Source organism: Cygnus olor, chromosome 11 (assembly GCF_009769625.2).
Source record: "Cygnus olor isolate bCygOlo1 chromosome 11, bCygOlo1.pri.v2, whole genome shotgun sequence".
NCBI classification, from domain to species: domain Eukaryota; kingdom Metazoa; phylum Chordata; class Aves; order Anseriformes; family Anatidae; genus Cygnus; species Cygnus olor.
The window spans coordinates 954,287-1,098,465 of record NC_049179.1 but is presented as its reverse complement, the minus strand read 5'-3'; the positions used below and the strand labels follow the sequence as shown (position 1 = coordinate 1,098,465).

The window sequence follows — 144,179 nt, the reverse complement described above, 5'->3', positions numbered from 1 at the left end:
AGGGTAATGCCTCTCTCTTGTATGTCTCCCAGAGTAGTTGTTGGTAGCTGCTTTGCTTTTCCAGGATCGCCTCTCAGCCTTTTCAGTTGATGCCTTTAATAACACTGAAGATGGTGGGGTTTTAATTGTGTCATTTGGGGATGAAGCGGATGCTCAGTGTAACTGAGGGTCCTGTGGGTCTGCTGAATATGATGTTGATGAGACTGGAAGAAACTGATTTTGTTTCCCTGGTTTAGCTTCATTTTGAGACCTAGCAATTAGCGGGTGGGGAAAGGAGGCTGGGGAGTAGCGAGGGGCAGAGAGAGCTCACCTTGTTAGCTGGTTCCATCTGAGCATTTTTGAGGGGCAGTAGATAAGGAACCGTATGTGGTCTGGATGTGTAAACCTAGATTTCTACAGCGATTCTGCTCTGTTTCATGCCCCATCTATCTATCTATCTATCTATCTATTATTTTTTTATGTAAATAATAATAAACTAAATGAGAAGTAATGGCAAAAATGGCAGGTAGGAGATATAATACGGTAGCAGTATGGAAAGCAAACATTAATCCTGGTGGGGAATCCTGTGACCTTTGATGCATTAAATGTGCAGCATTATCCTTGCAATGACGTAAGTTTCTTCCTTGTCTCTAGAAAGAGTAGGAAAAATTTGCCAATGCATATTCATGTAAATTAATATAAATATTAAACATTCTCCACTGAAATGGTAGCTGAAGTATAGCATGGCCTACTGAACTCCAGCCATACTTCTCTGTGGAAGGTATCACCTGAGATTGAGGGGTGGGGTATCTCCTTAAAAATAATGTCTGACTGGGGTTTTTTGCACACAGTTTAGGTAGGGATCTGAAATATCATGAGCCTGCAAAACATGTATGTAAACGCATCAAACCACGTTGAATCCCCTTCCCTTACAACACTCCAAGTAGGTCAAAATTCATCTTGATTGCGCATACCAAAGTCCCAATCAATGTCAGCGGATTTTGGATGCCTGAAGTATGCAGGGACAAATTCCCATATAATTTTCCCATGCATATTAACATATTCCCATAATATTAATAGCTCTGACATTACTGGTTGCAGAGAAAATGACAAAATGCAAGTTTTTGTTCAGTCTTTAGATTCTAATTTAATTCCTTTAGAAGCTGTGACTTCACAGCTGGTTGCTAATATATTGAAGTTGATAGTCAGTATCTATCTTGCCTAATCAAACTAATCAAGTTTGATTTGCAACAATTTACATTATAAATTTGACATTATAAATAAAAGCTTTTGTCAAATCTGAATGGGGTCTTCCACTTTCAGGAAGAAATATTCTGAACAAAAAATTAAATGTACATAGGCTTTTGGCTGTACATTAAAACCAAGAAGGATCCCAATAAAACTTTTCCTTTTTATAGCATAGAAAACTTAGTAGCTGCATAGCCACATAATCTGTAATCAGTGTAATTTGTTGAAACCTGAGAGGGTGAAACAAAAAAAAAAAATCTTAGAGAAAATGTTAATTGGAAAACAATTTATGTGCCCCTATGTAGTTTACAGCAACATATGAAATACAGAGCTGCTTACAATATTTTAATGAGTATGCCCTTTTAGAACAGAATAATAGATTGCTTTGGTAGCATTTTATCAACATGCAAGACTTATGAGAGGAAGTACTCCCTTTTGTTTAACGGATGAGTAAATACCGCAGTAAATATCTACACAAACCATCATCAGATGTAACTTATAAACATGTGGCAGACAATTATCTTTACAGTTTTTAGCACCTTCATTTTTCTATTAATACATATGAACCTAGCAAATTATAAAGAAGTTGAACTATGAGGAAGGGGGAGGAAGATGAAAATGGAAAAAAAAGTATTTTCTTTTTTGCCCCTAAGTAGTAATGAGAAATCAAATAGCAAGAAATGGGAGACACTGTAGTCCTTCGACTAAAAGTTTCACAAATCATGAACAATCGTCTCAGACTGGTAGAAACATTTATTCTTAGGTGTTCTCTAAAGTATTACAGTCTACACAATTTTAAAGTGATGTTTACAGGCCATTGCTGACTGTCATAGTGTGTGTCTGTGCCAGGCCAGGAGGGGAAGGGGCACAGCGTGCCCAGTAGTCATGCAGCGGTTACTTAACTGAAGCTGATCTGGCCAACAGAAGTAACCTGGCAATGGGTGAGATGCGAGCAGTGAGGAGCCCTGCAGGACAGGAGCTCCCGTAGTGCGTGATTTAAGCCTTTCAGAGCCTCCTGTAATCCACAGGGGAGACACGTGGTGTCCTGGCCCCCAAATGCTCTGCGGTGTGGGCGTACGAGTGCCCTGGCTGGGATCTGGGGAGTGGTGGCAAGATTCTAACTTTCCAGACTACCTCTGTTGTTATACGTTGTTGCATAGAAATAAAACTTGCCATGGTTGGGAACTGGTACTAGTTTGTGCTCACTTTGCACAGATTCTCTGCAATGTATCCTACATTAAGATTTCCAGCTCAATAGCATTCATAAATACCGTTGGAATTGGTTCAGGGGCAGAATTGGTTGAGCAGTCAACGGTGAAAGGAGAGCCCTGTGCCTTGAACCATGAGGAATAAAACTAAATGAAAGCAGTCTCTCAGGTCCCCAGCATATGAGCTGAATTACAGAAGTCACAAAACAATATTTTTCTATTTTTCAATGTAATTATTTTATTTACTTTCAGAGCACATATTTCTAAGCAGAGCTGAATATAGACAAAATTATTTTTCCTTGCTGTGGAAGCGAAGCTGTGTTTTATTTTCCAGGAAAGGCAGACATAGTGGTATTGTGGAAACTTAAAGGCTACTTTTATAAAACTAACCACCACTAACATAGGAGTATGCAACCTCCAAAGGCTGCATTTACCCAAATTAAAGAGCAAATGGTGCACATTCAGTTTTCTATTCAGTGCAGTTTTGATTGCTTTGGGATATGTATCTTTAGCAATAAGAGTCAAGTTGATCAGCACAGCCAAGAAACAACAGGTTCTTCAGTTTTATCAGCAGGAGAGCTTTGTTATGGGCAATGACTTTAAAAATACCTCAGGAGATGGGATTAATCAGGGGAAATGAAACTAGTTAAACTGAGATTTAATGAGGTTCAGGTAAATCAAAGACAGGAAATTATTTTATTCTTTCAGATTATGTAGCAGTTTTGTTCTTGTAATATAGAACTGGAAAGAAACATCGCTTATTTGAATAACCTCACATTCTCTAAAAAGGTCTGCTTTTATATTGTGACATATTAGTTAACAAAAGAAATCGTGCAAAAAATAGAGTACATTAATGCTAGCCAGATAACTTCTTATTGTGTACAGCTGTACAGGAAACAAATACAAAGTTAATGTTTAAATTTATCAGATATTTTCCATTAACTCTCTATTTAACAAGTGATCAGCTATTCTATATAATATCCAATCTCCTAAAGTCTTAATGATCATGGATGTGCACAGTAAGAGATTAGCATAAAATTAGCACTGATGCAGCTATTAAAGAATCTCAAAAGATTCTGATATCCTGGTAGATAAATTGGGCTGCAGAATATATCTGAGCTTTGTCAAATCCCCCAGGCTAGCTGAGTTAAAGCATACTTATGTTCGCCTGGGGTGTAGTCCCTTACTCCTACCCCCTGTTTATTACTTTGTACTAATCTTCACATTAAATAAAATAATTTATGAAGCTGTAGGGGACATGCTCCCAGCTGATACGTCTTGTAGGATCAATCCTCAAAAAGGGTGCAAGTTGCAGAGTAAGTCCTGGGCAGGAGGTACTAAGCGCTTTCACAGCCACATTAGCTTTTTTTTAGCACAATGCTCTGTGTGTAGCAGGGAGAATCAGGAGGCCAGAGGTGTTGTGTTGTCATTTTGGTTTGGTTTGGTTTTTAAACTTTCTGAAGGTTGAACTTCTTGCAAAGGTATCCAACAGATGCATTGTATATCATGTTGGGGGTGTCTGGGTATATTACAGCTTGTTGATTTCTGGTATTTACTATAAATCGGTCTTTTTAATATAAGAAGCAAACTAATTATTTTGTGATAATGTCCTGTTTACAGTGATTTCCCTCAACCCCGCTCTTGTCACAGGGTCATGCTGAATTGCAGCTCTTTTCTGTTTCCTCACTTGACTGAATGCTTCAATTTTTAAGATATCTAACAGGACTCCCAGGGAGCCAAGCATATTTTTAAAATAATTTGTTAGCCCTGTGGGAATATTCTCACCAAAATGAAATATTTCCATGATGAAGCAAGCTCTTTAAATAGTCTGAAATTAATTCTGAATCTTTTCAGAGCCAGAATTTGGGATGATGTGTTTTCTTTCATATTCCTCCCCCATCCCTTCAAACTGCCTCACTTGTCCCTACTGGATACAACTTCCTGCTACTTGCAAAGCAGTAATTATTCTAATTACAATTCAGCATTTAAAGCCATCTTCTGGAAGATGATTTACAAGAATTACATAGGAGATCTATATACAATGACACACTTGCTTGTTTGGCCTGAAGCATTTTATGTTCTTCAGCTTAATCGGAATTCTTATGATGAGTAGAGAAGTTCTAATGAGTTTCTGCTTGAGTCTGTGCCTGAAGATGTATTCAGAATTGTACTTGGCTAGTTGTTGGTTTTTGTTTTCTCTATGAACAGCTAGGATGGTCAAGCAATCCTTTATTACTCTGACTTGCTATGAGGTGTTCATTGCAATCACATGATCTCACAATCGCCACCAGTGTGAGCAGCTGTTTACACTAGTTGAAAAGGTAAAAATAAGGAAAATATTGAGTGGAATCTAAACATAACAGGGAGATACACTGATATGGATCAATATCAACACATGAATCTTTTTACTAGAGGAGAATTTGAAGAAAATACAAAAGAGAATCTGTGAAAAGCATTGAAGGACTTCAACCTCCTTTTGATACCTCACAGGTGGAGCTTGGGACATAGACACTTGGGTAGCAGGATGAGAAGCAGAACCATTTCACTCTTCTCGTCCAAAAATGAGTGGTGGGACAAGATATGGCAGTAATTTGATTTACGTCTATCTGGAGTTTTGTTGTTGCTCCCAAGATTAGTGTCAACTTTGTTCTTGATGTGTATCTTGGAAAGTTGGCCAATGACACAAAGAACATGCATGCGTGGTAAGCAGATATTCCAAGACAACATGGTAATGAGTGTGATTTAGAGAGCTTGAAATGTTTCTGGGAAGTCTGCATGATCAACAATATGCATGATGATTTAAATTATAAACCCATTCCAAAACACAGCAGTTGTTGATAGAATGCTTTCCATGTGAAATGTTTCTGAGCAATTTTTCTAAGCTCCCAAACTATAATTCCTGCAATATTCCTGAGGTACAATGCAAACTGTGGTGCAATACTAACAGAAAAAAATGATCTTTAAAAGCTGATTAATGTTTGCCCTTCAGAATTCTCATGAAAAAATTTAGCATATATCCCAATGCCATTTTACTTATTACATCTCTATATACATGACTAAGATTATGAAGCATTAATATTAACATACAACAGGTTAACGTACATTTTAAATTCATTCTGTAATCATTCAGGAGCTTTGCTTTTGCCTCTGTCTCTAGAGTAGTGAGAGGAAAATGGTTCATCAGAAAATCTGGTGGCTTCTCATTGGTAAGACCATTATTACAGAAGTGGTTGTAATGAAGGGGAAAGTAATTGAATCGTCTACCATAGCATATTCTACTTTCAAAATGTTGAGGTTATGATGATATGCAATCTAGTTCTATAAAACAGTTAAGCACTTTCTTTAGATGAAACAGGATATACCAAGCTGTTCTATTAAGCAAAATGTCCTCCTTAAAGGCCTTACTGTATGTTACTGCTAGCACTGGGGAACGGCTCATAAAAAATAAAAGATTGGCTGATGCTTTCTTAAAATATAACTTTCTTTCAAGCATATAATGCCTCAGTTTTCTTTCATTGCCTTTAATAGAGAAAAAGGGTATTGCATCTAGTTACTCACGTGATGCTTATCATCAAATATTAAACCTTTCTTACGGGGCAGATTTTTTTACAGGCATTTAAGTGAATTTATACAACCACAAAAATACTTCAGCTGCTGACCAAGCAACTGAAGCCTTTTACAAACATTTCAGCAAATTCTGTTCATACTGACTATGACCTGAAGTTACTGGGTAGGAGCGCTTAAGTCCTGATGCAGTGAAGTTGTGGTCTTGACTGTGTTTCTGACAGCTAGATGTCCCTACATCAGGCAACAATGATATTATGAATTCTCTAACCATATTACTGCCTATTAATAGAGAGAATTCTGCAAAGTTTTTGAGATATAAGTGAGCATGGAAGTGCATTTCATGTGGATACACATCTCCTGTTTTAAGAGGTAAAAGGTACGAGGTGACTCCTGTCTATAGGAAGACTTTTCACAAACACTAAATTGGTTTGGGAAAGAAATAGGTCCTCTGATTAGTGTGTAGCATTTTTTTCAAGTCAAATATGACCTGAGAAACCTAGCAATCAGATTGCTTTCCAATTCCTTGCTCTTTAGATTGCTTTGATGCTCATGCATATTATTTGCCAATTGTGGGTCAATGTGTCTTGTATTGTCGAAAAAAGTAGGCAAAGACCAATGCATTTTCAAATTATGCATTTATTTAGCAAAGTTAAGACTGAGACTGCATGACTTAAAGCTAGTGGTCAGCATAATAGAAGGTGAAATGTGGTATTGACTAATGCAAAGTAATGTACATTAAAATAATTTAAACTACTCATAGAGATTACAGGTGTGTAATTAACTGAAATCATTCAGAAAAAAAGGCTTGGGTATCTCTGTGGAAAGGTTAACTAGATATCCCTTTGAAGTAGAACATGGCGGTCAGGAAAGTTCATAAACTTGGATAAGCCTAGAGAATGGGATTTTAGAAGATAAATCTGAAAATATCGTAATTTATTTGGAATCAATTGTTTACCACCATTTTAACTGTGGTATTTGGTTCTGATCAGCCATTCTAAAATGATATTGCAAAGAAGATAAGGACTGCTGGATTGGTATTTACTGCTGTAGGATGTCATTGTACCAAAAAGCTTAGCAGGACTCAAGAAAGGATTAAACATTTCCTTTTAAAATGAGAACAGCCATGTTTACAAAAAACAGGATAAAACATTTATAAGAAATATACCCTAAAGCTGAAAGACTGAGAAGTCAGCCACTGACTGGAGGTAGATACAAAACAATTTATCTTAGGACTTTTTCTCCATTGTAAGATTTCTCTTATATTTACTGGAGCTGCTCTAGGAAGTAGCATTCTGGACTGACAAAATATTATTTTGTTAAGCATAGCAAATGTGTGTAACTCTTTTCCTCTGGTGTACAGAAGTTGTACATCTGTGACAGTATTCATTGTGATGAAAAATACATTACCTTGACTGCAGATATTATATGTTTACATTAATAAAAAAAGTCCAATTCAAGCACGCGTTCCTCATTGTAGGGATTATCAGCACAATCAAAGAAGCTCACAAAGGATCTCGCATTTCCTAGTGGGTTTTAAGGTCTCTTGCTGATGTTTTCAGTGTTACTAGAACTATAGTTGGAGATAAGTTTTAGTAGAAAAAAAAATGTTCAAAGAAAGGTAGTGTCAATGTGAAATCACACAGCCTAGATCTTAGTAAGATTTTTTTTTACACAAATTAAAGTTGTAATTTTTTTTAAAGTTTTTAAGAAAGTCATTCTACTTCCCACCAATTTTTAACCTTTATCTTTTTTTGGTATTTCCAGAATATGTATTTTTTAATTGAAGCAGCTTCAAAACTCTCTAGAGAAAAGTGTACACTACAGATGCATTTTATTTTAGTTGGAACATATAGAAATATTTATTTATTCTTATTGAACAAAGCATCAAGAGACAAAGTTTTAACATTTCTTTATTTTATTTTTTTTTCGGTTTCCCAACAACCTAACCTCTTGTATATGAAACAAAAAAAATAGTGAATGTTTAGCAGTGCATGGCTCATCTGTCTGGAAATAATGTCAAAGTACAGAGCCCACCGCATTGTTCTTTGGGTCTGGCTCTATTGTCATGCCAGTGCAGCTTAAAACCCCACACTTTCTTTGAGCCACAAGTTCCATTGGCAAACAGGTCCTCAGCCCTTCCCTGAATGTACCAACCTCCATTCATAGAAACCAGAGCAGGGCGAGGTAGGAGAGCAGAGATGTGGCAGTTCCCAGGTGGTCCCTGTATGACCTTTGATGTATTTCAACAACTATGGGGTTGAGACCCAGGACGAAAAAAAAGGACAGCTCGTCCTCCTTTCATTTCCACACCCAGCCCTCTTTCACCCAGCTCATTTGGCCTGGAAGGTTCCTACCTATTTGCACTAAAACAGCAAGCTTGCACTTCCCTAAGTATTTTTTTTTTCCCTTAAATGAAATTTTTACCCCAAAATGTTGGAAAAAGTGGTGGCAATGAGTAGGCTGTTTCTGCTTGTGGCTGTGTGAACTCATTAATAATGACTGAACCTCTTGAAGGAGAAAGTGGAGCTACTTCATTTGCTTTCACTCTTTCTGCTGTCATTCTGTGACCAGCTACCTGTACTAAAGTAGAGATTTTATCTCTTAGCACTGCTTATTGAAAGAAAAGTAGGTGGTGGAGGGACATGGACACACAACTGTTTAAATGATCTTTTATATTGGTTTTGTCCATCACACTCATTCCTGTACAGTGATATCCATTTTCTGCTGAATTAGCTTTCCTGGAAGCAATAAGCAATACTTCCCGTCAATTAATTGGCAGGAGGTGTTGTTTTCAAGAAATCTGATTAAACAAAACATGGAAACAGAGCCTATAGGATTCATTTAGAAAAAGACCTCAATAAGAACATTTTATGAAAATGCTTCTGGTTTGATGTTTTTAAATGAAAGACTGAGGGCAGGAGGAGGATGACAAAAAAAGGATGGTAAGGCTTGGAAAAGTAAGAGAACTAAGGTAGGAATGCAAAGAGGTGATGTATTTTTCTATCCAATTTACTGTTGCCTTTTTCAAACTCTTTGTCTCAAAAGTTGAAATTTACCATTTTCCCCAGAAAGCTGTTATGGGTTCATGTTGTTGCTTGTTCTTTTAACAGTATTGTAATCTTTCTGTAAGTCTATCAGCATCCTGATAGTATCACAGCTTGACACCCTACCAGAAGAGAAATCAATGATGCAGAATTTTTGTAACTTGTTTTATTACATGCAAATACACAAGCCATGGAGAAAGAGGCAGCTGTAAACACTACACAGGCACTTCTGTCTTCCAGAAATCTCAGTTCCCAACATCCATTTCCCAGGAATTGCTTCCAAATATAGAGAATAGCACAGAGAATAAACTCTTCTATCTGCCACCACTTCTCTTTTAGCATCCCTACATTAAGAAAGAAAAAAAGCTATCTCTTCACGTAGAGACTAGGTGTTACTCACACTGTGGAAGAACTCAGAGACCCATGTATAATAGTACTTTTTTAATTTCTGAAGACTGAGGTTATGCTTAATGCTATATTAAATACGGAAAGCTGTATGGAGCCCTGTTAGGATTTTTTTTTTTCTGAATTATTCAGTATTGTCACCATGTTTGTCATCTTTCAAAAAGACAGGTAAGATCCTGATCCTACAAATTGCTTACTGCTTTGTGCTAAATACCTTCACCTCCTTGCCTTTAAAAATGCGTCCACATGTTTTTGGGTTGCCCTCAAATTACACTCCTCAGACATACACCTACATAAAGCATTTTATCACTCATATTTTGGGTACAGGCCATAGCTGCTCAAATAGTTCGAAGTGCTGTTCAGTGTTGGCACAGGTCTGTAATCAAGAAAGCACTTGAAGGGAGCACAAACCAAGAATTTCCGGGGTGGGAGGGAGATCCTGGATGTGTCAGGAGCAGAAGCAGCAGAGCTCTCAGTGTGGTGAGTTCAGATTGGTACTGAAAGCTCTGTGGGGAGGGCAAGATAAATGGCAATAACAGAATTTGCAGCAGCTGAAGGCCATTGAACATGGCAACCAGGACAAAATCTCTTCCACCATCTCTCTGTTCTCAGTGATTAGAGGGTTTTGATTTCATGAATTAGGTAGCTGGAGCTGATAATGCTGTACCTTCTTTAGTGCAAATAGTTTAAGAACTTGTCATAATCTAGACCATGTTTGTATTTCTTCAGCAGTTTAATGGAGTGGATAGGAACTGAGACTGATTGTGCAGGGATGGACGTAGGAACTGTTTTCTCTTTAGCATTGTGCTGAAGTGGCTTATTGTAGGAGAATGTTGGGCTCTTTGGGGCTTGTGAAATTAAGTGTGGTGTGGTAAGCTGAAGAGTTTGGAAAACACCAGAGTTTTGAAGGTTTTATTTGGATGTGATAAGTCTTCCCTAAGTAGAGCCTTCAATAGCCAGTAGTGTCACTCTAAATTCAGCATACCTGAAGCTGAACTGTGAAGGGGTTTGATTCTTTCTGCACTGAGAAACAGAGGGTTTTAGAATGCTAATTTGTGAAGCATTTTGTAGCAGAGCTCCACACAATGCAAATCTACAGGCCACAGCCCCACCTGCTATTCACTCAAGATTTAATTAATGAGTTTGGAAAATCAGCAATTTATTAGACTCCAAAATGAGGATGATTTGGAGTATTGCCTGTCTACATAATCAGAGGAAACATGGAGCATCTTCTCCCGAATAAGCATATCAGATTTTCATTTTCTGCACTTAGAAAGCTAATGCCTCTTCCAGGTTTAAATTTGCAGTATCAAATAAGTTGCACTTGCCAGAGATCCACACTGTATAAAAAAGTATTCAATAAAATCCTCTAAAATTAGAGTGAACAGGATTTTTAAACAGATTGTATGTAATGACTACATTATTTACCCTTGCACAGAGAGGCTTACTCTTTTTGTAGATCAATCATTTCTTTTTGTTTCCTTGGAGGAGAAGAATAATGAGTGTGTGTTTTTCATGGAAAAAATCAGAACAGTTTCTCAGTCCTTGGGTAAAGAAGAGCTGATGCTAAGTTCATGACAGGTTTTGTCTTAAATGGATAAGGACCCCTGGCTTTTTATTGGGAACCGAGGGAGCCCAAAACTAGCCTCCAAACCAGGTCCTGATACTGAGTGATCGATGATTCTGTCTGAAGTGCCCACAGCTTCTCCTATGCTTTCCCTGCAGCGGCAGAGAGAACATTAATTTTCCGTAAGTGTATTGCTGCAAATATGACTTTAATATAATTCTCAAATGTTTGAGTAAAAACCCTAATGTCTTCCAGTAATTTTCTTCTATAATCCTGTGTCACTGATGATTGTAGACAGTGATAAATTGTCTGTGTCTGATTGCTGTTTTCTTTGTCTCCTGCCTCCAGTCACCTCACTGGTTTGGATAATGCAATATTCCTTGTTAGGCTGTTCTAAGTTTATTATCCTTCATATAAAAGGGGTACAGGCACTTGATGGATAGGCATATCCAACAGTAGATCAAGACAGCTACTAACCACCAGGGAAGGCCACACAAAAAGCTGGAGGCAGTGACTGCTGCAGCTGAAGGTGTAAATGGATATGCATTCGTATCCTCTACGTGCATATTTTTCCTAAAACCATTGCTTTGCAGAAGATAGCCTCTTCTTCCCTTCCTTTCTCCTTCGCATATATGTTACACATCTTAGTATTGCTCTTCTGCTGCATCACTAGGCTTCATTACCTGTATTTACTCTTTTCATTACTGAAATCTAAATGGACCCACATGCCTTTATAGAGTCCTGATGTCCCTGTGGTGTCCAAAGCTCTATGTACTTTTCTGTTCTTTCTTGTGTATGTGTTTCAGCCTCCATTTTATTCAGTGTCTGTTGCAGACAAAGTAAATGTAAAGGGAGGGGCAGATTTGCAATGAGGAAGATTGTCTGCTGTGAGTCTTCTATGTTTTAGCATCCCCGATAGAGAAAAATACTCAGAAGTGCTGCATTTGCAGGTTTAAACAATGTCCCAGATACCAAGAGACAGTAGTGTAGTCACTGATTAGTCTCTACTAGTGTAATTGAATTTGGATTTGTAGGAAATTTTGAAGGCTTTCACAAATGGTAGTTGGCATTAAATTACTTTGAACATTAGGAATCTGAGCAAGTGCGGCTGCCCATTTGCCATTATGAAAAGCCTCTATAAGCGGTATAGCATCTGAGAGGCACTACTTTGTGAAAAAAACATTAAAGGGAACGGATTTTCAAATGCAATTGCCACTAATTTCTTAGCTGCTGGGCAGAAAAATAACTGGAACTAAATTTCTATATGATCATACTTACAATTTGAAGTCAGCAGCCAATGTCAGTATATTACTTCAAAGAATTTAATAATAAATGCTATTTTGATTTTGACCAAAGAAAATAATTTATCTGATTAAAAAAAAAAAAAAATACTGTGCATTTTGCTGTCTGAAGAGGAAAGAATCACAGAATAGACATAGTTTAGTTTGAAACAAAAAATGTGAGTATCATGAGGCTTGTGAAGATTGACTGGATTTCTTTAATTATTAAAATAGTTTTGCTCATGGCCTGTAGAATTCCCTGTCTTGTCCATGTGTAGGTTGAGCTAAGTCAACTTTTTTTCTCTATATTGAAGAGGACTTTGTGGGTATGCCAAAGTGCATTCAGCGTGTTTTTAAACAGACATTGTTAGAACACCCTCATTCTGTGGGTGGGCATGCACATTGCCTCACCTTTTCATTTCGTATGCTACCATAGTTGTGTGATGGGAGAGAAGCCAAGAAGCATATTGTCCAGTCTGCTAGGCAGTACAAGGGTGTTAAATGGGTTCATCTGGTGAAGTTGAGGGAAAACAAACATTGGCCTTCCAAGCCAACAGGAACAAGCCTGTTGTGGTGGATTTAGTGTTCCTTGGGAGTCTAGAAGCGTTTGATGAGATTAAGGACAATAATGGGAACAGAGAGGTCATCATAACACTGAACTGAGATGCAGCTTTCTCCTAAAGTTTCTTCTATCTTTTGCAGCAGTTTTTACCACAGTTGCTTTTTCTACACACCCCTCCCACCCACTGAGACCCTAAGAACAGGGATGAGAGAAGGAGCTCAGAGTAACAGGGTATGGCTGTGGTGCTGGAAGAGACGTGGCAGAAAGAGAGCATGAGAGAGAATACATAGAGGACCAGATGGTCTCTTAAGATACTTAAAATATTTCATCACTGAGAATGGGGTTCCTGCTGTTTGGAGATGAAATCTTTTCTGTCAATGGCCATCTTTCTTGCAATATTTCTCTCTCTCTCTCTCTCATGCACATCTCCTGTCCACGCTTTGAGCAAAAAGTCATTCTGCTCTCCATTGCTGCTAAAATTATTTTGGAGGCAGAGTCAAAAGGGAATATATGGGTCCTGTCAAGGAGAAGTCAGAGAGAAGCTCAAGGCATTGACAGATGTCACACGTTGCTTTACATCGCAAACCTGTTCATAACTAGGATTTCAGTAAAGACAGCAGTTCATTAAGAAAATAAATATTTAGAAAGAACGAAACAGCTGATCAAAATTCTAGTAAGGAAGCAGTGTTCCTTTTCTACCTGTTTGCGCCAACAAAAGAGGATGTTTCCTTTCCAGAATTGTTGTGAATATCTCATTTCATGGCTTCGTATTTTAGGGATAGGTGGGGATGTTATCTTTAACACTGTTGTGTGTTTTTGTTTTTTGTTTCGTTTTGTTTTTTGGGGGGTGGTTTTGATTTTGGTTTCTTTTGTGTGTGTTTTTGTCGTCGTTGTTTTTTGTTTGTTTGTTTGTTTGTTCATTGGGAATAGTAGAATTGCAACAGATTTTGTATTTATCTAAAATGGCAATGCCTGTCTGCTCTTGTTAAGTTTGTCTTGTGGTTGCTTTTGTTGTATCACAGTGTCATGAGATTAAAGAAGTCCATCACCTTGCTGTTTACTGTTACCCTTACACCGGTCCTGATATCTCTGAGTGCCTTATAGACATTGTTTTCTTGGCATAGGACCGCTCCCAGAAAAATAGTGCCATGCTTGAATACCAGTTTCAGTCCTTTCATTTCTATGAGCTGGCAAACAATAGCCTTTGTAAAATGAGATGCATGATTTAATTCAAAACATATCTTCTATAGAATTGACATGTACCATGTAAGTACTGCAGCTGATAATCTTTAGGAAGACAATTCTAGGGACTCTATGGATGTGTTTATTAATGCTGTCACCATTCTTCTACTGAATAGCATCATTTTATGCATGTAGTCCTATTGCTTTTAATTGAATAATTTGATGAATGGGGAGGCAAAGAGCTTTCTTCAGGAGGTCTAACATGGCAGAATCAAGCACGTGATTACACAATGGTGCTTCAGGGAGGAGCATTGGAGCTTGATAGTTGTGATATTGCCACCAAGATAAGCATCTTAAGCTAAATTGTCAAAGGTTTGCAGGGGGTTTAACCTCATGTGCCATTCAAATCAAGGGGAGTCACAGAGCTAAAACCCCATGTAATGTTTTGAGAATGTACCTCCTGGGTGATAATTTCATCATCTAAAATATATAGCATAATGGATAGTTGCTGCATGAATATGAAGTTTTAAGTCCCTCTAGGGGCTCTGCTAACAGCACAAACCATGAGAGTGTATCTGAGTTGTTTATGAACAGAAGCAGAGTCCCAAGAGTGATACACCACTATAAATTCACTCCAGTCTGTGCCTATCTATTGTTATTTGTAATAACAGAGTGTGCAGTTTTCCTCTAAAACTACTTCCTTTAAGAGCTCTAACTGAGGAGTTCTGCTTGAAAATCAGTTCTGGTAACTGAGGATTTTTACTGCAGAAAAGACTCCATTTGCTCTATCAGCATGTGAGTACTTTATCACACTTTAATTTTGTACCTAACATAATTATTTAGTGAATTCATGTGATCATGCCAAGTATTTGCAAATAATTTTAGAAACATATTTCATTTACTTACTGGACCTTATTTGATGATAGATATTCTAGTGAACTAATGATAAGCTTTGTTAATGTCATATTGACATATAAACTATGATGACTTACTTAAGAGACTTCTTTAATCAAAATATCGTGTTGTGAGTTTTTTTGCTAAGAAAATAAGAGATAAAAAGCCAAATGAGGTTCATGGCTGTGAGAGCCATGAGGAAGAGCCATGAGGATGCCCCATCCATGGAAGTATTCAAGGCTTGGTTGGATGGGGCTTTGGGAAACCTGATTGAGTGAGATCTCCATGCCCAGGACAGGGTTGGACTAGGAGATCTTTAAGGTCCTTTCCAACGCAAGACACTGTATTCTATTCTGTGAACTTCTGAAGGGTTCAGTTATTTTTAATTGGGAAACAGTTGCATCCTTTTCCTGACAGCAAAGCCAGCTTAGGCCCAGTCAAAACAAAGGAATAACACTGGAGTGGACAAATTGATTCGTAATAGAATTTTCTATTGCAAGTTTCTGACAAGAGTTTTTATGAACACAGAATTTTATGTAAGATCTAATTAGCATTAAATGATCAAATGCTGCTGTAGCTGTCATAGTGACCTAAGTAGCAGCACATTATTACTTAAGTAATAGTGTTATTGTTATATATAGATACAAAAATAGACATTGTTCAGTGTGTGACACTATGCACGAGTGCTGCTTAAATTCATAATGTTGGCTGACAGCCATAGCTGTACAGGAGGGAAAGCCACAGTTTTCCACAGGGCTATGGCAAGGAGTAAGCAACACCAGCTCTGTGAAACATCAGATTGAAAAGTTTGTGCAGCAAGGATTCCAAATGGCAAAGAAAGCTAATAGTGCTGGGGAGGGCACTGGTATCTTCAGTACCTCAGAGAAACAAACAAGATACAGCAGCAGTGTGTGAAGTATTTGGTTAGGAAGAGGCCCTGATCTTTGTTCTCATCCTTCAGTGTTTTAGCTGCTACCCGGAGGAATTCACTAGTTCTTGCATTTTACATTGTTTGAGGGAGCTACTGGGGAAGGTAAATTCCTACAGCATATTTAAACAAACAAACAAAAAAGCTGTTTTTGTTTGTTTGTTTATTGTTGTTTGGATCTAGGAACATACTGTGCTTTTAACAAAGAAATACAGTCACTGAAGCCCCATTTTCAGAAGCTACAACCCAAGGAGGCTTTAAATTCATTCAAGGTCAATAGCAATAAGAAACTTTTGTGTTTAAGATCAGATATGGTTCTGTTTCATCAGTACTAAAGTTTGTGGTAAAATGTATCTCTGCAGTAGTTCTTGAAATTGTTTAAATTAAGAGTCTGTGAAGTTGCTAGTTATCAAAACAAACTTGCTGTTACTGTGAAGCTGCATAGTAGGAGGCAACTCATAAACACTTCATGTTTTCTGGTAGTTGTTTTTGAAAAGTAACTGGAAAGGATTCCATTATGTCCCCGTTAATCCTTAAAGAAATGTTATTCCATTGAAATAAGCAAGCAGGCCTAAAATATGGTCCTTTAAAAATGTGATTTTGGACTGCTGTGTTTAGTTTGATGGAGGGAGATTTTCCTAAAGAGGCTTCTGTGATAGCACCACAGTTGAGTACACGATGTAGGTAGCAGCTCTTTTCAGCAGGTGACTTTATTGTGCACAGCAGTCCATTTTTTTTTTTTCCTTCCGTGAAGAACAGGGAATAGAAGAAGTACAAAAGCAGTAATTGAAAAGGGTGAGTTCATGTAATACATGTTGTAGTGGGTTTACGTGGCAAGGTTTTGGTAGCAGGGGACATAGGGGTGGCTTTCGTGAGAAGGATCTAGAAGCTGCCCAATGTTTGGTAAGGGCCCCACTGCTGACCGGAGCTGAGCCAATAAGTGATGTTGTTTTGCGCCTCTGTGAGAGCATATTTAAGACAGGGAAAAAAAAAATGCTGCGCCACACACAGCAGCTGGGAGAGTGAGAGGAGTGAGGAACAGCCTTGCAGGCACCAAGCTCAGTGAAGAAAGAGGGGGAGAGGTGCTCCAGGCGCCTGAGCAGAAGTCCCCTGTGGCCTGTGGTGAGGACGATGGTGAAGCAGGCTGTCCCCCTGCAGTCCATGGAGTACCACAGTGGAGCAGGGTTCCACGCTGCAGCCCGTGGAGGAGACCACGGTGGAGCAGGTGGACCTGCACTGACGGAGACTTCGGCCTGTGGAAGACCCCTGCCGGAGCAGATTCTGGGCCGGACCTGTACCCGTGGAGACCACGCAGGAGCACGTGACCTGGCAGGAGTTGCTGCCTGTGGGGGATCCAGGTTGGAGCAGTTCGCTCCTGAGGGATGGACCCCGTGGTACGGACCCATATCTGGAGCAGTTCTTGAAGAGCTACTGCCTGTGGGCAGCCCACGCCGGATCAGTTCACCAAGGACTGCATCCCGTGGGAGGGACCCCACAGCACAGGGGACGAGAGTGACTGAGAAGGAGCAGCAGAGAAGAAGCGCTATAGACTGACCATAACCCCCGTTCCCCTGCGCCGCTCGGGGGGAGGAGGTGGAAGAGGGTGGATGGTGGGGAAGGTGCTTTTGGTTTCTTTCCTTTGTTTCTCACTTCTCTAGCTTGTTAGTAATAAGCAATAAATCTTACTATCTCCCTATGCTGAGTCTGTTTTGCCCGTCACGATAATTACTGCATGATCTCCTCGTCCTTATCTCAACCCTTGAGCCCTTTTCATCGTATTTTCTCCCCGTTCCTCTTTGAGGAGGGGGAGTGAGAGAGTGGTTGTGGTGGAGCTCGGCCGCCCACCTGAGTAAAACCACCACAGGTGAGTTCATGTAATACATGTTGCAATCAAAAATACATACAACAAAGTTTCATCCCTATCATAATATTAAGATGGTGCAAAATCAGTAAAGTGAAAAATGTGGTAGGGTGTTTTCTTCAGACCGAAATCCTCTTCTGCAAATTTAAAGTACCTAAGCAACCAGGACAGGAGCTATTCTTTATATCTTGGCTTCATCTTGTCTAGTACCTCTTAAAAACTCTAGTTATTCAAAGGAGGCAGCTCAAACCATTTTGTAACTAAAGATGCAATCAGCAGAAAGAAAGTTAAGTCAACTGAAGTCATCCCATTCAGTTCAGTGTTTATTAGATTGGGCTGCATGGCACTTGGCATTTTCTCTTTTATCAAACCCCATATGCAAGTAAATTTCAGGAATTTGTGGAAGTGACATAATCTTTAAAAATAATACTTATTTTCAGCTGTTCAGTATTTCTGCATAATTACAAAATGAATGCTTTATTCATGTGTTCGTTCCTGCCTACTGTTATGGAATGTTTCAACTGGAGGTCACCTTAGAATTTTTAAAATTTTTATGTTTTCATAGAATCATTAAGGTTGGAAAACACCTCCAAGATCACCTAGTCTGACTATTCCCCTACCACCAATATCACCCACTAAACCATGTCCCTAAGTACCACGTCCAACCTTTCCTTAAACACCCCCAGGAACAGTAACTCCGAGGTGCCATATTCCTTGGTGGCAAGCCAAGGTACAAAAATGGGCAGCGTATCTGCTGATCAGTATATGACATTGGTGACCTCTTGCAGTTTTGCTGCTCAGACCTGATTCCCCTTCTCAAAGAGCAGGCTGCAGCATCTCCTGATACCCAGGCAGGGTGACAGGGCCTTCCTCCTCCACCAGCACCCAGCCCACTGCAGCCCGTGGGAGGGTGAACGGGCTGCAGCACGGGCTTCGGCAGGAAGCAGCGCCTGGCCAAAGCCGTGCCTGGGCTATTCAGCCTGGAACTGGGGTGACGCACTCATGTTCTGTATTCTTACATAAGCATGAAAAGCAGTTTTGTGTTTCTTCTTAAAAAGAAAAAAAATCTTTCAGTGTCTTCAGGGTATGAGGAAGGAAGTGTCTGCTCAGTTCCTACGAACTCCTGCAAAGTTTCAGGACTGAGCTAAGCAAATAAATTGGATCCTGGGGTGGATAACTGTAAGACCTGCGACGCCAAAGGTGTGACACTGTGAGTTCGTCTCTAAAACATTGCATTCAGATTTACTTCTCTTAATTTAGGCTATTAGCATAGTGAGAAAGGTTAAGCTGACTATTATGCATAGCAGATCTTGAGAACATGTGTTCCAAAGTCTATTTGAAAGTCTACAAAATGTGGCTTAAAGGAGCCAATGCATAAAATATTATTCAGTCTGTTTCCATGGGATTTCCAAGTATTTCCCACTGATAACCAGTTTGTTTACAATTTCTAAGACAGTTTTCACTCTCTTGGAGTTCGTCCATAGTCCTTTGTGCTCCTATTTTTAAATAAGCTTTTTTTTTTTTTTTCCTTGAGGGAAAACTCCTTTTGAAAATCTGAGAGTACACAACAGGGAAAATCTTGCATCTCTCTGCATACAATGACTTCTGACCTTAAAAAAAAAAAAAAAAAAAAAGGAAAAAAGGTCACGATTACTTTTAATTATGTTTTCTCAAACTTTGCAGGCTATTGCATGGTAACCTTTGTTTTATACAAACAATTTACTGTTGAGTTGATTAATGGGAGCTTCCAATAACATTCAGTACAGTGACAGTATAGTGATTGGCATGAAGCAGGAAATGAGATTGTACAGCAGAACTGAAAAGCAGCATGGTATTTGCCAATATACAGTCTTTTGGTTCATCAGACTTGGAAAAAATGTTGTTCTGCTCTACTGTTCTTTTCTTTCACCTTTTCTAAGATTTTAGTGTCATATGAAAAACGTTTCACACTTTTTTTTTTTTGTCTTGAACTGATGTAGGAGTGCACATCATAAATAATGTTAGTAAAGCTAGAATCTAGGTGGACATATAAACAGAATGATGAAAAAGGGGACTTTTCAGAAATATAGCTATGCATGGGAGCTCATTTTAGCAACAGGAGCTTGTTTCAGAATTAAATAGTCCAAGCTATTTCAGTAATTTTGTAACTGACTGAATAGAAAAGTTACATTTGAGGAAAATTACAGGTTTTGTCCAGCCATGTGTAAATAGTGTGACTCACAGCATTCTATGATCTCTGCCATATGATTTTATCTCTGCGTATACAATATTTTTAATGCAAATATGTGCAATTATACTTTGCATATTAAAAATTATTCAAAAATGCACATAAAATTATGCTTTATAAAGATCTCTTTGCCTTTTTTCTTAATTTTTACCAAAAGGAAATGAAAAGATTTACCCCAAACATGTTATTTCCTGCTTAAGTGTTAGCTATTAGAACTTAATGTTATTTACTCAGAAGATGTCTTGTATGGTTGTCATCTGAGATAAGGGAAAAAGTCGTTATAGTCAGAAATGGCTGCTTGCCATTCTGTTTAAAAGAACAACCTGTGTGATTTTTCTAAAGGGCTTAAAATCTACATTGTACCAACCTCTAAGGCTGGCAGAATCAGTATAGAAAAGAGAAACCAGCTAGGTTTATTTAACTATTTAATCTGCCTAAAATGTGTGTGTCCAGTTGTTCATCTCCTGAGAATAAAAACGCTCACAGAACAGGTTCTAAATTCATTCTGAGTTTATTACAGAGATTCTGCACATGCCTTAAAACCTATTTAAGGTAAGAAATATCAGGAATGAAAGTAAAGTTTGATTTGATCAAAGATGGCAAAGGTTTAGATTTTCCCTTGAAGAGTACCAGTCTACCCTTGTCCTGCCAAGTAATGTTCTATATTCTTTTTTTTATACAGAAATGGCCTCAAATATGCATGAGGTGTTAAAAAGTAAGCTTGTGATAAGGTAGACATTTGGAGAGGGCAAAATCTAGAGGTTTATGGTATTAATATTTATACAGAATTAAGGCTCTCTTGCAATTTCTATCAATTTCAAGATTTACTGCACTATTCCTTTTTCCCTCCCTAATTCTCCTGGAACAAAAGGAAAATCACTCTATTTGTCAGTGATTTTTTTCCCACATTGAACAGTATCTTACTCTGTAAAATTGTCATATTGAAATTAGAATCTAGACTGAAAAATATGCATGGAAAGCAAGGCTTGAAAAAATCCATTTTTATATTTATTCTAATCAGTTAAAGAAGTATGACTTAATCTGTGGTCTATTGGTCATAGGCAGCCTAGTCAATAAGCAGAAAGGAGTTAACTGTGTGATTGTGCTTCCAAAAATTAACCCTATTTCTGCAGTGAAGCAAACTGGTGAAAATGAAAGTAATAATGAATATTCAAAGCTTACGGTAATCTTTGCTTGGCTGTAAATGAAGACCACTGTATAAAATGGTCCAAAAATTTTTAGTACATAGACTACATGCCAGTGACTTGAAGTATGCCTACTATTGAAATGTTCAGATTTTGCAATATTATTTGAGAATGAGAAAGAAAAGTCATAAGTTTAAAAACATGCTCATTCTCATGAGCACCTTACAGGACAGTATTTCACTAAATGTTGATATTTTTTTCAGGTGGATGATTTTTGATCCATAAGTTTAGTTATGGTGCTGTATTGGTATAGTAGCTTGGATATCTCAGGATGTCAATACAATAGCACCTCAATTTGGACCAGAAGTGCACTTTTTTGAAATGAATCTGCCAATTGTTATCCCATGTGTTTATATTTGATGATTGACAAAGCAACTGTGAAGTGCAAGCTGAGTATCTTCTACGTGAAACTAATCAGAGGATGCAGTCCAGGAGTAGGTTTTATGCCTTCTAGATGCTAGGTGGTGTTTAGTCCATGGGACCAGACTAGAATGAATCTGAAGTAAAACATCCCAAAATGTATGTTATGTAGATGCTAGATTCTCCGTGTAAGCCTTTTCCATGACTCCATGTGCATTGTAGACTTGTTCCACGGCCATCTTCCTTCTTGGAACATGCAGGCTACTAGGAAGGCTGTAGTGAGGAAACAGATGTAAATTTCCATGATAGTGTCTGCAAGTTGCATACTTTAGGGTTTCTTATTTCTATACAAATTAAGGGGAAAAAATGGCTGAAAGTAGGCTCTTCTCAGAACAAATTTTGTTTTGATGAAAATTCAACTTAAAACTGTTTTGGTAGATCTTTTTTAGCAATCCATCCAGTTATATATCAAGTTAAATGATACTCAGATGCTGTAGTCTCATACAGTATCCATTGCACTAACAACAAGGGGAAGACTGGAGCTTGTGTGGCGTTTCCTTTCATCATCTGAGTCTTACTGTGAAGACAGTATTTGCATGAATTGTCCTGACTTAGTCAGTTCCCCAGCTTTCATAATGGGGGCACATTTGGTTGCTTGGTTACCCATTTCAGATGACTGTATTTTAGATAATCATTGATGGAACTGTTACCCAGAAGGTGACTGAGCAGCATGATGCAGGTTTTCAACAGGTCTCAAATGAAAAAAATACATCTATGCAAGCAGAAAAGAAATTGTAATCAATATTTGCAATTTACATATTTTCTCATGCTTGCTGAACATGTTTACGTGCTGTTTCTATATGCCACTTTGTTGTTCTTGCATCTTTCAGCTAAAAGAAAGTAGAAATTACAGAAATGTGATATAAATCAGCCGGAGTGATGACCGTGTGTATCCCACCAGATTTTAAGAGGGGAGCTATTGACGAGATGCAATGAAGAAATCAGGCTCTTGTAATTGATTAGAAATCTGTTTACTCTACAGTATGCACCAGCTCAACCAATCTTTATTTTATAAGGAAAAGTTTAATTTGTTTATAAAACATAACAAGTGCAATCATGAGTATGTGAAATAAAAGATTCATTAAAATATTGTTACTGATGATAGGTGCCAGCAGTTTCACATGACATGGGGCAAGCAGTTTAAGATAAAGCCAGCTTAGAAGTGAAGTCGTGCTACAAGGTACAGTGCCATGAAGTGTTTAAATGATTCACATCTCTTTAATTCTTTTGATTATTTTATTTTCAAAAAAAGAAAAAGGAAAAAAAAATCAAACTTCACTAAACACAGCTGCTAATTTTGCTGTTATAATGGAATTTCCACTGGGATGGCAAAAGAATTAAGGAGAATGGAACTATACATGTATTCCAGGTGAGAATTTTAAGCTGCTTCGACTGCATTAAACCACAGAACAAGTGTGGTCAGTGCTTATGATAGTGGGTATTTCTCCCTAAGGCTTAGCTTCTTAAATCTTGTAATAATCATTAATCTGAGTGGGCATTTAGAAAGCAAAGTAAGCTTCTCTCTATCATGACTGAATCAAGTGCTCGGAGAAGACACACTAAACATGACCAGAAGATGGAAAATTGAAGATTATAAATATGATTGGTTTAAAGGCAATCTTAAAAATTTTATAGACATCTTAAGAATCTTTTGGGGCCCAAGGGCCCATTAAATGTCCATTAACATTTAAATGCTTTAAATCTCATTATTTTGATCTGAAATTAATTTAATTTCTAAGCTGAAATGCAGGTGTTTCTATGTCACTGATTATTTTTTTTTCCACAAAATACTGATGTTGAATAATTGCTAAAAGCCAGAATGTCAGCTTCCAGTGCTTTCACAAGGGCTGTTTATTGTAGCAGCTCCTATGTTCTCCATACAGATCTGAGTCTTGCTCTTGCTAAGCACTGTGCCAGTATCTAGCATAAGATACTCTTCATTTGAAAGATTCTGTCATCTGGTGAAGACTAAAAGCAATTTATAGTCATAAGCAAAATGGGAATAGTAAGGAGAATGTGATAAAAATGTTTGTTGTTTAATTTATGGGGAGGGAGAAGCACTTGAATGTGTGGGCAAACACAGCTATGACTATAGGTTAGTGTCCTACAATATTTCCAGAGGATGAAGTTGAAAAAGAGTTGTATTTTCCATAAGTCTAAGTATTCGAAAACATATACATTATTCCCCACATTACCTGAGTTTTGCAGTGTTTTTGTCTGTTTGTTTTTGTCTGTTTTTGTCTGTTTGTTTTTTGTCTGTTTGTTTTTTGTTTGTTTGTTTTTTTTCCCCCAGATATGAATTGTGGTTTGCATTCCAGCTTTTGAGCTTTCAAGGCATACTCTCATATTTCCAAGCTTCTGTCTCATAGCTACAAGAGCTAGTAACTTCCTGGTTTGCTGGTTATTGAAGGGTTTAGGACTTTATTTTTGCTCATTTGATTACTTGTCTCCAGGATCTTGAGATTTCAGAAAACAACTTGATACTGTAGAGTTGGTAGTCAAGCAATGGAAGTTAGTGACACTGAATCCAATTACAATGCAATCGATGAAAACATATTCTGGGAGGGGATGAGTCAAATTCTAGGCCTGTCCTTAGGTAGTATGAGTCATAGTATGAGGTCATAGTATGAGATCAAAACGGGGATAAGTATTCTTTCTGAGCACACAAACTTCTTGAACTATAGCTAATTCAGATGTGTACAGTTTGATTTTCCCACCTCCTGGGACAGAGTGATTTCTTGTTGGCAGTTTGGAGACTTTGTGCACACACTCCCTTTCAGAAAGGGATGAAAAGAGAAGGTGGTATAAGTTTGAGCTGAATATACTCAGTGCCATTTATCATCTTCAAATATGCCTGAATCTTTTTGACCTACTTCTGTTAAATTAATCCTTATTTTTTCCTTGTTTTAAAAACATGTAATAATCTACTCTCCTCTTCAATATATATCTCGTTTTCCTTTCAGTCTGTACCGAGATAGGAAGAGATTTCTGTTAAAAACATGTCTCTTTTTAGTCATTAGAAACCCTATTGCCATATAGCAGCTACTTAGTGTTTTAACTGCAGTAGTACTTCTGCCTTGGGGGCCTTCGTATTGATTTTTCTTGTGGGAATTTTAACCCTATCGTTCAAGAGTATAGAGTGGAACCAGCTGTTTACAGAGAGAAACAACTTTTTTGACATCAGAAAGGGCAGCATACATTGTGGCTGGCCTCCTGCTAGAGTTATTGATACGTTTTTGGAGAGCAGTGGCTTGTATGTGCAGTTATCAAGGCCAGCAAATAACATGACTTAGCAAGTGCATCTAGCATGAGCTTTGTGACCTGCAGCATAGACACTCTACTGGGCAGTGCTGCTGCCCGGGCGGGTGACAGCCCTACTCCTAGGGAAAAAGGGTTGGTTATAACCCTGTGCATATCATAGAATCATAGAATATCCCGAGTTGGAAGGGACCCATAAGGATCATCTAGTCCAACTCTTGGCACCGCACAGGTCTGCCCAAAGTTTAGACCATGTGACTAAGTGCACAGTCCAATCGCTTTTAAATTCAGACAGGATTGGTGCAGTGACTACTTCACTGGGGAGCCTGTTCCAGTGTGTGACCACCCTCTCGGTGAAGAACCTCTTCCTGATGTCCAGCCTAAACTTCCCCCACCTCAGCTTCACACTGTTCCCGCAGGTCCTATCACTGGTGTTTACAGTGAATAGGTCACCTGCCTCTCCACTCCCCTTCGCGAGGAAGTTGTAGACCGCGATGAGGTGCCCCCTCAGCCTCCTCTTCTCCAGGCTGAACAGGCCCAGTGCCCTCAGCCGCTCCTCATATGTCTTCCCCTCTAGGCCCTTCACCATCTTCATCGCCCTCCTCTGGACACTCCCCAACAATTTAATGTCCTTCTTGTACTGTGGTGCCCAGAACTGCACACAGTACTCGAGGTGAGGCCGCACCAGCGCAGAGTAGAGCGGGACAATCACTTCCCTCGACCAACTAGTGATGCCGTGCTTGATGCGTCCCTGGATATGGTTGGCCCTCCTGGCTGCCAGGGCACACTGCTGGCTCATATTCAACTTACTGTCAACTACAGCCCCCAGATCCCTCTCTGTGGGGCTGCTCCCCAGCGTCTCATCGCCCAGTCTGTACATATAGCTAGGGTTGCCCTGTCCCAGGTGCAGGACCTGGCACTTGCCTTTGTTCAACTTCATGTGGTTGGTGATCGCCCAGCTCTCCAATCTGTCCAGATCTCTCTGCAAGGCCTTTCCACCCTCATCCGAGTCCACAACTCCTCCAAGTTTGGTGTCGTCGGCAAATTTACTCAAAACACCTTCTAGTCCTACATCCAAATCATTTATAAAGACATTGAAGAGGACTGGCCCTAAAATGGAGCCTTGAGGGACCCCACTAGTGACCATCTGCCAGCCAGATGTTGCCCCATTAACCACAACCCTTTGAGCCCTGCCTGTCAGCCAATTGCCCACCCATCGTATGATGGTTTTGTTAAGTTGTATGCTGGACATTTTGTCCAGTAGGATCCTATGGGAAACCGTGTCACCAGCTTTGCTGAAGTCCAAAAAGATCACATCAGCTGGTTTCCCTTGGTCAACTAGATGGGTGATCTTATCGTAAAAGGAAATCAAATTTGTTAGGCAGGACCTACCCCTCATGAACCCATGTTGGCTGGGACCAATGACTGCATTGTCCCCCAGGTGCGCCTCAATAACTTCAAGGATCATCCTCTCCATAATTTTACCAGGCACCAATGTGAGACTGACAGGCCTGTAATTGCTAGGGTCTTCTTTCTTACCCTTCTTGAAAATTGGCACATTTGCCAGCTTCCAGTCTACTGGGACCTCTCCAGATTCCCAAGATTGTTGAAAAATAATTGAGAGAGGTCCCGCAATGACATCAGCCAGCTCTTTAAGCACCCTGGCATGGATCCCATCCGCACCCATGGACTTGTATGGATCCAGGTGGAGCAGCAAATCCCGCACACGTTCAGGGTCGGTTGGGAGTTTGTCATTCCCACCGTCATGGTCCTCCAGCTCAGGGCACCCAGGGTGCCGAAGCCCATCATCAGCTTTGAAGACAGAGGTGAAGAAGGCATTAAATGTCTCTGCTTTGCCTATGTCATTGTCTGTGAGCAGACCTTCCCCGTCAAGTAGCAGACCTGTTTTCTTTGGTTCTCCTTTTTCTGTTAACATATCTAAAAAAACCTTTTTTATTGTCTCTCACAGACATGGCCAGCTTCAACTCTAGTTGGGCTTTGGCCCTGCGAATTTTCTCCCTACAAACATGAACAGCATCCCTGTATTCCTTCCTCGTCACCTGACCCTCCTTCCAGTAGCCCTACACTTTCTTTTTCCGCCTAAGCTCCAGTAGAAGATCCCTGGTCAGCCAGGCCGGCCTTCTGCCCCGCCTGCCTGACTTCCAATATTTTGGAATCGCCTGATCTTGTGCTTTTAGGAGGCAGTGCTTAAAGATTGACCAGCACTGATGGACGCCTATGCCTTCAAAAGCAGCTTCCCAGGGGACCACTTCATGGTCACTATGACCGGGATGGCCACCGATTGCCACGTCTCCCACAAGACCCTCTCTGTTTTCCAGCAACAGATCTAGGAGGGTGCCTTTCCTAGTTGGCTCCCTTAGCACCTGCACCAAGAAGTTATCATCTAGGTGCTTTATGAACCTCCTGGACTTGCTCGTGTCAGCTGTGTGGTGATCCCAGTTGACGTATGGACAAAGGTAGCGTGTTCGTCATAGGTCATATTTATGATGCAGACTTCTGCTGTGTAACTTTAAAGCATGTTTTGTTACTTTATAATATAGCTAATGTAACTCCACCAGTAAGATTTTTTTTCAAAATGATCCTTATTAGTTGTCTTTTGTTTCTACTAGCAGCAGTAAAACCCTCATTGACCTCAGAGAGAGAGGGGAGAAAAGGTGAACTAACATGAAGTGCTTGTTCTTTTCTGAATATACTGTTACTGTGAATAAATAGGGTGGCAAATTTCTGCTGTGACAAAATAGTGATACATTGTTTATCAAATGAGAAAATATAGAAGACAGCAAATATGGAATCATGTTTTCCAACAAAATTCCAGTCCTGTGGCGAGGTGCCTGATTTGGGGAAGTATCTGTAGCTTTAACCCTTTAAACTTTTTTGTTTGGCTGATTCTGGTAGAGTTGTGCTATGTTGGCCCTATGTAGAATTGTGTTGCTCTTACAGATAGCTTCCTATATATAAACACCAAAATATTCAGGCTGCAGAGTTTTATATATTTTGCCTTTTCATATTGCAGCAGAAAATTTAACAGATGTCATTTGTTTTCCATACCAGTGTAGTAGCAAACATATGCCTTCGTTTTTTAGCAAAGGAATATTAGTGTATTTATATATGTGTGATATTAGACAGAACAATTTTGTTTTAGTAACAGCACATTTCACTTTTGCCTTAAACTCTTATCTGATTTTAAAGTCTGAATTTACCAATCATTCAAGTTATCCTGAAAGAGACTTTACCTGGAATTTGATTCCTTTGGGCTGTATAAAAATAGGATTATAGAACATCTGGCTGCACAGTAGGAATATTTCACTCTAAAGTACAAAAATAAAACTACAAAAGATAAAGAGAAGAGCATTCCTGGCCAGAAGTTATCCTTTCTTTATGTTCCTTGTATCCATCAGGCACTAGCATCTTAGAGATAGAAGGCAAGGAGACAACAAAAGAGAAATGGAGAGAATTAAAGAACCACATCATATCATTAATACTTGGCAGTTCTGACAGCCATGAGTAGCCCTGAAAAACCACTGCTGTTTCAAAGTCTGTGATCAATAGGGAGCTCGGCAGGTTCTCAAGATCAGGCCCTCAGCACAAATTCACAGAAAATGAGCATCCCACACTGCTATTGGATGATGATGATGTACTTAAGAGCAGAAAATTAAAATGATCAAATGTATTTATGAAATAATCCCCCAAAATATATTTTTGAAAGGCTGTGGTTACTGCTGAGAGTTTTTTAAAAGAAAAAATGTATGGGGAAAAAAAAAGGGGGGGGGGGAGGAAAAAAAGTCGGATTTTCAGGAGTCATTTGCTCACATCTTGTTTGGTAATTTCCTATGTCTTATAATTTGAAAAAAAAAATCACAAAAGGAGCACTTTTTGGAGTTGAGCAAATGTTTGCTCTCTCATTTCTACTTCTTGCTAATCATAAAAATATCACAAAGATCTGTGGTCTGCTTTATTTTCATTAACACATTGTCAACCCAGGAGAAACTTGTCACTGACAGTTGTTGATAGCATAATATAGTAGCTAATGTCTTGGATATTAGTTAAATGCTAGTTGTACAGCAATGGACCAAAGAACCATGTTAATCATTAATATACATATATATTGCTTAACTGCAGGGAAAACTTTATAAAGATTTGAAATATTATAAAACTAATTAAGGCCTTGAAATTCCCATTTGGATTAAATCAGTCATCTTTTCACTTTGTGAATAAAAATTATTTATAGATAGGTGTATGAGATATACAAAGAAATAGCTAGATAATATATTTCATGTTTATGAATGTATCCTGTGCCTCACATTTACACAGAAATCTGGTCAAAAATGACTGGAAAAGTGAGCTGCAATTGAGAGGTACTTTGGGTAATATAGCCTAAAAATATCGTATAACGAAAGCATAGAATATGGGAATATTAATAAATAAATAAATAATGGAGCAATCCAGATTAAAAAAATACCCTTTGTACTCATATATTGGTGACACTGAGTTTAACAGCCCACACTAAAGACACGTTGGCTTGAGATATGAGAGCAATGCAGGGATTAACTCCCTGTTATATGCTTTCTTTCCTGTTGGGATGACATTCACCACCTTTAGCCAGAATATGTGTTTAAACTTCATGTTCTGAAGCGTCCCCTGCAGATAGGCCACTGGTCATGCCACTTCCCTCAGCTGGCTTTCTGGCTGCTTCCACTGTCTATATACAGAGGAGAATGAAATGCCATAACCCAGTCTGGTAAAACATGATGGCTCTCTTTCCTGTAAAAGTCAGGAGTTTCTATGTTCAGATGCTTCAAAAGTTTAGTATTAGACGACCCTTTACTTTGAAGCTGTTGATACTCCAGAGACTGTGATCATTATTATTGCTGTTTTTAAAGAAAATTCTTGTAGAATCGGGTCCTCTCAGCATTTGTGCCTGTACAGTGCTGGCTGGTTTTACCAATCATCTGCTTTGAGCAGAAAGAGATTAGAAGCTATCATCAAGTGTTTATCTGGTGTACTTCAGTGCCTTCATTTTCAGTAAGTGGGCGCTGAAGCAGAGGCCTATCATGTTCCTCTGTTTAATGCCCACTGTTTTCACGGAAGGAGGAATGTGTTTCCTCGTTTTGTGTTGACAGCACTGACAACAGTTAAACATTTTAATTAAATAAAGTTGAGGCAGTCTTATGTTTCTCTCCTGTATGGCTGACAACATTTGGCTCGCTATGACTTCCATTTGACAAAATGAGACCTACTTCCTATAAGACCAGGAATCTCTAGCAGCTTGATCTCCAGCTTTCCTGCACTGCTATGTTTGCTGCTGGGCAGCAACTGCTCAGGCGTAGTTCTGTCTGATCAGAAGATCAGAGATCTTCTGGTTGCAGAGAACTCCAGCAGAAGCAGTGTTCCTCTCTGCATTGTGATGCTTCACTGCTACAAAGTGAGACTTAACACAGTGTCCTGCTGATTTTAGGCAAGCCACCATTATTCCTAGAATAGGTAGGATCTTTTAGAGTTATAAGGAGTTTTGTGTAATTCCTTTCAAATTGTTGACACACTTATAATAAATTAAAGACTTGATAAGGAAAGACAATAATAATTTGTAATAGATGTAATATCTTCTTAGCAAATTTCCTTCCATATGCTTTAATTTTCTATGATGTTTCACCCACGCTACTTAGCAAAATCTAAATCTGCTGTTGTGATTTTAAATTCTTTTCAATTGAAGTTGAAAAGGTAGATTTTTCTTCAATACTAAAAGATGGCAATTATCTTAAAATGAGTTTCAGACTGAGTCTTGCCGAATATTAGTGATCACAGACTGCATTTTAAGGCAAGCATAAAAGGTAATATATTAGAATACTTTGGGGACTTACCTCTATATTAAAACATGCTAAATAATAGAAAGAAGAGTCTTTTTTTTGGGGGGGGGGGGGGGTTGGGGATTTTCATTATTAAACTTTTTCCTGTTAGAAGCAATAGTATCTTAAATATTTAGCTATTGTACACATAGGTCAGGATGTGCCTAGATATGTATCACACCAGAAGGGTTTATGCTGTAATACAGCTATAAAAAAATGTTTTGCTCTATTTTACAGTTATTCTCTCTATATTAAATATCATTATAATCCTCCCTGTTCTAACACTAAGGACTTGTCTACCACGGAAGGCTGTGTGGAATAGGTGAGAGTATAATTTAACAGCATAGCCATTTTCCATCTGAATGCTCTTGAATGTTAAACTACTCTATATGAAGGGTATTTACTGTAGACAGATTTTTTACATGGGACTTTCATACTAGCTGTTAGTTTGCAGTATGAAAAAATATATTTATTCCACATTAATTATCAGCTAATTAAAACAGACAAGCCTTAGATAGCTATATAGCTATTTGTATTGCAGCGGCTCACAAAAGTTCAACAGAGATTGGTGTCCAGATGTCCTGGATACTGTGTAAAGTTGTCATAGATTACTATCCTTACTCATAATTATGTAAAAGGTAAATGAGTCATAAAGCTAGATGGGGCACAAAGATAGCAAAGTGACTTGTTCAGAGTTGCACTGCAAGCGCGTTGAAGATCTAGTAATAGAATTTGGGTTCCTGTGATGTAGTCCAGTACTGCAGGCAGGTTTGTCTTTGCCCTAGATACAGACAGCATAGCATTGACTTCTGTTGCTTACTCACAGCTTTCTGCAACGACCTTTTGAAGAAATGTGCCATATGAAAGCAAACTATCTGCATCTGTCTGTCTCTCCTTTTACCCTAGTATTTCCTGAACCAATGGGTCTATTCCAAGGAAATTAAGCAAAGAGGTGGAGATCTTCAGGCTAAGTTAGTTCTTCCCAGTTCATCAAATGGGTAAAAGAGAGAGAGACGCAGTGTCACTGTGTGAAAAGTGGTGGAAGGAACTCCTGCTCCAAAGGCGAAGCTCTCAATGTCATAAGGTCTGTGCCCTAACATGGGAGTAATCTCTCCTGTGCTAACTAATCTGTTAGCAGTTGCACCTTACCAGACAGATAAAAGTTGAAGATGCACATCTGCAGAAAAACATTTCCTTAGCCAAAGTGCTCAAAAACTTCTCTTCGTTTTTAAGCAAACAAAGTAAATAGTACAGACAGGTCCTTGTATAGCTCACCCAGGTCTTTATGTAGCAGCAGAAATGAAGCCTGAGTGGACAAAGATGTATTTCAAGTGATGCACGTCTGACTCTTCCTTATTTTGAGATATTGATCAGGGAGCAGGATGCTCCATCCTAATGCTGTGTGTTAGAAGTAGGAGAAGTTTCATCTTTTAGAGTTAGTTGTTCATGACAACTCCAAGGAGAGAAACATACGGAAACACATAGCATGGAATGAAGAGGGAAAAGTGCACACGGATTTATCTTAAAAATATTACTCAAAAACCAGCTAATCCACCCAAATGACGAGTCCGGAAGCTCTCAGTAAACAGACATTTACAGCCTTCTAGAACAAAGCCACTGTTTCATGTTCCTACAGCAAGTAAAGACTCCCAAGATAAGGGTATTTTAAATGAATGATCTATATTGTGGTAAAATGGTTCTGAGAGAAATTCCCAACAATAAGACAATGAAGTCCATTGGAGTTGCATGAACATTTGTCAGGAGAGGATCTGTAAGTTAAGACTGCTCAGTGAAATAACCAAGGAATCATTTAATGCCCAACTTATGTTCCTTGTACTCATTTTTTTCCAGTTTATATATTAGTCAAGTTAAGTGAATATCCCAAAGAACTATTTTACTTGCTTACATAAGTAATATTAATAGGGAAAAATGTGTGACTTAATCATGTAATAAAAACACAGACTCTAAAGTGGCTTCTTTAAGACAGCCATCTAAATTGTCACTAGTAGTTCCACCACTTCTGTTTTAAGTGTTTGTCAAGACAGGCTTCAGCATCATATAACTGTGTTCAATTTATTTATTTTTATCCTCTGCTGTTAGTTGTAATTAACTCTCAGAGAACAGACATTAGTGTTCAAGGGCTGAGTGTTGATCTTATATTTAAAAGGTTTTTTTCCTTTGGCAATTAAGTTCAACCAGACGTAGGATGCTGTAAAATTTCCAGAGCATCTACTCTGTGCCATAGTTTTTGTACAACTATGCTTTATGGGTTTTAAACCTAGAAATGACATGTTTTACATCAAAGAAATTGCACAGTTCAGTGGTATTCAAAATGCTAAAATAACTTGCTGTAAAGTTGAATACATGTTGCAGTACTGATACCACAAGTTTGCTAAGTGTTGGGGAAAGATCTATTTATATATGAAGTGGAGAGGATATCTTAGTCCCTTGTATTGTTCTTTTTAATCTCTTCGTCATCAGAAGTATTTTTTTAGTTCTACCAATGTTTCCAGCCTGGCTGCAATGAAGAGTGGTATTTCCCACCATATCATGGCATGTGTGTCTTGCACTAGTCTTGTCTTGAATCAGTTTATGGATACACTCAGTTTAGTCTTCTCTCCTCCTTTGTCTTCTGTAGAGGCACAATGCTACTATATCTGTGGTCATAATTATGTAAGTTGCTGTTTCCAGATCAGTTGAAGTATCATTGTCAGAAATTCTGAAAATGTGTAAAAATTTGCAAATAACATGATTCAATCTTTCCTGCAGCCCCTTTACAGCTACTGCCTCTTAATCAACATGGACCCGAGCAGAAAATTTTGAGGGAATTAAGTTGCTGCCAAGAAGAAGGAATTTTTGTGATCCCCATTTCTAACCAACTCAGATCTACTAATTATAGTGTTCTGTGGTATTTATATCTGTCTTTTTCTTGAGGCTTTGACTCTGCAGGGAGTTGCTCAATAACAGCCATTTCTGAATACTGATTGCAATCTAAACGTTTTGGTTAACAGAGGGTATCTCTGACAGAGTAGGAACAGGCAATAGGCATCATTTATAGAGGGAAAGGAGACAGTGGTGCCATCTTTTATTCTGTGTAGAAAAGAAAGGATAGGCTGATAGCTTAGAATTGAAGTGGTCATTTCTCATAACATCTGGACTTAAGCCTCTGATTCTGTGACTGTTTAAACGTTTTGTATGGAGACAAGTGCTTTTCACAGAACAGCTTGAGAAAAAAGCTCTGTTACTCAGTGTTGTCCTAACATGAGGGTTCAGCTTGTTTCTAGGGCCTCTCCCAGGTCAGGAATAAAGGGTCTTTAAGATGGGTCTTCTCCATCCAGCATGATGGTCCTGACCACTAGTCTGAAGAAAATAATGGAAGGATCCCTGTCTGCTCTTCCAGTTTTATGAATGACATCTAGGCTGACCTAGGACGCCAGCAAGGCTGGGTTGAGAATTCATATGCACAGACTGATGTGCAGTGCAGGGACACATCACCATTCCCAGAAGTGTGTTTTAATTTCATTGTCTCTGCACTGATCCATCCTAGGCCAATCCCAGCACAACTGGAACTGTCTGTAGGATGCATTAGTTTCTATACGTTTCTTTTTACACCTGGAACTGAGGATTGTTGGACCTGCTTCACCACATGTTGGACATGTGAAGGTTGGTGGCATATTAACAGCTAAGATCTTTGCAAACCTTGAGTTGTGGTTGGTTAGCCCAGCTTCAGGGCAGTGTTATACTTTAAAGGGGTGCACAAATCTTCATGATGAAACTTGGCTGATGTGTCTTATTTTTACTAATGTTGCAAATACTTACTACAGAGACTCTTGTTCAATTGATAAACATAATTGTAAGCTTTGAGCGTAGAAATGTGAGCTGATAAGGACCTCAGTTGAATGTGTTTAGGCTGCAAGCAGATTTTTTTTTTTTAATAAGTGAGGAGGTCAAAGATGCAGTAATCCTGTTGTTTCAGAAGGGATGCCAGATCCATAGATAATGTCTGCCCTTGTGAAATGCGAGATGCATCTGAGCAGGATAACAACAAAGTGCAGCAGAGATAAAGAATTGACATGGTTTGAAAGGGATATCCAGTATCATTTTCTAAAAGACTAGATAACATTAGCTTCAAGACAAATGTGGAAGATAGCAATCTTTTTTAAAAAAGAGGTGATCATGTATTTAACAGCTGATCAATTCACTACAGTACAAAGAATTAATAGGAGGGAATTAGAAAAAGGAGAGAAGCTTTAGTTGGGTTATGCATGTTCATTTTTGTGCCTTTCTAATTCAGATCTTCATTTTATATTACTCTTTATTTCCAATTTGTTGCTCTATACAGTGCTGTTACCTTTATTTCAATAGAATTCACTTTGATCTTGAGCACAGTTGGTTGCAAACTGCTGTATCTCTGTTACAAATTAACTTGTCCATTAAAAAAAAAAAAAAGAGAGAGAGACAGACAGAAATGTCAAGCTTGTTTCATAACGGAAATGTTGAACACAGAAGTTGGCTCCAACACAGTGTCCACCCAGTGGTTCTATAAATAAGTGTTTATAGATTGCACTGAGCTCTCTAGCCAACTCCTAGTGTCTCCTATAATTGCTACTGTAGGAAACAAAAATGTTAATCTGAAAAGCCAAACTCTTCATTTGAACCATGTGAAGCTATTATTCTACTTTATGTATAGTTCTAAAGGACAATAAACTTATGCATTTGAAGAATATAGAAATACAAGGTTGACTCACTGTAAACTTCCTTCAGACTCCAGGATTGGTTGACAATAGCACTCTGCTTTACTTGCCTTCTTTTAGGGCCCTTTCTGTTTTTTGGTATGTTGGTGGGTTAGAGGAGGTGGTCCATACATCTTTCTTGGTGGTCATTTCAGTGTTTTGGGTTTAAGGGTTGGGGTTTTTGTGTGTTTTTTTTTCTTTTGTTGTTGTTGTTCGTTTTGTGTGTTGTTTTTTTTTTTAATATTCTGGGCTTTTTGGTGAAATTCTGGTCTTCACTCAAAACCCTTGAATCATCCTCTCTGTGTATACATGCATTCTTTCCACTTTTTTTTCTGCTGGTTAAGAAGGTAGAGGAGACGAGTTCAGAAAAAAATATTTTAGAAGTCATAACTGTATTGACAAAAGTAAGCATTTACAGTGGTCAATGTGTCAAAGAAAATCTATAAAAGGTCTAACTGATAGCTATTAGAATAATGCTCAAGAACACGTACTTGCATCTGCCATACAAGATCATGCGAGAGATTAAATCTCTATTTATTTATTAATTTGCCATTTTCATTAAGCAGTTGCATGCGAATTGGTCAGTATTACTTTAGCTGATTGATGTTGGTAATTACCCTTTGAATTCATTAATATGGGACACATGCTAAATCTTTCACTAGCTTAAAGCTATAGCCTCTGTAAGTAGAACAGTTACTAAATGGTACAAAGGTAAGAGTCATTAAAAACTGAAAGATATGCTGTAGAAGTTGGCATTGTTCTACAGTACCACTCTGCTGCTGCTTTTTAAATAAGATGTCCTATCTAAACATACAACATGCAATGTAGCAACAGAGGGAAAAAAAAGGAAAAATCATATACCACCTGCTGATGTGTGAATTGGATATCTATGCAGGAAACGACATGTGTTAAATTACTCTGATGATAGGTAGAAGAAAAGTTAGAAAGTAAATGATTTATTTTAAAACACTGAATTAGAACATAGCATGTGTTCAATTTGAAATACAAAAGCTGAATTCAATATAACATTGGCTGCTGACATTTAAAGTTTGAAAAACTGTAGTGATTCTAGAATTCAGACATGTAATAATATTCAGAGCATACTGCTATAATATATGCAGAGGATTAAGGATTATATTTTATTAAATTTGAATCACATAGTTCTGAAAGCCTTTCATCCTTAAAGTCCGTTTGTGTAGGAGAATGTGAGCATGGGTGAGTGTACTTGTACATTTGGAGTACAATCAAAAGCTCACGTGTGGTTTTATATGCCGAGTGTCAGATACAGATATTTGCACTATACTTTGTAAATGCAGGGAAGGTAGATTTTTAACTTTACAATTTGAATGTGTTTTTCAGCACAAAATCTAAAAGTAGGATTCCAGAAACTAAAATATTCATGTAATAAAATTCCCTATTTTTCTGTGTCCCTTTAACTGAGACATGTTGCTATGTTTCCAAAATGTCAAACTTGTATTATTTTTTTTTTATTACAGTATTAATTGCAAGACTCATCAGCTTTTCTTATCACATTACTAAAGGAGGCAGTCTTGGTTGTAGAAAACCTTCTCTTCAATACAAGTCTGTTTGCTAGGAATTTATTATGGTGAAATTGTATCGGAGAAGGGATGAGGAAAACAGACAAAAAACAGAAGTTTAAGCCAGGACTTATTAGGGAAGAATGCGTTTAGTGGCCAGAAAGCCCCAAGTGCTCTTTCAGGAATGAGGGAATCTTTGGTTTAAAAGCTATTCTGACTCAGGTCTAAACTGAAGACTGGAATTGATAAGAAATTAATAATAAACATAACAATGGAACAAAGTGATAGTAATTCATATGAAGAAGTCATAAAACAGAGAAAATGGAAAGGCAGGTCTATTAGGAGAAAGCATATAGTGTATATAGCTACAAAACTGGGTAAATTAGGAGCAGATCATATCCTAGCTGTAGTTTTGACCTGTTAGTAGAAAGGGATGGCAAGGTCATCAATAAAATGACAAAGAGAAGACCAAAGTGTGTGTTTACTATTTATTTTCTGTCCTTGGAAGGATGCAAGATAATGTACTTTGCATGAAGAAAATGAGTAGTTTGAAGTCACGTAATAATCAGGCAAAATATTAACCACCATTTATGTCTCAACAATTTATACATCTGTGGATCTGCTATTTCAATCCTCTATCCAGTTCAGTGGCCCAAATTTTTAAGAGATGCTGATAAATCAAGGAAGGTGTTGAAAAGAGAAATGATGTGGTTATAGTCCATGAGAGAGACTCCTCTTTATTCTGCGTAGTTATGTCATCCAAGAGGCAAAATCATAACAAGAATCATCAGTTGGAAAGTGAAACATAATAAATTCAAATGAGAAATCAAACAGAAGCTGAACAGCGGTGCTAATTAACCTTGAACAAACCCAAGGGAGTACCGAGGTTTTCCAGCTCTTGATAGACTGAGGTCAGGGCTAGGTGTCTCTTTGGAAGGCCACACACAAGATTTTAAACTCAGTAGTGGAACAACTAATGAAATGTAGTGACTTGTGATATACAGGAGGTCTCCTGACTGCCTCCAACTTAAAACATTTGAATTTATTAATCTTGGAGGGGTGATGGAAGTTGAAACTCTGTATTGGCCTGTATGAGACAGTAGGCCCAAACCGACGGCTCAGCCACCAAGCCCCAAGCCTCATTGCGCGTGAGCTGTTGAAGGGAGGCAGCAGGGGGGGCTGGCACGGGGGAATGGCAGCCCAGGGGCAGTGTGGTGCCAAGCTGGCACTGCAGGACGGTAAGCAATTAGCATTTTGAGGTGTCTGTCGTCTTCAGAAGCGTTTCTTTTAATGGTTGTCTCATGGTGCTGTATCTGCTCTCCTCCAAATGCAGCTCGCAGCATTCTGAAAAAGCTGCTCTCCTTATGCATAGTCAGTCATGGAAAACTTTAAAACAAATGTCTGCCGGCAGCGCATTTCCTGTGGTTGTCCTAGCCATGATTTTTTTTTACTTTGCTCTGCATTCTTTCTTGCACATCACTAATCTCTGATCATACTTCTTTCTCCCCTATTATCCACTGGAGTTCAGCTCAGCTTTAATGTAGATACCAGATTGCACTACCCTTTTTTTTACTATTATTTTTTTCTGAACTGTATGGAAAGACTAGGTCAGGTTGTTATTCCTGAACCGGCTAGTTATGCTCAGTATGTGACATTCCTCTACAGTTGTTCTGATTATGTCCTACTTCATTCCTCAGACTGTGTGAAGAGCCAGCTTTGCAATAGCCTCTCTTTTTTTCCTATGCCTTGTTTTATTCAGACAAGCAGATCTGCCCATCTTTTTAGATTGTAGGAGCAGCTGTATTCAGAGTTCTATAATCGGACTTTTACTGCCGTCAGCCAGCTAGTATCATCTAGCACTGTTGTGTTGTACACCCAGCATTAAGAAAATGAGAAAACCACAGAAATACAGCTGTGTTCCTTGTAACTCTTGTTTACTACTCTGTATAAACATGTATGGCTTTTCTGTTTAGATATTCTGTCTCCCATATTCTGGTAGTTTCTACAATAGAAAGTGCACTTTGAAATGTGTAAATAAAACTGATTTTTCAATTCTACCACTTGAAATGTTCAAAAATGAAGCTTTTTCTAACAAATCAGGATGTGTGTATACATATATATATATTTATTATATATTTATATATATATATTTATACCAAAAAGGTTCGGAAATAAACAGGAATCTCTTTGGTGGATTCCAGTTCTTCTGGCAAAGAGCATTCTCAAGCCCATTGAGCCTCAGTGGTCTGATGTTTAACCCATTAAATAGAAGGAAAATATATTCAAAGGGACTGAAAAAATCTTTCTATGCAGAAATTGGGAGCAAGTCTGGGGTGGGTGGGAAATGTTTTTTTTTTCTCCTTGGGAGCTTGTATTTGAGACAGAAAGACGACTGACACAGAGAGAGAATGAAGTACTGTGGAATGCATAGCCCTCTGAAGTACAGTTCTGTTTGCACGTGAAAGTGTAAAGGCTGCTTAATAAAGAGAAGGAAATGGGAAACACATAAAGAAATAAATGACTGAGAAGCAGGTATACCGAAACAATAACAGTAATAAGCTGCTGTCCCAGGTAGATGGAAAAGTAAATCATAATTTTGATACCAGAAAAAAACAACAGCAAATTTATTGAAATAGTGGTTCCAGAAACAGTGGTGGAGCTTTGTTGTTGCTGTTGTTTTCAGCAAATGTGAGAAGCTTGTGAGTCATTCAGAGGTTAATGGTAATACTGAAGGTTTGAAGAAGGAATTATATGTGGGGGCTTTTATTGAAAAGGTGTTGAAATTGTCACTTCCAACAAATGTCCATGTTTCCTTTGTTAGTGGCAGAACACATAGGGTCCTGCATCACAATACTCGGCTCAGGAGGGGGCCTGTGCATCTTTTTTTTTTTTTTTTTTAGTACTGTAATGATCCAGTCTGAGCCAGCAATTCATGTTTAGCAATTCTGATTTAATTTACAACTCAGCTAGAATATAATTATTTTCTGATTATACTTTAGATTTTGCGGTAGAAGAAAGATTGTTTTTGAAGTTTGTGGGAAGAGGAAAGACTCGTAACTTTATATAGTCAACATTTATTTCCAGAAAACTGATTTTTCTGCTAATGCAAAACAGACAATGATTTTTTTCTGTGTTTTATTTATTCTAAAGTGAAAACTGATTCCAAGCTGAAGATAGGCAAGGATTAATGGATGTCTCCATAATAAATTTTAAATCCTAATGCCTACACAAGAGTTCTATTAATTTCTACTGATGACTGAAAGATTTGCAAATCAGCCAGTAAATATGATTAGAAAAAAAACACAAACCTGTACATCATAAAGTTCAATGCATTCATTGACAGATACTGCATAGGATTTGTACATTTATACTAAAGCTACTTATTAACAAACATAGAACAGAAACATATAAGATGTCAGTTTAGCACCATGTTTCTACTTCAAGCAGTTGGTTATATTTGTGTATCTCTAGTAGTGCGTATGTTGTGTAGTTTTTCTGTTGGATACTGGCAGTATCCCTGTGGGTTACACTCAGCCTTATGTCCTGCATCATACAAGGAATGTGGAAAACCAGTCGTGCCTTCTGTGTGTTGGTGGGTCTCAGCTGTCTTCTGGTTCAGACCTCCTACTCGGGAAAATTCAACTGCTGTGTACAAATTCTCAATTTCAATTAAATCCTTATATATAATATATTTAGTTCCTGTTTTGCGTTTTAAATCTTTCTTTGCTTTGTCCTTTCAAAATGGCTGTACCAATTCAAAGCAGATGCTGTATACATACAACTCCGGTTCTTGGGAGAAAAACATATTCCTGGTGGCTGAACAGCACATTTATCTGCTGGGCAGAAGGCATCACAGAAAATACTAGAACTCCCCAGTTGCTCCTTGGGAGTCAAAGGGACAAGCGCAGGCTTATTGTCTTATGAGAAACCTGCATCTGCTCTGGTGTACGTGCATCAGTACGGCTGAGATATCTTCATCAGAGGAGGTGAAGTACAGATGGATTTTCAGGGAGTCATCCTTCTGAAATATACTTCTTCCAGAGTAAGATTCCTCTCTTCACACTCTGATCCTAATCCTGTGTCTCGGTCCCAAATCATTTCCGGCAGCTGGTGCACTCTGCAGTGCTGGGAGCTGTCACTGCAGCTTCTGCTCCAGAGCTGTAACCTCTGCTGGCACAAATGCATGAGCTAGTGTACATTCTTACGGAGTTAATTCATCACTGCAATTATATGCCACTTGTTAGCCTGCAGAAATGAGAAATCACGACACTGGCAGACATATTTCCTGCTCAAAAAGCTGATTTCATGCTGCTCTTCTGGCTGAGTCTTAGCTCTGGCGCCAAGGTTGCCAATCCCAGGCTAGCAGACTCTGATACAGGGAAGTTCCTGACTTGCAAGGTCTTAGGAGACTATGAAACCTCTAAAGCTACTTCTGGTGTTGGTGAAGAGGTACTCCTCTCACTGTGTGGACAGCTTCACAGCTTTGTGAAATCTTTTCTTTATGAAATCTTTGTGAAATCTTTTGTGAAATCTTTCCTTTAAGCAGGGAAAAGAGAGCCATTTTAGGTGGGTGGAGGACTGATTAATTATTGGCAATTACTGTGTGGGTGACCTGGGGACCGAGTTGTGGGGCAGGCAGGTGGGTTTGGGATGCTGCCCAACAAGGTGCAGCTGGGCCCAACAGGTGCCTCTGTGGAAACCTGCGTGAGGGAGGGCAGCACGGCCATGAGGGGCGAGGAGGAGGTGTGGGCAGCAGCCCTGTGAGCAGCCAGGTTGGAGGAAAAGCAGGTGGGGAAAAGGAGCTTTAGTCTTTCTCTGTCTCTCATTATCTGACTTTATTTTAATTGGCGATAAGTTAAGTTTGTTTTCTGCAAATTGAGCCTTTTCTGCCCGTGGCAGTGATCAGTAGGCCATCTCCCTGTCTTACCTCAGCCCACAAGCTTTTTTGTCTCGTTCTCTCTCCTGTCCTGCTGAGGGGAGAGCAGCTGGGTGGGTGGCTCACCAAGGTCACCCCACCACAAGCTCTTTGAGGTACGTCTGTAAAATGTTCAGAGTTTGCATCAAAATAATGTGTGTGTATTTTCTGTACGAAGCGTGCTTGGCTATTGCCACTCTGTTCAAAGCAACACAAAAGAAAGATGAGTGTGGTGGTAAAATCTTTATGCTGATGACTTGTTCTGGGGTGAGGGGTCACAAAGGGAACTGCTGGCTGGCTAACGCAGCTGCCCTTTCTGTAGGGGAATGGGTCCATTTTATTGTTGCAGCCCTTGGGGGTGATAGCTGGGTTTTGATTTACGTCTGCTCTGTGGGGGATCAAAACCAAGAGCCTGGAACAGCACCATCAGACAAATGTTAACAGCAGTGCTGGCTCATGGCTAACATGCTTGAAATGGAGTCAGGGACTCCCAGAGATTACAGCAAAAGCAGTTGCATTTGAAGAGCCACATTTATGTGTGCTAGCAACATCTCTTCTCTGTGAATTGGTGCTGAGGGAGGTTGCAAGACACTGTAATGGTTTCCTCCAGTACTTTCTCCTTCTTGGTCCAACTGGACTCATTGGTCACACTTCACTGTAATATCCTTTTCCAGAAGCTGAGGGGTAGCGTTAGTCAAAGGGGTGAAATTCACCCTTGTGCAACTCTAAAGTGAAATTTGAGGCTTCTCGTCCCAGAGCTGAACTTAACCCTGGAGGAGTTACAACTGCACAGATAATGCCAACGTACTTTGATTTTTTCAGGCCATACAGCAACAGGAAAGCAAATCAGTTAGAAACTGAGGGATAAAAACAGCAGACTACTGTCATGGCTGTTACATTAAAAAAAAAAAAATAGTTAAAAATCTTGCTATGTAGATGAGATTGAACTTCCTAATGACTCAATAACTTATCCCATATTTAATTAATAAATGTCATGAAGAGTATTACGATGTTGTTTATCACTTCTTGGCTTGTAATAGCTCTCTAGGCATAGGACAACTAGATGAGCAGATCTTCCTCAGTTAAGTTCCAATTTCACATCATCATTAGAGCTTCTGTGTTGCAGATACCACATATATAATTCTGTCTGTGTAAGGGGGGAATGTCCAGTCTGCATGTGCTTCCTTTTGATTTGCATGAAAAATATAAGCATTATTTTACCTTTTGTTTTAGCATCTTGCATTTCTTAATTTATCTATTCTAGATAGATTACAAAAAAAAAAATCGATGAAAATTTGGAGTGTAGGACTTTGAGTCATATAAACAAGCTGATTTATTAAGTATATGTTTAAATATTTTAGCAGAACTAATATCAGTGGGCAAAAAAAAAATCACATTTGAATATGTTGCTCTTTTAAAATTATGTTAATTTTCGAAGAAAGAAGTGGAGGAGTGAGACATGGTAAAAGTTAATAGATATTAGAATACCTTTCATTTCAATAATGCTAGCCTTTTCCCGTTACCGTATTTAAAAAGGTGAAATTAGATTACTAATGTCCCTTAAACGATACTTAAACTAATCAGGAAATATCTGAAAGAGCTTCTCTCCTCCCAAAACGACCTGATAGGGTTGTCCCATGTGCCATGTATTATTTGCAATAGCAAAAAAGCTTCTAGGACTACTTAATGAGAAAGGATAATGGAATCATATATATTAATGGTCAAAACCTCAGTAAGAGCTGGTGCCCCCTAAAACAAGTTCTGAATATGTCCTTTGGGAAATATTTCCTGCATATATATGTTTTTTTTTAAAGTATGAGGAAAATGTATTAGGCAAAACCATTTCTAACATTAAGAGGTTTGCATACACGTGTCAGGTAGTGAAGGCCAAATCCTGACATCCACAGTATTCACAGCCTACAGCTTGTATCAGTTTCATTAAAAGCAGGAGGTTTCATTCAGACTAGGTACCCAGATTTGATCTCCTTGTATATCATAAATCACTCTCTTCCACTTCGTTACATCAGCGTGGGCTTTAATAGGTTTCTGTAACTAAAACGTTGCTAAACCATACCCAGTCCAATTTGATAGTGAATGCATCGCTCTTCTTTACAGTCTCTGATGATTAATGTAAGAAAAAGTGAGTCCTGTTCTTATCTTTAATTTGCCTACTTTCAGCTTTTATCATTTAGTTGCTATCCCTTTCTTCATAATATTAAAGAACCTCTTTGTAACATGTATTCTCTCCTCAGTTTTGGTCACTTTTAAATCTTCTTTTGTGTAAACTTAGATAAGCTCTATCTGTTGATAGAGTTCTTGGAATTTTTGAGCCCTAAGATATTCCATCCAATCCTCAAAACATTTCTCTGGTTCTCTTTTGTGCTTCTTGATGAGTTATGGCTTGTTAACAGTGGATTCCTCCCCTTAAAGAGGAAAAGTAACTAGTTCTTTAAACATGATCTTTCAGAGGGTTTTCATGCAAGCTCACGTTTTCTTAGGAACAACAAAGGCACATCCTTAAACACAACTGAAGTCTTATCTTCTCCGCACCAAAGCTCTTAATTCAATAATTGTTTAAAAATGTGTTTGTCTTGTTTATAACACAAGTTATTATTATTAATACAAGTTGGTTATATATAATACATATATAACCAATCCAAAGGCTTTATTTGTCCCCTTACTGTATACAAAAAATAAGCATTTTACGGAGGAGGTCCAGCAAAAGCAATTCCTGGCATCAGAAATGTGGAGACAATGGAACTGTCCAGCATACCTCAGTTCCGTGAACCCCTCCCGTGTGTAGCTATTAGATTGCCTCTGTATGGAAAGTGCTGTGGAGATAAATGTAAGTTCTGAGGTATGTCCAAAGCCATGCTGCTGATCTCCCTTTGTACTTTGCAGTAGCTGCTAAGATTTTATTTTGCAGTTTGTCCTCCAGCCCCTCACCGATAGGCTAGGTGAAGTATGGCAAACCTCTTTGTGTGTTTTTTTTCGTTTGTTTTGTTTTGCTTTGTTTCATTTTCCCAAGTTTTGTTTCCCAGGCCAGCTTGTGACACTTTATTTTCGCTGCCTTACAAATGTCACGTGTATCTGTTGCTTTGTGTAGCAAATCTCAAGATTTGCCTAAGTAAATAGCTGTCTGCACTCTTGAAACCACAACAATGTACATATGTGTTGGAAGCTGGTGAGCTAAAGATTATATTTGACTGCTCTGTCATGAGTAAAGTTTTAAAGGACTGGAAATATTATTAACGATTTCAGTGTAATGTCTTTATACTGAGATGATTGGAATGAGAGGTTGACCTGGTATTGGTCCTTTATTTTTCATAGGATTCTCTCCTGAAGAAGTTTCAATTAAGGAGAGTAGAATAGGGCAGAGATGTAGCTTGCATACTGAATTTACCTAGCAGGTAGTTCTCAGGTTTTTTGGAGACACCTTGACGCCACCATTTTTTTTCAAGTTATCCTGTGGGGAGAAAATTGCCGTGAGATATTCTGCACTCTTCCAGTGGGTATTTTCATAAGGTGGTTACTCAGACAACTTGGTTCTTACTCGAAATCTGTTATGGTTGTATCTGGCAATGTCTACATATTTTCATATTTGCAAGTGGAGAAAAAAAAAAAACCTTAAAACTGTACATGTAAAGATCCAATATAAATACTGTTAGAGCTTTCTTTTCTGAGGTGAAAAGCTTTCTTTCCTGCTACCTGATCATGGTATTTGTCTGTGTTCCTTCTGCTTTTCCTGCATCAATCTATTTCTCTTTTGTCTGTTCTTTAGAAATTTAATTTAAGAGATTATGCCTTTAATGGTGCTCTGAAGGTAGCTGTCAGATAGGGGGACACTACTATGTGTAACACGTGATGATGATCCCCATAGCCCGAAATGATGTGATAGTAAATGTGAAGCCTGCAGATTCCCAGCTCCTCTAAAGCCTGCCAGTTATCTTTAAATTAAGAAGCTGAATTGCATAAAGATCTTCATGTGAAAACTGCAGAAAGGATTTGAATGCCCAGCTATTAAAATAAATGTCTAATAACCAAATTATTTCATGGATCCAAAAAAAAACTGTTTACAAGTCCATTTTAGCAGGTCTCTTGTTTAGACAGTTGCTGCTTTGTTAGTGCCATCTATACTAACATACAGGCAAGTTCATCCCATGTGATTTTGCTGGCAATTATTTTAATTTATTTAATTATATATACAGCACTTCACTTTAAGTCTTTTGTAAAGATAGAGGTCTTTGGAAAACCTGTACAGGTATCAGACAGGATGAATGCATTGTTCTGCATGTTCAGCCTTTAACTTAATGTACAAACGGTTGGATTCAAGGTGGTAGGTATCATAGGTCAACTACACTCACTAATCACTGCCTCAACAAAAGAGATTGACTTCGTTGCTAGCTGACTGGAGTAAGAATAGTAAATCACTTCATAGACTTTATATTTTATTCAGTTCACAGCTTGATCACTAATGTTTCACATTTCCTTGGCAAAATGGTAATGCTCTTTGCTTTGTCCAGGAAATAGAAATCGCTCACGTAATCTCCTAACTATTTGTTTTAAGTGAATGAGCAATACAGTTTATACCCACCGGTTCCTGAAATGAAGCACTGTCATAGCATGGTTGCAGTGAATATTTATATTGAAGCTTTATTTTTTTTTAAGACAGCCTCTGACAGATTATTGTGCTGCTTTGTACATTACAGTTTCAGTACTTTATCTGTGAAGACTGCCATAATATAACTTTGCAGGTGGAACTGCAGGCAGGCATCATGTGAAAGATGAGCCTCCTGGGATACTGATTGCATTACCATGCTAAACAAAATTGCTCTAACAAAAATGTTTAGCCAAATCTCCATGGAAAAGGGTAGCATTCATCCAAATGTGTTTTCAAAGGGAATCTTCTGAAATGGAGGAAGTACCTAAATATGCCTTTGAAATAACTAAGAGGTAAGATGAAAAAAATGTTTGTTGATACACCATTTTGCTTTCAACCTTAATGTAGAGTTTTAATTTTATTAAGAATGATAGTGATGCCCCAAATACTTATTGACACCAATACTTCTCTGTGTCAAAAAGAAAAATCTCTATCTAGAGCCGGGTTTGGAGAGAGATTTAGAGGAAGAATTGGGCCTACAGCAAAGAAGTGCCGTGCCATGGCTAAGGGATGGTTTCTAAATGAGAGACTTAGAGTTGCGGGCATATTCATGTTAGAGAAGATGTCCTTCTCAGTTGACTTCATAGGTTCAGGCACGTGTGTTACAAACAGAAAAGACTGCCTCAAGCATCTGAGCTACCAGGTTGGGGTTCAGGTCTACGTCACTGAGTTTTGTCTGCTATAGTCCATCCTTCTGAAGCGTATCACTAGATAAAAATAAGCTTAAATGCTTTGCTTTGTAAGAGTTTCTTCTCTAGCTCTTAACCTAGTAACTTCTAAGTTATAATTTGAATGTTATCATCATCTGGTTATGCGAGCTGACTCTTGGAAAAAGGAGGAAATGGCTTTAATTCAGAGGTGTTCAGGCTCACAAAATGGGGTTTGGAAGGTGCTGAATCCTTGCCTGCATAAATCAGATCCTTCAGATCCTGTAAACGGAGTAACACACTGCTATTAGACAGTGAAATCAAAGGTTTATGATAGTCCTTTGTAAATCAGTAGCAAGAAAAATGAAAGTACAACAAACACACCATTAACTTAAGCCAGAATTTCCAAAACTGTCACACACACACAGTTGCATATAAATGAGTATGTTCTAGCCATGCAATTAACTTAATTGTGATGCAGCTAATGAAATGCAAACATTGGTTTTCACATACATCCTCCTGAACTTTCAAACCTTAATATATTATTTTACTTACAGCAGGGTCTAGAAATAGGGAGGAAAAAGTTGTTACTGCCTATTAGGCTCAAATGTAGGAGAGCATAATGTTGCTATTAAATGCTAAGGATATTTTGATACAGAGGTGATAAAAGAAAAGCTGTTCAATTAATTATAATTTCAAATGATAAATTATAGCATATTTCTTCCAACATAAGCAAGTAATAGCTGTTAATAAAAGTGTTGTGTGTTACTATTACTGTTTTTTTTCTCATGCTTTTTGTAATCAGCATGCTCTTTGCGATTAACTCTTCAAATGCTCTCTTTTTGAGCATATAAATGTCCACCCCTTCAAAGTATCGGTCACTGATTTTGGTGTAACACAACACCTTTTTAGGAGTTTTCCTTCGTAAGAGTTTTCCCTGCCTTGATACTTTTCTATGCTTCTAGGATCCTGACTGACTGGCCTATGCATCGTTTTAAGATCATGTACTTATTAGTCAGAAGGTCTGAACTTTGCATCCTTTTGGAACAGCAGCCAGGGAGAGGTGATAGTTATATTGAAAAGGTCTAATTCTTGGGGAACTGCAGATGGGTATGTCATGGAAGAGACTGCTAATACTTAAATGTAAATATAGCTACAGACAGGTTCCCCTGTACTTGGCCTGGTTCATGCTGATAGAGGCAGCATGGCAGGGAACGTGGGTGTTTTACCACATAGATGAACGGAACACTATAATCATTTTATGTGGAAACGAATGCACATCCATTTGTTTATATTTCTTTATGTAGATGAATAGATATGCTTGTATTTGTGTTTTTTTTTTTAAGAATAATGTGGGACACGAGTGCATAGGATGCTTACAGGTGTGGTATAATGAATTCTTAGACTGATTCCTACAGTTTCTCAGGGAGACTGAATAACTCCAGCCTAATAAAAGCATCCATGGAGGACAGAGGTTGACCAGCGCAATCCTCCCCTTTGTGGTCTTAGGCCCCGCTCCAGCTGTAGTGGGGTGCAGGGGTGCTGAGGCAGAGAAGAGCTGCTACATGAAATCCTCTACTTCCCCGATGAGGTGACTGTACAGGGGAGTCCAGATGTTCTTTTCTAAACTCTGGCTCTGAAAGCCACCCCTTCTTGCCTAGAGGGATGATTAATATAGCCAATAAGAAGCTGTGACTAAAGGGAAATGGGGGACCTACCATTCTCTGGGGTGGGAAGAAAAGTTAATCTATAAAATGTTTCCATGGTGGTGATTTTCTATTTCTGTTCCAGGCCTTCAGAATATTCTAGTTTAGTAATACCTATTATCTGCTTCTACTTCTTCATTTCTTCAACTAATGTGCATCAAAAATGTTCACTTATCCACCTGGGCTCAATGGAGCTTTATACACCATATGCATTCCTGTTAAAGGCTGGACTTATTTTTATATTACTTCAGGTTTTCAATTAACCTTGCTTCCACGTATTTCACAGCATTAAGAGCAGTGCGGTGTTAGGCATAACTCACATCTCACACCTCCTTCCTCCCCCCATAAAAATTTAAAATGCTGCTTTTCTCTGCTGTATTGAAACCTTGTGATATCTGAGTTACATGACCAATTCCAATGCTGGATTTCCATTATTTCTAGGAAATAACACCAGTGGTAATTTTCCAGTGTTTTATACCACTGTTAGATGTACTAGCAGGTGTTCCTATACTGAGCTGCATTCATTTGTAATAAAGTGCAGAAATCAATTTTTATTCAAGGTAGATAGACAGATTTAGCTTTTTCATATATGTATATACATCTAAATGAATACAAATTATTATTATTATTATTATTATGGAAAATCCTGCTAAGGTCAGTGCATTTACATGTAAATAGATGAAGAGTAGGTTTGTGAAGGAGAGCAAAAATGACTAGAAATCCAATTCTAAAATGCTATGTTTGGTGCTATGGGATTTCTAATGTTGTCAAATACATATTTTATGCAGACTAATCTAACGGATATATAAATTAATGAGTATTTTATGGTAACCTTTTCAAGCAAGTTGACTATATTAGGATGTAAAATTAAGCATTGGGTTCTTAGCAAACTTTAGGACATTATCAGTTCAACTATTTGTAGTTCTTTTTCAAATCTAAGTCTTTGAAAGTGCTTGTCAGTGCTTAGTCAAGACTGATGTTTCTCTTGCTAAGGCATTTCTTTGTTGTGCTTATTGCCGTCATTTGTGATGTACAACTTAGAAGCTGAAGTCATGGGTGTCATCACAGACCCTTTTGATTTGCAATATAAATTGCATCTTTAGGGAATCATCCACTCAGTCCTCTGAGCTGATTGTTGCAATCTGAATGTGCATTTGGATGTTGCTTAAGATTAAGACTATCATTATTAAAACTTTTTAACTTAGAATTTTGTGTTGTTTTTTTTCTCATTCTCCTTTAGTCTGAATTTCTGATGCTGCCAAAATGGTTAAATTTTATCCTAATCATTAATAAGAAAATATCTTCATCCACAAAATCAATTCTCAGTGTTTTATGATAGCTTACTTTCACTAAGCTTTCTGCAACATAAGTGCTTATAATATCCCTAAGCTCTTCCTTGCTTTCCAGGACTATAAATTTGCCTTATATACATCATAACATTAGCTTTCTCAGACATCTTATCAACCATTGTCTGCCAAAGCTTTGAGAGGTTTGCTGCTGCTTATATTACATGTGCTGAGATCCTTCTGCATTACAGAAATATGATAAGATGAGCAATGCATCTTTCTTGATGAACCAGACCCCTAGAATCCACTTGATCATGAAGAAGATGGAAATTACAGTCCAAATCATTAAACGTTCATGTCTTCACACTGAAACAGTCATGTCCCACGGACGTGAAATATTTCATGTTTCTCTTTAAAGTACAAATCATAGGAGTTTTTCTTACGATGAAAAGCGTAGCGGGACAAATATGTCTGTATCTTTTAGCCTGTTCAGGTGTCTGAATGTAAGCCAGATATTCAAAGACCTTTTATAGATTTGCAATTATTTTTGAAGTGCTGTATCTCCATGGTAAATTGAACTCATCCATATGTCAAGTTTTTTCATCAGTCACAGATATCATGAGGGTTTTAAAATAAAGACCCACTTATGACTTGGTCTAGCAAGGGGTGAAAAAGTCCAGCAACTTCTTTATTGTCTCTCCTCCCTTGGTCTCCCTACACTAAAGTGATGTTCTTGAACTGATTAAGTTCAGCATCTGGCTTCTCCATGAATCTATCAAAGTTGTCATGACCGCAGTTCTTACAGATACTTTCTATACTTGTTTTGTGCAACAAAACATTTCAAACAGAAATCCTGTGACCAAGGTGACTTCCTCCACTGCGCAGTCCTCTCAATTCTGCAAAATGCCTAGCTACTATAATTGAAATCTGTACCCACAGTCCTAACTTCCTCTTTGCCAGTTTTGATTCATTCCTCAAACCTTCTCCCACAACAATTTTATATAAGATGTATCTTGACAATTTCTTCCCAGTGAAAATGGATATGATCTTCATCTTCATAAGTCCTCCTTTCATTCATTGTTCTGTCCCAAAACAGTCCTCTAGCCTGTCTCAGATTCTTCTCATCTGCTGCTCATCTACTTTATGAAACGACCCCAGCCTATCCGTTTTTCCTTCCAGTCTGTCATTTTCTTCCTCTTTTGTTTTACAATCGAACTTTGCATTACTCTTTCACTTCTTCAGAATGTCTCACTTTTTACCACGCTTGCCCTTCTAATAAGCTCTCATCCCTGAACACATGGACCATACTTTACAGTACTTTACCTCTAATTCCCATTCTTTGTACTTAACAGAAACCGCTCAAACAAGTCTCTAATGACTTTTTCCAGTCCACTTAGTACTGCACCTTTGGCTACCAGAACCTATCAAATGTTTCAACTTTGATCTTACTGTAATCCTCTTTCTTTTGGCTGCCAGGACTCCATCCTTTCCTTTTTGTGCCTTTCGGTGAATCTGCTGTATCAGTTCTCCAGCTGCAGGAGTTTGTAGAACAGTCAGGTTTTGTCGTCCTTCCTAGTTTATCCATGAGGAGACTCACTTGCAAACACAGATTCAGCTACCATGTTTCTGAGGCTGGTTAGGAAATATGTGAACCTCTGTACTTCAAGCCTGCCTCTTCCTACCCAAACTAAAATCAAAGTCTCTCTGTACAGATACTGAAGTGGTATCTAAAGCCAACATCACTAAAACACTGGTCCTTACTCTTTCTGCAGAAACCCTTTCAATTACTCTTTCTCACAATGGCTGTAAATAACCTACCATCTCACTTATCACCCACATTCATTACCTGAGCATTGTCTTCAACTGAGATTTCTCTTTGCCACCTCAAATCCAGCTGGCATCTGAAGTGTGGTACATGGTCTTTTCTGGCCACCTGTGTTGTCTCTTACATTTCTCCCAGTGTGAATTTACTTGCTCAAATATCAACAATCATAAGCTTATTGAGATCAAATAATGCTGTTAGAAAGATCATTTTCCTAGTGTCTTTCTTTGGCCATATCATTTTCTGACCATAGCACTCAGGTGCTATGTGCCTCTCCCTTTTTGATTTTACACAGCCAATTTTCCTTTTCTCTACTCTGTCATCTCCTTGTCAGTATGAAAGCAGCAGCTCCAACCTCAGTTTGTCGTGACATCCATTTCCATCTCAGCTTTTAGTTTCAAGTCAGCACCTTCTTGCTTTCTCCTGTCAAAACTCTTAAGATACATCTGCAAAACTGGTTCTTCAAATTTATTCTCGAACTGTGCCTTCACCTGTCTACCTAGGGGGAAAAAAAAAAAAAGGCTATCATAATGACTATTATCGTTTCTTTTTCTCCTACCTATTGCATTTTGTCCTGAATTTACTGTATAATTTTACTGTATACTTAGAGGTTTTTTTCCACTGTGCATTTGGATAGGGCTAATGCTGTCAAGTAAGTCTGTAAGTAGGACTCAGAGGTGCTATGGTAAAGTAAACAGCACTGAAGGGAACAGTAAAGGCCAGGAGGAGTTGAAGTCATGGCTATATCCCTGCAGAATGGGCCTGGCACACTAGTCCAACAGCTAATATTTTTGGCAGAAACACAGATATGGAAACTATGTCCATGGCCAGATGTGCACACAGAGTGCTGCCAAAACAGAGCAGTGTGCACTGTAGGATATGCTGTTTTCCCCAGTAGCATATACAGAGATACTGGTCCTTACCTTGGAAAACGTGAAGCACTGAATGAACTCTGGGTTCTACAGCTAAAGTTCTGGGGTGATTTACAGTATTGCAAACTGATGCTTAAGCAGCTAAATCATTCCCTCCAGCACCCATTTGTTGTAATCTCCCTCCAAAGATATTAAAAATGCAGAAACCTTGGCCAGGTTGTAGTTGATCTAATTTATAAAACATTTTCTGGGTATTAAAAACTAGGGCAATGCACTAGTAGTTTTTAAATTGTGTTAAATATACTGTAAACTCCCAGAAAGGACCTTTCATTGAAGATTATTGTATGAAGACTTGAAGATTAAAGTGTCTAGATTAAAGATTAATGTGAAGTGCACTGGGAAATGGTTTGATGTATAAGGAGCTATGTAAGATATTAATCGTGCACTTTTCAAAACTGCCTGAGGGAATTAGACACCCAGTTCTCTTACATGCCTTTGAAAATCTCACTAGAAAGAATTTGTTGTTATAGAGTGAAAATGGCAATATTTTCATTGGAAGCTTGAATAAAAGAGGAAGGAAGAGATGTTGAGACATTCTGTACTCTTCTAGAGCTCAGTGTTAGATCCTTACAGTTTTTCTTTCCTGTTCTGAATTTGCTTCGTAGGTTTCAGAGGATTTTAGAGCTGCTCTTATTGTATAGAGGCAACTTGGATTTGAGCGCTACAAATTAATAACGCTGGTCTGAGCCAAGAGCATTGTTCCACCTACCTATGTATTTCTTGTCATCAAGTCCATTTCTACTTTGCTTTCACTTCAAGATAGTTTTTGTGTTCTCATAAACAATAATAATTTGAAACAAATTTTTATATATACATATTTATATTTACAAAATAATATGCATAAATTAAAATAATTATAATTGGTGCAAAAAAAATTATATATTATACATGTATTTAGTAAAGTACTCCTTTTCCTAGAGTTTTTCTCAGTCATGCTTTTTTGTATAGGAACTTCAATACTGCTATGGAATAAACGTTCCACATATGGTAAAAATTACAAGTTTGCTTGTCCCTGAAGTGCTGCAGTACAAATAAGCTGTTAAATGCCAACTCTGAATGTTATTTTTTAGATGTTAAGAGAGATAATCCTGTACTAAAACTATTAGGAGGCAAATTTGTTTGAACTTCAAAACATCTTTGATCTGGAATGAAAATGAACTGTGTATGAGTATATGCTCCATTAATTTGGAGTTGGCCAATTGTTTGTGTTTTTGTTTGTTTTTTCCATTAGCCATTTTTCCAGTGTAGTCTTTTAAAACTGATCATGCAATACAGTTATTTTTCCTGGTAAAATCTGGTCTGTTGCCTTCATAAAAGGACAGTTTTTATGTAGAAAGTACTGTGTGGGAATCAATATTCAGGTTTGCAGTCATCTGAAGAGTCAAGGTGCTGGTGGGTTGCATTCAGACCTATTTCAGTGGTCTTATCATTAAGTCTCCAGTAAGCATTTATAAAGCGAGGCTTCCATGGGTACTGGGAAAATGTGATTCAAAAATAATCATCTGTCTGATGAATGTTTTCTTCTGACTTTTGGCAGGATCACCCATTTGAATTTGTGCCAATCTCTACAGGAACCTGATGCCAGCAATTTAAGGATCTTCACATTCAGTCTCAGTGGTAAGATCTAAAGATGCTATAGTAAACCACGTTAGATTATTATTGTTTTCTGTAATGTTGTACTAAAACTACATGGTGGGGGGGGGCAGGGCAGTATTTCTGTTTGACCTATACACAGATACAAGAACGTATATTGATCTGTACAAGGTTGAGCTCAGGACACAAGTTCTGAGGAGTTTTCATCAGAGTAAAATCAGAAAGGTCATATTTATTGTTCTCTCAACTAATGTAACTGCTTTCAAAAGGTTTGACATTGTACATATAAAATGATGTGACCATTTACATAAGGATGGTGGACAGGCTCCAAAGAGAAAGTAAAATGCACAAAAAGGAAATTCAGAAGTTTTGAAAACTGAGCAAATAAGATGTAAAACTAGAAATTACTTTCACCTCTAATGCTGTCTTTGTTGTAATTAGTCTGATTGTTCAAACCTTGGGCCAGATTCTCAGATATTGCCCCACACCCTTTGTGCTGCTGTGGAGACCTTGCAAAGGGATGTGGTCTGGTTGCACCTTGAAGCTCAGAATTTCTGCTCTGGAGGGAAATTCACAGCTATAGTAAAAGCGAAAAAGAGGAGGGGACAGCTGAGTCCCACTGCACGTTTTGTTTTGGAATATATTTTCTAGGAAACTGTAGCTGGGTACTGTGTAGTATTATTTTACACAAAATCACATGGTGTGTATATGTTTGGTTTTTCAGGTAGGAAAGATCTAATTTTTGGATTATAATATTGTTTGTGATGCTTTTTGATTCTCACTTCTTTTTTTGATTCTCTCAAAATGATTCTCACCATTACGGTACATATGCATTAGTTTTTTTGGCCTTGGAAAAAGAGGAGGCTGGGGGGGGGGGGAAGACATCACCATGTGCTGTACTCCTCCCCTTAGCATTGGCTGTTGCAAAGTATTATAGGCAGAGCATGGACAGCCCTTTGACCTCACCTAGTTCAGTCATAGTCATGCTGTTTTTAGTTCACTGTGAAACAGATGTCAAGTAACACTACTTCGAAGTCCTGCCCATTACAGGCTATTGAAATATATTTCTTTGAATTAGGGTGCGCCTCAAAAAAATAGGACTCTTCTGATATGAAAACAAAATATTTATTCATCATTCCTCTAGCAATTTATTGTCATTAACCAAGTAGATCAGTAGAATCTCTGCTTCAGTTTAAAGATGTATTCAACAGCAGTAGCATTCCTATCCAATCATACTCTTTTCATATAAAAATAAGCATAACAATGTGTTATCATGAATCGTCAAGACAGATTACATTTCATTATTGCTGGGTGACTCTTATAATGTTGGAACGTGTCCCTAATAAAGGGCAGTATCTCCCTCAGAGCATACTGCATTAGTAATGCTCTTTATTAGAAGTAAAAGAATACAGCATTCATATCATGTTACTTGATCATACAGCCAAGGTGCAGAACAACAAATTATCAAGGCAGTTTTGTAAGGTGATCCTCATAATACTATTCTAATTTTTTCAAATTGTTATTTGATGCTATTACATTCTGTATGCACTGTAAGTTGGAGCTGAAAGTCAATGCTGTTCTGACAGACAAAATTCATGGAAACTAGAAGTGACTGGTGCTGAACTACTAGATCTTTTTCCTCTGTAAACAGGAGACATTAATGACCTAGTAAACAAAAGCAGAAGAGCCTCGTTTGTTAACTCTTAGCTAGGGCAAATGAAAATCCACTACAAGTCATTAAAGTCTCAGCCCTGTGACAGAACTGCTGCTCACTGCAGCAGGAGCAACTCAGGTAACAAACATTTAAGCACTAACAAGTCTAACTGTTTTTAGCTAAAGTTCATTAGGTTCTAGGAGACAAAGTTGACCAACTGTAGGTATATAAGTACATACGGGGAGAGAGGGAGAGAAAGTTACTTGTTCTTGTTACCAATAAATGTGTAGCAGGTTCCTCAGAAGGGTTAATGACCTTCAGGGCAAACAGATGACCAGCTCACTTTTCAAGTCAAAAACCAGTACAATATAATAGATTATATTGTGTATTATATATATAATGCAATTAAAGGAAATGTGTGTGTGTGTGCATGTGTGTTAAAATGAGGAAAAAAGAGCTCCTTCTGACTGCATTTCTTTTTTGACTATCCCTTCACACTTCATTTCAGCCTTTATATGGCTTTTGTGTTCGTGCTTTATTATATTTTCTTGAGGCAAGAAAGGTTTTCAATGAGAACTTGATGAATGTCCATATTAAAGTGGATCCCTTTTTTAATTAAGTTCATCTAAATTTAATTTTGCAATTTTACTTCAGTAAACTCCTATGACTCCAGATGTTGAATGTGTTTTTCCTATTGCTGCTCTCGCATAATTGTACCTGTAAAAGATTTATGACTTAGAGAGGCATTTCTGAACACTTTTGAGTGTTTTCAGCATATGTTTCAAGGATGGCTAGAAACATGAGTAATTAGCATCCTAAAATACTGTTCTGCATCCAGGATTTCTTTTAATAGGATGTTACTTTTATTAGTTTGAATTTTAAAGTTTAAAAGAAACATTGTTATAGAAGCATTTCAAATGATACAGGGATATTCTCCCATGCAAATTGTTAAAGGTGAAAGAGAAGACTTCAGAAGGTATGGGATGCCGTGTGAACAGTTACAACTAAGAATTGCTCACTTTGATTAAAGAAAATCCAAACAGTTAGTTTATTTTGGGGTCCTTTCTTTTCATTACAACTGCGGTGGTGAACTGTTTGATGGTGTCAGTGTGTTACTTGAACTTCGTAAACGTGGGAAATATGTACCTCGAGTGCTTATTGGTTGTAAAGATTTCAAAATGATTTTACTAATTTCGTTAACATGAGGAATACATTTGCAGATTAAATAACATCACATACTTTTCATGTTATGTCATCAGTGTAAATGGCTCTTGTTTTAAGAATTGCCTGGAAATTGCTCCTTGAATATATGGACGTATCTAGTAGCATTGCATATGATGCATGTGAGGCAATGTATAATGAAGGCCCAGGTTCTCATCAGAGAAACGTACCACAATTTAACTTTCAGATGATATTATAAGGAAAAGACTTCAAAATTAAACAAAAAGACGGTTGCATTCTATTCTATCCTTCAAAACAAAATCACTTTCCTGGAGATTTTTTGCTGCTGTAAGCACTCTTAGTATATTAATTTGAAATATTTGTCCATTCAGTAAATAAATACAGTTTTGAACATTTGTGTAAATTCAAGGCTCATAGGATGCAAACTGCTCTAGGCATGATTGGCAATCTGTCACCCCAGGTTTGTTTGGAGGTTTCTTCGGAACAAATAGAATTGCCAGTGATGAACATCAGTAATGGAAATATGAATCAACTTTTCTGTTTTCTTCTAAACTCCTACCAGCCTCCATAATATAACTTGGCATTTACTGATGAATTCTAAGAGGTACTGTTATTTCCGTGGCCTATGTGTTAGGAAAGGGAAGGTGTAAAGGAAGGACCCTATAGGTCCCATTTGCACTAGAGATGTCAGTGTAAAGGAAGGCTGCAGAGCAGTGACTTAGTGACTTTGTGTAGGCAGTGGAGGAAGTCATTTGAGAGAGCTCCTCAACAGGAGCAAGACCATGAGCCCTGGAAATTTGTCTCTTTTGTGCTCAGATTGCATCTTTGTAGAGAAAGATACCTTCTAGTGAAAGCATCAATTTTGTGAGAGTTAGACTGGGTTTTACTATCTTTATTCTAGTTCATTTCTTTCCTAATAGGACTTTTCTCCATACATCAACAGAGGATGCGTTTTTGAATCATTTCCTTTTCCCCTAGAATTCTCGGTGATGTTAGGTTAAGGTAACTGTAGTACATAATGAAAAGCAAGTATACAGTTAGAAAATTTTAGCAAAGAGACTCAAGTAGCTCATTTAATTTCTAGCAGAAGAAACAAACATAACAATCCTCCATTGGGCAAAATGCTTCTGAGCTTTAAAGGCTTCATGTGGGAGTCTGGATGGGACCCAAAGAAGGAACTACTTCAAAATTGCAAAATGACATAGTTTATTATTGTTAAATTGTCAAGATTTGCTGTATATTTGCTGAGATGGTAACCATACAAGGTGTTTTCAAAGACACTAACTAGAGAAGGGTATATTAAACCTCCAAAGTCTTAAGAATGCCTAATGACTGCCTGCCAATACAGCTGAATCCTGCTGGGTAATGGGGGAATGCCTACCATGTAAATGTAAAGAGGGTTATTTAGGAGACCAAGTGAGCTGTGAATTATTGCCTAGGTTGTCACAAAAGGGGAAAAAAAAAAAAAAAAGGAAAATGAGTTGTGAATAGGAAAGAACGTGTACTGAGTTCTGAATAGCTTTGTTATACTTTTTTGAGGTAGATGTGGAAACTTACACTCTGCAAGAAGAGATCTGTTTTTTCAGATTGCAAATGCACCAGCCACCTAGATTACCGTGGGGAAAAAAAATAGAGAAACAAAACTGTGTTGTTTTTATGTGTGATAAATGCAAGAATCAGAGGAAAATAATTGTCTAACTAAATTTAACATCTGTATTGATCTAGGTTCCACTGAAATCAGTGGGAACCTTTCCAGTGGTTTGAAGGGGACTTGGACTGGATCCCTGGGGAGTGAAAGAGTCAAGAACTGGATTGACAGGAGAGGTAGTGGGGAATACCTTCCAAGCCCAGCTGAATTGTGCATCATTTGCACAGAGCAATTGAAATGATAAACTTGGAAGTACTTAAAAATGATTTGTTACTTAATATGCTGAAGCTCATATCTTGAATCCCAAATGAGTAGTCTGAAAATCTATACTGTGTACTTCTGTAAGGTTACATATACACAAATGGATCTTTAAAAATGGGAAGAGTTTCACCTAAATTAGGAAGTTCATCTTTCTGTTCCTTTCAGGCAGTCATCACAGACTGGGGGGAAAAAATAATGGATATTTGAGTGGGGATATCTTGTGTTAGAACTTTCTCAAAACTCAATAAATTTAGATCAAATTGCCCAGCATAGTAGGATCTAAATGGCATGCTATTTCTACTATATTAAACTCATACAGTCTCTGTATTTTGTCTTACACTGTATAATAATAAGAGTTTCAGACTCTCATCTTCTTACCACTTTAAACAGTGTATAAGTTTACAAGCATGGTGACAGGAAGGGTATAGGGAATGAAAGTAACTTAGGTCATCTGTGTTAATTTTTTTTTAAGTTTAATGTACATCTAGTTCCTATAAGCAGATGTAGCTGGAAGTACTGTCTTTTTAAAATAGTAAATGGCTTTTCAAATTTAAGCTTTTTTATACATCCTATTTTCAGCAGAATAAATAATAGTTTATACAAACAAAGGAAAAGGGGAGCCCATTTTGCTACAGCCACAGCAAGTAGTATTTTTCAAGGTGTTGGCTTTTTTTTAATCGAAAAAAACACAGATTTCATTGAAAATGAACAGCTGAAATAGAAGCAGGCGTTTTTTCATCCACATTTGGAGGTGGAGTAGAATTCTTCTCATCTTCTCTCAGTAATTGTTGGTAAGGACTTTTGCTGCTGAGCTGAGTGATTCTAAATTAAATGATTTGTTTTCAATATGAATAATATTTTCTTACCAGTCAGCTTACATGTAATCAACTTAAATGGCAGTTTTAGAAAGAGATGAACCATGTCAATGTAATTCCCAAGATGAGGAATGAATACCTGATGAACTTCATTCTTCTAAGATAAAGATAATACAGTACCTTAGCTTTCTGGTTGTTGTTCTTGTTGTGTGTGTTTTTTTTGTTTGTTTGTTTGTTTTTGTTGGTGTTCTGTTAAGTAGCAGTTATGGAGTGGGTCCTTGTTACATAGAGAATATTCTCCAAATGGTATACACGTTTTTCTTGTACCATAACTCCATTAATAATGAAATAATCTTGGAAAATGCTAAAGATTTTACAAACTGACCTGTTTCAGAACACTGAAAATAAATTAAACACAGCAAATTAGTCTAGCCAAACAGGGAGGATGGATTTTGAACAAAAATTATTGTAGTCCAATTTGAAGAGTGGATACATGCTTTGAAACATTGCCTTAATTTTGTTAGGCTTTGCCTGATGAAGGTGAATGTGAAACAGCACTCCAAAAGTAAACCCAGTCTTCAGAGAGGAGGGAGATGCTTTCAGTAGTAAGGCAACATGAGGTAGTACAGACAATTTGCTGTAAAGCTAGGCTGAATTTTCTTCTAATAGGCAATTGGTACAGAGTCAGTGAGAGCGATCTTGGAGGGGGCTGCAGGCAGTTGATTGGGTGCCTTCTGTGCAATGTGGGTTGGTCCTTAACTATATTGTTAAGAAACATATCAAAAATACTGTTTGAGAGAAAGTAAAATACAAAGGCAGATCAGTAAGAAATCTTGCAACACACTACAATGCAGTCTGAACATACAGCATATGCTGGAAGGACCTCTTAAAAAATGATTCCCCGTTTTTAGCAAGGTCCGATTTAATGGCCCACTGGATCTCCATGACATGGGGTGATGGGATGTTATTGTGTCCCATAAAAATGGAATAATTCTTCATTCATGAGAATAATAATACACAGTACAATAAACTAATTTCTTTTTTCTTTGTTTTAACTAAATATTCATAGTCAAAGTGCAAACAATAAATAGTAAAACCCACTCTAGTGGTCTTCCAGTTGTATTACATGTTAGTGCAGAATTACTAATGAGAACATACTTATGTATAAATAAATCTTTTATCCTCATTATAACTCCACTCTGTTCCTACAGTGAAGTCATCCACCGAGAGCTGCTTATGGGTTGAAAGCCTCAATAGCCTCTTTTATTTATAATAAATATTGCATACTAATGTTAACAATGTCATTGTGTGATGCCTCAGTAGAGCATTATGACTTCATGTAATCAGTTAGCTTGATATGTCTTCTCTCTACTAATGGAGTCAATTTTCCATACAAAGGAGATGGGAATCACTTATTCACAAACCTTCGAGCAAATATTCAATCTATATACTGTATTAACCCAATACTAAAGAGGCACAATGAGGCTCAAGGCCAGGATATACGGAGTTAAAGTTTAGTGCTTAATCTTAATTTATCACTATTGTGTGCACTGAAATGTACTTTAATGTTAGAAATCATTATTTCCCCCAAAATAGTATTTCAAGTGTGAATTACTACATTTTCAGGTGTAATTCCTGATATTGTTATACGGAATATTCCTGAAATGTGCAGGACTATAAATAACATAACCATAAAAATGGTTTTGCGGCACATAGGTAGTGTAAAGAGAGGATAAAATGTATTTATATTAATGAGCAAAGAGAAAAGCAATCTTCTATCATGTACCGGAGACGAACAGCACGTTGGGGAATAGGGGCCCATCTCAAACAGCACTTATGCACATGCTTAACCTCAATTATTGCATCAACAGGGCTTCAGTACAATCTTAAACACCAAGGGGAAAAAGGAACTAATACATTGGCATAAAATACTCATATTTATATAATAACGCAAAATATTAAGTAACCTATAGCACAGTCATTTGCGATGTATGAATGTAGATATCTTGTAATATTAACATAATACAATTGGATGCTTAGCTCCTGAATGCCTTCAAAATAATTTATCTCAATGCTCATGAGAGAAGTTCAGGCTAAGATGAAAAGCATAAATCCACATAACAAATAATTCACATAACTGTCTGAAGACATGTTCAGAATACAGGATTTTATGCTAACTAAAGAGCAGAATGTTCCAGCTCTTGTGAATATACCAGTTCTTCGTTAGTCCATGTTAGCAACTTAACATGGAGAATCAAATAAAACAAGAGTTATCCTAAAACAAATCTCAGAAACCATCCTCTTTAGTGGAATAGGTTGGCTCTGGTAGGAGACAATTTCAGAACTAATGCAATTGTCCTGTTTGTTTCCATCCGTACAAAAAACAGTAGTCGTGTTGTATAGGCCAGCACAGGCATTGAAAATGTGTGGATACTTTTTATGGAGAAAAGAATGTGTGCTACTTGAGAAATATTTATTTTTCACATAACCTAAATTCATGGCTGTATTTTCATCAGAATATTACTTCTAACCTCAGTGTAATCCTGTATGATGTGTGTGGAGATCTGCAACATACTAATATTTTTATCTACACAACAAACATGTAAGAGCTCTTGAATAACTTAATTTAGTAAATTTAGGAACTGATAGTTAGATTGTCTTGTTTCTGCTAGTATAAATCTGGAGACGTTCCACCCATTTTAGCAGTCAACTTCACAATTATATCAATCTATCTATACAGAATTTTAAGCATTTGCCCTCTAATCTATGTTTTTTGAAGGTTTCATTTTCTAGGTTTAACTGCATGTGAATAGTTTTATTTGGAGTTTCCTTTTATTTTCATTAGAGCTTGTTTTGATTAGGAATAACATTAAACTACAAAATGATGTAGAGTGTGTCAGGATGAACAGAACGGAGGACGCGTACATGACACAAAAGAGGTGATTCATTCCTGTGTGCACAGAGGAAATTTGTTAGGAATCACGTGGTATTTTTGCCTATAGTCACTGGGTTGATGAGCTTAGGTTTGAAATGTGTGTGAAGTGAGGAGAGCAATGAACAGATGTAGCTTCAGCTTGTTGACAAGGTGGGTGCCAGCAGCTATCACTGCAGGGGCAGTGTGTAATGCTCTTGGTGCTCAGGCAGTGTAGATGTATTTACCTGTGGGACTTGTCACCTCTGTGGTGATAGAACCTCTAGACATTGTTCAAGTAAGTAGAAAATGACAGACTTTGGGGTCTGCGCAGGGCTCGCTGTGCAATTCAGGGGGTCTTTTAAAAAACCCGTTGCACATAAATAAAGGTGAAATTTCCATTACCTCTGACTTAATTTTCTTTTATGTTACTTCAGTAGGGACTGTTTACCTGCTTACGATCAAGTATATTGTAAATGTCTGCAGGATCAGAGCAGCTGATGACAGCTCTTTGGGACGCTACCCTGTGCTCAGTGCAGGGGAGCTCAGGCAGAACAGTGTCTTGAAGTTCTAGCATGATGTAAATAAGGGAAATATGAGGCTCTAAAACTTAGCTGGTTTTAGAATAATCTTAACTGTATTCATAAAACAGGCAAAGCACTATTGTGATCTCATTTTTCGTAACATAATAACTTCTAAAGGGATTTTCCTTTGAACTTCACAAATATCTGCTGAAATCGTGCAATAGCCCAACACAAAAGCTGCAGGTTTTGAGAATTAAAAATGAAAGAAAACAAGGATTTTTGCTGACACCATATTCCAGTTTATGGGATGCATTTCTAACTGGATTTCCACCTGTGATAACAAACAAAGGGCCCCAGCCTCCCCATTTGTGAGGAGATTCCCCATTTGTGCGGGTTCACTCTGATCATATTTGTGGACATGAAAGCAAAGCCTGGGCGTAAGGGCCCGGAGCTCTCACCCACTGGCTCTTGCCTCTGTTGGAGGTCTGCGTAGGATTGCCCCCGGCCTGTGCTGTGGGGCTGCAGCGCATGTAGGAGCCATTCGGCCTGGCAGCAGTGTAGGTGCTGGGCTCAGATTACAGCCTGGCTGCACAGCCTCTCTGCAGTGAAAGCCATGCATTAAGAGAGTTCTCGTAAACAGATAATTAACTTCATGCTTAATTATATGTCCAAAAATGGTCTGAAAATTGATGTTCTAAAAATTAAAAATTAAAAACTAATTCAAATTTCTTAGCTGCTTTCACCACAGTCATTAGGAAAATCCTCCAAAAAATCCTCTCTCAGATAAATAAGCCTCCACTTTCATAAATAAAGGAGCCATATTTAGATTCCAGTTCAACATGCAGGAGAAATTTGGCAAATCTAATGTTTTCAGATCAGTTCGGTATGTGTTATGAGAATAATGTCAGTGGAACAGTTACTTTTTTTTACCTTTAAAAATGCAAAGGAGAAGGAAGAAAGTTCACTTTGGTAAAACAGAAAGGCAGTGCTTTAAATAACTAGAGCAGTGATAAGGCAGAGAGCTTCTAAATAAATATAAGGTGTGAAGATTTTTTTTAACTGCAAATGAAAATTATATATTCACCAGGGCAGCTTTAAATTTGGTGAAACAGAAGAGCAATATACTTTATGGTTTTGAGCAAGGAAGCATAGAGTCTTGCCGTAATAGAGTATTTACTATGTCCCAGCAATAGGACAAATAATATCTAAATGCTTTCACCTTGACCAAAGGACTTCTTATAAGCTAGCACTGATTTTGATTTTGCCACAATAAAAGAACATCAGAATTTGGACTTTGATAAAACTGTTCTGTTGGCTGGGAAGTTTGCCTTTCAACTGTGTTTGATGTGATATTCAGTTCATTTTGCCAAAATATTTTACGCCAAGTATTGCTATTAAATCTTTTATGTTGCAGAGATTTTTGTCAACAGACACACAAGAATTGGGTTTTAAGTGGAGTTAATCATTGAACTTGGAGAAGAGAAACACTGTGGGAGTACTTCACTTATACAAACAAACCACCATGCAAGCTTCAGCCACTTCTATAATTATTACCCTCTTTTCAGAATAGTGTAGGTGAAACATAAAATCCGGCTCCCCCTCTGATCTCTATTCATGTTTAAGACTTGTAGAACCTATTAGAAGAAAGGGATAATTAAAATAGAGAAAGCCATGTATTTGCTGCGGCTGCTTGTGTATCAAATCTTTTGAAGTCTGCTTTAAGCAATTATATCTGAGTACTTCTTTTGGAAGCCTAAGAAATAACATAGAGCTTTCTAAGATATCACTGTTTTCTGAATCTTTCAATTCTGTGTAAATACTTATATCAGTAGAATGATAGATTAAATGCTAATCCATTTTTCCTTCAAAAACAAAACTTAAAGGGAAAGACAATCCCCAAAGAATAAAGTAGTGCCCTGTCTCTTTTCCCTATATCCTACAGTGTGTCCAAAAGTCACGTTTTAAAATTAAATTTTTAATTGGTGTTTGTGGTTTCATTTTACTATTTGATTTACATTGTAAATTTAAGTGTTTTATAAATGCAAAGGTAAACATATATTGCGAGGGTGGGGTTCAGTGTTTTTGTTATTACTTTGTACTCAGGTGTATGTGATCACCGAGCATAGATTAGCTCTGTAGTAGGAGCTGCTAATAATTGTAGTCATTCAGCAAGCAATCCCTTTCCACACCAGAGAGAACTAAGGGCATACTTGTACATGGGTAATACTGAGTAATGTTTAGCAAATATTACTGTGGTGTTACTGAAACTTGAGCTCATAATTCTTAAAGCAGGATCTATTTGTCCTCCATTACCAAAAGCAGTGAGGTGCAGTAGTGGAGTGATTGGGATGTGGGAAAGAGAATACGTGGCACAATCCAAGATAAGAAATAGATCATAGAGCTGCCCTGTTGTCAGGCTTGCTGCATGATGAAGCTGTAGTTCCTAATGAGCTTGTTTGCCTGCACTGTAGAGGATAAGGGATCTACGCAATTTTGGACTCCTTTCCCTATTTCAAAGAGCCCAGATCTGACTGGGAGCATAAAGGGATGACTGCCGTTTTCCAGTGCAGACTCTTCAATTAAAATCATTTGCCCTTGTGTTTTATTCTCCGTAGAAATCACTGCCATAATTCTCACAGTCAGATGCCACTGGACACAAAGTGACACCCACACTAAGGAATATGTTTAGAAAAGGAGCAGACAGCATGGCAACCACTGCTAAAGTAGCATAATTTCTGGTAGGTTTGTAGTACTCTATCCCAAACAGTGACAAAAACTTAAAACATCAAGCCAAGTCAATGTGCTCGGGCCCTGCAGTCAACCAGGGTCAGCTGCAGACCATTCCCAGTTTGGGTTTTGAATGTGGCAGTAGGGAGCACCCATTCTTTTCCCAATGCCTACCTCTGTGGAGGGCTGAAATCCATGGTAGAATCCTGGGCATTGTTTAGGAGCTGGTGGCACAGTACCATGATGGATGCTGATGCTCACAGCCTTTCTTTTGGTATGGTAATGGCTCCTTGATAAAGCTGACATGTGCTGGAGATGGCTTGGCAGTGCAGCACCACGCATCCTAGTATAAACGTCACAAGCAATCATGCTTCCCAGATGCTGAGTTTTATGGAAACAACACCCAGAAGTAACAGTTCTCTGTCTATTCCTTTTTGGCTGCTGCTGTTACTGGTCCAGTATAAGCCAACAGCTAAAACGGCCAGACCCTGCACCAGTGAGCTCACCATCCTGCCACAGACAAAAGTCAGATCCCAACAAGATGGTGGTTAAGAACTCCCTATGCCACTTGTGCGGTACCCTAGATGACAGCAGAGACACAAGAGTGACTCTCTCAAAACATGGCTCTGTTTCTTGTTATTTTGAGGAAGGTCATGTGATTACCTTAAACTTTAGGAGTGTGTATAAAAGGGTATAAATATATTAGCTTTCTGAGCTGTTTTAAACATTTTAAATGTTGTACTAATCAGGAGGAATTTCTGTCAAAAAAAAAAAAAAAAAAAATCTTCCGGCAGAGACATGTCTATCACAATTGCTTAAAAATAGATCCGTGAACTGAAGCTTCCAAATCAAAAGTTTTATTTCAATATAAAACATTTTAGCACCCATTTTTCCTGAAGCAGCTTTGATATTTAGGCTCTCTTAACTTTGGCTTCAGTTGTGAGGGCAGTGTGTGGTGTGGGAAGGTGGTTCTTCTGACTGCAAGTCAGGAGTTCCTGGAAATACAGATGAAGAGCAGCAGGATGAAGGGAAAGACCCTGACTCATCTGCCTGCCCACCTGCAGGAGCTGTGGCTTCTGCTAGCCCTGGGGCTTTAGTTTAAAGAACCTTTCTTTTGTGGGGAGCTACCTTGGACTCCTACACCCTACATTTCTTTGTGCACACAACAGTTTCTGTGGTCTGTGTTAAAAGCAGAACCAATGTATTTTTTAAAATAAGGCAGTTTACTACTCAGTCCCACAAGTAATCTGTCTTGGGTACAGTATAAGAGTAGAAAAGAAAAAGAAGATCCAGAAAATACCTGGTTATTTTTTAGCTGGGAACATTTTCCTTCTGGTATACCTTGTGCTCTTCAAACATTTACATTAACTTAACTGAGGAGAATGTTGGGTTACAGGATAATAGCATGTGGCCAAGGCTCCTTTAGCTGTTGCTGCCGTGGAAGGAGGTTCTTGTGAAAACAAATCCATGAATCAAAGTTTAGAAAAGCCCAAATGAGCCAGGAATGTCTGGGTCTTGCCGCCTTCTGAGCCCACAAAAATCATAGCTTGAGTCCATCCCCAAGACCTGCAACTAGTGTTTCCATTTTTGCCTGTATCCTACCATTCAGCCTCTTTTCCTAACTAGATGTCCAGCAGATGCAGCTACATTATCCTGGCACAGATAGGTAAGGAATCTTTTTCTGTACAGAAGTGGAAGCAGGTGCTCAGTAATGGCTCTGAGTTCTCTTGAAAGAAGAGTGAGAGAAACTGCAATGTGTCCCTTGCCAGTAAAGTCCCTCTGAGGCTTTAACTTTGTGCACATCAAAAGGTTTTATCCTCCAAAAATTACACCTCGGTTAAAAAGAGGGAAGATGCCCTTTACTAATTTTGCCTAGAGCCCAATATCTTCCCATGTTCAATAGCAGCTGTGGCAATGCTCTGCTTAATACAGAGAACATCTGGGCTGCCTGCAATTCTGGGAGAGAAGTGTCAAAAGTGTCATAGACATCCTTGAGCAAAGAAGGATCTTCACTTTTATTACACAGAAGTGTCAAAAACAGCATTATTGAACATCAGGTTCCAATTTGGCACACAGAATATAACTCTGAATAGATGTGACAAAACCCCTTCTAGGAAATTGCTACTTAACATTATTTTTTCATAGTTTGAAATTATCATTTAAAGAAAAAGAAGAAATGGAGAGCAGCTAGGTAACCCTGACAATGAAAGATGCTATCATTCGGTTTTTGGTGCTTACTTCACAACTTCATTGCTGTCCACTGAGCAACTGAGATTGATTAAATCATTGTCATCGTCGGTGAAATGCACTGCATTGATCCAGCCTGACTCACAAAGCCAACCTATGTGATGCAGCTAATTTGGCATAATTGAAAGTTCCAGCTCCAGAAGGTCACTGAGCTGGACTCAGGACACAAGTTGTCATTTTATCCTTGGAATGGGGTCAGCTCTCCTGATCAAATATGACGGTTTTGTGTCTCACTCTTAATTGCTTTTTCATGGTTCATGTAGGGTAAACCGAGGCTTTCATATTTTGATTGAATTTTTATGGTGGACAGAAAATAATTATCACCTCTTTATGCATTTTTTTCACTCTGTCTAGCCCAAAACATGGGATTGAGCTCTCATTTCTTACTGAAGTATAGTTCTAATAAGAAAACATTCAGATCAGGACAACAAATGTCTTTAGATAAGGATGGCAGTATGATATACATTATTAGGTATTTTAAAAGGAAAATGTGTCACTAGTTAAAAGTTTTCTAGAACAGTGCTGAAGAGAGGTTCCTATCTTCTCTTTTCTCTTACCATGTCTGTTTCCCATTCTCTTCATCCATTTTCTGCTGTTCTCTTCTGGAGTTTGAATGCTGAAGTCATGATCTCAAGCTGAACCAAATTTGAGACCATGGAATTAAGTAAACTCAAAGGTCACACGGAGTCAGCAGACTGAAGAGTTGCAAAAAGACGTGCAGACAGGCATCAAGACTGGGTTGTCAAGTTGTTAGTAATGCCAAATGTTTCAGCTGAAATGCCTCTGAACAGGGTCCAACTTCCTGATGAAAGGTTGTGCCTTTGGGAAAATGGCCATCAGGCCCTTTGCTTCATGCTTTGGGATGGAGACCAAAATCCAATGCCACTTTCAAAATGTGCAGTTTCTGTAAGCAGTGCAGCATGTGTGCATCTTTAAAAACTGTTTCTTATAAAGAAAAGCAGTCAAACACTGAAGTGTTTGGAAAAAACTGCTTCTTTATAATTTACATAATCAAGTGGGCAAAGCTAGGAGTTTAGGTAGGTCTTAGAAGCTGTGTAATTGCTTTGTTGGCCCTTTGCTCACAGTGGAATTAGCAGCATATCTTTATTTCCTTCCCTGCATTTACTGTTAAAAAAAATCTTATCCGAATAGCTTCTGTTGCTTCCCATTCCAAGTACAGGTCAAAATGCCAGCTTTATAATTATGAATTCCATACGTGCGTCATCATAGAAAAAGTACTTGATGAAATCTTATGAAAAGGTTTGGTTAGGGGTTGTTTTTTTTAATTTATTTATTTTATTGGGCAGGGGGGAGGATGGCTGTTTGGTTGATTTTTTTTTTTTATTTTTATTTGTTTTTGGAAGCAAGTCTTCTATCAGTTATTAAAACAAAAACAACAAAAAAGGCAAAAAATAAAAGGCACCAAAATGCTAATGTGCTGGTAAATAAGACAAAGGACAGTTGTGGTATTCTTGTGGGACACTGGCTTGACACTCTCTTTTTGTAATAGATTAACACGCCTTAATGTTGGATTCATTCAAAAGTGATTTGTGGGGAAGGATTTTCACAAAGCAAGCAACGTACAATTGTCATGACTTTGATACAACGTTTTTTATGCTGAAGAGCAAAACAGTAAGTTAAGATGGTTGGCTTAATAAAAGAGTACAGGACATATAAAAAAGCAAATAAATCTTCACAGGAAGTTTTTAAAACCTTGTGTTTGGACATATGTATAGAAATAAGAGGTAGATCCATATCAAGTTTATAACTTTTTTCTGAAGTAAAGGTCTAATCTAGGCCAAAGGGAAATGGCAAGTCAGAATGCAATAGTTCTGATTGTTTTATGTTTTGTAAGTCTTTCAAAAGTTTCATCCTATCAGCTTTTGAAACAAAACTTGCAATTGACAAATCTCACTGGGGTCCTATTTATAGTATCATAATTTTCAAAGAAAGCAAATCAGGCAACAGCTTTTAACATTAATAATATTGCTCCCAGCATTCTGCCTGCAGCCCACACATTGTGTTTTTTGGCATGATCATGGCAATTAAAAAAAATAAACAGCTCTTTTTAATATTTTTTATACATAAGCTATTACAGTCAATGCTGACACAGCTGGCAGAGAAACTCAGTGAAAGGTAAACATTCTGCTCAAAATGTAATACAACATATTGTTGTGTTTGGTTGTTAAAACCTAATCTTCCTGAAAGTATATTTTAAAAATAAGTCTTTGTTTATATCTTTACAGTATTTCAAATACATTGATATCTGATTTAAAAATTTTAGCTTTTTAAAGAAATGACACATATAACACTGGATGTTTCAGTCAACAGCTTATTGAATTTTTTAAAACATTCTTACCAAAAATCAGGAAAGAAAATGAGGTATGATGTTTTATCCTTCAGCAGAATGTAATAGTCTCAGCTAGTAAAATCAATTTCTTTTAATAAAATTCTGTCAAAAGCAGGAAGTTTGATAATAAACGTCTTCAACTATTTTAAAGAAGAAAGTTTCCTTTAAGAACAACAGAATTAAGATTAGTTTGAGGCTTGCTTCGGCAACAACAAAAGATTGCCTGATTCCTTGATGTAATTATTATGAGCACGTATGAAATGAGATTGCGGAATTATGGTCTGTACTTCATTAGAGAAAAGAATGCAAAGGTGTTTCCTTTAGGTAAGACCAATAGGTAAAATTTACCTGTTGTGTATGTCCTCAAACTACGTTTATTTTACATCGTGCTTTGTGTGATAGCTTATGATGCAGATGCTGCGCTTCTGGTGGTTTATTCCTCGTTGGAGGCAAATGCCGGGGGAGCCACGGGTGCGTGCAGGAGCTGGTGCTCCCTGCAGGGCTCCGGAGCATCCTTAGCCGGGAGGTGCCACCCCCGCCCCTGCCCTGAAGCATGCCGGTGTTTGCAGAGCAGCCCTGAGGGTACCGCGTGTAAGCAAACATGCAGAGAACATCAAGGATAGCCGTGGCAGAAACTCATGGATATATTGTAGCTATGTGCGCACCATATTGCACAACAGCTCTGCAGTTCTTCAAAATCCTGATGTTTGCTGGCCTGATGTCTAAGAATGAAATACGAGATGTGCTTTTTTCTGCTAGCTGGGCAGTGGAATAGCCTTCTGTCCCTAGTCACCCAAGCGTCCACCGTAAGCGGTGTCCCTGCCAGCTTGCCTGCTGCACTTTGATTATGTTGGAAAGGAATTCTTGTAAAGGGACTACTTCTCCTTCTACTGGTTCCCAGTATGCCCCAGGTATTGGGGTCTTCCAGTTCCTGGCTGTTTTTCTTTCTCTCAGAATGAGTGATAAAAAGGGCAGGTGTGCCGCAATACATATCTGCCCTTTTATAATCTAGTAAATAGGTCTCTGGGTACAGAGTTGACATATATGGATTTGAATTTATAAAAGGGAGTGAATAGTTATTTTTAGTGTGTATAACATGAAAAGAAGTGAAGCATTTAAAGTTTAGAAACACCTTCAGCAGAGAAGAAAATTATCTCATGAATCCTATTGTTGATCTTAGAATGTGTTTCAAATGTTAGGTGTGGACACCGTACCACCCTCAGGGCAGTTCATGGCAGCTAAATGAGGATTAACTCTGCTGAAGTCAGTGGAGTTCTATCAGTGTGAATTCAGGAGATATTGTTGTATTTGTGTCTCGTCACAAAGTTTAAAATTAATTGTGCAGCCAAAGAAGTGTAGCAGGAATGTCTGAGACCTGATTCTCCAGTCATTCTGGTCTGTTACACCCATATGGTTGTACACCAGTAAAGCTGTGAACCACTACAGTTGTGTCCCAGGACAATAGGGAATGAAATTTGTCCTGACTAGAACAAATACCACTCCCATGCAAAGATTTTGATTATGTAGGGGTTTATTCCAGTGGGAATACCACAATTAAAAGAGGAAGAGAACTTTTGGAAGAACTAATCCTGGATTTTTGGGGCTAGCTAGGCCTTTAACAACTCGTGTTCTGTCTGTTCACCGAGTTAAGAATACCTGATATCATATCACAAAGTTAGCAAAAGGCTAGAGTATGATGTCCTGGTGGGTAGATCCCCTGCTACTCCTCCCCAGGACTTCCAGGTAAGCCTGCTGGATGCAGCTCCTTGGTGGGGCTGCCAGCACGTACTGCCCATCGTGGATGGCAGGCTCTGCATTTCCAGTCTATCACAAAGTCGATAGGAAAGAAAGTACTGTGCTATGAAAAAAATTAAGTCCTTTGTGATATAGAGCGCCATCATTTCTATTACGGACCCTGTATTGGGCCCATGTAAAATGATCCAATATCCTAGATAATTTTGTTTCTGTTCAAAACAAAAGGGGTGGACAGGGGGAAAAGAGGGAAAATGCAAGAGATCAATGTTTGCTTAATAGAAAAAGACAGGGTCTGTAAGGAGAAAATTATAATTCCAGGTTTTTTAAGACCATTACAAAGAATAGAGAATAAAAATAGAGAGAGGTGGAAAAAGCAATAAAATCTATAAACATTAATTCATAGCATGCTTTTTTTGAAGTATATGATGTTTTTTTCCACAAACCCACTAATAGAGTTCTAAATATGAGTGAGAGCAGTGGATTGCTTTTTCCATTTCTGGAATCTATATCTTCACCTCTACACTTGAATAAAAACATTAAGCAAGAGGCAGATACTTAGTTCTTTTGTTTATGCTCAGCCTCAGGAATTTTTCAGCTGAAATCAATAATTAAAATGTTTATTAGCCATTGTAAGTGTTACAAATGCAACTTTGTTAAATATAGATGTATACATATCAAGGATAACTGAGATATTTATGCGCGGATTTTTTAGAAATTAAGAGAATTTGGGAGGACAGCGTATAGCATCATATTTACTTGGTGGATGCCGTGTTCACTGAAGAGATTCAAACACTGTGGTATTTCTTTTTTTCCTATTTTTTTAACAGAATAGAAAGCAATAGAGTCCATTCTTAAGAAGAAACAGATTCACACAGGGTTTATTTAAAAATCATTACAGCAAGCATGGGGTTTCATGTAAAAGCTTCTAAAAGATCACAGAAGAAATGTACTAAATGATTGCAGGAAGTAGAACTCCTGGTGCAAATAGAATTTCAAATGCTATCCTGAATGAATATGTCTCTGATTAATCAAAAATACTTACAATACCTACCTGAGGTTACGTATGTACATATACACATATGGAGCAAGACAATTTTGGTGTGTATTTTAAAAGAATGAGACCTTAGTATTAAAGTACGTATCTTGGATTGTAATGTCTCTACTATTATCTATATTATTTCTCTACTATTGTCTACTATCTCTGCTGTTGTCACTGATGCGTACAAAAGAAAAGTGTTATTTTAAAAATCTCATAATTAATTTGATGAATACCATCTCTGTGTCAGATGTACAAGGTATCAGCATGTGAACTGATGTTCAAACTGAGTGTTTGAGCACGTTTTGGATAGAAGAATTATGTGCATATACCCAGTACTCTGCCACAGAGAGGCAGAGGTTAAATAGAGCCACATGTCTGTTCCTCCTCTTCCCATGATGCTCTGGCCAGAAATGCTTTTATTGCTAAGGAATGAAGACATAGGCTTACTAGGCTTCTAGGAATGTAACACTGAATACAAGGAAATAAGCCCAAAGCTTTAGGAAGCTGGGAAGCTTTTCTTCAGGTATCCACAGAACTGGAAATAGAAACGTTTTGTTTTCAAATTTCCCTGAACAATTCCATGATATCCACTCTGCCTAGATGAACAGAAAATGCAGTTTCCTCTTTTTGCTTCCTCTGAGCATCTGTAGCTCTGAAGTAGAGCTGCACGTCCAACTGGCAAGGTGCTGCCAAGAGAGTGCCACTGCTCCAGCAGGCTGCTCCTGTCCTTTGCGTTCAGCGGCAGTCCCTTAGTGAGAGTCGCTCAAGCGCTGCTGGATTCTTCCTTCCAGCTGCAGGTGTAAATCCACAAAGCAAGCTAGTTCAGAGTCTGCGTTGCCCCCTTGCTCTTGTCTGTATGCCGGTGGTTCTACCTTGGAGTACTTCATTCTCACATGCACGTCCATTTTTCACTTCATGGCTTTTTGTACAAAATGCCTTAGTTTAATGAACGTACGAAATGCTCTTCTCTGAACTCCTTCTCCTGAACCCTCAAAGCAACATCTGCTTCCTCAAGAAGTCACATCCAGGGACAGCAGGGGTTCTGTGGTAGCCAAAATGAAAGGTGGGTATTTTGTTAAAAACTTTCAGATGATTTTGGAATCTTTTAACTGTGAAATAGCTATTTCCTTAGCTTACAGACAACATTTATTCCTCTTTATCATTCCCTCTTTTTGCTTCCTGTTGGTTGCATCTTGCTTCAGATGAAAGTGTAAATTCTGAATAAGCTTCATATCTTCTTGCTCATTGACCTAACGCAGTGAAGCCAATGGCAACACCACTTCAAATAAGTCAGTCCCTTCAAAGAAGGCATAGGTAAGCAATACCCTACTCAGTGTGAAAGATTGCCGGGCATGGGTGTGGTTCATACTGTAGTCCAGCATATTTCTTTGGGATTATATTCTGTGGACTGTGCTTTAGCATGCATTTCTTAGGTTTAAGCTGTTATCCTATAGGCTAAAGGAATATGTCCACATTTAAAACTAAACTAATAATTTGGATTTAAATGCTCACTCCTGTGTTTGCAAGAGTGGAGAAGACTGAGTCCAATAGGAAGCCCGTGATTGTATACCTGGTGTAATAAATGGGAATGACAAATTTCTAAAGGCTATCCAGAATTTGCAGTATTTATTTTATTCTCAGTTATGGCAGTGATGATACAAATAAAATCCTTTGGGCTCTGTGGGTGGGCTTACTTTTCGTTGTGATCAGGATTGGTCCTTTTGTTTGTATTGATACTACCCTGCCAAAGTTTCTGACTGACAAGAAGCTCCTCCAAGTTTTGTGAAGGACTGGAGGACTGAAGGGCTGCTGTACTTCTGTAGTCAAAGGCACTTTGTAGCCAATGACTCCTTGTAGCAAGCAGTGATGGGTGGAATTTTGCATTTAGAATTTGCATTTTTGCATTTAGAATTTGCATTTAGAATGCAATTTGAATTTTGCATTTTTGCAAAATTTGCTAATTTTGCAAATTAGCTTCTTGTTAGATTTCTGTAGGCTTCTGGAAGTTTTAAATTATATGTATTTTGTTAGGAGCTGAGCATGCCAAAATATGCCCTTCTCTTTGCTTCAATCACTGTTGAAATTTGGAAATAAGTAGAACAGTTTAAAATGTCAGCTATTTTGAAACTGATAAAGGATAAGTATCATGGTACAACAAGGTTTTTATTTCTGTGTGTTCGCATTTAATTGTCAAAAAATTTAGCCAGAATGTAGAAAAATCATTCATGCCGTGAGGAGGCTGTAAGATGAGTGTCACTCTAATACTCATCCCCTAGTTTTCTTCTCAGCCTTAAAGGACATGTTTAATGTAATGAAGGAAACTTCAATGCTGGTAGACTCACCTGTATTTTCAGAATCCTGGGTACATTATAGGTAGACTGCAAAAACATTGAGAGATGAAAAAAAAATAAAGACGTTCTAACAATAGTTAATAACTCTCAGTCAAAGGAAGAAAGCATAACTGGTGAAACTATAAGATAGAAAGGACACTGAGCTACTGCTCTGCCAGTTGGAGAGAAGGTGGCTTTGGATCTGCCATGGCATTCCATACTTGGCCTGGAAAGTGTATTGCTTTGTGTGAAGCAGCCAGTCTGCTGGTGCATTCCCATGCCAGAGTCTCTTTTTGAGCAGTGTCAATAGAAAGGCATTTGTTTAAATGAGAACATGAAGACCAGACTCCGAGAGTGTGGTCAAAACCCTTTGTGTTAATCTGAGCATATCAGAAATGTCACGGGAGCTGTTTAGAACAAGAAAGATTTTTTTTTTCTGCTTTAGAACAAACCAAAGGAGTGGAAAAGTTAATCCTGAACACTGTCACCCGGTTTTGAGATATCACGGCAAGGAGTAGCTCTTTCCAACCTAATTTTGCCTGTATTAGCCCACAGGGTCCTCTGTGCTCATAGAGCTGGACTACTTCTGGTCCAGCAAAACTCAGGTCTGCAGAGCATATTGGGGAAGTACTTGCCACAGGGCGCCAGTCAGGACTGGGACTTTTCAGTGTTACAGTAATACAAAAAATACATTCTGTTAGGAGGCTTTGAAAGAGAAATGTTTGACTGTATTGAGCAAGTAATTATGTTTGATGTACCTCCAAGGTGGCAGTCAGTGGGTGAGCCTTAAAAAACTCAGCTGCTTGTCTCTCAGCAAGTTTCTGCCTTGTAAACAGTGCCTTTGTTTTCTGTCTATGCGGGCTCTGACGCCTTAGATTTCCCTTTGATGTATGAATGAATCCAGTGCTTTAAACTGAAACTCATACTACAGCTGGAAAGGCATAGAGGGAGAGAAGAAAGAAGGGAAAAGGGAAATGTAGGCTTAAGTATCCACATTAAATGAAGTTGGTAAAATGATCTGTGTACACACAGCATGGCTGTGTACTTCCTATTTGTGACCATATGGGGCAGTTCAGGCCTGGGGATGTTCTTGATGGTATATGAAGTTTCACCTGTTCACTACCACCTACGTGCATGTGAGCAGTGGCAACATAAAACCAAAATTATGACCACTGACTCCTCAACCAGAAGCAGCCTGATTTGCATTGAGTATTTGAAGCGTGCAGTTGTGCAGACAGTGCATGAATGGCCGCAGCGAGCTGTCTGTAAGCAAATCAGAGGGAGAACTTTGTGTAATGAAAGTGTCTGTAAAATCACTCCAAGTGGCAACCAATTCAGGTGAAAACAGTAATCTGGTCTTGGACAATTTGCAGGCAGACAGTGGGCCAAAGGCTGGGCTGCTGTGGCCTGCGTAGTGGGGGTAGCAACCCAGTCACTCATAGAGGGGAAGGAGGATGCTCCTTTCTCTGCACTCATTCATCCCATGGGTCATGGTCTTTAAGGAGCCCGTAATGATGAATTACCCCTTGTGGAAAGGGGAAGGAGGGGATATCCCCTCTCTTGATGTTGCATGTCAGTCTGCGTGGAAGATGGGGGCAGTTTCCTGGGTTCAGGGTCTAGCAAGGCCACACGGGGCAGTGTGCAGGACAGGCTGCCCTTCTTTATTGCTCAGAGTTGTGTAACGGGGCCCTGCTATATCTGGCCCGCAGTTGGGCTAATAAAGTTGTGTACTATAAATGGAGAAGCCAGTTGGGACTGGAACCACAATCCTCAGGGAACCTTTCAACAAATCTGGTCTGAGTTTCAAATTGCAGTGAAATGTGAAATGAGGTAGGTTTCATGTGGTTTCAGGTTTTGTTGAAAACCTTTCAACCAGCTCTAGTCAGTAGCTGTTGCTTTTTCAGTTTCCTCCCTCTAATGTGTCTCTGGTATTTCGAGTTGAACGTGCCTCAGAGTAAGGGCAGTTGTGAGAAGGGGCGGAAGCAAAAGCCCCCAAGCATCACTCAGCAGACTGGGAATTGAGGAGGAGGGTAGGGGGTGCCTTTCCTCGTTAAACTCCTCTTTTGGTTGTCCCCCTCCTTGTGGAGTTCCACCGAAACTTCATTTTCACATGGAGATTTTTGAGCTGTTGAGCTGACTGCGATAATAGCGCCACAGATCCCTCCTAGCTGGCTGGGGCGAGTGGAAAAGGAGCCCTGCAGACGCTGCTTGGCAAGTGGACAGGAGGCCTGGAGAAGCAGTCGGATTCCCAGCTGGCCCATGGCGCTCGCAGCCGGGAAAGCAGCCTGCGTGCTGCCTGCCGCGGGGCCAGCCAGCGAGGGGGTGCTCAGCTTCCCAGCTGGCAAGAGAAGCGCGAGGCCTGGAGAAGTGGGCTGCTTTCCGTTTGGCTTCACAGGTTGTGCCAGAGGCCAAGAAATGAGGTTCGGTTCCCATTAGCCTGTCTGGTTCTTGATTTGCTTCCTTAGTTAAGAGGCAGAGAATACTGATGTTGTTTTGCCAGGCGCAGGATTGAAGCTGAGTGGCATGGAAGAATAAAGACTTAAATAAGCACGGCTTGCTGTCTCCACTTGCTTTTGTCAGTTTGTGTAACAACCTTGCTGCCAGCAACCTTCCTTGCTAAATGGAGGAAAAAACAGGGGTCACTGGGAGGTGATTGTGCAGTTCTAGGTTTCGTATTTAGGGTTGTTTTAAATTATTACAGAACTGTTTATATCGCCAGAAACCCATTGTTAGCCTAGGCAGTGCATTGATGGTTTAAATGTTTAGGAAAAAAATAGTATTTAGTGATTTCTTCCCAGGTATATCAAAAAATAGCTTTAAAAGTATGCCTGTTAGAAGGTTATTTAAATATATCACAGGTACTTTATGTGGCAGACAATTCTATGCTCATCTCTCCAAAAGCATATTTATAGTAATATTTTTTTTTAAGGCACAGTAGTTATGAGAAAGACAACAATAGATCTTTTGTTAATAAGTGGCTAGCTCCATTTAAAACTTGATTTTTAATTTTTTTCTTCATTGTCTGTAGTTACTCCTTTGGAATTTGTGGCCTGTTTTTAAAAATAATTCATGATTTCTGTGCCAGTCTTTACTGCAGATTGTAATAACACACTATAATTTAGGCAGCACTCTGGAGTCCCCTGTGTAAAGTTATCTGTGTAGTGCTTGCATGATCAGAATCCAAGGCAGCCCCATTTTCAGCAAGTGCAAGATATTAACATTTTTAAATGACTTCTGATCCATGATTCAGTAAAAGCCAATGGAACCTGAACTTCAGGGCTCTCTGCGCTGCAGGCAGTAGCACATCTGTTACCTCACTTGTAACACAGTGCTAATAGCCAGGGCTGTGGCAGCACATACTGCAGCTGAGGAGCACCCAAAGCCTTGGGAAGGCGTAAGCAGCCTGGGCTGAAGTTTGTGCTGATGCAGCTTCTCTCCTGGTATCTGAGTCAGCATGTGAGTCTCATCCAGCATGCTTGCAAGTGCAGTTTCCTGTTTTCTGGTCCCAGCGTAGACACAATGTGAGTTCTTTTTATTTGCTATAGGTTTTTCTGCTGAACACCCTTTGGTGGTAGGCATACTTTAAAACTGGTCTCCTGGTCTCATCTCACCGCAGCCAAATTCACGGCTGCAGCTGAACTCACAAATGTAATGAATCGCTCCTGTGCTCCTAATCTACCAACAGCTCCCTGAGAACCATGTGCATCTAGGGACATGTCTCCAGAAAGCAACAGGGGGTTCAATGGAAATAATCCAAGCTAGTTCAGGGACTACAAGTCACATTTTTCTGGCAGTCCCCGTGGAGTCACTAATGGCACTCTCATGTTATAGCTGGTCTGTGGGTCCTGATCAAGCCTGCTGGGCCCTTGTCTTGAGGGATGAGTCACTGGAGAGTAGCTGTGAATTTATTCATCAAAGCCAAGTGTCCTGAAGCAGTTTACCAAGTGAAGCTGCTCAACCAGGTAGCATCTTCTGAGCAATGGAAAGGTATTACAGAATGCATAAAAATACATCACTGTATGTGGCTAAGCAGAAGCAAAAAAAGGTAATACACTCGTGGCTAAGTTATGGATAGAAGGTCTAGTAAGGAGGATAAACCACAATCCAAAATAGGCTTGTGAGCTTTCAGTGAACCTCACCAGTATATTTTTATTGAAATACCCAACATCCATGGGGTGCATGAGCTATTGCCCTTCAAAATCACTCATGGTCACCTTTTTTCAGGAAGCCAGCTCCAATGGCCTCTGAGCAGAGGAGAATGCAGGATGCTATGTTCCCGCCATTGGGGAACCAGTGACCTTGCAACACAAACACCACAAACAACCGCACAAGAGATTCCAGGGGAATTTATTCACCGGGCTCCTGCTCTGCATCCCAAGCTGGACTCCCACATCCACTTGGGGAAGGTGGGCTTCTCATGTTTCTCCCTGTTCTCAGTGCACAGCTCACCCACATAAGGGAACATGTACTTGGCCTGCCTTTACTGCCATAAAATTCCATTTCTTCCATAATCATAGTATTTATAAGTTTATCCGTTTTACTTTTTTTTAATAACAGTTGATTGTCGCATTTTGTAAGCAGTAACATATAAACTGGGATTGTTTTACACTCATAAAGGCTTAAAATAGCAAGTCTAATTTGTTTATAAAAATGATATTAAAAAAAAAAGACAATGCCCTATGCTGAGACTTTGTACAACACCTTTCATTCTGGAGTACATCTTTATAGCTGTTATAAACCCCTCATAAATGGGTTTTGTAGTGAAAGTGCTGACACAACTTTAACTATAGAGTCTTGAACAGCAACACTGCAGTAAAAGGTCAAACTGTAATGATAGAATATAAAGAAACATTATATGCAAAAAAACCAAAAGGTTTTCAGAAGTAATGGATCCTAAACCAATGAGTCTAGATACAGACACCAAAAAAAAAAAAATTAAAAATCTGACAAAGCCTTAAATCAGCCCTTGGAACATTTGCAATGTGGCTTTTTTCCTGCCCAGGAGGCACTGGGGTGTTGGTATACAATGGCCAGGTCCAGAGAACTGCTGGAGCTCAGCTCACTGTGCCAGGTTTCTGTCATCCATTTTGGGCATCAGCAGCTGACTGTACATGAACAATAGTCTGTTAGCACTGCACTAAGCAATCAGTAAACTGGGGGCCTGAGAGAAAATGTGCTTCTGTAAGGGGTCTTGAGTGAGACAAATGCCGCAGAAGACAGTCACGCAGCCGTGCAAGCTAGTTGCTGTCCATCCATGCTCTTGACAGCAACTAAAACAGCATCCGAGTCAATAGTAGCTGTCTGTATTACAAGAGAATCCTTCTGGGGTACCATATGCCAAACAAATTTTTAGTATTGCTTTGCATTTAGCGTATTAAAGGTCTGAAGTAGTGGAATTCATGAGGAAAATTAAGAGTTTAGCCAAAGAAAGATGTATGGCGATTGCATATTGTAACTGAAATGGCTGGGGAGCAATTTTGGAAGCAGTCTATGTCAAGTTGCTTTGTTGTTGTTCAGCTTGGATGTACCTGTAATGTAGTGTACCTCGTGCAACTGCAAATCAGTTTGTTCTCTCTCAATTCTAAGCTCTCTCTCAAATTAAGTCTTATAAAACATTGCAAATAGAACAAAGAACGTTGGCTGAAATAATATTTCATCTTCTGGAATATGGGTTTGTCAAAGCCAGTCTCATTACACATGGCTGAGGAGGACACTGCTCATTTGAAAGGCTATTGAGAATCTGAGAGCTCATAAGTTCAAGTCCATCTGCTGCAAACTTCATGCACTACTAGATATTACAGTAGCTTGACAATAATCTGAGCATCATCTTTTATTCCAGTCACAAATAGCTGTCAAAAACCAAATAGTAAGAATTACTATAAACAGCCATTATTTAGTCTCAATGGCAATGGCTCTATATTCTAGCAATGTAATCTACTGCTCTACCCTTAAATTGGATATAGCATACGAAGTCTGTCAGCCATGCAGAAAGTGAAAATGTATATTGCCAAGGCCTTTGCTGTCTGGAAAACTGCTGATGAAGAGTCACAAAAGGAGTTTTAAATGCCCTAGAAGAAATTCCAAGTAACATTAAAGTCACAAATAGCAAATTTGACAACTCCCTCTGGACTAAGAAACTGCCTTCAAAAGTTTTATATTAGCTTCATGCATCATTGTTATAATTTATTAATGTATAATTTTGAGTTTTTTCCCTCTGCATGGCTGGGGAATGGTAACTGTAACTTCTTTTTCATGATAAACAGCTGTTGAAAGATTTGCCAATATTCTCTCCTCTTATAATTCAAAAATGCATGCATTGCTTTTCATATTTCAGTTTCCCCAAAAGCATAATAAGATACTATATTTATGATTTAATCGATGAAACCTGTTCTCTGTGGATATTACTATATTGTTTAGATTGCTAATGTGCATATTTGCACCTAACTATTAAGAATCAGATATCGGGGCTGTAATAGGGCATATATTGGGTGAAAGTCATCTTTAACACTTTGGCTTTTTCAGTATTCAGTAATTCTTTGGCTATCCTATTCATCTTTGATTACAATCTCAGGAGCTTGGAAGAAAGTAATAGGCAAAACTGATAGGCAGTAAAAATACAGAATTTTGAAAAGGTCACCTGCTAGCAGGATTAAAACTTGGATTACACCTGCTCTTTATAAAGAATGTACCAAACATGAAATGGCATAACTTGAATCTGTTCTTCCAGCAGTGATTGGTTTATACAACTAGCAAATGCCACGTACCATTCTTATGGCAATCCACATGCAGAAAAACTTTTGCTCTGGCTGGGTATTTATAAAGCATGCCAACATCTGGTGCACGTGCTGCTCTAAGGAAGGACATTTTTGATTGTATAGCCTTTGTAGCTGTTGAAATTTGCAATGCAGGTTCCTACCATCCTCAAGTAGAGTGTCTGCCATGGTGTTTTGCATCTGAGTTCCTCCATGACCCATAAGACGCTATTTCCAGTTCCCACAGGTATACAGTATGTACCTGAACTTTTGCTAATTTCTGTGTGGCATGACAAACAGAGGAGCATGGAGTTGTTCATGTGAAATGTTTGAATTGCAGGGTCCTTAAGTTAGTCATACAATGAAACTTCACACCTGAGGGATTTCTTCAAAAGGAAACCATTGTTCAGTCAAAGGCTTGACTAAAATACTTAAAAAGTTAATTAAATGTAATGATCTTCTTAATCAATATTTATTATAGGCAAATGCTTCATTTGATCCTAAGCAAGTCTCAGAGTACATTCAGGTAAATGAGAAGAGAGAAATCATTAGGGAAAACTACAATTTTCTATTAAATTCTACCCAAAGTATTGTAGAGATTGGGTAGCGCACATGTTATTTGCCCTGAACTCAGTTGCAAAATTCCTGATTTTATTTCATCTTTTGTGTACCAGTTATTATGAGCAATCTGCTTTTTGGTAATAGTTACTTGAAATCCTTATCTCTGTTCCTGAAATGGAGTGCTTTGACTGGCAATAGCAGATCCATGGTACAGTGTGATATAGCTACTGATTCAAAAACGTAACACTTTTCTGCTTCCTTGCATCACTGCACATAACACTTTCTGCTCCTTCTTGTGCCTCCCTCAAGGATGGATTCCTGTATTCTTGAAACCCCCTACTAGTATAGGGAAGTTCAGGAGATTGCCCAGAGGGTTGGTTCTGTGTTACAAGCCCCGTTGCTTGTGTACAAGATCACGTTGGCCTTACACATGGAGCAAAATTCCTCTGTATCAGAGAAGTGTTAGAGGAGGCTTCAAACATAATCAAAGGAGCAATGCATAAGGAAATATGCAGTAGGAATGTAAGTGAAATATGAAGAGGGTGGCAAATATTTTCATGATTTATGTGCATGTTTTTAAATAGCTTTCATTTCATTATATCGTTACAAAAAAATGAAAGGCAGAACAGCCCCCACTTTGGGGGTTTGACACTAAGTCATTGTTCTGTAAAGGCGGATAACTAATATTCCCATCCACGGCTGTTCCAGCACATATCATTACAATGATATTGGAGAACAAAGATAGAAGTCATTTTGACTTCTGCCCTGCCATAAATGAAACAATTCAAAGTGTTACAAAAAGTTTGCCCAGTACCTTAGATCAGTGCAGTAACAGCTATGTCGATCATATTAACAGCTATATTACAGTTAAGTAACATCTTAAGTAATACTCAGGAACAAATAAACTAATGGCACATGAGAAGTTTGCTGTGTAGGCATTTAAGTAATGGTACTAGTAAGTTATGATTTTTTTTTCCTGGCACTGGGTTGCTCTGTGTGGGACCCAGTAAGTTTTGATTTTACTGAAGATATGAAAGTAAGTGGGACAGGAAAAGTACCATTTCCATTTTAACATGACTTCCTTGGGACTGTGCCTTAGGAGAGGACTAGCCAAATCTGAACATAGTGTGGAGGTCGTAAAGGATTTAAATTATGTCGTTGTAAAGCTTCTTAGTAAGAAATGGGAATCTCCTTAAACTCTAGCTATGTAAGAAATTAGTCTTTTTGTTTTCATGAAGATATAGGAAAATCACAGAGAAGACAGTAAAGATGCACAACAGAAATAGGACAGTTTGGCATTTTGCTTTCCACATGTTCTGGCTGTTTATTGTCTTGGACCTCATCACTTCCTTTCTTTCTAGCATACATTATTACTTTAGAGGGGCAGGAAGCACAGTCTGCTTCGATATGAGCTCCCTTTTGTCTTTATTTCAGATATTGCTACATCACTAGCAGATACAAAAGAAATGAAGGCCATAATATATTCACAATTGCAAGTTAGGTAAAATAATTGAAATGACTATTCGTATAAAAGAAGGTAGCTTTGGCCCTATTATAAAGCAATAAAAGAAAATAAAGGAAATGATAGGGAGATTCACATACTTAGGCTATCTAAAATATTTATTTTAGGAGTAAAAAAAAAATCCCATCAAATCCATTTTAGTGGAAATAGGGTGGGAGTGTGAGCTCAGATGGCATAAATTCTGTAATATGTAAACTAAATTATTTTTGAAATTTACTGTCAAAGGAGTGTCTGACCCTGCCTCCTTTATCTTAGCTCTCACCACCCTCCACCTACTTCTCAAGTCAGACAATGCCTAGCTCACACTTCCACCTAAGGAGGAGATGCAGAACGTGTCAGGAATACGCTCAGTGCATTTCTGAAACCCTTTTGCAAGCATTTGTTATTCTTTAATACATTTGTCCTTCTCTCATAACCACAACAAATAATGAAGTGAAGAGCTACTGCTCTTTTCCAAAGACTGCCTGTGTTTCGCTCCCAGTAGTCAGAGCTGCTGCATTTTGGCAGTGCCTGTTTGCAGTGAGCTTGTCAGGATGGCCAGGATGAACTTTATGGCAGAACTGGGCACCTTGTGATCCATGTTTAGCTGGGTGTCCAGCCTCACAGGGCATTTGAAAGTAGAGGAAAGATTTACATCACACACACAGGCACTCTCAAAATAATAGTTCTAGGAAAGATGAGTTTTCTCAGACAATTCCTTCTTCCTCTCAGTTTCTCTGTCCAGCCTGATTGAAGTCTTGCCACCATATGGTATGAAGATGTCTGGCCAGGCATAGTTGCACACGGCTGGAAATTGTTTGTCTTTTCTCAACCTACTTTCTAGAAGTTTCATGCTGATAGTGAATAACCTGGGAAGAGTCCTAGACTAGGTGAGGGCTTGGAAGGTTAAGAAAAAGATTCCCTTGAGGAACACTAATTAAATATAAAAGGAATCAATGTTTTTGGATGGATGGGATTAAAAGTCCACATAAACATCAGGCACTAATTAATGGTGCAAGAAACACAGTAACTGCCTCTTTGCACATGTGACCCAGAGTACAACCACAGCTCACAGCATCATAGCCAAGATCATCTTCAATGAATCCGGTAAGAAGTTCAGTAAGAAGCTTTAGAATAGTCCCTGCTCTTATTTTTGGCACATTAAAAAATGTGTTTGTTTGGAGTGTGCAGCTGAACCTATACACGTCTTCAGGTCCTTTTTTAAGCTTTGTATCAATGCTGCAGTCAAGACAGAGACTGACCGTGGCACTGGGAAGAGGTTTGGAGAGTGACTCACTGTTTTATTTCTAATTCGGTAATGTATCGGTTTTCCCCCACCTGCATGAGAGTGCCATTGCAGGCAGCTGAAATGCTTGCCTGAGTGAATGGGCTGGTGTCAGATTTCCAGACCTAAGGAATAAAATCTGCAGTGTAGTCTTGGTTCCGAAGCATGAATCATGTAAGAGAAAATATGGTCTTTCTCTTAACTGAATGACTTTTCCATCTAAGAACCACGACCCGGAAAAGAAATCACCCAATTACCCAGCCACAGGTCAGTCTTTGGTTATGTCTCAGGGTCTCCCTACCATGTGGGCAAAAAGCTGTGAGTCAGTAAGTGTGGCTTCAAAAGCAGCATGGTTTTAGAGTGCTTTGTTCCTTTCCCTAAGGTTTTATCCTAGGCGAATGTACACGAGCAATTACAATTCTTTCCACAGGTAATTGGTATTAATGGCATTCTTAGTTGTAATTATGAAACAGCACTTTGCTCATACAATGGCTGTAGGTACAGTAGTTGCAAAAATCCTCTAATCTGGCTCTAAAATGATTCTTTCAAGTTAAGCTTTCATGATTGTTATGTCTGTACTTCATTTTACAGTCTGCTACCTTGTAAAAGAAAAGGAAACATCCACTGGACTGTGGCGTTAGTCATTCACAGAGTAAAATCTATTTGTTCATCTTAAATGAATGTAGTTCTCATATTGGTTTACAGTATACATTACTCTGACTGTAACTGCTTTACTACATTTCAAATGCCTATTTCAGTAGGTCTGAATCACAGAAAGTACTGACAACTTCTTAAAATTGGGCCTATAAACAATGCTTTGGTTTCAGCCAGGCTTTTGGAGGAATAGATACAAATAATACAAAGGAAAAAGCTTTTATCCTTCTTTCTCAACTTACCATGAATAATGCCCAAACTAATATCACTCCTTATTATTTCCAGTTGTTTTACACAAAGGCTGTTATATTTAAGGCCAGAATATGTGCAGCATATGTTAAACTATTTATAGATTTACAATTACCTCATCAGACAGAATCAGGCAGATGGTAAACATTACTACTAGGCATAAGTACATTTAGAATCAGACATTTAAATAAATTCAGAGCTGTCTCAAGCTTATTTAAAGGGTTTTATCTCTTAAGCCATTTGAGGTGTCTGGTTCTTCTGAGTATTTGTATCAAATTCAGGTATCAGACTGTATGACCAACAGCCTATAGATAGCCATAGAAATCAGATGACATTAATTCTTGTTTTTTGAACCTGACACAGGCAATTGAAATTGTAATCCAAATTAATTTGAGAATAAAGAGAGTAAAACTTTTAGATTGGAAATGACAGTGGTTGACTTCTTTTACAGTCTTGAAAGAATATACATGCTTCAGGGAACATCAATTGGTCTCTCTCTAAAGCTGAAAGGCTTCATACAGAGATTAAAAAACTGACAAAGATACATGCCAGAAGGCCAAATTATGATCTTTCAACTTCAAAACCCCAGGCTATGGTGGCTTTTCACATGAATCTTACAGAACAAAAACGAGTTCAAATAGATCTGAGAATTGAGTGAGCACTTTAGTAGAATGTGATTAAGGTTCCCCTGGACTGTGTAAAAACATTGTAGATTCTTCGAAATTGTTATTTTTAGACAGTTTAAGAATATACATATAGTTAAACAGTATTGCCAAATGAAACCAAACAAACACAAAAAGAGACTTTGGCATTTGAATTGAGCTACCTGGATTTTGTCGTTTGTTTGTGGTGTGTTTTTTCTAACTGTCAGGACTCATTTTCTGCGGTTCTTCAGAATTCCTCATCTGATCCACTGTGATACGAACCTGTTAACCTGCTTTTTCTTTGGGTATCAGGGAAAGAATGCAATGATTCAAATTCTACTATTTGTTACTACACTGCTAATCCAGGGTAATTCCTTCAGAACAGCTGCATTGTAGCTGAGAACAGAATTTGGCCTGAGGTTTCTTCAAAATACATTCTGGCCCAGGGGCCAAACAGCACAAACCAGAGGAAATATGAAATGATGTATCTAGAAATCCATTCTCTTGAAGTAGGTAGCACATGCTGTTGTGGCATCCCCTCGAATGCTGGCTACAGGAGGTGTGTGACCTCCATGTCAGCGCTGCAGTGACATCCTCACCTGCACAGCAATTCATACGACAGTGTGAGCAAGGTTCTCCCTGCAGGGAGGAGCCTCTCGAGCAGGGTCCTGACACCAAGTGGGGCCCCCAGTGCAGCCAGCTCACAGCTGCTTTGCAGAGGTGTCCATCCCAGCCCTGGCCAGGCCTGGCACATCTATTCACACCTGCTTGCATTTTTCCAAAACATCAGCAGAATTAACCTCCAGAGTGCATTTGAAGTGCCTTCTCTGCTACCACTTTCTTCCTTTTCTTCTGCCTAGATAATACAGTTCATGCAGGAAGCTATCTGTAAAATGGGTATCTACTAGGACATACCCACATGCTGGAGGTATACCAAAATGAACATTCAAACCTCCCAGCCTTGTGAGATATCCTTGGATTTTTCAATGCTGGACTTCACTGTGAAGTTCAGGATGCACTCCACTGTCTGATTTTACATGTCTCGATTTTCCCCAGGTGTTTTATGAGACTGCTCTAGTTTCTCTTTGAAAGGTCTCATTGGTATCATAGAATTATTAGGCATAGAGTAATTCTATACACCTAGAAGAAAAGTAACAGTAATGTATTCACAACCATTTCTATAATGATTATGATAATTTGCTCTGGTAATTGCCACATAATTGCTAGGGCGTTGTTTTTTTCTTTTTTTTTTTTTCAATTTACCATGTAACTGTATTCTAGAAGGTTTTTTTGTAAGCCTTAACCTTTAAATTCTACAGATGAAAAGTAAGTCTCTGAAACACTAAGCCTGTATAAATGTGTGGGAAGACACTGAGCACCTTCATGATTGTACTGGGGCTGGTTTGAGAAGGATGTTGAGGAAGAAAAGTGTGAGTGGGGCCGCTGCTCTGTGGTGCAGCAGTCTGCATCTCTGCACCTTTCTGTGGATACCTACAGAACATTGTCGTTAACAGTCATATATGTGTATTATGGATTGATACAGACTGCACAGGACACAAAGCCATCCTAGACTCACTGTGGACTTACCCATTCAACACCAGACACATACTGCCATCACTCTTACTGCACGTTATGAGGTAGCAAACAAGATATCTTTATTTGGTCTGTGAGTGTGTTAAATCTCAGACAGAATCAAGTCTGAATACAAATAATCTTCATACTGCAGCAAGTGATAAATATAAATTGTTTGTCCAGCACTGTCATATCTATCAAACTCTATTGTTAAAAATACAGACTGTAGTTAGTGCGGAACTCACTAATGTTTAGATGTTATGCTTGGTTTTGTTAAAGGACTTGCAGCTCAGTCTTTGGTTATATAGAATTGTCTGGAGGCTTTAAAACACTTTATTATACACAGCATTAACATGCTAAACCTAATCTCTGCTGCCAAAGATGAAGATTGAACATAACTCTCTTACTGCAGGTGACTCAGTCCTCATTTCTTGTTGTTTCAAATTCGCTCTGGTCTTGTATTGCTGTACTTTGAAACTTCTCTTTCTTCTTATGTTGCCTTTTTAATGACTGAAACCTTATAAGGAGGGGCAAAAAAAATTAATGAAACTTCTACAGATAAAAAAGTAATAATAAGCTTACCTTCAAAATGCTGCCTGATAGTACAGATAAATCATGAAGAAACAGAAAGCATAGTGTAGTCTAGCTAATTATAAATGGATTAATACTGCACATAGTCAAATCCTAAATATTTGGTTTTGCGATCACAGTAAAATGTAATTACTTCTACTGCAGTTTATTACTATAGAATCAATAGGATCACTGTGCTAATATGCAGAAGGCTTTGAGAGATGTAGTTTACAGAGTCGTGTTTTGTAGCAGCCAAGTTATTTCTGATAAGAATGCTCCCTTTTCTTTACTGGTTAGGAAGATCTTGCTAAATAACTAAACCATCATTTCTTTCTTCTATAAATGTAATAAGTTTTAATTTAGAAAAAACTGGTCAGTAACGTGCAGCCTTGCTTTAGTGTTGTCAAAATAATTGCTAAATGTAAGCTAATCATTTAGGTCCTTGATGTGTTTAGCCCGTTTCTTATTAGTTGCTTGAATTTGTTTTCATGTAGTTAAGAGCAGGCTACTTTGATCTGAGATTGCTCTATTTCATTCAGTATCTTTAAGTTCTAATGAGTGTAATTTTAGTGATAGAAGTGGTTCCTAGCCAAAGCGTCGTATCAAAGCCTTTATAAGGAAATAAAGGAGCTCACTGTTCATGAAGAGAGCTAATCTTAGTTTTCTTTCTGAATCTGGAAGAGAAAGGGGGAAGATACTCTAGTTGTCAGTACACTGGCAAGGGCTGCCTTATCTGAGCCTTTTGAATGAGAGTACAGAAAGGAAACTCAGTTTATAAATTCAGAAGTTTTCAGAGGAATGCAGAAAAAACTATTCATGGACAAATTGAAGGAAACATTTGTATTTTTATCAAGTAATTATTATAAATACTAAAAGTAGTGTGGTGTCTGGACTACATTCAATACAAAATAGTTTTAAAGTGTCCAAAACCAATAACTGGTTTCAAAGGAGTTCAGCTTGCTTCTAGGCTCTTGAGTGAGTGGAAATTTTGGAAATCTGGCCAGTGGTGTCATACTGAGAACTTCAAGTGGCTAAATGCTTTGAAAAATCTGTCCTTAATCTTTTGCCAAATGGGAGGTGAGCTTGTTTGATAATTTGGCCCAGGGTTTTGTAGTTAAAAGTTTGGTTGAAAGTCCATTTGGAAAAGTGGCCTTTAGCAAATTTCCTAAGTTTTCTCTATTCACCAAATGCAGTGATGGGAACAGGAAATCCTCTCTTGTTCCAAAACTTAAAACTAGCGAACTAGAAATATTGAAAAAGAGCTGGTTGGGTTTGGTGATTTTTTTTCAAGATACACACTGGAAATGAACTGTTGGAGGCAGCAGTAAGATGCTAGGGAGTCATTTTAGTCCATGTATATTACTTTCTGAACCTCAAGAAAAATGTTTATTTTTACTTATTTATTTATTTACATTTATACTGGCTCTACGTAGAGCGTAAAGTATAAATCAAGAGAAAAGTTTGTGTATTTTGTATGTCAGCTGCAGACATATGCAAGAACAATTCACACAAATTCTGGGCCATGAAGCCAGAAAAGATACCTTTTCCCTCTAGTAAAAGTGTTTGATTCTAAATGAAAGTTGTTGAGAAGAGACGAAGGAGCAAACGAGCTACGAGCAATCTCTTAGCACTCTCTCTGCCACAAAATCTAGGGAAAGTCCCTGGAGATATTAAAAGATACTGCATATCTTTGCACTATGTGCTGTCTTTGGGTTGTTGCTGCTTTAAGTCTTGGCACTACCTTTTTGCCAAAAGGCTCTTGTACAATACAAGTGACTTACAACATCCCTAATCACCAAAAGTAGTATCACTTGACATTGGCAAAAGAAAGCTGGTGCTGCACCGTGTAGGTGCCTCACGTATGAATTGTGTTGTATGCATATGATACGCTAAGGTGACACAATACTAACTGTGTGCTAAACTAAGTAGCATGGTCTACACTGAATTTTAGGAAAAAAAAAAAGCCTGATGCCATTTCATTTTCAGATGTAATAACTCATTGTGCAGCTGTAAACCAAATGTTTTCAGTGATAAGCAATCCTGCCCTAGTTTTCAAAGCTGAATGGTAACTTTAAGATTAACAGCAAGGCTATCTCCTGAATATATTTCTGTTTATCTTGATGTTTCACTGATGATATTTAGTCATCAAAAAAGGGAAATATTCACCCTGCCGTAAGGAAAAATATGTGACAGGAACATGTCTTGCAACAGAGAGATTTCACAGCTGAGAAAAGTTGAGCGCAGTTCCCGGAGGCATGGCTGCTTTTCAGAGGCCTGTAGACTACAAGAGTACTCCTTCATGTCCCAGTAAGCTGCACATGCAGCAGGAAATTCAGCCTTAGGATGGGTGATTCTGCTAATTGGGATTGGCAGGCACAATGGGGCTATGATCACAGTCACATTAATATGCATACTGACTGGGCTGAAAAAACACCCACGTTAGGACAAGCCCCCAGTGACATTCCTCAATTTTAAGGATATCTGAGGGGACACCAGTAAATGTATGCCTATGTTTCCATCACGACTACTATATAAGCTAATTAGAAATATTAAATGTAAGCTATTTGATTACTAGAGATTTAACAGCACCTGCAAATAATTTATATGAATTGAGACGTGTTAGCCTGCAATATGCATACAATAAACAGTATCCAGAAACTTTGCAGTCAATATGCAGTCACTGAATATCAGCTGGATGAGGGTTTAATGGCTGTGTCATCAAGGAAAGTGGTTTGGGAGCCCATTTTATCCATACCATGTTCCATAAGGAAAGCTGAAAAGTCCAGGTAGTTAGGATAGGCTTCCACGTGAAAGTTTCCCCCAGTTCAAATCCCATTTTGTTTAAAGCTTGAGTTTCTGGGTGACACCACATCAGATGTATCTGTAGAATTTCCAAAGGGCTGGAAACAGCAGCACCAAGGGCACAATGCATGGCTCAGGCGAGGGGAGGTGGGAGCCTCTGGAGCTCGCCTTGTCCATGGAAACGCTGACACGTGAGGCCATTGCAAGGCTTACAGCAAAGTACAGTTTGACATTTGAAAAATGCATGTTTCACTAAACGGAAATCCAAACTGTGCTAATACATCTTGCTCAAAAAAAAAAACGCGATTTGCAGACATAAAAACAATAAAATTACAGATAATTTATTGGGAATGTGAGGTAAAAACATCCAATGTCTCATGGCATTTATGTATCATCCAACGAGTTAGCCGTGGGTCCATGCAGTATAACCATGTTACAGGATTTCACTACAGGAAAAGGTAATTTTATAAACAGATCAGTGCCACTTGAATGTTATCACTTGATAAGTGTAGAAATTTGTGGAACAAGTGGCAAGTTCTCCAGTGCTGGCATGGTCATCTTCCTGGGAATGTGCCTGACAGCAGGCCCCTGGCTGTACGGCCATGCAGCAGCCAAGCCTGCTGTAAGGTCTTTGTTCATGCTCTGACTTCCATGGGAGCAGGCCGGCACTTCTTGTAACCCTTTGGTGGCTCTTCCTGCAGAGCTGCAGTGATACTGCTACGGTACCGCTCTGCCAGTAGCTGACTCTAATGCTTTTGCTTCAGTAGTACTTCTTAGTGCTTAGCGGGAAGCATTCATATCCTGTAGGCTCAAACATGAGGTTAGGGCATTTACTGTGGAAAAGAACTGAAATATTCAGTTCCCTTGTGTCAGGTGAGCCCCATTTATATTCGCTGGCTTCTTTCTCAAGAGCCGTATGGCTTCCAGAGGTAGTTCCAGGCCAGAGGCCATGGCTGTCGCCGTTGTTGAAAGGACAGCTCGCTCTCTGCTGGTCTGTACCAGGTATGTCAGAGGTGGGCTTCTGCTGTAACTGGGGTTACAATACTGGGGCATGGGGATAGTCAGGTTGAGGGAATGTAGTGCATGCACCCAGAACTGCTGTGCCAAGACAGAGTGACACTTTACTGTAATGCAGAAGGTGTATATTCTCTCATTTCCATTTGCCACTCAGTCTCTCCCACATGGATTCTGAACAGACCTAATTTCTGCTTAGCAGAGATGATCTGATAAATACAGATGCGGGTTAAAAATTTGTATCTCGTTGTTCCCTCAATTTCTAGCATGAAATAGTGACACTTGAATTCCATCCCATATCTCCACCAATTATAGAAGATCCATAAAAACCTAGGCAAACTAATAATGTATGTTAAGTAATTGCAACCATGACTAACATATCTGCAAATGTTCCTTCAGCCAGGCCCTGCCAGCTTGTAGATTCTTAGTTTGTGAAACTGAACAGGATAAGGTCTTGAAAGTTAGGTCATATCTCACTATTTCAGATCCTAACAAGTATATTTTTACTTTTATCTTGGTAAATTATTAATCTGCTTCTGTCACATTTGTATCTTAAAACATCAATTATCCATAAAGTTAGTATTGGGTGATGGGACTTGGTGAATGATCCACCACTGTGCAGCTTAGCATTGACCCTGCATGCTCCATGCTGGCAGGTGAGGTGCCACAAGAGGGACCCTGATGCCAGCTGGTACATGAGGTTAGCCACAGCCCCTTAGCCCCATGTACACTCTCACAGCCAAGGTACAGGTGTCATTCTGTTGATAAAGATGCCAAAAGATGGGTCAGGGAAGCAACAGTGGTGGCTAAGTGTCTATAGGGTGTCCATAGCACCTGAGGCTATCTGTCAGCAGAGCTGTGCATGGGATCTGTGATCCTTCAGCAGGTTCTCGGTTGAGGCCAGGGATCTACAGTTCTTCCCACTCCAACATGACCACAAGAAGGAAAGGACCTTGGCTTCTTTAACACAACGTGAATGTGCTGCTGCTCTCCTTGCAATTGCAACTCAGAATAAATTAGGCCACACCATAAATTAATCTCATGCTTAATTTCAAGCACATAAGTAAGCTCAGTGATGTTTTAAGTGTTTTGCAAAACTGGGGCCTTGAAACATTTGTTTCTCTGGGAAATGGTTTCCCGTTTCATCTGTAAAGTTAACTAGATCCACTGATGCGAGAACAATGGAGCAACTATAGCTTATTCCAAGTAAGGACAGCAGTGTGCAGTGCACAATCACAGTGTGATCTTTAAACACCAAAGTGATTAGGTCAGGGGCTAAAAATCAAGATGTTCCCATCTCTCCCTCTTCCAAAGAAGATAATTCAAAAGAAGCTGAATGTTTTTACTTATGCCTTTCTCCAGGCTATGGGCAGGCATGAAAAATTTTAGCATAGATGGTTTTCAAAGGTGTTTTAGAATGTGCAAAGTGACAAGGTAGAATGGAAGTGTCGTCTCAGCTTTAACTCTCAAGTCTTTATTAAGATACATCTTGAATTTGTTTTTAATTTCTGTTAACTGGAAAGTGTCAATGTTAGGGTTTTAAATTATAAATAAAATGTTTGGTTTGACATATTTAAAAAGATCTCATATCAACAGCCTGTCTGAATTGTTAATAGTTACCATAGCAACTTCACAATTTTCGTCTCTATCATTATTTGCAGCCTTTGGTCACATCATTTTAAAAGTTTGGTTTCTGTGATGGCATAGCTTAGTTGCAAATTTATTCATACCATTCTTTTCTTTTAAAGGGCTACACATTTCTGTCTGCAGAAGTGTCAAAGTTCCTAGCAGTTAAAAGCAAGCTTGCTGCCATTCTTAAGGCATCACACAGGTGGTGGCTAAAAGAATGGACTGGGACTGAGCAGGGAATGAGCTGAGTCATTGGCTTATAACTAGCTTGTGGTTAACTTTATTTGATAACCTTGAAAAAGCCTCTGAACTGGGTGATTATCAGGTTTAGCCTTTAATGTCTGTAGATTTCAATTTCAATTTAAATATAAATATTTAAAGAAATGGATAACACTCTGTATAGATAATTGCTTTTTTCTCCCTGCTGTTTTGTCTTTTAAACTAAATAGTCCAGGAAAAAAAAAAAAAAAACTTCTGTATATAGGTACAGCACCCACTTCAGGTGGTCCTCACATCCACCTCCTCTCTGGGTCCCTCTCTAGGTCCTCCATGTCTCAATCCAAGATCCAGTTATCTATGATTTCTCTCTGTCGTGTACCATGGCAGCTGTGATCATTGTTAATACCCAGGATTCATTGTCAAACATGATTGAAGGGAGAAGACTTTGTGGTAACTAAAAACCACGTCTGAAGTGTTTTTGATAAACTACTTTTGTCTTGGGATATTCATTTTTTGTCATCTGAAAGAATTCCAGTTATGTGACCCCTATGAAATGTGTCATAGTTAAGATTGCTCTTTCTGGGCTTGCTTTTTTTTTTTTCTTTTTTCTTTTTTTTTTTTTTTTAAGGAGGAGGTGAAGGTGGTGTTGGTTCTGTGGTTTTTTGTTTGTTTTTGTTTTGGTGAGATATTATTGGTAATAGGGATAAGGAAGGGTTTAATAATCTGTGAGATTCACAAAATTTTCTTTGGACACATGCCAATACTGAATAGATGGCTGCAGCTAGAAGTAAATATGTGAAGCAAATAAATGGCACAGTCAGTAAGCTTTGCTTGCTATTTCACCTCAAATGATTCTTTCTTTGGCTCCCTTCCACTCCTCAGGGTGACAGGACACTCAATCCCTTGAGTCCTTATGTTTTTCAGCCCCCCTGCCCCCTGAATGCATTAGTACTTACATCTAAGTAATACAGCTCTATATACATACTGCTTCTGGCACATCCCACAAAACCCCTCTGTATTAATTTACTCTTGCCTTTTATTCTGTGTCCTTTCATCTATGCCTGCCATCTTCCAATAATGACCTCAACATCCATCCACCTCTTATCTACTCCATCTACCTCTCTCCCAAATATTCTTGTGCTTTTAGACAAAATGATCAGAGCATGGTTATATAAACTCTTCCACACAGCCACGTGGGCAGTCTTATTCTAATGATCCCAGATTTGCTTTAAAGCTGTTGATTTAACCACATTTAACCATTTTTACAAGTAGAAATGTATGAAGTCTATAAATAGTTACAAATGCATCATATTTTCTTCATATTTTTCTCTACGTATTTGTGCAGAGATCTCTTGTATGTGAGTCTTAAGGCACGATTAAATCTTTTAATAGGTAACAATTGCCTGGCACGTTGGATCTTCCCTTAGATACCAAAAATAATAAGAAATATAGATACTTTTAGAGCACCTTCTTTGCTGTATATAGCAATAATATTCTTTTTTAAATGCTCCTAGGAGCATTTGAAGGCCAGTCAAATGTCCTGCATTAAATGTTGTACCTGTTAGCACATGTCACAATAAACTTTCATTGCTTAGCTGCTTTTTATTGGCCTCCCACTGACACATTAGCTAAAACTGAAACCAGAATGAGTCCCACTTTACCAAGATTATCAGGATTGAAATAGTCAGGTACTGTCTCTTACAAAGGTATGGTGCTGGAGGGAAAAAGCCCAGAATGACCATGAATTGCATTGCCTGTTGCTCGCCAATTCCGTTCCTCCCCTGGCAGAAGTCCGTCTCAGCATCATTGCAATCTACCAGTGGATGCTGCTATGGACACGGGCAGAAAAGAGCCAAGTGTGAGATAGAGAAAAGGCAAAGACAAAAAAGGGAAACCCTTAACTGAAACAAAGAACAAAAATGTGATGGGTGCTATGGGTACTAATGGAACAGCTCTACAATTTCAGCTTAAGTCCTGCCACAAACACAATTTTCTACTGCTCTTCCAAAAGTGTTGAGAAAAAAAGAGCTCTAGTCTTTAAATAGCTAAATGTTACATCTGCAAATCATCTGTGGAAATAATCCATCTGTATTTTCAAAATGGAGACATATTTTCCTCATACGTTTCAAGAGCTCAGTCTTTAAACTGTTACTCTACAGCTGTATTCTCCTAGTCCTCTGAAAGAACAGCCAAGAGTGAAATGAGACGAAAGAACTCAAGTTTGGTTTGCAAGTATTTTGTAAAGTGCTGCTCTGGGCGTAGACACAGAACAGCATCTGAGTATTTTAACACAACTGATCTTCTTCCTGAATATCTTCATTCTTACAGCTGCTTTCCCTTTAAAATCCTTGCACGGGAAATACTTTTCATGTCCTTTGAAATTTGTTTCCTTCTGCACCCTCACTCACAAGCCCTTTATAAGGGATTTGTTGGTTCAAAGACTGTGCAGTAATTACTTCTGTTGCTACAGTACTGTGATAGATGAGACCATGTGTAGCTCTCATACAGATTCTCCACAGAAAGTACTGTTCATATTCGAGGACATTTTGAAGATTGTTTTCCAGGTGTAAAATCCCACAGAGCTCCATGTATCAGGTCTTGTAATTCTGTGTCTCAGAATAGCTTTGACAAAAAGTTCGACGTAGATCAGCTGGCCTCTACCACATGGGAGATGGCTATCAGCGGCATGTTCTCCCCTGCCCCTGAGTCACATCATAAAGGCAGGGCTGTAGTACCACCAACAGCCCCTATGCTGCCGGCAGCAGCTCAGGCTGTGCCACTTCAGAGAGCCCTGGGGGCATGGGGCAGGCAGAGCCTCGGGCACGCTGCGTCCCTGCCCTTCCTGAGAGCCCGGCCAGCCCCGCTGTCCTGTGCAGTGCCTGGCACCGGCCAGGTGCGACATTTTCCACATGAAATCACAACAAAGTGCTGCAAGAATCCAGAGGTGAGGGGATGGGTTTGTGAGGGTAGCCAGCGGGTTGCTCTTTGTTAGGATCTGCCTGTGTTGCAGTGGTGTCTTTGAGCAGTAAGAGACACAAACTCACACGTTGCGGTTCCAACTCCTCTGCACAGCCAAACTCCTCCACAGGAATATCACCCCAGTGTCAGGCAGCACCCAGGGCTCCCCAAAGGTGGGCTTGCTGTGCAGTGCAGCCCCATGTGGCCCAGCACTGGGTGCTGCTGGCTGCCTGGCCCCATGAGCCTTCCCGGGGGCATAGCTGTAGGGTCACTGCTGCCCAGCTGGGGCCAGCAGTTCCTGCTGCACTTCAGTCTATTTTGATCTGGAATTGATTAGTGTTTTTTCAAAAAACTGTAGTGAATCGATTTGCAAATTAAGGTAAATCAAGCTGGCCTGCTACATTATCCATCATTTTGTGAATAAAGTGGACATATATTGATTTATATTGTATCTTCCGGTAGCTGTTCCCAGTTCAAAACTCTATATGTGACTGGGTAGTAGGTGTCCTGTTCTTGAGGACATAAGTTCTTCTCAAGGCTTTTCATATCATGTTATGTTGTTGATTGCCTTGTGTCACATCCTTTCGTGTTACATCAATTCCTTTGCCAATGTGACTCAAGGTCAGCAAAATAATATTACATAGTGGTAAAACTAGAAGGCAAATACACCTGTCTTTGGATGAAATATTGTACCTACTATCAGCTCAGATAGTGGACAGTCAATCCCAGTTTAAGGCAGATTGTTAGGATTCTGTTATCTGCTAAAAGTGGGTGATTTTCTCTAACCTTGAACCATCCATGGAGACTGAATACCTGTCCTCTCTATCTCTAATTGGTGCACTGCGGATGTGGCCAGTAGTTTTGTACATTTTTCCCCTATCAGAAAAGATAAAGGAGAAATAGTTATTGCATAACAATAATCATTCCAGTTCTATCCTCAGCTTCCCAGGAAGGGACCAAGCACAAGTGCAGTACTGCCCAGGCAGCATGAAGGAGCCGTAGAGTAAAGGAGAGGGAATCTGTCCCTTTCTGCCAGCAAAAGTACAGGAAATTGGGCAGAATAGTTACCATAAATGCACGCTGCAAATGGAAAAGAGTTTGCAATGATGCTTCCACCATTAGGCCTCATTCGGGAACAATCTATAATGTAAAAGTCATTTCAGATGATTGCTTATTACTTATTTTTTTCTGCTGTGTGTACATTAGCAAGAATTTTTAATGTGTGCATGGTGGATTCTTTGGGATTAGGTTGCTTTCTTTGTGCATTTGTTTTGTTTCATTTTGGGGGGTAGAGGGACAGGTGTTTGTTTGCTGCAGCCAGGCCTCTGAAATGACACAGACAAGTCTCATTGACTTGGTAGTACACCTAGGTCAGTACAGCACAGGGTATGAGGCCAGCCCCTAGCCCAACCACATCTAGCACCACACCTTCAGGAGCCAGGCTGAACAGTTGGGAGCTTTTTGAATTCAGGAAAATCAAATTTCAGCCCTTTTTTCCCTCAGCCAAAACAGACTTCACAGAAACCTTCCCACCAGACACACAGTTCCTCAGCCTTCATAGGAACCACCTGACACTTCCCACCTGGACCTGATAATTGAAAAGTGCTGGCTGGCACCGAGCCCTGTGGCTCTTTATGAGGCAGACCACCCCTGATACACATGCCTTTTCCTCAAAACAAGATACGGTTTTTGGAAGGGGAAGAAACTTTTAACTGAGAGACGGCAAACACTATAAAAAAATATGTAGCTCTCCAAACATGTATATATTTTTAGAAGCCGTAAGATCTTCACAGATATGTTTTGGAAAGCAGATGTATGCGGCATCTGTGCGTATTTATCTGTGTACACACAGACAAAACTGCTCAACTGCACCGGACAGGTTCCCAGGAGGAGACATCAGGTGAAAAAGCAGGAATCTGATAATCCTCCTGGTGTTTCAGGCATACAGATTTGAACGTGCTCCTCTCTTTCCAACTTGTACTGCTCTAATAAAACATCATTAAAGAGTTCAGAGACATGGAGTCCAAATGATGAAAAAGTGATGAAATTTATACAGAGCTGTCCCACTCATTCCCTCTGTTTCTGACTCTTCTCAGTTCTCTTTCACCGCAGCGGTATGGATTGGGAAAGCTGTTTTTAAACCTAAAAAGAACACAATGTTACCTTTCTTTTTCTAACCTGCTGATTTTTCCACCTTGGCCTTAGTGTTCTGCTGTTTGTATGGATTTCCATCCCCTATGAGGAAAAGAAGCAAGCTATAATTTCTATATATAATCTGTAAAAAAAAAAAAAAAAAAAAAAAACAGAGGGATTCTGATCCTGGTAATATTCCTCCAAAATACCTAGGAATCCAAGAAAAGGGCATGTTTAACAAGGCCATTTGCTAACTCTAAGAAAAAAAAAAAAAGGCAACTAAAAGAGAACATCCAAAAGTCAGTTAAAATCACTTTCAAAGTGCAAAGAAGACAGGAGGTCACTAGTCAACAAAATGGCATTTTGGCTGTAAAAAGTCTATTGCACCTTGCTCTCCTGTATCACTCGAGGAGTGATAAAGGCTCTTTTCAGTGGGAATGTCAGTTTTGCTTGTCTCTATTCTTTTTTTTTTTTCCACCTTGTTTTAAGTGCGTCTGTGCTGTGATTCTTCCGTAGCGGGGACTTGAGTTTTCCATGAGTCACTAGCTGATATAACTTTGCCTCACATCATTTCTTTTCTGGACTGTGAATCCAGAACATCCTCGAGGTTACATGTGAAGATTAAAAGCTTTCTCCCATCCTTGTATCACAGAGCAGTCCTCATTGGGGTGTCTCTGCAAAAGTAGTACTTGCAAAGAAGAAACTGGTAAGAGAGGAAGTGGGAGTGTGATGAAGATCCCCACATAACCCATACTGGGATATCTCAGTTCTTTTTCCTGGCAAAGTTGATAATGGCCAGTTGTCCCTCCCCTCCCCCTTTTTTTCCCTAAAGGAAATTAAATGTAAAAGATATGCTAGCATGACCTTAAAGCTTAGATTTAGACATGTTTTCCAGTGTTACGATTCCCACAGCAATCGTAATTCAACATCAATGCACATTCTACTGTAAAGCATAAAAATTAACATCACATTGTATACAGCAGAACATATTACCATAGCACTGTGTGAAATATCGTAGCAATTTGAAAACAGCATTAGGTTGTGTCTACACTAAGCTCTTGAATGAGTGTGTAACTTGAGCATTAATATTGAAGTTACTTGGTTTGGGCTTATGTTTACAGTTCCAGGTTATCAAGGTTTCATTACTTACATGTCATTTGCAGTGTGTGATTTTTGATTTTTTGTTTCTTAGGGATTGCTCAAGTGCTTAAAATCACATGCCAGCTTAAATACCAACCTCCTGAGACCATAGCCATTTCCACTCAGGGGTTATTTGAACAGCTGCTTGTATCTTTTGAATCTTTCACTTTTCAAGCAAAAATTTCCTGTCCTTGGTGACTCCTTATCGTGTTTAAAAATTAATTTTAATAAAGCTCGAGCAAGAAATGGTTCATTGTTTTTGAGAATAAGGTGAAGCAAAAAGGTCACTTTTCCCATTAGAAAAATTGCATGTGACTGTTATTGAATAATTGAAAAGACACAGTGGTAAGGATAGGAAGCTGAAATTTGGCAGGAAGACAGGTGCTTGGGGAAAGAGGTGCCTTTAACTGTTCTGGTAAAAATGTATTTTGCTTTGCTGAGCACTTAGAAACCATTATCCACTCACTCTTGGTAGTCCTTTAGCAGCAGCCATCTTTCTCTGCTGATGTTCCAACAGCAAATGGGCTCCACAGGTAGGGAAAAACGAGTCAATGGCTATGGGAAAGTACAGCAAAGTTATGTACCAGAGGAAGCAAGTTGTGTGTCACTGCACCCACTTTTACTGCTACTTCAGGTCTTCCTTCCACTCTTAGCCTACTGTGGCATCAGACCTTACACTGTGTGATTTTGCACTACGTAACTATGCTTAGTATGTTGCTCTTGTTAACAGGTATAAAATATTGTAGCGTGAAAGCCTCTTGTGATTTAAGCCGCTACAGTCCTAACAGACTGAACTTGAAAGTGCGCACAAAACAAAGACACCAGCTTCATGCCAACGACTTTCATTCTACATCGGTAAACTGTGAGGTAGCTCAGAACCACCGATATGGTTGTAAGCACTTTGTAGTCCAGTTAGTGCTTTTGTACTTGGTATATGAGATATTGAGGCCCAGGCTTTTAGAGCAGATCTTATTATTGCAGCATGTGGAGCCAGCTGGTGCTCTGCTGGGAAGACTGCTGGTTTCTGCATCTTTTATTATCGTAAAATACATACTGCAGCCAGAAACACCTCTGCCTGGACTAACTTCATTTATTTTTCTGGCCTTTTCCTCCTTGAAGTATATGAATATCCTGGGGAATGTGCACACACGGCAGCAAAGAAGGCTGTACGTGTGAGTAGCACTGGGCCATCAGTCACACGGGCTGGTTCAGGTAGCGGCTGAGCCGTGGGCCGGTAGCCGCACGGGTGCTGGGGAGGGTTTCCTCAGCTCTGTGACACGCACCAGCCTCCAGAGGCAGCACGAGGCTCTCAGCCCAGTGGCCTCGGGGGCTCTGGGGATGTGCAGAGAGCACAGCCTCTGTGAAACCTGCTGCCAGCTGGTTTGTGTCTGTAACCTTACATGGGCCTGGCTGGAAAGGCCAAAGATGAAGAAAGGAGCACAGGCACTCGTACAGAGAATCTTATTGCTGTAGATTCAGTACAGTGAGAGCGCGAGGTGTGGGAGTTGTTGGGTCCCAGTGCAAGACAACACGAGCCCTTTCTGCTTGCAAATCAGCTTTCTCTGTAGCAATCTTCAGCAAACAAATAATTCGAATGTTTCTTTTTGTATTGTTTAGGAAACTGCATCATTTATTATGAAAATGGTGAAATGAGGAATTAACAGTTTTCTGCTAGATTTCTCTGCAGAAATGAGGAGGAACAGGCAGAGGGTTTCAGCAGTATTTCAGTCCCCCAGTGAACCTACAGACTGTAGAGTTCACAAACAGATGAACAAATAGCACTTTTCCACAGTGGAATACAATGTTTCTGGAATTGCAATAGCATATGAATTTAATATCTCCAAAAATAACATGTTTTCATTACTGGGTGGATATGAAAAATCTGGATCTTTCAGAAAGGGCTGAGAGCATGAAAGAATATAAAAGAACAGGCTCAGAAGGAGGTTTGTAGACCTGCAGACAGTTTCCTCTGGAGACTACCTCAGGTATCATTCCTGACAATAGTTGTAAATATGATATTAAATAGATGCTGGTTTGAACCCTGTCGAGGCTGATAAAGGTAAATAATTATTGTGATTTGGGTTGTTCACAGTCTTATCTGCAGCAGGCAACCCTCGGCCTCACGTGCCAAACATCTGGCTAAAGAGCCAGGTGCTCCGAGGGCTCCCAGAGCTCCTTGCTGGGGAAGGGCAGCAGAAAGCTAAGGAGAAGCTTTCCAAGGAAGCTCTCGCTGTAGCACCTGCGTAGCAGAGACGGGAGGGCTCCGGATCCCACTCAGCTTTCCAGGGGACAAAATCAGAAGAGAGAATTAGAGTCAGGCAAAACAGATGTGGTTACAGATGAGAATAGTTTACAACTTTAAACTCATTTTTTTTTCTAACTGTTCTGCAATCTCTTATCTCATCATTGACTGACAGAAAATCGTTCAGTCATGGCATGCCAGATGAGATTAGTAATCCAGTTCTGAAGTTGCTTGAGCAAGGACTTGCCACATCATCTAGGGAAAAAAATGTGCCATTTGTATTTTTATCATAGATTTTTGCACATTTCTGACTTTCAAATTATTGTTCCCCTCCCTGAATTAATATGAAGAAATCATGACTAGTAATGTTGTCCAAAACTACTGACTTACCAGGCAGGCACTATTGTAAAAGTCCTGTGTACTTAAAACTGCATCTCCACAGCATCTTGAGGGAAGCTGTAAACCAGCCTTTTGCCCATGTGTATCAGTGCTGTTACAAGGCAGAGTATTTGCAGGCATCTTCTATTAATGTACTTCTACAGTTTGGGCATAAAACTCAAATAATGCCTCTGTGTTGTGGGTTTGAGACTTTTCCTCAGAAGCTGTTTTGATACCACTTGTATTTTGAAGGGATTCCCTCTGAAAGATTTTTTTTTCAGCATTTATACTGTAAGTCAATATTTATTCCGTGGTGCTCTGAAGTATGTTGGTATATACAGATTTTTCTCACTTGTATTTCTTATTAGTGTTGGAACTGCAGTGAGTAGTGAGTGGGGCAGACTAGGAATCATTAGATTTAGGGAGTCTTCAATATTCAGACCCCTGAATAAACAGCTGCACTCTTCAGCAGATTATTATAATAATAAATACAGTTTTATGGAACATCTGTGCCCAAAGGCCTCTTCAAAAGCACATTTAAAATGTTAGCATATTGCAATCTCTTCTGCTTCTCATCACATTGCTTTAGCTGGATTGGGAAAGAACTGCCCACAAACCAGGCCTGCCAAGATGTCACAGTAATCTGAATTTACAGGGAAAATGGTAAGGTAAGAGAATAACGGGTGAAACATATTATGATTACAAAAAAAATCTTGGTTTCCTCATAAACAGCACTTTATCAATGTCAACTGTCCAACAATGTTGTTAACGCAGGCTTAGGTTTGCCCTGTGATGCCCTCGCCTTGCTGAGACCAGGACAGCTGGCTGGAGGGACATCAGGGCGAGGGAACTGAGCTTTCCCTTCTCCTTGGCATTTCTGAGACTGCCTGCAATATCGCAGTTAGTTTGGGGATGCCTAAATACAGGAGTCCAGTGGAAGGCTGCTGAGGTGGTTGGGCTGGAGTAGTATGGGGGAGGTAGGTTTGTTTAACCTGGAGAAGAGAAGGCTCAGGGAGATAAAATCAGTCTTTCACTATCTAAAGAAGGGGGTTACAAAAAAGATGGAGACAGATTTGTAGGAGCTCACAGTGAAAGGACAAGAAGCTATCAACACAAGTTGCAGTAAGAGAAATATTAGCTGGAGGTAAGGAAATAATTTTTCACCGTGAGAGCACTGCAGCAGGGAACAGGCTGCCCAGAGAGGCCCTAGGACCTCCATGCTTGGAGGTTTTTACGATATTGCAGGACAAATCCTGGAGAAACATGATCCAACTTTGAAGTTAGACTTGCTTTGAACAAGCAAGGACTAGATGATCTGCAGAGGTCCTTTCTAGCCCCAATTTTTCGGTGATTCAGTTCAGCTGAGGTACAGACTGCCCTCAGCTGTATGCCCTCTGACATTCCCTAAAGTAGCAGGAGTCCGCACGAATGGGTCAGTAAATGAAGTGTCAAAAAAGTACAGAAGGAACCGGTATGAACAACCACCGCTGCATACGTTGTCTTGAATGCCTGCATTATCTGCACATGCTCCAGGGCTTTGCACAGCTAGCTGGCAGCTGTGTGAGCAGAATATGAAGAGTGAGGTATACGTGCCTTGAAGGAATATGCTGCAGGGTTGAGTCCATGGTGTCAGTAGAGGTGAACAGGATTTTCTTCACCCAACTAAGGGCATGTTGGAGAATGGTTTCCCTTGGGCTTAGTGAAGGCAAAGGTGGAAGGCAGGGTGAGACTGATGAGAGGATAACCTTCTGCGTGTCCAGGACGATGTGAAGGGAGCAGGCTTGGCATCTGAGCGTAGGTAGTTCCTGTTTACTACCTGCAGCTGAGACCTTAGTTTTGGCTTGGTAAAGAGATGTTAGACTTTATTCTACAATACTCAAGGGGTCTGACTGTTGTGATACAGTTTTAGGTAACTGGAAACGGTTAAGAAATCTCATGAATTAAGAATTCTAATTCTTTATTGTCTCATGTCCAAGATTTAAATTTAGAAGTACATGATACTCGGTGACAGCTTATGGCACACTGGTACAACTCACTCTGTTGTAATGATGATTAGGTGTAGTAAATATAGAAGGTATGGGAGGGTACTTCAAATCCATCAGACATGGCTGACTTTATTGATAGTGCTGCTGTAGATGAAACTCTTTACAGTTGTACCATGCTTCGGACTGTACTTGTGCAGCTTTCTTTTATGTATATAGGGAGGTAAATATTTGGTTTTATCTGAGATCTTGCTGCTGATAACAAATTCTCAACTAATAGATTTGAATCTCAGCTTATAAAAATATTTTATGGCAAAAATACTTTGGAATACTGCAACTTATCAAATTTTTTATAGCAACATTTAGTGACTTCTCATCACTATTTTTGTGCTATACCTATGTTAATAATATAATCATAGCAAGCTTAACATCTTATCACTTAGAATAAACCATACCAACTATCATGCTAGAAACTGAGAATTAAAGAAGAATGCATGTCATAAAGGGGGATTTTCCAGAAATCAGTTTTAACTGACAGTAGAGGATGTCATCTGCTTTCAAACATCATGTCCAAAAATGAAGTATAACTTCAAAATATTTTGAAATTGTCATTCATAAAATAGAATATTCCTGAGCAGGAGTGAAAAGTGTGCCTATAATGCATGATGCATTTGCCCAAGCTGGTATCAATCTATACAGATAGAAAGTAAACCCAAAAGGGGCTCTAAACCCAGGCATGGATCTGTTCCACTGCTGAATACATGCCCTAAGCTGCCATAACACTACTGTTGGACATGGCTGTACCCTAAGTGATTTCTTACGTGGTTTGTTACATTAAGACCAGTTTGTGTCAGGAAAATTAAAGATAAATATGCTATGATAGTGCATCTACTTTACCAATATTTTTTATCAAGTGAGTGATGTTGGTTTTAATCAAAATATACATGATTTGTGGAGTCTCTGGGGTAAAAAAGGGTTGTTATAATTAAGACTGGATGGTCCAGTCTCCATCAGCTTACAGATCCCAGCTCATTGTAACGCTATACCTTGTAATTTCACTTAAATAAATGTGTAAGGCTCTAATTCTGGTCTGGTAGCCTTTGATGCTGGCATTGCACTAGGATAAATAGCTGCAGTAGTAGCCAGGGGCAGGGGGGTGATGAATTAGTCTCCCAGTATTTTTTGATGGACTGGAGCTATATAAGGCCATTAAATCAGTTAGCTCAAAAGCCTCTAAATCACTGAAACATACTTTACTTTAGAACATAGCTATGTGAAACTATTGCTTATTTTTTTTAGTGTTTGCTTAACTACTTCATCCAGCAACTCCCCAAGAAAGTAATCACAATGTGATACGCACAAGAAGGAGGTAAAACACTGCTTTCATAATCACACTAGAGAAGAGCTGAAACATCTAAAAGTATCACTTTTTTTTTTTTTTTTTTTTTTGCACAGCACTTTGCATGTGGCAGTCTGGTTTTTAGGACGCAATGTTGTACCTTTCACTTCTGCAGGATACAGTATTTTCAGGTATTCAGATGAAAGCAAACAGGGTCTGAGGATCTGCTGTCTCACAAAATCAGCCAGAGACACGTAGATAAGCTTTTGCTTAAAAACGAAGGCACGGCTGCTGCCTCATTAAGGGTAGCTAGTATAAGCGCTGCATTAACTGAGTAATGCACAGCAGAATGCCAAATGCAGTCTAATCAGAGTGGATTCCAATTTATGGAAGAGATGAGCCAGCGACTTGAGGTTGCCCTCATCAAAGAGTGCTGATATTGTCATTAAATCTTATTTATTCATCACTGACATTAAATTATAATCTGAACTGGGTTGTTTTCTCTGTTTTTGTGAAGGGAATCAGATATGGTTTGAATGTACTTACCAGTTTTAAAGGCAATTCTTTGCTGAAAACTGAGCTTATGAACCTCTGATCATAAAAGGAAAAGCTCTAGGAACTAGTGAAGGCTTCTACTTGAACTGCACAGTAAATGCACCATGTTGCAATTAACACAAGGTACATGTATGCATGTACCCACGGTGTACGTACATTAATGAGTATGAATGAAAGGGAAGGTCTGTAAGCAGAATGCTGGAAAGGACCAGAAATCTGACACCCATCTCAGACTTTATTTTTGTCCTGGTGTAGTATTACCAGTCACCCAAATTTGTCAGCTCATAAATGGTCCCTGTAGCCATGGATATTGAGAGCACAGAATACCTCCTAATGGGTCACGACAGGCTGTCAGTTTTCCAGTAGGAAAACTTGATTAATCTCTTTTTACATGGCACATTATGTTTGCATTAGCATGAGCTGTTAGGCAGGCTCTGTTGTTATTGCCCTCTTGAGTTATTAGTCAATGATCTATTTAGTGCATCTTAGATGCAAACTTTTACTGTTTGAGCTTTACCTTTCATTGAAAAGGTCATGAGTTCATTTCCCAGCGAGAATGACTTTTCAACCCGCTTACCTGAAATACAGTGTTGCCATTTTTAGCTGCACTGCCATGTTCATTCCACCAGAGAGAAAAACATCTTGGAAAAGCACTTAGAAATAAAACAAAGAGCTGACCTTATCATATTCTGCTTTGTAAGAGCTTACCTGGTATCTGTGTAAATGGTCCCCAATACCCACAGATATTGAGAGCACAGGATACCTCCTAATGGGTCACGACAGGCTGTCAGGTTTCCAGTAGGATGCTAATTGATTATACAGCTTTCAGACTCACAATATGTTCATCCAGAGCCCAGCATTCTACCTTTCTGCACTGAACACTTTTCAGCTTCACCGTGCTAGGTTTTTATGGTTTCAGAGTGAGAAAACAGAAGGAAGGGTATTTTAGAGGTTTTAAAGAGTACATATTATTTGAACCTAAATTACGTGTTTTTACAGTCAGCTGCCGTGAAACTAATTATAAGGAGTCTATAGCATTCAGTTCTGCTTCTTTAAACATGCAAATAGCTCCCTTGTCATTATTATGGTTCAATGAATAAGAACAGGGGTAAGGAGGGAGTTTAGCTGTTGATTTTTGTGGGGCAGAAGCTTCACTATAGAACTCTCACTATTTGGGCTTGGATGGAAATTGTGTAAGACCATGACAGTAATTATTGTCATCTCTGCTACTTCAGCAATGTTTAAACCTGGGCTTCAGGTTCCTTAATTGCAAAATGGGGATGGTGATCTATGCATCCCGCTGAGGAGGGGTTAGGAAAGGTGGGTGACTTTTGCATAAGTGCAAGTGGTTACTCCTCGAGTTAGCAAGGTGAGCAGGATACTTAATTATGCAACGTGAAATGGCAGGCTGTTGTATTCTCTGACTAGCTATTTCCTATTAGTGTGGTGCCAATGCTATCTCTTGCCGTGTACAATCAAAAGATGCTGCAAATTAAATACAATCATTGTAACAGCCACAATTAACTGCATTCAATTTGCATGCTTTTCTGAGAATTTCTTCTGGGGATTTTTATTTTCAGCAGCACCTAACTTTATCATTAATTCCAGAAACCTGACATAGACCAGAGCGCATGCAAAATGATTGCTGGTCTCTAATAGCAGAGCAGGCAATGGGAACTAAAGCCTCTCCCTGGCTGGGATCCCACATCGCAGGTCTGCTCCCTCAGCTGACCCCTTGCATTTTTCAAGTGTTGGGTTTTCCAGTGTGAATTGGTTCAAACCAGAATGGGAATTACTGACCCAGCAATACCCTGTATTGGTAATGAATTGAGAAGCTTTGGATGCACTACAGAGAGAACTGGTACTGCAAAATGTTCTGGTTTGCCTGCCTGGAGAAAGCCTTTCACAGAAAAAGGAAGATGTTTAAAAATCTATCTCATGAACTACATATTTGTAGTGTTGACTGTCACATTTCTTATAGCACTGTGGCACCCACGTTTCCTCCATCAGGAGCTACAGAGACTGTCTTTGCACAGGGAGGCATGGAGAAGCGCTCCCCAGCAGCCCTCCTGGTGCAGGGCCCCTTGGTACCGAGCTGCACCAGCCCCGGCAGCTGCCTGGTGCATCTGCTTGCAGGCTGAGGGCTGAGCAGCTTGTCCTAGAAGTTAAGGACTTGCAGCTGGCTTCTTGATGGCTAACTACCGAAGTATATGAGCACAGCGTGAGTCCTGATTTAAAATAGAATAGACATATGTAGTATACCCACACTTACGGACTAGATTGCTTAGTGACCATGTTTTCTGTAGATGTGACTAAAGGAAAGTGAAAGCCCTGTGATAAACAAACAGTACAGAACAATAGTTAAACCTGAATAATAAGACCACATGGTGTCTCTTTGAATCCGTATTACTAAGTGTTCTGAGCTTTGTCTTTTGCATCTGTTTATGTCGGGTCTGAGCTATTGCCTGAAGAAAGCCTGATGTGACATGACACCTGGTAATGCACTCTGAAAGGGACCCTGATTTTTTGAATGTGTTACAGTTGGAGATTATTAATTGCAATGCTTAGCTGCTATATTGTTTTGCTGCTAGTCACAGCTGTAACAAAAGCACCCGAGATTTTATGGCTATTGCAGTTCAGCTTTAAATTTATACATTCTATAAATGCCATAATGTTGTTATTTTAATCTGTAAATCAGATTTGTCAAGGGCTATCCATTAAAATGGCTCCTGTGCCCAATATAAATCCTAGCAGCCCCAGTTTCGGTGGATAAGTGTCGATTTTAAAAGGACTCTTATGCCCTGAGCTCATCATACTTCTGACTGCCACAGAGCAGCCATGCTATGGAAGATCAAGGGGGAAAAATATTTCAGTTAGAAATACAAAGTGTAGCTAGTGTAAGCACTGCAGAGAAGTTGAGGATGCCTCATCCTTTGAAGTGTTAAAGGTCACGTTGGATGGGGCCTTGGGCAACCTGATCTAGTGACAGATGTCTCTGCCCATGGCAGAGGCGTTGGACTTAGATGATCTTTAAAGGCCCCTTCCAACCCAAACCATTCTACGATTTCTATGATTTTAGCAAAACATTTGTTCTTGGCAAGCATTGAAACTTAGGTGGATTTTCAGTTCTGCCTCTCCCCAGAAGTTAGACATCAGTGGGTTCTGGGGAAGCAGAAACAGGCACAACTGGTGGGACAAGACCAGGCAGTTCTGGGTTATTGCATGAAACTCCTTGGGCTCCTCCACAAGAAACTGTGAGGCTGGGGACGTGCCGTGGACACCCCCACGCTGGCCAGTTGCACCACAGCTCCATTCTGAAAGGTCTAAGCAGAGCCTGAGCCCAGAGAAATGAGCTTTATTCTCCAGCTGGCAACAGTGCCTCAACATTGCGCTAGCAGTGGTATGAAGCCTCCAGACCAGAGCTGGCCTGAGCACAGCCAGTCCCAGCCCTGCAGAGCGGAATATTGGGAAACAAAGCTTGGTGTAACTTTCCCTCAGTTTCCCAAGTTGTACGTGGCCTTAGTTACTAGGGAAAAGTTCCACTTAGCCTGATTGTTTCCTTCCTTAGAAGGACAAAGAAGGTGTTCTGCAGTTGCTGATGAATGTTGCTCTGGTCACAGCTGAATAGAGTAGGACACTATTCATTTGAGAAGTGAAGCCAATCCTGTTATTTAGGACACGGACCCTTCATCACTCGGGCTCAAGGAAGATTTCCCAGACCTTGATTCCTATCCCAGAGGTGCCCACAAAGCAGGGGCAACAGCAGCATGGGACCCCTGGCAGGGGCTGCTGCTCGCACCCTCAGTGCTGGGCATGGGACCCTCTTCCCTCCTTCAGGCCTCAGCAGGTATTTTCCACACAGGCACAGTTTCCCTGGATAATGACAGCAGCAGCTATTTCTTTCTATATCATTTCATCTGTATTCCCATTTAGATATAGTTTCAGCAGCTTCAAATGCAAGAGTAGCATCTTTGGGGTAGCCTGTTCCTGGGAAGGAAACAAAACCTGTTCCTAATGCAGGACAGATTTTTAGATGTTTCAACCAGAAAAGAACTCAAGTTACCTCTTTGCAACTTATGGTGAAAAATAGAAATCTGTGCATTTGGAAAGGTTCTGATAATAAGATATGGTGGTAATAAAACAGATTGTGCCCTCTCCGTGCACCCAGCTCTCAAATGCTCTATGATTGTTCTGCCTTCTGATGTCAGCATTCTTTAACCTCAAAATCTTTCTGCTCCACGCAGATTACGGGGGAAGATGTAAGAAATGGTAGATACAGTATTAACTCTGTTTTGCACAGTAATCTCTCCTTGGATGTTTGAGTAAGAAACATGCAGATCCATTGTGTGGCAGTTAGAGAAAAAATGTTGAATGGGCACGTGTGGTGTTTGGCCAGAGAAGAGTGAGTGAAAGAGTGTAAGTGCCAAAAACCCAAACGTGTGCATGCTGGCTGGCAGCATGAGGAGGCCGGGAACCTGCACTGCCCCGCTCTGCAGTCGGAACCATCACATCTTGTTCCCTTTGACTTAAGTACAATTAACAAGAGCAAAGTTTGGCCTCTGAACTGCAGAAACCCATGTGTGGTAGACTTTTTAAAAACCTTCTCAGATCTGTATTTGTGGATAATTTTGATATTTTAACACTGTATATTTCTGTGCTCCATTACTGGAAGATCTGTCTGACCTTAGCCCTCTAATTGTGTAGTAATTAGCATCTAAATACCATGCAGAACTCCCTGCAAATCAACCAATTGGAATATTAATTCTTAATCTAAATATATCCTAAAAAATTGTACAAGTGCAAAGTCAGTATTTTCTGCCTTTTTTCTGCATCTGGTATTTCCGTGCTGTGAAGTGGTTTGTATAGGCAAAGGAAAGCACCTCTGAAAGGGAACATGAGATGTGATGCCTCCCCCTGCTCCCATGGGTTTAGGCCCAGAGCCCCAAATAGTGTTATTCTGTATGTGCGCTCCAAGCAAGAAAATCAAAATGTGCATCATGTCAGATCTTAGATTCCCTTATTATTGACCATAATCATATGGCATAGCACAAGTCTTTTTAGATTTAGTAAAACAGCATTGGGGTAGCGATAAATTTTATCTAGACAGCTTTGTGACAAGTTATAGTTGTGAGTACTAATCTCCCAGGACATATCTAAGTAATGAATAATTAAAACTAGGACTCATCATCTTACAGACCACAGAAAGGTTGGCATGTCCTTCCCACTGCTTACCCAAGAGCAAGAGGAGTTCTTACCTGGTGGATGGCCTGGCTTTTGTGTGGTCTGGATTCAAAGAATACCACGTCTGCTTTGTTTTAGAACTGCAAAGGCAAAGTTTAATCTAATAATATTATGAGCAGAGAATTTTAATTCTGCATTTTAGTTTTGATTTTTAAAATGAGAGACTTTTCAACCAGACTAAAACTCTCAAAGATATTGGAAAAGCAAGGACATGGGGATAAAAAAATTAACCACAAAGGTGAGTCAGCCTTAAAACAGACAGTGCCTAAGAGAATTTTCCTCATTGAACATAAGGTTACTCTAAAATCTACAACTGAAAATTCAGAGGAAATATCACAAAAGTCAAGCTGTAAATAAGAATATTCTCTTCTATTTCAGGCACACATTGCTATTCTATCAGGAGACACAGCTAACGTTCATTACCGTTTATGTAAACCCATCCCACCCTTCAAAAAAAAAATAATGTGCAAATAAATACATTGATCCATATGTACATTATGATAATCAGCAAGGTTTGGGAACTTTGGTCACTTTAATGATGTGATTGTATTTAACACACAAGACTGAGAGCTTTATGTCTTCAGTAGCAAAACATGAAATACTATATGAATCAGGAAAAATCCAATAACAAACAGCAGGATGCTCCGTGCATACACACATCACTGTTGTGGTTATGAGCAAATACAAGACTGTACATGATTAACCAAGATTTATTCTTACTATAAACTCAGCAGACGGATGCAGAAGACATACTATAATTGCATACACATTTCCTCCCAGAGCTCAGAACCAATAAAAATAAGGTAATTTCTTATAACTTAAGACACATTCCTTACTGTTTTTAAATAAATAATAAGGTTTTAACAGGCTTGTATTGTTTTTCTTTTTCAGTTTTTGAAATAAACTGTGTTGTGAACGTTGATATGCAATGAATTAGAAACAATATTACCTACAGGGATGCTGGTATTGTTTATTGAGAAAGATACTCTGGACTAAATTTATCAACCCATTTTTTATTATATGAAGTCTCAGCTATCTTAACACATTCCAGTTTACCTAGTATTCAGAGTTTTGACTTTAAATGTTTTTGTTGTTGTTGTTTTTTGCATCACATTTTGCCATCTCCAGAAAGGATATTTTCAATTGCACAGTGTCTTTAAATAAAGACAAAACAAATATCCAAGCCAAATACCCAGCCTCCAGAGCTCAGAAAGTGGGTACGAATTTTGAGAGTAATTAAAACTACAGAAACATCAATTGTCTCAGTGTTATTTTAAACTAAACATTTCTATACAGAGTCAAAAAGTGTAATAAGAATATATCTAAATATACAGTTAATTGCATCAAAATAGCACATCCATCTGTGAGCTTTGTTCTAAGCTTGCTGAGTGAGTTGAAAATATGGAATGTGATCTGCAAACCAAGCAAGTTACTAAGTAGCTGAGGAAAACTTATCTAAAGAAGTTGTGTGCTAAATTTCCCGTTGTGGTTCTCACTGCAGCCCTAACGAAGCAATTCCAGGACAGTCTCAACAAAACCAACCTCTACCGTGTGTCATTACTTGAACTTGACCCTCTTCCCTCTGCTGCCAGGCATTCAATTTCCCCACAGATTTTGTCCCCTCGTTAAGGTAAGCACTCTTGAATATTCATTGCCTTGAGCCAGTGTAGCCGAGAAACTTTCCTCGGCGGTCCCTGCCTTGCTGTGCCAGAAAGGCTCTTCTTCGGGAGTGAGCCTTCTGGGGTCCACAAGTTGCTTTTGTCGTTCGTGTTTGGGAGCTGGGAATCCAAACAAATAAAACAGAACGTGGTTGCTGAATACTCAGATCTTTAGCAGGAGAAGGCCAGTTTTTGTCTTTGGTTTTCCAGTCTGATTAATCCTTTTATGAAACTGAAAGCTGCTAACCTCTGTAGCTGTATCACATGGCAGCTGCTGGAGGGGGGATAGAACAGGTTGCCTCTGCAGATCACTGTAATGTTATATTTTAATTATAGGTTGCAGTGCACTTCAGACACTCCAGCAGGACTGCCTAATTAACAAGGTTGTTCAGCTTTCACATAGTATCAATCAACTAGTTGCTGAAAATGTCTTGATCTCGTTTTCTAAGATTAAAGTATAAACGAAGGACACTTTGCTCCATTGTTACTAAACTAAGGCAGTACCATCTGGTTTGCAAATGTGATATTAAAATCTCTGAAGTGTCTGAGGCCCCAACTCAACAGCGCACTAAGCACAAGCTTACCTTTGAGTATGTAAGTGGAGCCATTTATTTCAGGGGAATCACATGCTTAAGGTTGAATGTATGCTTAAGCATTTTCTTTTAATCAGAATTTCATAGACTCATTTTGAAATACAAAACTGAACTTTTCAAAATAGACAATAAGGAGCTAACTTATTTGTAACATTGGGGAAATCATAGCTTAAACAGTAGCTGAAATAAATTGTATATTCCCAATAGTGTGTATTATACAAAGCTCAGTAATACTGCCTGATAAGATAATGCCATTTTAATTCAAGAATCTTCCACAGTGTTTTATATTTAGATTCAAACTGTTAAATAAAAGTAATTGCAAGATATACACAGAAAAAAAGAGTGAAAGAAAATGGTTATAATTAGAAAACATTTTTATCCAGAATTTGATAATCAAACATTTACTTTTAATATCTATTTGAAAAAGTGAAGCTGTGTTTAGGATTGGTACTATACGAATGTTTGAGTGATGTTTCAAGGAGGTTCAGACTAGGTTTGAACTGAACGAGAAAACCTTTCTCTTGCTTCTCCCTTTCCCATTTGCTACACTCTTTGGAATGCAGTTTCTGGGAAAATTCTTACTTGGGAAACAAAAAAATATATTACTTCCCCCAGGTTTGGGAACAGTTTGTAGGTTTGCCACTAGCCCCAGGAGGCAGTACACTGATCCTGAGGATACACGGTGGTGCAGGAAATCAGTTCACGATGCTCAGTTGCTGTAATGGGAAGTTAGCATGTGCCTGCCCTTCTGTTGGTACGGGTCTGCCTCCGCACCACAGCTTGCTGAGTCAACGCCTCGCCTGCTCTGCCCCAGCCGCTGCTCCTTACCATGTGGGCCCAGAGAGGAGTTGCAGAGGCAGTGGCAAGAGCAGCAGCCTCCTGTAGGGCCCGTCTTTCTTCCCACTGCAAAGCACGGCATGGATAGCACATGCAGCGGAGACAGATGGTGCTTGCTTTCTCTGCGGTGCCATCACTTGGCACTTGCAGAGGAGAATGTGATGGCTGCTTGAATGCAAAACTGTGGATTTAAATACTAGAAACTCAAATTCACCCCTCTGAAAAGAGCAGGAGCAAGACCTCTTCCCCGCTAACATACCACTTCAGTTCTGTTGTGATGGCATATGTGAGCTTAAGTGGTGCTCAGGGACAGATTTTACTCATAAAATCATAAATGGATTTCATTAAACCTATGTGGTCTCTAATATATCAGACATAGTTGAGCCTCGGAATTTAAAAAAAAAAAAAAAAAAGAAGAAAGAAAAGAAGAGAAAAAGATATATTGGTTCTTTCCCCTCTTCCGCAAATATGAATCATTGATATTTATAAATAAACACTGGAAAATAATCAAAATTAGAGTAAGAGCAGCATAAAACCAAGGTAGTGACCTTGCTGGGAAACAGAAGAAATTAATGTATTTATATTGGTGTGCATTCAAATCAGGAACAACATTTTTAAACCTAATTAGAGAAATACATAACCTTCCTCTTTGGAGCCCTCAAGAAAAGCCAGCACAAGTGTCCATGACCACAGAAGGCTGAGTATTCAGTGAAGCAGAATAAAATACTGTCTTTACTAGTTTTGGTAGTTTTGAAAAGGTTTCAGCATCCTTTTACCTTGAAACACACTCCTTTTCCTTTAAGTTGTATTCATCGTTGATGTGTTGTAAGCTTAAATTAAAGGACAAATCCATGTAGTTTCCTCATTCTTTGTCCTTATTCTTTGAACAAGCTCTTACAGGCATAGTGTATGCATCCATTTTACATTGGACTTAAAAAAAAAAAAAAAAAAGTTATTCCTATGGTTTTGAAAGGATAGTTTTTTCTTATAAATGTTGGTATTTTATTAACATTCTGCAAATGAATATCAGAGCAAGAGCTGACAGTTGTAATGTGCTGAATATATAGTAACTATTTAGGTTAAAAAAAACTTTAGTGTTTTTATAGTGTGGTTATCTTGAAAAACCATGTAGTGGTAAAGCTTTGTGGATTAATTCCTTTGAATCAGCAAAACTGCTTCGGATTAACAATTCTTTTAGCTGGTGGCATGTTTTTTTATTCTATATAATAATGAACATGATTAGCACAGAAGTACTATGCTCTCCGTAACCTGTTTGTAATTGGGAGAATCTGCAGTATGTATTCTACAGTCCAGCTCACATTGAAGATTGAAATGTAATTACAGTACAGGCAATCTCATCTCTAGTAATTACAGTTGTCGCCATCGATCCAATTAACCAGGATAACTAACTCTGCTGAGCCAGAGTTGACAAAGCTTTCTGGCTAAACCCAGATTGCTGTAAGAGTTTTGTTGGGTTTTTGAGACTTTTCAATTGCCAAAACACCAGTGCTTGAAAAAATAGATAACAAATATTGTGAGTTATGGCTTAGGAAACCAAAAGCAAAACCTGCTTTCCCTTCTTGCTCAGGACTGAAACTTGTAACTGCGACTTACACAGCAAACAGCAAAAATGCAAAACAACCCTGACATAAATGAAAAGGACGTAGAAAGGGGCAGGCCTGCTTCTTGATGTATGGATCAGGGATACGCTTGGTTCTCCCATGGGTGAAGTGGTACAGAGCAAGAGGCAGTCAGTGTCTGCCTAAGGCCATGTCTGCAGTGTCCAGCGAGGGTGGCACAGGGAGCCCCAGGACTGCCAGACCTGTAGCACTGGGTTGGCACACAGGTGTCATTTACAGTAAAGGTCTTCTATGGTTCCACCGCAGTGCTGTGCCAGCATAGATGTACAATTTTCCTCCATGGTTGTGGGCACTCCCAGTTTAGGACAAGATAGTGAAATTTCATGCAACTAGGTAGCACTTCTTCACAGCTCTCCCTGGTGAGCTCACTGGGACCACTTGATATATAAAGTACTCTCCTGTGGGTGTGAAGTGTTCACAGACTAGTTTTTAGATAAAAGAAGACTTCCAGATTCTTTATATGTCAGGCACTTTTCCAAACCCAAGCTAAACTGCTAAAATATGATGTAACTAGGCTGCCTGACTTTTTGTAAAAACAAGTCATGGAGATGTAAGTGGGCCAGAGCATTTGTTCCTTGCTTCTTTCAGAAGACTCCACAGTATTGCTATAGTAGGCTAAAGGCTTCAGTGTTGGCCAACCTTCAGGGCTTTTTAGGAAAAAAATACCAGTTTCAAGCGGGGGGGGGGGGGGGGGGGAGGGTTCTATTTTCAGAATTTTTCTTCAATTCTAAGAGTATAATTTGACAGACTGTTTTGAACAAAACAGTAATTTATTGCCTTTCTCAGAGTTTTGTCTAGATCTTTCTTGACCTTAGCAACACTACAAAATACATGAAATGGCCGTTATGCCTGTGTTAGCAATGACAGTGACAACTGTAAGCATGAAGCTGGAAAGTTCCAAAAGAGTTCACCATCAGGCTTAACACATATTAGAAAACTTCTTTCTAAAATGTCACCAGAAGAAACCAAATTTTACTAAAATTCATCTTAATTGCATCCCAGACCATAGCCATAGCAGGGCAAAATGTAGTATAGGTAGGCAGTTCTAACTGATGCCTTTGAGGATTTCTTTTTGCAGCACACTGGCCATGGAGAAATTCCCCTCTCCAAGAACAGACAAAGATATCAATTTATTCAGTATGCTGTAAGAGAGAATGAATCCACACACCCAAAATCCATGGCATCTTTCATTCCTCAGTAAAGCAATAGATAGGTCCTTATGTGCAGTACTTTGCTTTTAGTTGTATTTATAGCCCCATTGAAGAAAAAAAGTCTATTGGATGTACTCACTATGGGACCATATATACTCAAGCATGTGAGCGGGATATAAAATTATCCACTAGGTGCAGTGACTGCCTGTGCACTATACGCGTTCCTCTCTGTGTAACGTTAAAAAGAGTAAAATATAGAAAAAAAGAATTGCGAAGCCATGTCCCATCAATAATACAAGGTATTGTAAAAGGGCCATAAACTGGGAGGACAGCTTGTTGGTTTGGGCTTTGGCTTGGTTTTGTTTTGTTTCTTCAGTGAATGTGTTTGTCCAAGAAAAACCATGCAGTGAATCAGTGTTCTGGCTGTAGTTGTTTTTTAAGAAATGTTTTCTAGCTTTTTTCTGAGCAGCAAAACTAGCAGCCAGACTTAATGAGTTTGTGTTTTAACATCCACTCAAGTTTTTTTTTGGTCTTCTACATTTGCATATAGAACACTTCTAATACAAAGGACACCTTAGAGGTGTGTTTACTGTCAACTATAAACCGTGTAGTCTTTTCTTTCCCTGCTCAGCCCTTTGCTGTATTGCCACAGCATCAGTCAGTGGGTCTTCAAGTCTTTAGGGAACACTGATTATTCTTTCTGGAGGAGAAGGATGGCAGCTGCTAATGCACAGGAGCTAGTTCTTCTCCCATGAAAGTCCATGAAAAAACTCCCAACGAGTTTAGTGGGAGCAGAAATTGAGGCATGTTTGGCACTGTGGAAAATCCTTTTCCAAACAGAAAAGACAGATACATAAACTTGGTCATTTTCTCAAATGTCTGTACACAGCACAGTGATAGACTGGGTCTAAAAACCACATATGAAGGAGCTGAACCTGAGCTAATGTTGTACTTTAACCACTGTCTCCTAGAGATTGCCAGAGCAGGTCCTCTCAAGCTGCCTTTTTTTTCATCTGTTTTAGGTTCCCTTTGTTTTACATGGTCTAATCCTGCTCAGTGATATCTTTTTCTCATGATTGATCATTTACATATGTACCTGCATCTTAGACTTTTTTGGGTACATTCACCGTTTTACGTAATAGGAGTGGAGCACAGCTAGCTAGCACATTAAACTGCCTCTGCAATACCATGCTCCACTGTGCATCTGAATGACACATTTTCTGGCTGTGCAACTTAGTATGCATGTTTTCTTAATGTTCAGAATTAGATCTGTAAACATCTTAATAAATTTGGGAAAAAAATCCTGTTCCAATATTCCTTTGTTCAGGTTTTCATTAAAGAAAAATTCTTGACTTTCCTTTCTCTCAAATTGTAAATCCATAGCCTCTGTGAAAAAATACTCTCTTTCCCTGTTCTGCACAGCTCATTAGCACTTCCCTCCGTACGCTTATTTCTGGTGCCATTTATTTCTTCTGATATCATATTATGCAAATGTAATACACAGCCTCGCTGTATAAATAAGAAGCCTTCCTTAGCACTTACGTCTTTTTTCAAGCTCTACAAAGCGCATTTCACAAGCCTAGTTGCTCTAAAACAATTCCACGAATTGGATAAAGGATAAAAAATGTGTGAGAAGAAAATCCCCAAACAGTTAATCTTAAGGGTCACAGACTAAAGTAGTTGAACTTCATAAAATGGGACCCTGTGTCCTGAAGGCTGGCCAGGAACGTCTTATGTGAGGAGAAGTGAAAATCTTTGCATGTCTAATGGTAGATTTATGGCTAGACACAAGCTCTGAGGAAGACTGGTTGTTTTTTGTAATCCTAAACACAGTTGTTTTGTTAATTGGAAAGACCTTTTAATAAAACTGAATGGTGGGTGCTTTTCAAATAACCCAATTCAAAAACTAAATCCTTGCTTGAAAGCTGAAGCAACAATGCTGCTTTTCCCAATAGTGTTCATATTTGGAAACAATTGTTTGGTTTTATACTCCTACTAGGATGTGTCAAGACTAGAGCTGGAATTTTCTGCCTGTTTCTAGCTTGGAAAAAATATATTTAAATGCCAGTCTCAGCTAACACAAAACATTTTTGACCTGAGACAAAGAAATCTATTTTATAAGAGGGCTATTTACCTGCTTTTTAACACCCCCATGCTCCCCAAATAGATCTGTCAGTTCCAAAATGCAACTGGAACAAAAAGTCAAAAATATTTTGGAACAAAAAGTCAAAATATTTCACCTAGAAGATGTCAGTGAATAACATTTATACTTCTCTGGTTTTACTTTTTTTGGCCAAACTATTTTCTAACATGATCTGACTTTCTGAATAGTTTAATTCCCCCTGAAACTGCATGTCTGCACATTTTATGTACCCTGAAAACATTTTCAAACTCCTCCAGTCATCATGCAGGTACGGCTAAGATTTGCAATAACTTCACCCTCACTCCACAAAGGCACTCCTTTAAGTCGTGCTTCAGCAGCATGCCCTAACGTGAAGCATGGGACGGGCACGCCCAGGCTGCCCGCTGCTGAGGGCAACCAGCACGCTCGTTTGTCTGCAGCTGTGCAGGGTCAGGCCCAGGTTAGGAGCTCGTGCTTTCATAATGCATGTGCCAGCTTGCTGTGTGACTCTAAACCTGTTATCTCGAGCCAAAGTTTTGTTTTCGCTCATATCTACACATATCTAGGACCTTATCCTGGAAATTCTTGCTCATACCAGTAAATTTCATTGCCGGGAGATTCCCTTTGAAGGCTAGGCACCTGTTTTCAATATGCCCAGGAGCACGTGCATACAGGATTGGGCCTACAATCAATACACAAACACTTGTGCAGTCAAACACCCCATTTGTATATGTTAATCTTTTACAACGTTAAGGAAGTTGTGCTAGGAAAAGCTCATTTTCCCTGAAGATTGTCAGCCTTAATAAGAACTAAGAAACTAGAACAAAGTCATCATGAATTCTAATGTATTTGAACATATGGCCCTAGGACCTGTTATTACCATATCAGTCAGATAAAGGAGAGGAAGCGTGGTTGCAACAGCACAGAAGGAAAAAATGTTAACACTGCAAATCAACTCTATTAATTTTAAAGAAATACTCAGTCCATGAATAGTTTCCAATTTTAAGAAAGTCTTGCTTGCAGATAATATAAACTTCTTACAATTCTCATTTAAATAGTATTTTTGCCATCATTGGTGAAGCATTCCTTTTCTCTTTGAAACTGTGTTGTGGTTGGATTTATTTTTTTTTTCTGTAAATCTACCTCTAGAGTGAATAATGGCATTTTGTTATAGGCGTACTGGTTGTTTACTGGTTGTTCATGGTTGATTAACAGGGTAAGTAAAATAATCTCTAGCAGAGAGGAGTGAAATCAGGTCAGAGTCCATTTCCAAGGCACATCTAAAAACCTAATCGGTTCATATAGTCTCTGTCCTCCAGCTCTGAAATGTATATCAGCACGGGCAAATGTACAGTCCCCCGATCTCTAAAGAGCAATCAACTGATGCTTCCAGTTGCATGTGTATGTGTGAGAGAGAGGGAAATGTATGAAACTGTTTAATTAATGTATCTGGAGCAAGAACTGGACCTGGGGTTGCTATGGACTTAATGCAAGGTTTAATCAGGCTTACCAGTAAACTAGAACTCCAAACCGTCTTATACAAGTACAGTGTGACTTTTGCTGTTAATTCGTTGTAGACATTATGGTATTCACAGAATTTTTTGAGGAAGCAGAAAAGGCTTTGTAAATGGATTTGATGTTTTTATATGATTTGCAGTCAGCATGGATGCCTGGCAGCAGGTTAGTGAGTCAGGATAAGAGGTCTGGTTGGGTTTCATGAATGCAGATGGTGCAGAGCCGGGATGGATGGTAGTGTCTTGTGATGAACTACTACCACCATGTTCCAAAGCATATTGCACCATCTGGATTGTGATCATTTGAAAATTTCTTGGTTTGTATGTCATTAAAACATTTCTAAAGCTTTTCTTGAGGTTTATACCAATCTTTCTGCTAACTTTACAGCTGAGCAAATATTGAAACATTTGGTGAATCATTTTTAATAATTGCATTAGCTTCCATCAGCTTTTTTTTTAAAAAAGGATTTTGCTTCGACAATGTTCAAGTGTTTTATTTCCTTCCACAAATATCTACATAAATTAGCTTGCTCAAGATAGGTAGAATTTGTCTTGTATAGAGGCTTTTCTCTTGTATAGATGGCTCACAAAGTCTGTACAACATTTTACCATGTTTATCTTTGAAACAAAGCTGAAATAACATCTAAATGCAGCTTTTAAGAGGTGTAGAGGCTTTGAGATGGCCTTCTACTCCCAGCTGTACTTCATCCAGCTTATAGTCTAAGTGAAATTCAGGTAGGGAAGAGCAAAGAGTAGATTATTCCCTGATTCAGTGGGTAAATTTGAGAAACTTGAGGTAATCGTTTTGACCAATGACAGTCTCTTTACATAAAGGATACAGTAGCAAAACAGGAGTATTTAAGGGGCCTGTACCTATTTGGGAAGGGTGCATTTTGGGTATCAATATTATTCCTGCAATAAAATATGTCTAGTGAGAAGACAATTACTGCGTTGTACAGCTAAGATCAGACAGCAAGTTGTGTGTTTTTAGTTGGTACCCTACTATGGCTGCTTTTGTAGCTTGTGTAAAAGAAAGGAGAAGATGAGGCAGCAGCCTGGCAAGAGCTGAACTTGTCCTTGCTTTAGAGCTGCTCATCCAACAGCTGCAGTGAAAAGGAGAAGTGATGTCGGAGCCTGGTCCTGGATTTGCCAAGCTTGCTGGGGATTGGTGTCTGGCATCACCCTGACTTTTCCAGGGTAGCCACATTTGTCATTAGAAAACACAATATTTGCACTGAGATATGCTTGCCTAGCCAGTCCTACCTTTTTTCAGTAGGATTTTCAGTCCTGTTTTTTTGTCAGTAGGATTTAGGTTTATGTAGTAAGGAATGTGATTTTAGACTGGGGAGGGAAAATGTTATTTTCTACTATACCAAGTATTAAACTGAACAGCCAAGCTCTTTTTTTCCTAAGATTTAGTCCAATAGGATTCACAAAAGGCTGAAAGCTGGCTCTAGGAACAACCTTTAGGCTAAAAGTCTGTCTTCTTGATTGTCACACAATTTTGCAGTTACGTCTTTGCGCAATGGTCATTCTCTTTGTTGGGCATATTTTCCTTTGGTGGCTGCTTTTGTAATATATGCTTGTGCATTCATAATGTCTTAAGGAAAATTTCTCATTACTCTGCAAAAAGGCAGGCAGAAACTTCTGTGGAATGCTGAATATGAACAAGTTTAATGCTAATAGCAATTGTCACCTGGTCAACAGAAAGGGATGGAAGCCTGTGCCTCCATCAACATTTGTTAACATCACAAGACTTGAATATCCCGAACATAGCCCAGAGAAGTTGTGCATGCCCTATCCCTGGAGGTGTTCTAGATGAGGTTGGACGAGGCCCTGGACAACCTGGTCTGGTGGTGGCATCCCTGCCCATGGCAGGGGGTGTGGAACTAGATGATTTTTAAGGCCCCTTCCAACCCAAGCCCTTCTATGATACTATGATTCTGTGATCTGCTAAAAACTCACCACATACAAACAGGATTATTTGCTGAAAAGCTTTGCCAAAAGATTTTGAATTATGAATGAAGCAAAATAAGTTGTAAACTGTTCACTGACAGATCACAAACAGAATGAGAGGCTAAATTTGTGCACTATAAATTCACTATAATTTGTTTACTCAGCTCCAGCCAGTTTATAGGTTGCACTGGAAATCTGCCAGGTCTTGGTGGGGCTGAGGCTCTGTAATTCAAGAAGAAACCTTGTTACCGCTTATGATAAGAGGTTCTCAGTACTTCTCATGATAGAAAGTCAAATGAAATGAAAGTAGATCTCGATATACTCAGCACTGAATTTCAATACTACTTGTGGGCAATTGGGTCAAAACATCAAGTCACTGGACTTGTGCCACCAATACTGCCTGTAAGCCAGACTGAAGTGGTGGTATCATATGTCAAACACTGATGTCCAGGAAAGAACAGTGTTACCCACACAGAAGCCACATAAGCAAGAGCCTAATAATGAGAAATGGACTGGGATGTCTGAACAACAGTTCCCTAGAATACTATTATAGGTCCACATGACTCAAGAAAAATGTGCATGCAAACTGTTGAGAAACTTCTCTTTATGCCCTTGAATCAGGCCCAGTTTCTGCAAATACAGGAGAACAGATTGCTGATAATACAGCAGGGGGCAGCAATGGAAAATGACCCTTGGAGATTCCACGCTCGGTGTATTTTGCAAGCAATAAACATGTACAGGGTAAATAAAACATAAAAAGACCAGACCAGAACCAACCCTAAATAGATCCTCTAGGAGTAATCCTACAAAAGCAGAACATTCAGGCAGTGGCATAACTTGGAAAATGTCAGCGTAAATATCATCCTTTTCTCCTTATTCTCAGCCCTAAGCAAATCTCCTGCTACAGTGATATTTTTTTTTTTACTACAGCTGTCAGGAAAAGGGGTGCCACAAATCAAATCGCCTCTAGGGCACTTGGAAGCCTGGCGGTTTGGTATCATGCTATTGCATGAGAAATACCATGTGGAAAAGACTGTTCATTTTACATTGTCTAAACAAGAGAAATGAAGAGAGCATACTCATAGCAAGGAGAAACAGAAACTTGATATTTAACCTCCTTGCACAGTAATAATTACAGAGGATGTTGACACAGATGACCAACTGATGCAACCTCTGTAGCTCTATTTTTTTCAGTGGCCACCTGTGAGGACCTACCCTGGTGTTGTTGCCATGTCCTTAAAAAAACATTAGTTTTAGTGAGACAGTGCCCCTTGGTTAATTAAAAGAAATTAAGTTTATTCTAACAATAAGATACATTCAAGTTTCAAAAACACTCCTGTGTCTAAAACCCAGTTTTTTAGGGTTAAACAATTTTCCGTGAGTCAGCTAAGAGCAATCTGCTACAATCAGAGCTCTGGATAATGGCTGTATTTCAGACATACATTATGTGCACTTTAAGCAGATAAGTGTTAGAAAACTAAGTTGAAATAGCTTTCTTGTGAACTGTGCTAATACAGAATGGGGAGGATGGTCTAACTGAAACTTGAACAAAGGGGAGAAAGAGATAATTGGAAAGACTTAATTCTGAAATGGTAAGTGTGCGTGAGGGACACAGGAAGACAGAATTATTACTATGTCCAAGCACTTCATGCCCTGCAGAAGCAAAGAAGGTAATTTGGATCCATTTTCATTTACCAATCATGCCTTTTGAAGTGATGGAGTTTGGCAAGGATGTTTATGACTTGTTTAACAATTACTAAATGAGACTTTCCATTAAAAAAAATATCAAGCTGACTCTGAAATGGACTCACCTTTCTCTCAGACATGACTGCTGTTTGATTGTATTAGCTTAAATGATGTCTTGAGACTAGCATAGCCCACAGAGAATTGTCATTTGTAGTACTTAACATTTATTCAGTGAACAAAGATTACACTGATCTAACAAACAGTAAGCAAAGAAAAAAAAATAAAATCCTGGGTGATTATAAAGATAAGTGTACCAGTATTTGATTTGGAGAGCTCTGACTTGTCTGCTCTGATATGCATTAGAGAGATTTACACTTTCTGCCTAAATGTTCTTTTAGAGGTACTTACTGTACCTACAGCAGGCTTTGCTGAAACTGCAATCCCAAGGATACATGTAATATGATTTTAAATCAATAAGATAACTCCAGTGTTTCATTCTAAAGATGAAACTTTATGAATTTTAAACAAACTCTAAGTAAAATGCACTCATGCTGCAAATATTGCATAAATTGTTCCCCAATTTTATCTTAATTGGATGGCAACTTGTTAGCATCAATATTCCCTAGCACATTTGTTTCATAACCATATGAATGGCAGAAGCAAATGATGCTTGTTAGATATATACATTGATATTTTTTACCTTCTGTAGCTACTTGAGGTAATCTTAAAATATATGCCTCGCCTTCAAATGTGACAGCTGTTCCATTTTATTTCATTTTAAGAGCTTCAACCCATATTAGATTAGTCAGTCTTTCGTGTTATCCAGAAGCTTTCTCTATTTCAGGCTGCTAAAACAAAGAGTATTTTGTATTTAGCATATTAAAGTCAGCTTATTAAAAATCAAACACAGTATCATCTTTACAATATAAAACGTGTGAATCATTTATACATTTTTTGCTGTCAAATGATGTTTGACAATAATCATATGATAATGAAATGTATAATTAATAATAAAAATGCCAACATCTGTTAGCTTGTTATTACAGACTGATTCTAAGAGTACTATTTGGAATATGTCATCATTAACTTAATTCATATTAAAATCCCTTAAATACAATCTGTTTTCATTAGTTGCTGATTTAGATAGGTACAAGGCATACAAAGGAGGTTCTATTTTTGCCCTTTTTTATTAACCACATTTTAAAAAACACCTCTAAAATTGTTAAATTAGTGTACATGTCCTACTGATAGGTGAATCCAGTTAGATGAATATGTTGGGTTCAACTGTGATTGACTCAGCCACTGCCTGAGCTAGTTTAGCTTAGGTGTTGGGTTTGCCTACACTCTTGCCCACCTGCCTCTTCAGTTGTTCTTTGTGCTTTCTTGCTGCCAACAGAAAATACATTCAGGTGCTTGTGCTGTTCGTGGCTGCAATGTGCAGGCCCTTGAGCTGATTTTATACAGTCATAGCCTGCCTGTGTATCACCCTGAGACACTCCTGCAGGTTGAGAAGAAAAGGTTCTGAGGTCAGGCTCCCATGGAGGCCTGATCAGTAACAGATGTCTTCCATGAAAGAAAAAAAAATCCCTGTAAATGTATGCAGGTATACATGTCTATGTATGTATGTGTGCTTATTATAGTATATTAACAATTGCCAAGAGAAGTATTGGACACTTGGAAAATTTGTATGGTGAGCAAACAGAGGCTGTTGCAGAGAAGAAATTCCGATTCCTTCTATCTGCCATCTGCAGGGAAGATCTTACCTACCAGGCAAACTGTGAGGGACTGCAGAAAAGCAGCCCATAAAGCAAGTCTGCCTCTCTTTTAACGTGCAAATTGAAGTCATCCTCCAGTAGTCTAAAAACACTCTTGGGATTTGCAGAGGCCATCTGAAAGCTGCTAGCTTCACAATAATGGGTGTGAAAACATCTGGCCATGGATGGAGATCTCTGAGAAACATTCCATTCTTCCGGCCGCAGCTGAACTGGGAGGCATTGCAGCTGAATTGGGAGGCACTCTGTCATTTGTGTGCTTGGAGTCTGTCGGTTGTGTGTGTCCCTATGCAGTGTTTCCCTGTAAAGTTATTGTCTATTAAAAACAGCAGAACCAACAGCTCTGTACAGAAATGCACTTCATTTTGCTTTATGAAGCCAGTATCTAAAAATTCATGATAAATGATAATTATTTTTTAAGTAATCCCTGCATTTTAGCTGTAATCAATAAATGGATGTTGCAAATTTTCTTATGAACAATGCATTTAGTGGTGATTGATTACAGTCATCTTGTCATGCAAGTAAAGCCATCCACAGAAAGTGCCCAGTTCTCCATTTTCTGCCTGGGAAGGGCTTGAGCTGAACTGAGAACCCACATTTTTTTCACATCCTTTTTCTCTTCATTAAATTCTTCATCTACTATTCTAAACAGCTCTGCTTCAGTGAATGTAATAGAAAGCAACTAAAGCTGTTTTTGTGGAGTTGCAGTATGCCGTTCACAAGTTAGAATTAGTGGATTGTAAAAATACAGTAATTATAAAAATGAGAAGAAAAAAAAAAAGGAAAACCAGTGTTTTTTCTGACCACAGAGATAAGAAAGCTTTCACAGTGATGTGAAGGAAATTAAAATCATCAGTGAGGTTTTGTATGTGATTTAACAAGAGCAATGCTGTATGTGAATATGATTTATAATAGGTTTCCTATAGTTTATTCTTTCCTGTAGCCTTCTATCTGCAGCAGAAGGAAATTGATACCTTCTAATATGCAACTTTTCAAGCTAATCTGGTTTATTTTGATTGGTATCAATTTGGGGGTGCTCCCACGTGTAGCTGGGCTGGCTGCCCTGAGGGAGCAGCAGCCACCAGGAGCAGGAAAGCAAGGACCAGTGGTATGGGCTGAGGGTACTCCTCTCATCAGCCAGAAGGACTGGGACCGCCTATAATGTCTGTATCATTCCTTCAGTTGAACGTATCTGGCCAAATGCCTACGGCTGAAGTGAGGTGAGATGAATCACACCATTTGTCTTCATCATTCATGTGAAGAGTGACTAATTTCTGCTAACATCGCTGGGAGTTGCTTGTACGCAGCCAAGTGAAGTTTAAGACCCAAATAATTTGCAACAGCTTTTGTGAACATTAAAACAAAGAAGCCAACACTAAAAAGAAACAAAAGAAATGGGTGCAACAAGCAGGTTGCTCCTAGGCTTTATTTTCACAAGAACAGCTTCTTTGTTTTACGATTTGTACATGGCAGTAGGATGGAATAATATTTTCAGGCAAGCTGATGCTGTGTTATTAGCAGCAGGCCAGAGGTTTGGAGTTGGTTCCACTCCAGAAATTTTTAATACTGGATTGTAATTTAGTCCTAGATATAAAGACTGGCTGATTCGATGATTATGAAACTATTGACCTTAATGAACCTTGGAGTAGGTTTTTTGTACAAAAAATATGAAGAAGGAATTTTCTTTTTCATTCAGTTTGTTTTTTTTGTAATCCTGACCTTAAAAAAATCTTAATTCTGGGCACGCATTTTTTGCTGCCTCCAGTGGTCTGTTACAGCCTGGCTGCAAGAAGTTACCATTCCCTCCAGGCTGCCAGTTGAACTGCACTGGCACTGCCTCCTTCCTTCATTTCAGCCAAAGCAAATCCTCGCTCTGCAAAATGTGCAGACTTGAAGGGCTAGTGGTGGAAGGTAAGCACTGAAGAAGCTCATCTGGCTGATCAGAGTAAGTTGTTACCTCTTGCACCAGAAGTGGGAGCGTGTCCATGTCTAAGTGAACAAACCAGAGACAGGCTGAGGGGATATGTGATGCTCCCTCTGCCAGGCACAGGTAGTCCTGTTTTTCTTGGTCTCCTCCCTGCCATCACTTTATTTGAGTGGCAGCTGCTTGATATGCAGCAGTTGAAGTTGGGATTGCTACTCTCCAGTACCTGTGTGCTTTTAGTGAAATGGAGGAACTCAGACAAATGTTTAAAATCTCTGGTATTGCTAGATATCCTTTTGGCACAGTTTATATACTACAGCTTTAAATAGTATAGCTAGTAAAACATGCTCAGCTCTAATGGAGATGAGCACCCTTTGCTGGCTACAGTCTTTATGCTGAAGAGATCATTAGTATGTATGGGATTGCCCAAACTGGATAAATACAGCATGCTGCAGGTAGGCTGTGCTGTGTCCACACCCTGATCCCACGCAAGTCAAAACCAAGATGTACTTACTTTAATGGGAACAAATTCTGACCTTTGAGAAAGAAAAATATGGACAAACACAAAACTTTAAGGTATTCTTCAAAGAATGAGTATTGTGAAACATAACACTTACTGTGAATAACAGTAATAATAATCTGTCTTATATTCTATAACAAGTGGAACAGACCAATGCAAATACAATATTTCCATTGTCTCACATATCTGCTTTGTCTCAGACGCGTAAGAACTGCATCTGTCTGATAACCTGTCCTTTCCTAGTACAACAGAAACCATGTATGGTTTGGCTTCATTATTGCAGAAGAGAGTCTATCCACTGTACTGGTGCCACTAGCATAATTACTTGTATATCATGTTCCCATCATGAAAGATACAAGCAAAAGGGCTTTCTATTTCTACATTTCATTTTATAGAACTCTGCATCCTCTACCAGTCCAGTCAAGATTGTTGTAGTACATACTGTGGTTTAATCAGTGATTGAAATGTAAATAGATCACCTTTTCCCCTTGTGCTGTTGATGGTTATAGTGTGTCTTTGCAGAGTTTTAGCCCCTTAGAAGCCTATGAGCAGACTCTGTACAGAAAGTGAACCATTGCACTTTGGGGATGTGTCATTAGCAGTTTGAGTGTATGTCATAAAGTGTCTGTGAGGTCTGGAGGAGAAACCCCGTCACATGAGGGACTATAACCAATATTCCAGGCTTAATTTGTGAGTGTCTTGAAAACCACCTCAAATCTCCATATTCCAGTGTCCTCGCAGTCCCAGAGGACCCTATCTCCTCATACTGTTCTAAGATTTGTTATTCTCAGTATATCATCTCCTGTAGCAAAAAAGATCAGTGTTCAGATGGAGTCAACCAAAAGCATGCATTTACTAAGAATTCTCTCTTGTCTAAATTTTTGCTAATGAGACTGTTATTCAAGTGACTAAGGCAAAGTGGAGAGCCATGCCATTAAGAAATCTGCACGGCCTATTTAATATCATGTTTGATCAGTGCTTGTAAAATACAAACCATTTGGAACTCTATAGCTCTTCACTCACATACAGAGGTTCCAGACCAGTCCTGTAAAACAAAACATACCAATGGACTGCTGGCTAAAATGAGTAATTTTGAGAATTTCTTCACCCCCTATATCTTTCATGTACATTTTCAAATCTAGCTCCCCTGGAGGCAGGTTTGCAGCATCACTGTGGTTCTCCTTCTAGAAACTATGCATTATTAAAATAAAGGGATCCCTAAGTGACCCACTCCCACTCTTGGAATGCCCCATCACCCTGTCCCCTTCTCTCCCTCCCTGAGCAGATGTAGCTCATATATTTCTCATGCTGAATGTATTCAAATTGAAGACACCAATTTTCCAGGGCTCTTAGGCATTATCTCTGTTCTGAAAGGAGGCAGATCACATGTTTAAGCGGCAAAAGTTCAGCTATTTTCAGAGATGGCACCAAGTCCTACAGAGAGATGGATGTGAATGCAATCAGACAAAGAATAGGTATGTCAGTGAGATACGCTAGTGCTGGGCAAAGTTTCTGTCTGGCATCAACAATCTGTTTGTTGTCCCCCTCAGCATCTGGACTCAAGGAATGAATCTTGATTCATCTGGTAATTGGAAGACCCCCCTCTGATCAGGTTTTGAAAACCACAGTTTGGTAATAGCTGTGTGGGTAGATGAGAGGTTGGAGGTGCATTAAAATAAGATTTCCTGGGTGTTTTGATGTTTCATAACAAAAGCAGCAAGTGTAGCAACCCACATCAAACTTACACAGCCGAACCAATTAAAAACATCAGCAAGTCATCTGGGCACTAAAGTGCTTAAAGGTTAGTGAGGTGTATAATTTCCTCCTGGGCTTTAAGGACCACCACAAGTTGGAGGAAATTGGTCAACCTTCATAAACTAAAAATATTTTCTACATAACTGAGTTGGCATGGCAGCATGGAGCTGAAAGCAGAGGAGTAAGGAGCAGAAAGTGCCAATATTAATCTTTGTGGATTTATTTATTGCTTTGCTAGGCCAACGTGCACCCTTCGCATGAAAGTGGTATTAACTGGAGGAAGCATTCATCATCTCCTTTGTTTGACATAAGATACGAATCTGGTCTAAACTCTGCTTAAAGGAAACTATTTTTGAGGATTAAGTAAAACAACATGTTGGTTTTGTTTTCGTGAAGGCTGCAGTTATGGCCACAAATAGCTAAGTAGAATACCGTTTAATTGGTTTGTAACTGACAGCACATTATATTACCCTAGCTCCAAATCTGTGTCTCGGGCTACTCACTTCTGATTCAGCCACCAGCATCTAGCTTATGATGGCTATTCAAAGATCAGATAAAGTAGTTAGCATTACTGTATTTTTGAGTCTAAACTTTGTGATTATAGTTTTCCTGAGAGAGTAATATTTTCTATGTAAAGTGTACTTTACAATGTATTGGAATTTAACTACAAAGATATACACCTTCATAAGTACAGGCTATTAAAACAATTTACTAGTGTGTCAACAAGTACCGATATGTACATAAAAACAGAATAATTTGGTTTGTTTTAATGCACTGAGTCAATCCAGCAGTGCACTGTCAAGTGCTGTTGAGAATCACTTTGCACTAACAGGATGACATGACTGGAATCACATTCACTGCACATCTTAGTTCTGCTGAATGATCCAGAGTTGAAATGAATGACTGACACTTTGTGAATAAAAGAATAAAGCTAATGTGCCATTCACACTGCACGGAGGGTGAAAATTTACTCTCGTTATATTGGGTATTAAGATTCACTATGTTAGAGTTCATTAAAGTAGGTGGAGAATGGGACTCAGTAAATAATTAACAGTAAGTCATTTATCAGGGAAATTTTATTTTTTCCTCTGCTTGTAGAAAATCCATATTATTATGGCTGCCTCAGAAGTGTTTGCTATTCAAACCTACTTTATAAATAGCATTTTTTTTCAATTTTTAGCAGTTTGGATTGATTGTAATTTGTCTCTGAGGCTATCAAACACTTGTTAGTCGTGTAGCGTTGATTAGCTATAGTTTGTCATATAGGTACATGATTATCTTTCTCCGTCCTAGTTGGATGTGTTTACCTGCTTTTCCAGGGCAAACATCAGCATATAAACATGCAAATGTAAATTTGTTCTTCTCCAAAATCTCTTCAATGACACTTTGAAGGACATTGACCAGGAATGCTGGTGCCACGAAAATTAGGTTACTTGAATTTCTATGAAATGCAAACAAAAAATCTGATATACAAGTAAATCCATTTGAAATGCTGACAGCATTTGAAGAATATTTTTGCAGTATTCCAGTTTCTTTACCAGGTTGTATTGATGAATATTCAGATTAAAAAGAAATTAGGTAGACAAAGAAACCAAATAGCCATTGACAATAATTCTGACACGCAAGATATGCAACAGATAGCAAACATCTGCATTACAGTTTGCAGTGCTTTGCTACAAAAGGCATAGTTTGAATACAGGCACCATGATGGTATTTTTCACAAAATGTTTTGTGTGTTTATGGCTCCACTGAAGTAATTTTGCCATTAACAGCAGTGAGATCGGTATTTTACCCAATACAATTGACCATTGTCCTCTGGAATGGCCCAGCACACAGAGTTCTGCAGGCTTCCTCCTTCAAATGATAGGATCCCTCATGCCACATATTTAACTTTCTTCAAGTACTAAGTGCCAGTATCTGGTTTGAGATCAGTGGATTAAAAGCTTTACAGGAGTGCTTAGAATTATTATTATCTTAGTTATCACTATTTTTCAGAAGTATTTCCAAGGAGAGCAGAAATTTTGGGCCTCTAGATTGCAGGGTCAGACAGTGCTGAGTGCCTGACACTATAATAACAAGAGGATTCATTCAAATAGAAAGGGTGGTTGCCTCCTACTAGTTCTGATAGCACTCAGGTAGAGGAAGGATGTCTGAGGATGCCTGTGGAAAGAGATCCATCTCTAATCAAAAGCCATCCAAGAAGTCAGTACAATTAATTTCTCATTCACAGCTGACCTGACATTAGTAAAACAGCACGCACCTTATATGTAAAAATATATAAAGCTCTTTTTGAATGCCTCATCAGAGCAGAGTTCTTGTGTTGCCAAAGGTTATGCCTTACCTCTTTTATGTGACAAACATGCCTGCACACCTGGCAAGCAGCGAGCTGTGCTCTTAGGCAGAGGTGGATTGGGTTACAAGGAAGGCGGAGTGCCAGGAAATTCTCAGGAGGGACATCTGAATTATTTTTTAAGAAGAAAAGCTTCAAATGGAAAGTGTAACCCAATGCTTTCTAAATGCGGAGGCATGCTTAAAGAGCAGTGCTATTTGGTTTCTCTTTACTTTAGAGAAATTTCAATCCTCAGTAAATAACTCCTGCTTTTCAAGTACTGAACAAATGAAAATGACCTGATCAAAATTTCGACAAGATCCTGCTCACGGTGCACTTCCCAAGAGCAGGAGGGATGGGGAAAGAGCCAAACTTGCTAAAGCAAAGCAGGCTCAGCCTCTAGCAACAGAGATTACACGGAGCTAAATTCTGTCCCTGGGTCAGACCTGGTGGGGCTGGGGGAGCCGAGAGCAGAGCCTCACCTTCCCGGAGGAAGATCAGAGCCAAGTCGAATGCACTTTTCCCGTCCCAGAAACAGCTGCCTTTAGAATAAGAGTCTTTCTCGCTTTGAAGCCTAGGCTTGGCAAAAACAGACAAGGGGAGAAAACCAACAAAACAGAAACCTATTGGAAATTTTTAGAAGTCCTTAACGTGTGTGAAAAAGATCTTTCATGTTCTTGTGCGATTGTGATCTCTAGGCACAGGTGTGAGTGCAAACACATTCCCCTGCAGTGGAGGCTGTCAGCATGGCAGAGGAAGTAGAACTGCCCATGCTGATGAAATGCTCTTCTAAAATGCTGCTGGCTGGGACCTGTTCTTAGAGTATTTTTGCTTGAATATGATCAGGTCTGTGGTCAGAGAAGTAGCAGGGATGTGGTAGGGCTCATGCAGAGCTGCTCTTTCAACAAACAGTTGTCTTGGGGTTTCTTATTTTCTTGAAAATATCAGTCAAGCAAAAGCAATCCCAATCCAGCAACTCAGCCATGCCCGCTCCCTCTGAGGAGTCATTGGAGCAGAGACTCAAACCTGCAGCATGACACCAGAGGTGAATGTTCAAACTGCTGGACTGTAGAACCCATCTCTCATTAAGTTTAGTGAATATTTAGTTATTCCTACAAATTGGAACAGCTCAAGAATGACAAGAGAAATCCTCCTTTTGACTGACCATTTCATAGCAGTCACAACACACAGGTGGAATGTGAAAGTTCAGGTTTTGAATCCTTGCTTTAACCTATTCTGGGCAGACTTGGGTAGTCACAAGGCAAAAGATCCTAACCACGGAGCTTATTAGCTAATGCACTGACAGTCCTTTTCTCCCCTTTTATAGGAAAAAAAAATAGATGTAGTTCAGTAGAGGAACATTTGGAAGCTCCCAAGCATCCAATAGATAGAAAATCTTTACCCTCCGCTTGTTCTAGACAGGAGCACAAATACGTATTTATGCTAAGCACAAGTGCTTCATGTGCAGGTTGGTTAGGTCAAGTGTGAGGTCCCGTCTTGCAAAAGCCATACTCCTACATCTGGGATACACTCAGCCCTGTGCGGAAGGCTCAGAAAATGGCTTTCATACTATTTGTTTCATATTTAAAGCCAAAAAGGGGTTTAACCCTTTCACTGCAAGATCTTCCCCCCCATTCCCTGCCTCATTTTACCTCCTGTAGCAATTATTTTCATTATTTTATCTGCTATCACTGTTTAAGCAGAAAGTAGTTGGAGATTAAAACATGGAAAGAAGATGCAGAGGTATATAGCAGTGCTGCAGGGCTTACACAATCTAAACTTAGTCTGCATCCTCTTATGGCCCTTAGAGACTATTGAAAGAGGGCCAAAAGAAGTCCCATAAGAGCAAGGAACCTTTAGTGTATTCTTCAGATTTCCCCCACAGATAATTTGGAAGAAATACAGTGTACTTTTGTATGCCCCCAAAGTAAAATTACAACCAGCTGATAGAACGATCTCAGCAGCAGCTACAAGAGTCAACTCAGGCAGGGTTTTTTTTGCCAAATAACACAGATTGTTTATAATGAATATAAACAATTACACTGCTGACCAGATTCCCAATACACTTCCATCCACAGAATATACAAAATACTGCTCTGGCACTGTTTTCCCAAATATTTGCCATATATTGAGCATTTTCACTGAATGGAATACAGTGGAAATGCAGCAGAGGGAAATCCGCATCACACTGTTCCTATTCCTCAGCACTTTTTGTTCTGCACCTTTATTTTTGCCTTTCGTGTTATAACCATACATAAGCAAAATGCTTCTTGCTCTATCATGATCGCTCCCTAATTCTTTGATCCCATGTTTTTGTTGTCCTCTCATATAGTAAGTTTAACATTGAGGACAGACAAGAAGACAAGGGGAGATGTTGGGAGCAGATGATCATCACATTGCAGCTTCCTTGGCTGTATTGATAAGCCTTGCAGTTTTTCCCTGTACCTCTTTCTCTGTCACATCAGGCTGCAGATCTTGACAACCTGTAAACTGAAGATAGTTTAAAGAACGGCTTTCCACTGCAATGTCCACCCAAGTAGACTGAGCCTAGACACTGAGAAGCATTTATCTGAAACCAGAAAGTTAAGAGGTTTCTGGTGCGCTGTAAAATTTAAAGCCTCCTTTGGGACAGTATTGAGGGAACAGAAATATTCACAACAGACAGGAGAAGAATCTTGCAAAAGAAAACTTTCAAAGGTCTAGTGACGGAAATATATTATGTATAATATTAACACGAGTAATATACAAGAAAAGGTCCGTAAGTCATCATTTCAACGGGTCATGAACTTCAAACTGTGCATTCAGCTCAGCAATTTCATTAGAGCAGAATAACCTTATTTCCATATGAAGACCAGTCATGGTGCTAGTTCTGAAGTAACAAATTGTTCTTTTATTTCACAATTTATTAGTACTATCGCCAGATGGGAGGGTAAAAAAATAAATAAGTGAAACAAGGAAAGATGGCCTTTCCAATATTGCCTGTAGAGGGGAATCTGAAGAATGGTGAAGATGATGGCCAGTTCAGTGCAATATTCTGTTGCCATCAAAGGAATGTGGTTGGCTGACAGGAGAAGGAGACAAGTTGCGTTAGTTAGTACTGTTAGTAGTTATTAGTTATTACTTACACCCATCAGGTAATTTATACACCCCTTCAATGGACTCCATCTAGTATGCCTATGTCTTCCTTATACTGGGGAGCCCGTCACTGGACACAGCACTTCTGATGTGGTCTCAGCAGTAAAATACCTCTGTAAATAGGTATAGGCCTCACATATAGGCCCACAGATCTTAGATCTTACCTTTTTTTTTCTTTTTTTTCTTTTTTTTTCTTTTTTTTTTTTTCTGAGTAAGCTGCTCTTATCTCCAGAGTGTTTTTCTTGTAAGAAACAAGACTTAGTGTAGCACAGTTACCCAAGAGGTCAGCTTTTTCCTGTGATTTCTTCATACAACTTCCACCAAATTTACCACAAATGATGGGTGAGCTGTGGATTAAAGCTCTATCTGTCTTTCTAGAAAGCTGTATTTCTGAGGCAGCTCCATCATCTCACCGTTACCCCTCTCACTACCCACCTGCACCTGCCATCCCATTGGGGTCAGGCAGTCAACAACAGGCCCTGAATTTCTGACACCCGTCTCAGCTACACTCTTAACATTGAAGAGGTTTCCCTGTTTTCAGTTTTGTTGACTTCAGATCCAGTTGTGCATTTACTAAAGCTGATAACATTGACTTAATCAAAAGCAGGACTGGGCCTGTGATACTATGATTAAAGTTTCAGGTGAAGACACAGAGTCTCTTGAAACAATGAACTGTCATACAATATTGAGTGCCAGCCAGTCAGCCAAGTTGTTTTTTTGGGTTCCCTGCAAAATGCTGCATGGCCTTGGGGAGAGCAAACATGAAAACTAATGATAAAGTATGATGCATTAGAGTTCTGGCCTTGGAAATCTGCAGCTACTACAGCTGTGGGTGCCTTACGCTAACTACATCCTGTTTATAAACAGTCAGCACAAAAATGTCACTTTTCTGATTTGGAGCCGTTTGCTCTAGCCAAATATGTATTTCACGATAACAAAAATGTCTTAGCCAGTTAGAATTCATTTCTCTCCACCTCCAAATAAACAGTAATCAGCTCACCCATTGGTGGCAATTGTTCAGTTTGCATATGCTGCTCTGTCTCCCTCCTGCTATGAATATGCAGATCTCTCCATTCTCATTAGTTTCTGAAGGGCCTCTGCTCACCCTGCTTTCTGTTGCTGACATTTCTGAGCTGTTTGGGTAACAATACCACAGCTTATCACCCTCTGCTAAGACCAAGATAACTTTAAAATGTGTACAAAAGGAAAAGAACACCCCATGCCACAAAGCAAATAAAGCTGACTGTTGAATTTTGTGTCTTAGCAATGGATTTTTGATGCTAAGAAAGAGCACTAAGACACCTCTTAAAGATGGGCTGCTCTTATTTGTAAGCACTGGATCAGGCAGTAAGTTTGTCCCATGCCAATAAGCCTGGCAGAGCATGTTTGCAGGGTTGGGTCTGAATAAGGCACATTTTCAGAAACTAAGTTTATTCAATGTACATGCACAGGCTCGTGCTCTCAATATAATGGTCTGCCTTTACAGCACCGGCTGGTGCTATGCTTTCTGTGTTGATCTGCTTTATTTTTAATGAACGATAGTTGAGCAGACTGCATTAAGTTCCAAAGCTTAAGGTCCAAAAAATACATCTGTGTTATTAAGAAAAAACTGAATGAACAGCTCTTTGTAGGCTTGTATGAAGGCTGCATGACCAGGTTTGTGAAGGGTGTGTACATGCTGATCTTGCAGAGATTTGCATCTAAGCATAACCTCTCCCTCTCTCCATCTCTTCCTCTGCTAGTAGCCCTGGAGAAGTGGCTGTGAACCCACAATATTGTTCTGTGGTTTAAGATGTATCTGCTCTACTTCCCCAGTTACCAGTCCAGTGTCAGAAATTTCCCCACATTTCCTCAGCAGAGTGGTCTCCAAGTCTCCACCCCGATTTTCCTCTAGGCTGTCATGGATCCAATAGTAGGTTTAAATAGTTTAAGCAGGTGGCTGCCTGATTTTGCCTGCAGGGCACAGGGAAGAGAGACATGATCCATTCTGCCGGTAGAGTTACAGGGCAGGAACGGTTGGCAGAGGGGCAGTGAAAAGCAGCTGGGCCTGGTAATGAGCAAGAGCACACAGGAGGGGATGCGTATGCTCAGGGTGAGCACCTGGTCCTGCACCAGCACTGGTGCTGGCAGGCTCTGCCCAAGCAGAACCTCAGTGGCTGCCTGGGACAGGTTTGGAAGTCCTGTGGCATACCTCATCACAGGACTGGAAGCTCTGGTCTCAATCAGGAAAACTGCTCGGACCAGTAATACCTCCAGTCTACATCAGTGGGCCTTAAATGTGTTTGAGGCTTAGTCATGTGCAAATGGAAGGGAACGTGTCCAGGGAATTTAGCTAAGCCGCAGGACTTTGCACAGAAGCAGCTACCAAACGCTCACATGATCTGCTCCATCCACTCCGTGGTGGGACGCAGTGTCTGACAAGCAGGTGGTAAAAAACAGCTTGAGGAAACTGCCGCATCTGCTTTGCTAAATGAGCATGTGTCTGAGCCCTGAATCCATCTTTCAATCAAGCCTTTAATAGGAAAATGTAATCCTGAAAATGATATTTCTGAATAGGACCCAGTAAGAAATAGATGGAAACACAGGCATGGTTTAGAGTGAAATCAAAACAAGAAATCAGTCAGAGTGCTGTAAAAAAAAAAAAAAGTCACATAGTACTGAAAGCAAACATAATTGCACCAGTCAATCATGAATCTAAATTGAAGCTTGAAATTGGCCAATCCCCTGTCTAGTTTCACTTGCAAGGTTGAGTCTAGCTTGAACTAGCTAGAAAATCAACAGGAAACCAAGGACAAGTCATGGGAAGACATGGATCCAGTATTTACATTGCCATTCCTTTCACTGAGCTATGACAAGAGAGAGACTAGGAAAAAAAAATGTAAAATACAATCTCACCTTGCTATTTCCCTTTCAAGATTGATGAGTAAAAAGAACAATTAGCCAGAAATGTTTTTAAAACTTGCCAACTGCATTATTTGACAAATACATTCATAAATCTTGTATCTAATTACAAACTGGGTGAACTCTGAAAAGTACCTCATCATTTTAAAAGAACTTGAAAATCCCATTTTGTCCATTGATGAGTCACCTCTGCCCATCAGCACTGAACTAGCACAAGCAAGACAGAGACATTTTTATCCTCTGCATCATAGTAAGTGCGTTTCAGGAGTGATGTGGGACACTTAGACTGTGCTGAACTTGAGCAAAGGCAAAAAAGGCATGCGTGTGTTTTGAGACAGTGGCTGCACACATAGTTGTATGTGTGTATGAATTAGTTGTATGAATTACAGTTGTATGTAGAGAGCAGTTGTATATTCTCTACATCTGTGTGAGCTCCCGCTGGTTTCTCTGCAAGGATTCTCCTGCACGTGGGGAGCTGTGGGGGCCCATGGGCACAGAGAAGGCTGAATCTCCTCTCAGTAAACCCCAGCCATCCAACTGGGAAAAGACCTGCTTAGTTCTTTAGACACCCAGAAAAAGGAATTATCATAGGTCATACTTCACACTCTTACACCTGCTTTAGACTTAAGTAGTCAGGTAGCTCACACAGACAGCTCATGCGAAGACCCTGTGTCAGCATCCAGCAACCCGAGTGTGCCATGCTCTGAAGGGAGCCCCCTTCCTCCACCCCCCAGGTGGCACTGGCTGAGGTGGAGAAACTCAATGCCCTCTCAGTCACCTCCCTCGCTCTTGCTGTAGGCCCTGACAACTGTTGAATTTGTTAAAAGTGGGAAGAACTTTAAAATTCATATTTACTTAACTGCTTTGTTAACAAAAGGGTGTTTGTCCTGCATAGTTAATTCACAGTGGCGTTTGTACACGGTAGTCTCATCTGGCAACTGTTTTTTCCCTCACATACTGCTCATGACTGTGCATTATCATTTAATTAGGCTGAAATTAAACAGATCCAATCCAATTCTCCAAGGTTATAGACTCATATCTGTGTGCTGGACTGTACTAACTGGTCACTTTGCATTGCCAGGGGATGTAAACTGTGTGCTTGGTTTGGTACCTACACAGCATATACAACCCTGAACTGCACGCTACTCCAGGAGTCCCTAAGCTGTGGCCAAAGCTAGTTTCACCATGTGCTTCTCCAAGAGAGAAGTTAAGTTCTCCGTTCCATGCTGTCTAGAATAAATTCAGTCATGATACACCTCTGAATCCAGTCTGCTGATGGTGTTCCTGTTATCCATTATCAGTAACCTGGTTATCCTTTTGTGCTTTTTTGCCATGTACTCAGTGATGTTTGCAGGTGAGCTGCCTGGAAACGTGTTGTGTTGGTGAGGCAGAAACAGTTCACAGAGATGCACTGTTAAAGATTTGGCTCTAGGACAAATGGGTTAAAGGGGGAAAAACATTTAAGTGAAATATCCAAAAGCATTGCTTTTGGTGCAGAGTTGAGTGGGAACCAGATACTAAGCCTCAGAAGTTGCTGCAAAACAGAGGTACTGCTTGCTGGATCGTTTTCTCCATTTCACAGGCTGAGAGTGTTGGGTCTCAGCTGAAAAAGGAACCTAAGGCTTCCGATCTTTAATCAAGGTACATACTCTTTCTTGCTTTCTCCTGAGCATTGTTCCGGCTCATCTCTTAATTCACAAGAAGCTATACCATATATTAATAGACAAGTTGGCCTTGGAATTTATTTTGCAGATTTTGTTATTGCCTCATAAACACAGAGCTCCCTTAAATTGTCATCAAAATACATGACCATAAAATTACTAAACCAATAAAAGAAAAAACCTAGAGCACTGCTGCACCAAATTTTGCTTCAAGTATTATGCTGCTCTTCTGTGAAATTCACTGTACTTGCAGGGTTCTAGTAGCATTGCCATATTCTTTCATTGATATGTGTAGTCCAAAAGAAGCAATCACACTTTCAGTAAAAGATTATTTAATTTCCATGGGACTGTGGGCTCCAATCTAGTAGGACCATCTTAACTCTTCCTATATGCAGCCAGCACTAAGTGCTGTTTTTCACTACTTTGCACCTTAGATAGACATTTATGCCTGACTAAACTAGCTGTAATTTATATCTATGTAAAACAGGGCTCTTGGTTTGGAAGCGCTTTCCACAGGTGTAAATGACAAGTGCAAGCCAGCAGCAAATCCAGCCCAGGAGATCCAGTTAGCCCATCTGAGGGAGGAGGGGAAATGAGACATTGATTATTGTGAACTGTACGGGGTGGATGCTAAAGGCAGTGTGACATTTTGCAGGAGAGGAAAGATTCCGTTTTGCTGAGCCACGGTGCCTCGGTTCCCACTTGGGTGTGCCCCACGCAGCGCGAGCAGGGAGCCCTGCGCATGCTGCAGGCAGGAGCATCTCCACGAGGCGTTCTGCACCTCGCTGTGTGAAGGCTTTGGGAACCTCACAGATATGCAGACACAAACGATGTTATGACATGAGCGCCATACTTCTCAGTAAATAAACTGTTGGAAAATGGCAGTACCAAATTAAATGGCAATAAAGCTTTTGTTGTTTCAATTTTATGCAGGTTTTAAGGCAGAATCTGTGATGAACTGCATTGTGCATGCTTGCACCAAAATAAAGAGGGAAGCATGGCATATAAATATGTTTAGCACTAGACCAGTATTTTTTTCAAATTCTAACTCACTAAGAGTTTTACAGAAATTTGATTATAATTTTACTGCATTGAAGATTCTTTTGCATCTGTTTCACGGACATCCACCTTTTAAATTTTATTTAATTTGTATTGATTTTTCCTGCACTTTCATAAGCAGACATCACACATCTGAGCACACAGAGAAATGATTACTTAAGTGATGATTTAAAAATAATGGATGTACATTAGCACATGAATGATTAATTCCTCTTTGTGAGTACAAGCATCCAGGCTATGGCTGAGTAAAATATTGATGGTACAGAGGAAATGAGCTGTTTCTTAATTTAGTTTTGTTCTGGTAATGTGTAACTAATGTTGTTTCCTTCTAGCAGTATGCATTTAGTGACCCTTTTAAATTTTAATACCTAGTGATAGCTGAACTAATAGCTTCATGGGACATATAAGAGGGGATTTTGAAAAGATGCAGATATAGTTTACATGCATTAATTTGAAACTCTTTGTAACACATGTAATACAAATAGGTACTACAAAAGAACCTGGACAGTCTACCCACAAGCTGGCATTTCCCTGAAAAGATGAGGTACCAGACACACTGGAAGGTGGAGATT

The 144,179-nt window shown here is 39.2% G+C and overlaps 1 long non-coding RNA gene across 2 annotated transcripts; it reads left to right on the top strand.

Annotated features, from left to right (window-relative positions):
- Positions 1-41,816: 41,816 nt before the first annotated feature.
- Positions 41,817-143,847, top strand: LOC121076303. Of its 2 annotated transcripts, XR_005823449.1 has the most exons (5): positions 41,817-42,001; positions 54,476-54,555; positions 114,896-115,024; positions 142,470-142,528; positions 143,204-143,847. It is a non-coding gene; the product is annotated as an uncharacterized LOC121076303 (long non-coding RNA). The 2 variants fall into 2 exon arrangements; XR_005823448.1 differs by lacking the exons at positions 142,470-142,528; positions 143,204-143,847 and adding an exon at positions 137,317-137,434 and having other exon boundaries at positions 41,820-42,001.
- Positions 143,848-144,179: the final 332 nt, after the last annotated feature.